The sequence below is a fragment of the Ursus maritimus genome, unplaced genomic scaffold (assembly GCF_017311325.1).
Source record: "Ursus maritimus isolate PB19 unplaced genomic scaffold, ASM1731132v1 scaffold_21, whole genome shotgun sequence".
NCBI classification, from domain to species: domain Eukaryota; kingdom Metazoa; phylum Chordata; class Mammalia; order Carnivora; family Ursidae; genus Ursus; species Ursus maritimus.
This window is the reverse complement of record NW_024424564.1, coordinates 954,164-1,097,706: the sequence shown is the minus strand read 5'-3', so window position 1 is coordinate 1,097,706 and position 143,543 is coordinate 954,164. Positions and strand designations below refer to the sequence as shown.

Sequence of the window (143,543 nt, the reverse complement as noted above, 5' to 3'; positions counted from 1 at the left end):
ACCAAAGGACCAGCTCCCTTTTGAAACGCAAAGCAGGAAAATATTAAGAGAACAGTGTGCGTCTGTCTAATAATCCCATCCTGTCCTCTCGAAGATAATGAGACAAGTCAGCATGAAGCTGGAAAGATGAAAGTATGAATCTCATAGTAGCTGGAGAAGATGTACAAGGATAGCACAAACGGGAAAGTTATGAGTTAAATCATATGTGTTTGCCATTTTAGTAAGTCAAAGACGGTGGCATACGGGCAATATATGATCCAAGCCAAGACACCTAGATTTCTTACTAGAAGTGAAGATGCTTCAGGTGGGGGGAGACTTCAGGGCTGTCTCTGTCCTGTTCCGCTCGGGGTCACTCGCACTAACCCAGCTCACCCTGGGGCCAGGCCGAGCGCCTCTGGGTCTCTGGACTCCCGAGCCCTTTTATATCCACCGTGTCCTTACACAGGCTGTTCCCTCTGCCCGGAACACCATGCCCCTCGTTCCCTGCCTTCTCAGGCTATGGCTCAGCTCCTGTGTGAAGCCTTCCCCGATGCCCCGTTCTAAAGCTAAACCAGCCACCTCCGCACGTATGCTTCCCTTGCACTTAGTAAATTTCCATGCATTCACTATACTTATTATACAGTTGGGGGCCAGGACTTTGCAAGGTTCTCAACAGTCCATGCCCACAGGGAGACACTAGAGTGGCGCGTACGGTGTTTTTGCTTTAATATAAATAGCTTCTGGTCTGCTATCCCTTCCTCAGGCTGGGACGTCAACATGCCCTCACCCCCACCCTCCCCAAAAGACATGCTGGCTTAGACTAAAGTTGCCTGGCAAAACCAGGGTTGGGAGTAACCACAACTGCACAACCAGGAAATCATTGTACAAGTCTGAAAAGAAGAAAGTTGTGGGGGTAATGTTTCTGAAGTTACGTGTTAATGTGCCTCAGGTCTTAACTTCTTCCTGCTCTCCCACCTGACAAATGATGGTGACAGACATTGCATATCCACGCGCGTCCTTTTGCTGCATTAGCTTTGACTCTGGTGACCCTATGATGTATCACTCAAACCATTCCCTGTGTCCAGCCTGGACCCATTACCTGCAGCTTCTCCCTGGGGGTTTCCATCCTCATCCTTCAGAGTACTGACCCAGGGTGCCAAGTGAAGAAAGAAAAAAAGGAAAGTTTCTCAGACTTACCCAGTGAGAGATTTTGTTTGCTGGAGTTAGAACCCCAGCTGTCGGGGGCCTGCATGTGTCATGTCTTCTGCCCCACCGAGTTATTCCGTAAAAAACGCCACTTTAGGGGCGCCTGGGTGGCTCAGTCGTTAAGCGTCTGCCTTCGGCTCAGGGCGTGATCCTGGTGTTCTGGGATCAAGCCCCACATCAGGCTCCTCCGCTGGGAGCCTGCTTCTTCCTCTCCCACTCCCCCTGGCTGTCTCTCTCTCTGTCAAATGAATAAATAAAATATATATATAAAAAAAAAACCAGAGAGAGAGAGAGATGCCAACACCAGGAAAAGGATTGACCAGGAAGCTCACCGAGGAGACTGAAGGGCTGGGCTCCACAGCCAGTGATGGGAGAAGAGGGATCTTGCGGTCCCTTCTGTGGAGAAGCCAATAATCATGAGGGGGGTGCTGACAAGTTGGTGGGGGCACAGCGAGGGAAACTGAGAGATCCAGATGGATGGACCTGATTTCTTAGTTAATTCGAAGACAAGGTCTTCTCTTGATAGAGAAAAAAAGGGGATGGTGGGGTTTGAAAAGAGGGGAGGAGAAAACATCTGAGCAGCTGTTGGGGAATATGGGAGGACGCTGATCTGAGATACGGAGTAGTACTGGACAGAGGTTGAGAACAGTGGGCTCGTGGTGGCAGCAATCCCCGCAGAAACTAATTTTACTCTAGCAGAACTCAGTAGTCGGTAGCAGAGGAGAGAAGGGCGCCAAATAGGTTGGCCCAGAAATGAGGTTTTGCTTAACAGGTGCACCAGGATGGGAGGGCACCGGCTGAAGGACTTTTCTGTGAGTGATCGCCTGTGAGTCTGGCCTTAGAACAGGGAGGCCTGGGTAACAGTGAAGGGCTGATATGGTTAATATCTTTAATCCAGGAAATATATAAAAAGCTCATACACTTGAATTAGAACACTATGAGTAAGCCTTTCCTTAAAACAATAGAGAAAAATCATGAATAGAAACTACAAATAACCTAACAAATACATGGAGAATGTCTGACTGCATCAGGGGTCAAAGAAATGAGAATTTAAATACTGAGGTATCATTTTTCATCTACTATGGTGCCAAAAAAAGCCCAATTTCGAAAAATAAAAATACTTCACGCTGATGGATGGAAGGAAAACTACAAGGCTGTAAATTAATATAAATCTTTAAGAAGATAATTTAACAATATCTAGAAGGCTTAAAACTTTAGAGGCCCCTGGGTGGCTCAGTCGGTTAAGCATCAGACTTGTGATTTCTGCTCAGGTCATGATCTCAGGGTCGTGAGATGGAGCCCTGTATCTGGCTCCTGGCTGAGCCCAGAGTCTGCTTGAGAGTCTCTCCCTCTGCCCCTTCCCCTACTCGTGCATGCACGTGCACACTCTCTCGCAATTAAATAAATCTTTTAAAAATATATAAAATTTTTACCCCTTGGGGTGCCTGGGTGGCTCAGTTGGTTAAGTACCTGACTCTTGATCTCAGGGTCATGGGATCGAGCCCAGCGTCAGGCTCAGTGCCAGGCATGCTCAGCATGGAGTTGGCTTGAGACTCCCTCCCCCTCCGCCCCTCCCCCGCCCATGCGTGTGCTCTCCTTCTCCAAAATAAATAAATAAAATCTTTAAAAAAAAATTTTTTTTTACCCTTTGAATTACTCATTTTACTCCTTGGAATTCATACTAAGAAAATAATACAAACGAAGAAGACTTTTACACAAACTATTTTTTATAAGTTCATCTGGAAGAATAAGTTTTGAAAAAGAGTAAGAAGAGGAACCTGATTTAATAAATATCAAACTATAAGCTAATGAAACTAAAACTGTATGATGTTGGGACAGAAATTTCCAGATGGCTCTAGAGAACAGAATTGGCCCAGAAGAGACCCAGATACATAGGGAATTGGCATATTATAAAGGTGGCATTTAAAATCCAGAAGGAAAATACTGGCTTTTTAATGAATGGTGCTGATCCCATTGACTACCCAGCTGGAAGCAAAACAAGTTAGACTCCTAGCTTCTGTCATAAACAAATATAATTTATTGATATATGATAATTACAATTGTTTTAAACTTATACCAGGATTAAAGAATATGTAAGAGAATATTTTTATTATCCTTAAAGTACAGAAAGCCTTTCCATGCATTACAGAAAATCTAAATGGGATAAAGGTAATGAACTATAAATTTGAATAAAAATTAAAACCTTTTTATTACGAAAAACACTTTTTAAAAAAGGATTTTATTTATTTATTGGACAGAGAGAAACAGCGAGAGAGAGAACACAAGCAGAGGGGAGCTGGAGAGGGAGAAGCAGGCTCTGCGCTGAGCAGGGAGCCCTACGGGGGGCTCGCTCCCAGGACCCCGGGATCATGACCCGAGCCGAAGGCAGTCGCTTCACCGACTGAGCCACCCAGGCGCCCCCGCACGTACTTCTCTCGCTCTTTGGGTGCTTGGGTGGAGTAATTACCAGCGCATCGGTCCCTTCTCCCATCACAGCTTCTACCAGGAGCAGCTTGCGGCAGAGACACGGATCGACGTCTTCGGACACTTACACGCAGGCTCCCCTAAGGGGCTGGCGGCGTGAGCGCGGGAGCCTCGGTGGCGTTCCCTGGCCGGTCCCGCCAGCGCGGCCGCACACCACCCCTCGCCCTCTGCCTTCAGAGAACAGGGCTCTCTTAGTGGGGAGCACCTTTGTGGGGCACCAGCCAGCCAAGGGCATGAGCTGTGGTAAATGTCACACACACACACACACACACACACACACACACACACACACACACACACGGTTGTACAGTTGAGGTAGTAAAGTCCCGTTATACAAGGAAGCGAATACCAGTACCGCGGAGTGGTCTCTGGCCTCCAGCCTCACGAAGCAGCCATGAAAATCCAGCCGCTTTGGGTGATGAGGCTGGGGGCCAGAGGACCAGGCATCGTGAGATGAGGAACGTATGTGGAAATTAAGACCCTTCCCTTGTTCATGTTTGTAAATGACACTGTTTTCCTGGAGACCTCTCCCTGAGTCACTGTCCAGGGACAGGACCCTGTCACCTGGGCCGGTTCACTCTGCACGTGGCCCCACAGCAGCAATCCTCAGTCCAGGGCTTGTGAAAGCAATCTGAGATGTGTCAAAAGTCATGGGGAGATGCAGCAATTTATTACTTAACAAATAGTATTTGAGTGGTAAAGGTCATCCAGGCTGTCCCTTCAAAACACATTGAACAAAAATACTGGGAAAGGAGTTGAGATTACCTTTGACCTCACTCTCATGGTCCTCACATCCCAATAGCTTGTTTTGTGGTCAGATTTATTTATTTATTTTAGATATAGATAGATATAGATATAGATATAGATAGATATAGATATAGATATACAGAGAGAGGGTGTGTGAATGGGCAGAGGGGCCGAGGGAGAGGAGAGAGAGAATTTCCAGCAGACTGAGCTCCCACGGGGCTCAATCCCACGACCCATGAGATCACGAGCTGAGCAGAAACCAGGACCTCGACACTTGACCGACTGAGCTGGGGCGCCAGGCGCCTCCGGTAGAGTTTGTAAGGAGGAGGAGGACAGTTTGAGTGGAAAGGAAAGGAAAGGAAAGGAAAGGAAAGGAAAGGAAAGGTTCCCACGCTGGTGCTATCACCTGCCCGGCCTGGGAGAGTGTGAAAGTAGCATCTGAGGCAGGAGGACATTTTCCGGACGTTCCCAAAGCTGAACGGTTTTCAAGATAACGCTTGTTCCTGCAGGTAACCGCGCCCTGCCTGGTTTTCACTGCAAAGTGGCACAACAGGGCTGGGCCCCATTGTTTCCCAGAAGCCTGGGGCATCTCAGGTGCATGCACTCCATCCTGCAACTGCCCCCTGCTCCTTCCAGCTCACTCCACCTCTCCCCCAGTCCCCAGTGCTCTTGAGCCCGCCAGGACTCCAGTACCACTGACCTAACAACCCCCTTTTCACTAACCCCCACCCCTTGCTATTCTCTCTTCCTTCGTTCCCCATCTACACTCCCTGATCTGTGACTATCCTCCCCTCACTGGCCATGCCTGAGACTCTCTCCCTTAGCGGTACTCGCTTGGCCAAGCCACAAGCCCGGGTCATACCACCTGTCACCGCCCCAGGCCTGCCCTTGTGGAGTTGAGCGTGGATGGAGAGAACGGAACTCATAGGCTGACTGGTCTCAGGAGAAATCCGTGACCACACATCTTCAGTGGGCCTTTATGCTCTTGGATATGGCCATTCTCCATTCATTCTCCCCATTTCCAGACCACCTTTCCAAAGCCCTCCTCTCTCTTCAGTCTTCCAACTTGCCCTCTCCTGTTCTTGCTCTGAGCTGATGACCAACTTGACTGAGAAACACTGAAGCAATTGGAGGAGAATTTCCCCACAGTCCTCCCACGCCCTCCCAGCCACCAGGGCCTGCAGCCGCCCAGGCTGCCTTCCCTGCCACCCCCCCCCGTCTGAGTCCTGTGTCCTGTCCCTGCACCTGTGCAGTAGAGCACAGCCCCTGGGGGCCCTTCAGCACGCCCTCCACCCTTCCCCTCCTCTCCTAAGTCACCACTCCCTCTCTCTCCACTACTTATGTCTCCCCTCCTGCTGTCCCTTCACCACCACCACCACCACCACCACATCTTTTTCTCGTGACCCTCAAATTCCTCTAGGGATCTGCCCATACTCACTGCCTCCAATCCCTCTTCCCATAATGGATGAAAGGATGTTGGTCACACACCCATCCCCGCCACTCTTCCCAAACTGCTTCCATGGAGGTGTCCGGTGACCTCCTCCTGGACCGCCAGGGTTCTCTTCCTGTCCTCACTCGACTCTCCACAGAAGCATGTGACCACTGTCTCTGTCTCCTTCTTGATACACTTTCTTCCCTTGGCTTCCAGGACACCACTGACTTGCAACTTAGTTCCTCTTGTCTCGATGCTTCCTCTCAGTTTCCTTTGCTGGTTCCTCCACTTTTCCCAGATCCTTCATGTGGGCCCTGGGGGCTCAGTCCCCAACCTCCCGTGTAACTATCCTTCCATGTCAGCCTGCCTGCTGAGCTCCAGACTCAGATTCCCAATGGCCTCCTCCACATTTCCCTTCGAATGCCTGCCAGGCATCTCAAATGTAACCTTAGTGAGGAGATCATTTTATTTCATGCTCTCCTGAAGGCGGATCATTGTGTAAATCATTTCCACTGAATCCAAGGTAATTCTTAAGAAGTTTTATTTTTCAAAAGTGTCTTTGGGGGCGCCTGGGTGGCACAGCGGTTAAGCATCTGCCTTCGGCTCAGGGCGTGATCCCGGCTTTCTGGGATCGAGCCCCACATCAGGCTCCTCCGCTGGGAGCCTGCTTCTTCCTCTCCCACTCCCCCTGCTTGTGTTCCCTCTCTTGCTGGCTGTCTCTATCTCTGTCGAATGAATAAATAAAATCTTTTTTTAAAAAAGTGTCTTTGGTGAAGTCTTAGTATCATGCATCAAGTCAGACCTATATTTTGATCACTAAGACATGTTTTGTGTTTTTCTGCATATTGAGTCCTACTAATGAGTTTTGAGGAGAATTTTTTTTAAGATTTTATTTATTTATTTGAGAGACAGAGCATGGAGGAGCAGAGGGAGAAGCAGGCTCCCCGTTGAGCAGACAGCCCAATGTGGGGCTCAATCCTGGGACCCCGGGATCATGACCTCAGCCGAAGGCAGACGCTTCACGGACTGAGCCGCCCAGGCACCCCGTGTGGAGAATTTTTGAGGCAGCCTAAGGAACTAGTAGACACCGTGTGAACCTAATCAAGGATCAACTTAGGAGAGAGACAGGTGTTACTGTTTTCTGGAAGAAATGCCAAAGCTGGTCATGTGATGCCCTCTGAGGGGAAGAGAGTCCACCCAGCAGGACCAGCTGCAGCCAAGAGCTCCACATGCAAATTTTACACATTCCCATGATTCTCTGATCCTTGCACCCACCTAGCACTGGCCCGAGAGCCCACTGGCATCCTGGACAAGTGGTCTGAGGGGAGAAGGATAGAACACCACGGAGAGAGTCTTGACGCTAAAAGGTGTCCTACGGTTGTCTGGCTGGCTCAGGGTGTAGAACGTGCGACTCTTGATCTCAGGATTGCAGTTTGCGCCCGACCTTGGGTATGGAGATTACTTAAAAATAAAATCTTATGAAAATAAAAAAAAACTAAAAGTGTAGCCTAGTCAACCTGAGGTCTGAACCAACTTGTAGTCGAACATAGTCAGGTCTTTTGACTTCTTGCCATGAAGGAGCCTGCATTCCAGAAGACCCATGGGTCATCCACCAAACAAAGGAAAAGAGTTAGTACGGGATTTAGGGGTGAAGCAATGTTTTGATAGGCTCCAAGCAAAGCAGGGCTGTGTGAAAAGGGGTGTACCTCAGGTCTGAAGTGCAAAGTGGACCCACGGTCTGTTACCTTAGAAAGTATATTTGGCTCTTGAACAACATCAGGGCTTGGGGCACTGACCCCCTGCATAGTCAAAAATTCACAGGTAAGTTTTTTTTTTTTTAAGACTCCATTTATTTATTTGACAGAGATAGAGACAGCCAGCGAGAGAGGGAACACAAGCAGGGGGAGTGGGAGAGGAAGAAGCAGGCTCCCAGCGGAGGAGCCCGATGCAGGGCTCGATCCCATAACGCCAGGATCACTCCCTGAGCCGAAGGCAGACGCCTAACGACTGAGCCACCCAGGTGCCCCCAGGTAAGTTTTGATACCCTAAAAACATAACTATAAATAGCCTACTATTGCCTGGAAGCATTACCGATAACGTAAGCAGTCGATTGACACATATTTTTATGTTATATGAATTATATACTGTATCCTTACAATAATGTAAGCTAGAGAAAAGAAAATATTAAGAAAATCATAAGGAAAGTGCAGGAAATGGCAGAAAGGAAGTCAGGGAGACTTCGATGGTGAAAGGTGCTGTTGATAGTTCTGAGACGTGAGCCATGTACAATTAGTTACTGGAGAGAGGCTTCCAGGACTTTCTCCAAAGCATAAGGACGTACACAGACAGGCTCTAGGAACAAAGACTGGTTCCTGAGTGAGAGCCAGCCAGAAACTGAAGATCTTAATCCTATAACCACAAGAAAGTGAATTTGGCCAACAGGATAAAAGGGCTTGGAAGCAAATTCATACCTAGAGCCTCCGGTGATCCTATGATGGGTTCATAAATATTCACAAATATAGTATCGTTATGTCATATCCTTATCCCGACTACCAGACATGATATATTTTTTAAAGTTTTTGAGTATAGTTGACACACAATGTTACAATAGTTTCAGGTGTACTATATAGTGATTTATCATCTCTATACTTGGCTATGGCTGTCCACAAATGGAGCTACTACCATCAGCTACCATCTGTCACCGTACAACACAACTACAATATCACTGACTATATGCCTTATGCCGTGTTTTTTATTCCCATGACTTGTTCACTCCATAACTGGACGCCTGTACCATATATAATATTGCATTAACTAAAGGGATCGCCCTCTTTTCTCTGAGGTTTGCAAAAATGCCTCTTCCCAGCTTGGGTGAAGAACCTTCTCCTACAAATGAGGAAATCATAATTTCAAACAGAATATTCAGTCCTGGGGCGCCTGGGTGACACAGCGGTTAAGCGTCTGCCTTCGGCTCAGGGCGTGATCCTGGCGTTATGGGATCGAGCCCCACATCAGGCTCCTCCGCTATGAGCCTGCTTCTTCCTCTCCCACTCCCCCTGCTTGTGTTCCCTCTCTCTCTCGCTGGCTGTCTCTATCTCTGTCAAATAAATAAATAAATCTTAAAAAAAAAAAAAAAAAGAATATTCAGTCCTAAGTACAGGGAGGTGCCTGCTATATCCACTCACAAGGCCATCTGGTACACCTAGTTCCAGCTGCCAAGCTGAAGGTCTGGCTTGAGTTCCACTGGAAAATAATCACATTACAGGTAGTGTCATGGAGCAAGCAGAACTTCCCACCTCCAGACATCTGGTCGGTTCATCAGGCATCCGTCTCAAATCCTAGGTTTTATTATGCAAATTCAAGGATCTGATTTCAAATGCCAATGTGTTTTCCAGATGTGCTCCCCCCTAATTTCAAGAATAGCAAATGTTCAAATAAATTTTATATATTGCAAAAAAAAAAAGAAAAGAAAATCATAAAATACCTTTAGAGTACTATATTGTATTTATCAAATTAAAAAAAAATCTGTATATAAGTCGACGGGGAAGTTCAAACCCATGTAACCCATGTTTTTCAAGGCCCAAGCGTACAGTTAAGATAGCTGCGGGATGTTGTGTCCAGCACCTGTTATCTGAAGCCCTGTATCTGAGTGTATATTGAAGCTGCTTCTGTGTCAGAGTGACTCTGAGGCAAGAAGGGCATATCCATTCTTTCTGATACAATTTTAAACAGCAAAGTTTTTGATAATTGATGCTTTTTCAGAGAACAAGGTTTTCTCAGCAAGTGAAAATGCAGTAGTCGCTCGAACAAAAGGGTTGTTAAAACACTTCACCGTTGCAACGTGTCCTTTGCAGAAACATTCGGCCAGAAATCTGGCAGAAATTTACTTTCTCAGCTCACGTTAATATTTACTTTCTCAAGAACCAGAGCAGGACCTGGGGGATGCAGGGAGCAGGTGGCAAGTGGCACAAGGCCTTGGTTAAACTGTTGCTTTCTCGGCGATTCACTCTGCAGCTCTCTTGCATTTTCCTCCTGTGCCTATCCCTCCCCCTTCCGATCCTGAAAAGAAAACGGGGTATTAATATTCTCTGCCTGACCCCACAATCCTTTCATCCCCAGTAGCCCCGGGCCCCTAGCCGGACGTAGGAAGTGAACATGTCAGCTTGGGGGCTGTAACTGTTTGAGGAAAATAAAAGATCTTCTTTTGAGACTTGGCAAGCAAAGTCTTTTCAAAGCTGTTGACAACCTGTCCTATAAAAGCCACCTTCTCCTCTGACACCTCTGGGATGGTTTGAGCCTATAACCCTGTTCAAGACCCTTTCATATTCACTGCCTAGCAATTAACATTTCATGTACTTGTTTAATATGCTTGTTATTTCAAGCAAGTTGTAATCTTTTTGAGAGAAGGAATGTTGCCATAAATACGTGTGTGCATTTAATATGTACAAACAATCTCGTGGTCCTTCTCAGGAGCCCTCGGTGGTGCTGGGCACAGAAGAATCAGCAAATGCCTCCTGCCCAGCCTGGTGCTGGCAGCGCCAAGACAAGCTCCCTTAGCGAGAGTGTAGAGCCGAAACTGTATATTGTGCCAGATGCTACCCTCTTGGCCTGTGAATTTTTAACTCTTAAAAAATGAAAATACGGGAGGGTAGTGAATTTTAAAAGCAAAGCAAGTCTGGGTAGTTAATTTTCAAATGAGCACAAGTGACCACCCTAGAGGGGTTCAGGATGAGACACCCCCAAAATGCCACTTTGGCATAAAGATTATTTCGAGTTAAAAGTAGTAAAAACCCAGCAGATGCAGGAAAGTCTCTCTGCCTCCCCCATAACTGCCCAAATTTACTTTGGAAGGGAGAGCCTGCATCGGGAAGAGACATATTAATAGAGACCCCCCTTTACCAAAGGAATTCCGTGGCTTTTGATAGAACAATCCTGTTTTTCCAAACATCTCCTTTCACCTTTCACCTTCTCGCTTTTCTCGCCTTTGTGTCCTCAGGCCCTTAGCTTTGTCCTGAGCTCACACGAGCTTCCTGGCGCCTCATTATTTTCAGAGCTTCATGTCTGTGTGGATTCCCCATACGTGCGCACCTTAAATTTCATTTTCTCCTACTAGGCTGTCTCATGTCCATTTGGTTCCAAGTCCAGCTGGAAAGACCAGAGGGCAGAGGAAGGGCTTCCTCCCTGACAATGCCCTACCTCGCCAGCCGTGAGGAGGTCAGACGCTGTGGGCGGGAGGATTAGGGTCCGACTGACCCCCTTTGTGTCCTTCGTTTCCTCTGCCTCCTTCTTTGCCTTCTCTTCCTCTTCTGCTTATTCCATTCTGCTTCATCTACTTCCTCTTCTTTTCTCTCTTCTATTTCTCTCCCACACCTTTGTGGAAATGGCACAGCGTCTCCCAGACTCACTGCCCAGCGGCGGTGTCCCTTCATAACACCCCCACCCTGTTTCCTGGGCCAGGCACGGGCGCCGTCTGCCCACGCGGGCGCGCTCGGACAGGGGCCTCTGAAAGCACAGCGTGCGCGGCACCCAGTCGCTGGAGTGTCGAGACATTGGTTAAAACAAAGCAGCCTTGGTACCACAGTTTACAAAGGGCTTCGTTCCAAAGCTACGGGAAGAGGCAGACTTATCTTACCAACAACATAAGCCTCATTTGCTTCTTATCCAGCTTGTTTGTTTGAGATTTAAAAAAATAGGAGAGGGGTACAGATTACGCAGCTAGGAAGTCCGTGGATATAGGTAACACACATGCCCATCACGTCTTAGAGAGGAAAGTGAAGAGCCCGGAGTCGGCTTGTGTTTCTCTCTCCCTCTTCCTTTGTCCCTCCCCGCAAATAAATAGGTAGGTAGGTAGGTAGGTAGGTAGGTAGATAAACAAACAAAATTTAAAAAAATAATTTTAAAATTTCTTTTTAATTTTTTAAAATTAAAATTTAAAATTATTTAAAATTCTTTTTTAAAAAAGAATAAAATACTAGGAACAAACTTAAGCAGAGAGACAAAACACCTAGAAATTACAAAATGGTACTGAAAGAAAATAAAGACAACATAAATAAAAGGAAAGACATCCAGTGTTCATGGATTGGAAGATGTTAATACTACCCGAAGAGATCTACAGTATCAGTGCAATCCCCATCAAAATCCCAGTGATGTTTTTTTACAGAAATTAAAAAAAAACCACCCCCGATTCTGTTGGAATCTCAAGGGGCCCTGAATAGCCAAAACGATCTGAACAAAGAACAAAGTTGGAGTTCTCACACTTCCTGATTTCAAAACTTGCTACAAAGCTAAGGTGGTATTGGCGAAAATAATGTGGTATTGGCGTAAAGATAGACATATAGACCAATGGAATGCAGTAGAAAGCCCAGAAATAAGACACTGCGTATACGGTCAAATGATTTTTTAAAGATTTTACTTACTTATTGAGAGAGAGAGAGTGAGAACTCGCATGCATGTGCACACAAGTGGGGGGAGGGGTAGAGGCAGAGGAAGAGAGAGAGGGAGAGAAGCAGACTCCCCACTGAGCATGGAGACTGATGCAGGGCTCTGTCCCACAACCCTCAGATCACGACCTGAGCTGAAATCAAGAGTGGTGCTTAACCCACTGAACCACCCAGGCGCCCCATGGTCGAATGATTTTTGATGAAGGTACTAAAACCATTCAAAGGAGAGAAGATGGTCTTTTCAACAAATGGTGCTTGGAAAACTACATAGCCACATGCGAAAGAAAGAAGGTAGACCTTTACCTTATGCCACACACAAAAATTAACTCAAAATGAATCAAACTCCTAGAAGAAAAGACAGGAGGAAAGCTTCCTGACATTAGATTTGGCCATGATTTCTTGGATATGACACCAAAAGCACAGGCAATAAAAGAAAAGAATAGATACATTGGGCTACATCAAAATTTAAAGCTTTTTTGCACTTCTAACTTTTTGATTATATATTTTGCTGTCAAAACAAAGGGTTTGAGGGCTGTTTGCTCTGATAGTGGGGTCTTGTGGGTAGCTTTTATGCCCATCGCAAACACATGCCTCCCTCTGCAGAAGAAGAGTAAATTGTACGACCAATTATACACAGATGGCATGATCTCCTTCTTCAACATTTCTCTCAGATTTTCAGGGAAGCTTTTAATTTTTTTACTTAATAATAAGCCAACCTTATGACTGGCACTATAATAAAAGGCAAATACCTCAAATCACTCCTGCAATGTGTCAGCCACATAGCATGTGACCAAAAACATAAATGGAAGTTGATGATCCAAGGCCTTCATGTGGGGAAATTATTTTTCCAGACATTATCCAATAGTCTAGACAAAATTTAATTTCCCTAAAAAGTAGTCAGCTTACAAGGTGTAGTTAAAATAGTGATGATTAATATTATTGTTTTTAATGGCCAAGTACATTTTTCCATGTTCCAAATACAGATCTCCATGTTCTCCTAGTTCATTCTTAACCTCCCAGCCTCCCCCATCTCACTTAAACAGAAGAACAAATAAAAAAGGTTATGATTTTGCTTTTATTATCTAGGTTAGGCAAATTGTTTCCCAATTTTCCGTTGTTAAAAAACAAAATTCAACCAAGTAAATTTGAAGATCTAATTGGTTTTATTAAAATGAGTCAAGAATCAGGCAGCATCCCATTTAGCAAATACAGGGGGGCGCCAAGGAACTGCACAAAATGGAAGGTTTTTAAAAGCAGAGAAGGATGTGAAAAAGGAATGTATTACCAAGGAAGCATTGCTTTAGGCATGTCACCCTCCTAAGGGGAAGCAGAGGGGTCAGCTAGGAAATTACATCCTAGTATGTACCAGAAAATTCCGTTTGGCTGGTTAAGGTTTACATTCAGGTAGGGCTGGGGGTGGTTAAACTGCAGTTAGATTGGGTATTAAGGCTGTTTTGTGACATGGGGCCTTAACATAAGTGACACCATTTGGGGACTGTGGTTTTCTTTTTAACACCATCCAGTTTTAATTCTATCAAAGAAACATAATCACAATCCCCTTAAAAGCCCATCCCAAGTAGTCATTTTTCTATCATGAACTTATCAATTACCCAGTCATCTCAAGGGTTAATCAGCACACACTTCTTTGACTCATTCTCATTTGCATTTAATGAAAAGTCATGCTATTCAGTTTCTGAACATTGATATGAGCTGGGACCAGGCTGCACTGACGTTCATGGATGGTGCAATTGGTTGGCCCTGAAAGACCTCTAAGCTCCAATGGGAAGGCAGATAAAAGCAGGTGATATGCTCCGACAGCCTGTACCTTGGAGCAGGTGAGTCAACGGACTGTATACATGGAAGGTTCTGTGTTAAAGTACAATCAGGTCCCCAGGGGAGATTTTCTTCCTCTGACACTTTCAGTTGCGGCCCTAATGCTTCAAACAGAATGTAAGATTTAACAGAACAAAATAGGCCAATCACCACCTGGGTTCAAAACCACATGGATTAAAGACAGAAAGGACTTGTACTTGAGAAACTCAGGGAGAAACCACTGAACATCCAAGATGAATCTAGCCTCACCAAGAGGGAAGAGGTAGAGAGAAAGAGCCCAGGCTGACATGAGGCCCCCGTAGACAGCTCCGCCTTGGCCAACGCAAGGTTAGAAAAATCAGCGGATAAATTTAATATACAACTGTGGTTATGTTATGCTTAATCAAATTTAAGCTTTGGAATATTTCTTTCTCAAATCCATTCTTTTTTTGTTTCTTACATACATTAATCTGACATTTTGTGAAAACATTAAATCTGAACATTAACCTGCCCACCCAAGATAAATATCTGATATTAAAGGAGTCTCTTTAATTCAAATGATGCCTTGTGATATCTCTGCCCCGAGCAGTGGGACCCCCATGACTAATGCCGTCAAAACCATCTATTTCAAAGCATTTGTCAACACATCGTGTTGGCAAAAGGTGTCCGTGTTATGTGTTATGTAAGTTGAGCTAGATGTTTTCTTGGCTGGGTTTACTGAGTTTTGTCAGATAGTTAACATTCCAGCCTAACCTCAAATTATTTTCTCTTTAAAGAAATAGAAGCAGGGGTGCCTGGGTGGCACAGTGGTTAAGCGTCTGCCTTCGGCTCAGGGCGTGATCCCGGCGTTGTGGGATCGAGCCCCACATCAGGCTCCTCTGCTGGGAGCCTGCTTCTTCCTCTCCCACTCCCCCTGCTTGTGTTCCCTCTCTTGCTGGCTGTCTCTTTCTCTGTCAAATAAATAAATAAAATCTTTTTTAAAAAATTTAAAAAATAAAGAAATAGAAGCAAAGAAATTGTTTTTCATGTATATACACTAAGCAAGTTACAAAAGTGCAAAATTCATATGTGTAAAACGAGAATCATGACATCGGTAAAAAAGAAACACCCTTTCATCCAAAAGCGTGTGGTAGGGGTCCCTGGGTGGCTCAGTCGGTTAAGCGGCCGACTCTTAATTTTGGCTCAGGTCATGATCTTGGGGTCGTGGGATGGATCCCCAGGTCAGGCTCCACGCTCGGCATGGAGTCTGCTAGTCCCTCTCCCTCTGCTCCTTCTCTCTCTCAAATAAACAAGTAATCTTTTTATTTTTATTTTTTTTAAAGATTTTATTTATTTATTTGACAGAGATAGAGACAGCCAGAGAGAGAGGGAACACAAGCAGGGGGAGTGGGAGAGGAAGAAGCAGGCTCATAGTGGAGGAGCCTGATGTGGGGCTCGATCCCGTAACGCCGGGATCACGCCCTGAGCCGAAGGCAGACGCTTAACCGCTGTGCCACCCAGGCGCCCCACAAGTAATCTTTTTAAAAAGTGTATGGTAAATACCTGATTGCTCAAGATAATTGCACTTGATCCATTTTAGATCACTGGAATCTGTCTTTACTACTTTTCATAACCAGTGACCAAGTCCCACTCATTCTTCCTTTGCAGTGCCTCTAGGATCCAGCCTTTCTCTCCATTTCAAAACAAGATAATCGATTTTTAAATCTTTTCTATACACTGGAAAATACTATACAAATACAAAATATTACTATTATTCCCACTATGGTCTCCTTACTTTGTCATCTCCCCTTTAGGTCCCTGTACCCTCTGATTCTCCTTTCTCCAGTCTTATCCCTTCTTATTCCCACTAATTTGACATTAAAGACCATAACTATCCTGGATCGCAATAATATCTCCTCCCTGGGACATAGGAGCTGTACCACATATGACAAGCAAATAGCTAACAGCTCTGTCACGTAAATGTCCACATAGGTTAGTAGACAAAAAACATCAAGACCCCATTAGATAAAAGAGCACAGAATTCTGTACTGTGGGACAGAGAAGAAATGGGTCTACAGAGACCTCAGGCACCTTTGCTGCAACTTAAAGTTCTTCTATCTTCAAACTGTCCGTTGTAGAACCATGAAAATATGCTCCCTGACCTCCTCCCCCACCCCAATAATACAAAACACAGATCTAAAGTCCCAGTGCAGCTTACGGCAGCAGCATTTACTAACACAGATTTTTTTTTAAAGATTTATTTTATTTGAGGGGCGCCTGGGTGGCACAGTCGTTGAGCGTCTGCCTTCAGCTCAGGGCGTGATCCCAGCGTTCATGGGATCGAGCCCCACATCAGGCTTCTCCACTGTGAGCCTGCTTCTTCCTCTCCCACTCCCCCTGCTGTGTTCCCTCTCTTGCTGGCTGTCTCTCTCTCTGTCAAATAAATAAATAAAATCTTTTAAAAATTTTATTTTATTTGAGAAAGAGAGAGAGAGCACGTGCATGCACAAGCTGGGGAAGGGGCAGAGGGAGAGAGAGAAAGAACCCTCAAGCAGACTCCCCCCCAACAGCTCTGCAGCCCCCCACCCCCGAGTGCAGAGCTCCAATGCAGGCCTTAATCTCAGGACCCTGAGATCATGACCTGAGATGAAATCAAGAGTCAGCTGCTTAACCGACTGAGCCACCCAGGCACCTCAAACACAAATATTTTTTTTTTAAACAGCCTAAATATCCAATTACTAGAAGTTACATGAATTATGAATTATAATACAAGTCATTAAAATGTATAAAGATTATGTAGAGAGACAGTATATTAACTGAAAGAAGGACATTGTTTTGACACTATAATTAAAATATTAGAAGTATGTCTGCATAGTGAAATGTAGAAAAAAATGTAACAGTTTAATTTGTTAGGGTGACTGAACTCTTATTAGTTGAATTATTATCTTTCTTTTATTTTCATTTGCACGAATGCTGTTGATGCAGTTTTTAAATTTTTTAAGAGAATTTAGATATTGATTATTTGAAAACAAAGTTGTTACAACTTGATCCTATTACCCCCTCTGTAACATAGGGATAATAATAATATGCCCTCAGGGGAAAGTTGAGACTTAAAATTAGACAATGTTTTTACCAACATTTCGGAAACTGCCCAATATTAGGCAAATGTAAAGTCACATAAAAAGCTAATGAGATAGGGTGCCTGGGTGACTCAGTCGGTTAAGCGTCTTGATCCCAGGGTCCTGGTATCAAGTCCCACATCCGGTTCCCTGCTCAGCGGGGAGTCTGCTTTTCCCTCTCCCTGTGCCCATCCCCCCCCATTCATGCTCTCTCTCCCTCTCTCTCTTTCTCTCTCTCAAATAAAAAAATAAAATCTTTAAAAGAAAAAGCTAGTGAGAGAGATTAAATCACACCTTAAATGTTATAATTTTATGTCAATTATAACACCATAAAGCTTTAAAAAAAAGCTAGTGGGATATAAATATGAGAGAATGAAACTAACATTCATTGACTACCCACCACATGGCACTGTACGAGGATCTCTCTACATTCACGCACACACACACACACACACACACACACAATCTCATTTAATCTTCAAGCAGTTCCTGCCCCCATACATCCCACCGTTTCCATCACCTGATCTCGCACTAGGGTTCCCCAGCATGAACGTTCTCTTTAAGGACAGTCTTGCCCACACGCACCCCTGCATGAGGCCGCTCATACACTTGGACTCACATTGTCCAGTTCGACAAGTACTTACTGAATAGCTACCAAGACAAATGCTACAAGCGCATAGAAGATTGAGTCCTTTATCTAAAGAGCTGCCCGTCTCTGGGTACCTGGCTGGCTAAGTTGGTAGAGCACACAACGCTGGATCTCAGGATCAGGAGTTCGAGCCCCATGTTGGGCAGTAGACCCTACTTAAAAAAATAAACTAAAACATTATCCATCTCATTGGAGAAAATAGGTAAGCTTTAAAGAACTAGCTTACTCAAGGGAGAAAAGTTATGTGCAACTTGGAACATATAATTTATTAGTCATTTTTGAGACTATGAAGAGAGGTATTAATAATTATGCTGAGGCTGTAGGAGTAAAAACTGGGCAAAACAGGACATATAGACCCCCAGAAGGAGATTAGATCTGGGTAACCCTTTGTTTGCTGAGCACCATGAGAGACATGGGTGCACACCTGGAATAGGAAATAGGACCAAGTTAAATCAATCCTCGTGGTGGAGAATTTGATGTTCCCAGGGGGAAATCCCCAGAGCAATGGGAAGAAGTCAGGAAGCTGGGGGCAGGTGGTAGAGCACCAGAGAGAGAAGACCCCGTAATAAAGGTGAAAAAGAAGACATTTGGCAGATCAAACCACTAATGGATTTTAAGGTGCTTTCTTTGAAGTCGGTGAACACCTTCTAGATTCTCTCTACAAAATCTTCAGTAAGACCTATGCTGCCCGTTACTATTCTTTGGTAAATGGATTCTCTAGGGGGAAGTTGGAGAGATTCTGAGTTCTGCTTTTGTGTTTATGTGGGGCAAAAACCGACCTGGCTACCTGAGCGAGAGCACGAGAGACCGCCATATCAGGGTTAATCAACAAAAACAACTCCTTGATGTAGCCTATATACTAAACGCTAGAGGCTTTATATGCATTGTCTTTTTTTTTTTTTAAGATTTTTAAATTTATTTGACAGAGAGAGAGAGAACACAAGGAAGGGGAACAGCAGAGCAAGACGGAGAAACGGGCTCCCTGCTGAGTAGGGAGCCCAATGCGGGACTTGATCCCAGGACCCTGAGATCATGACCTGAGCCAAAGGCAGGCACTTAACGGCTGAGCCACCCAGGCACCCCTGCATTTTCACTCATCTTTTAAACAAGCTTCAATCCTTGTGCAATGTGAAAGTGTGCGGTATACACTGAGTCTCCTTGCCTCCGTGACCTCACTGCCTGGCTCGAAGGACTTCATTTGTGTTACATGGATGCCAGTTTGAAAAATAAAAGCTAAAGGAATAAAAAAAAAAAAAGTTTAGGGGGCATCAAATTTCCTTGGGTCTAAACTAAAGAGACCTCAGCTCTGGGCAACTTTGTTACATAATCACATTAGAAGTTTTTTATGGCACTATTTTCTATTCATTTTGAGCTTCTGTGCCCTCGGTGTTCCACATAAAACCACTGTCTTCTTACCACTTCCACCCACACCAAAAACCTGCAGCATTGCTCAATGAACAACACTTCGTATCTGTAAAGCTCTGAAGTGTCTGTCTCTGCTGTCTCATGCCATGAATATTTATTAAGCAACGATTATGTTCAAGGCACAATGTCTTCTGACGTCCCCCGCAGCCCCCTTGAGACCCACTGCAAGAAATAAACAAGGGCGCAGTTACAAATGTACACCCAGACACTGAGTAATGACGGGCGACGGTGCACCCAGCTCTACTTCTGCAACTTCTGCTTCCAAAGGGATTACACCCTGAACTTCCTGCGTCCCGGCTGTCCCGGTGCCTTTTAAACTTTTATAACTTGGGCTGTCAGCATGATACAAGCCATCTAGAAACAGCATTTAAAAGTCAAGTTGTTAAAGTTTAGGAAAACTTTGTTGTTCTTGGTATGTTCTCATTTCAGCTTCTATGGCCAATGAGAAGTGACTACAATATGTGAGAAGTAAAATGTGTCCTTAGACCAGCAGACCTGAAGAGCTTGACCACTGTTACAAATTGCATGGCTCTTCCTCATAAAACTGAATTGCATAATAATAGAAGTTCAGTTTCCAACTCAATGAGGACGTTTATGGAGTTGGTTCAATGTAGAGAAGAGGGCTGGCGTGAGGGGGGGGGGCCTGGGGACACACAGAAGATGGAGGCCTCCTCAGAAGAGACTTAGGAAGGTGTGGTGTTAAGAAGTCTCAGGAACTGGTCAAGAGGCAAATACTATAGTGAGATCAGTCAATGTCGGAGCTAACCAGCATCCATTAACTTTTTTATCTGGAGGTTACAGGAGTTGGCAAAGAAAAAAGCTAGGTTGGGGGTGCCTGGGTGGCTCAGGTCATGATCCTGGAGTCCCAGGATCCAGTCTGGGATCGAGTCCCACATCAAGTCCTGCATCGAGTCCCATATGGAGTCCAGCGTGGGGCTCCCTGCTCAGCAGGGAGTCTGCTTCTCCCCCTGACCCTCCCCGCTCTTGTGCTCTCTCTCTCTCTCTCATTCTCTCTCTCTCAAATAAATAAATAAAATCTTTAAAAAAATAATAAAAGAGCTAGGTTGCACCAGATTGAGGAGGGCACAAGGGTAAAGAAGTGGAGAGTGGGGGTGCCTGGGTGGCTCACTTGGTTAAATGTCCGCCTTCGGCTCATGTCCGGATCCCAGGGTCCTGGGGTTGAGCCCTGAGTACAGCTCCCTGCTCAATGGGGAGCCTGCTTTTCCCTCTCTCCCACTCCCCACTGGTGCTCTTTCTTGCTCTCAAATAAATAAAAAATCTTTTTAAAAAAAGAATAAAATTAAGGAGGACACGTATTGCATGGTGCACCGGGTGTTATACGCAAGTAATGAATCATGGAACTTACATCGAAAACTAGGGATGTACTGTATGGTGACTAACATTATATAATAATAATAAATTTTTAAAAATAATAAAATGGGGTCATCAAAAATATTTATTAAAAAAAAGAAGTGGAGAGTGGAATATAAACTGCTCTTTTTGAAGAATTTGAATTCAAAGGGAAGAGCAAGACAGGGCAATATCTAGGAAGAGATGCTAGGGTGAGAGGAAGTCTTTTCAAGATGGCAGATGGAAGTGTTCTCTAGGCTTGAGGGAAGAGCCTATGGACAGAAGAGGTTGAGGACACAGGCTAGGGAAAGAGTAACTATGAGAGTAAGATGCCGGAAGGGATTGGATTCCGAACAGGGGAAGGAATTAGCCTTACAAGAGGAGGAACCCTTATTACATAAAACTCCAGGGAAGGAAATTATGTTGGTCTGTGGGAAACACAGGACATGGAGGGTTTCCTCATTTGGTATCTTCAATTTCTGGGATAACTGGTAGGTTGTGGGGTTGGAGCATTGAGAATAATGGTGACTGTGTAAATGAGTCCCTGGGGAAATGGGAGACAGCTGGTCAGGGATGCAGACGATGGTGCAGTAAGCTAGCTCAGCGTAAGACCGCAGTCTCAGTATTCCAGTAGCAGGGTGGACCATATGTCTGTCCTCTCCTGGGGAGAAGGTGAAGGCAGGAGCAGGTTGACAGATTAGAGGAAGTGAAGGAAAGGGTCAAGGGACCTGCAGAGTACAAGAGGCCAAAGAACAGGGATTTGGGAGGACAAAACTGAGAGACCTGGAAATATCATGTAAAAGAAAGAAACAAACAAAGGCTTCAGAGAAGGAATGCCTCTGAGTGTTCAAAGTCCAGACTGAGTTAATGACCTGTGGCTGCCTTTAGCAGAAATAGTCACTAAAGTTGGAGAGACCAAGAAAGTGAGGGGGCGCTTGGGTGGCTCCGTCAGTTAAGCAACTGACACTTGATTTTGGCTCAGGTCATGATCTCAGGGTTGTGAGATCGAGCCCCGTGTCAGCCTCTGCACTGAGCATGGAGTCTGCTTGGGATTCTCTCTCTCCCTCTGCTCCTCTCTCCCTTTCTCTCTCTCCCTTTCTCAAAAAAAAAGGGGGGGTGTGTGAAACTAGGTTATCATATCATCATCGTGGGCACTGAAGACACTTAGACTGATGGCAGAGCTGTGATGGAGAAGACCATAAGCCAGATGAAAAAACGTGATGGATATGGTGGGCATTTGGTCTTTGACTACCCAGCTTCTAATTCTTCCTCGTTAAATACAGCACCTTGAGGAGCACCTGGCTGGCCCAGTCAGTACAGCAGGCAACTCTTGATCTCGGGGTTGTGAGTCTGAGCCCCATGTTTGGTGTAGATTACTTAAAAAAATAAAATCTGTAAAAATAATAATAAATGAACAAATATCACATCTTGACTTCTCTTTGGGGAATCACCTCTCATGGTCTGAGGGCTAGATGGGTGTGTATATCCTAGCACCTTGCCCTCCTCTAGCCAAGGGATGGGCACAGTACCAGAGTTTAGACCAGTCAAAATCTCTGTCTCTGTCTCTCTCTCTCTCGACTTTGAGGAGTATAGGTCAGTACAAACACAAAGGATGATTAGGACACATTTACTTCAGAGTGGCGCCCTCACAAACCTGGCAAGGAGTTCTTGCTACTGAGACTCTCTGAGCCTAGCTCTCTAGCCTTGAGTTCTATACCGCACCCTGAAAAATTCTTCCCATAAACCGTCTTTTTGCTTGAGTTAACCAAAGGGAGTTTCTGTTGCTTACATCAAGAGAACCCTTCCTAGGACAATTGTAAGGTGAATATGCATCTCGGTTAGCCTGGGGTTGTCCTAGCTCATGCCTGTGGCCACAGTGTCACATCTGATTTAACATTTATCCTGGGTTTTTCCTTTTCTATTTATTATTATTATTATTGTTATTGTTATTGTTATTAAAATAAAGGCACATGGCTTTGGAAGAGTTCACTTTGTATTTATGCCTTCTGCCATGCTTGTCTAGTAGCACTGAAGAGAATTCTCACTTTACCAGAGAGTTAAATCTACCAAAAATCCAGAATTAAGGCATCTCTCTTTTCTCAAATCTTCTCAGGGTGGTTCAAAGATAAAACAACACGCAAAGTGTGCTTGGACACGAGCAGATGAGAACAGCCAACTCCTTCTGGTCTCAGATGGTAAGGGGAGAAGTATTCCAGACTGCTGCCCCTGTTGGTTTCTTGGCGAATAAACTAGCCAGTGGTGCCGTGGTCTGTGCTGAGGCCTGTGAGGTGCACAAAGCCCTGAGCTAAAAATCTTTGGGGTCAGTGAGAAATCATAGGTTACATGTGCATGAATTCTGCACAGGAACGAGACTGCGTGCTACTGCTGGAGTCTGGATGTTCTTAAAGATTTTTTTTTTTTTAATTTGACAGAGAGAGAGACAGCCAGTGAGAGAGGGAACACAAGCAGGGGGAGTGGGGGAGGAAGAAGCAGGCTCACAGCAGAGGAGCCTGATGTGGGACTCGATCCCACAATGCCGGGATCACGCCCTGAGCCGAAGGCAGACGCTTAAGCACTGTGCCACCCAGGCGCCCCATGGATGTTCTTGTTCACAGTGATTTTTGTATGGTACAAATCGACAACAATTTATTTATTTTATTGTTTGATCATGGTGTCCTATTTTGAATAGACCTTTGGCAGCAATGAGCCTAAAAGTGCATATTTAACTTGAAATTACGTAACAAATTTCCATTTCTTTAAAAAGTTAAGGTAACTGGCCACTATTTGTTGACACCCAGAGGCCTTACTAATACCACTGACCAACCCAGGAAGGTAAAGAAGCATCTGTATCTACTTCCAAAGTTAGCCATTACCGGGGCCCCAGCTGGCTCAGTAGCTAGAGCGTGCCACTCTTGATCTCAGGGTCGTGAGTTTGAGCCTCACATTGGGTGTAGAGATTACTTTAAAAAAATCTTTTTTTAAAAAAAAGTTAGCCATTATTTTATGAAGACTGTACCCAAAGACAAAGACTTAACACCTGCAACTGCAGATGACACATTTCCATATCACTCTGTGAAGAATCACTTTGCATTTTGAACAAATGACAGTTTTGATTCCCAGTTTTCTCGTCCACATGTGATAAATGAAGCCAAAGCTGTTGATGTGTCGACTCATTAGCAGAAGAATTTCACAAATGGCTAATAATGCCATTTTATGTCAGTATTATGTGATTCAAGTAGAAAATGAATTAATGAAATCATGCTTTGATTTTTTTATCCAATTATTAAAATGAAAATAAAGTTTTTGAAGTTAATTCTGTCAAAGATGAAAACATGCAACATTGCAAACGGAACTGTAAATTGAGCTTAAAAGTTCAACATTAAAGATAAAGTTATTCTTTTTGGCAGTAATAATTACAAGTACGAAAGTTGATAGAGTCCAGTGTCATAATGAGAACAATGTTTTCACTTAATTAAAAATCTGTGGAGGAGAAATGCCCTTGGCCTTGATTGTGGTGCACGTGTCAGTGATGGCTTCCCAACAAACTGTGATCTCCTACCAATCAAAGTAAAGATTGTATCGGTCAACTTTTACAAATATTTTAATTTACATACAGATAACTGAACTACACTGTTGAAATTTATTGTGACAAAACTGATGTTAAAAGTAAATACTTTGGGGGCGCCTGGGTGGCACAGTCATTAAGCGTCTGCCTTCGGCTCACGGCGTGATCCCAGCATTCTGGGATCGAGCCCCACATCGGGCTTCTCTGCTGGGAGCCTGCTTCTTCCTCTCCCACTCCCCCTGCTTGTGTTCCCTCTCTTGCTGGCTGTCTCTCTGTCACATAAATAAATAAAATCTTAAAAAAAAAAAAGTAAATACTTTGTTCTAGTAATTCAATTACAGAGTATTTTACCTGGATACAAAGGAGACAAAAACACTAATTCAAAAAGATATATTCACCCCTATGTTTATCGCAGCCTTATCTACAACAGCCAAATTATGGAAGCAGCCCAAATGTCCATCAGTAGATGAATGGATAAAGAAGATGTGGTATAATATACAATGGAATATTACTCAGCCATTAAAAACAACCATTGAAATCTTGCCATTTACAACAACATAGATGGGGCTAGAGAGTATAATGCTGAGTGACAGTCAGAGAGAGACAAATACCATATGATTGCACTCATATGTGGAATTTAAGAAATAAAACAAAGGGGGAAAAGGCAAACCAAAAAGCAAACTCTTAACTACAGAGAATAATGGTTCTCAGAGGGGAGGTGGGTGGGGGGATGGATGAAATAGGTGAAGGGGATTAAGAGCACACTTAGCACGATGAGTACTGAGTAAGCTATAGAATTGAATCACTATATTGTACACCTGAAACTAGTAGAACACTGTATGTTTACTATGCTGGAATTAAAAATTTTTTTTTTAATATTTTATTTATTTATTTGACAGAGAGAGACAGCCAGGGAGAGAGGGAACACAAGCAGGGGGAGTGAGAGAGGAAGAAGAAGGCTCTCAGCAGAGGAGCCTAACGTGGGGCTTGATCCCAGAGCTCTGGGATCACGCCCTGAGCCAAAGGCAGATGCCCAACGACTGCGCCACCCAGGTGCTCCTGGAATTAAAATTTTTAAAAATAAAATAATTTTAAAAAGAAGAAGAAGAAATGCATGCTTTGTGTAAAACTTCACCATACAGCAGGCCATGAAGCAAGTCTCAACAAATATCAAAGTCCTTTGCTGATAGTTCTCTCACCAAAAGATATTCTACAAACCAATAACCAAATGGTTGCTAGAAAATCCTCGTGAGTTTGAATACACGGTGATGAAAAGGAAGAAACCACTCCCATGTACAACACTACAGGCAAACTGTGTAAGCACACCCACCGCTCCGCACTTGTCCCTGCCCTTCCTTGACAAGAGTTGAAGACAGCTTCTCTTGAAAGTCAAAGACAGAGATTTAATATGCTTTGCCATGTTAAGATGTGTTCTTTTCAACTGATGTATTGGTGCCCGAAAATTGTTTACATTCACCCATTCCACAAATATTTACTGTGTTTGTATTTGGCTGAACCCAGGGCCAAGTACCCTGTGTGCCTGGTACCTGGTACCTCTCCGGAATGGTATGATCTACTGTGAGAGAGAAGTCTGTGGACAGAAAACAGCAAGCCGCTCGGGAAGAGCAACAGTGTTGACGACGTGCACAGGAATCCCTAGGAGGGAGAGGTCACCTGGGCAGGTCATTCCAGAGGGTCAGGGTAGCATGTACTAACACACAGGATTTGGAATATTATTTAAAACCATAATCCAACTCCAAACCCTTATTTAACTTAGATGCAAGGAGACAACTGAACCAGTGGTATTCTTCCATTTTTTATTCATTCCCTCAACAAACCTCTACGGGAACTCCAGGGGAAACTAAAGTCTTCAAAATTGTACAGGCTAGAGGAAGAGATGGCTACGTCCCTCTACACTCTCGTTACAGCGCGATAAATGCCGGGACGGCGGCACGTCTGACGTTCTGTGCTCCGACCGGAGGAAACGCCATGCCTCAGACGAAGGGGAAGAGAACAGAGTCAGGAAAGTGTTCTTAGACACGGTACCTAAACTGAGATTTTATTTTTTAGTGTGATAAAACATACATAATGTAAATTTGACCATTTTAATCATTTTAAAGTGTACAGTTAAGCGGCTTTAAGGACATCCACATTGTTGTGCAACCTGAACTGAGACTTTTAAAATGGTTCTTTTTTGCTTATTACAATGCTCACTGTAGAAAATTTAGGAAGTATAACATAAGGTATGAAACAAGGAAGGAAGCAAGGAATAACGAAAGGCAGACAGGCAAAAGATGGAGAAAGTGCTATCTATAATCCCACCAGAGACAGCCCTTGTTAACACTACAATGTGTATCCTTCTAGACTTTTCTTTATCTGTGTGAGTGTGCTGTGCCCTTGTGCAACCTTTTTATTTATTTCTTATTTTTAGAGAGAGAGTGATGGGAGACGGGCAGAGGGAGACAGAGAGAGAAAGAATCTCAAGCAGACTCCCTAATAAGCGTGGAGCCTTTTGCAGGGCTCAATCCTACGACCCTGAGATCATGATCTGAGCCGGAATCAAGAGTTGGACACTCAACCAGCTGAGCCACCCAGGTGCCCCACATGTATATTCTTTTTTAAAATAAAAAGTGGATCACAGTAATCAAACTGTTTTGTAGTCTTTTTTCACTTTTGAAGTATACTGTGAATATATTTATTTAATTATTATATTAAAGTAAATAAAAAGTGTGATCATTTCAATAATGTTAATATTATATTTACTTTATACTATATAAATATAAGTCAAATATCCTTAAATCTGTGACATATTTAATATTATTAGATATATTGTGAACATACATATTAAATATTCTTCTATGATATGACTGCTCTGTTTTTCTTATAGCTTTTCACCTATTTTTGGAAATTCAAATTATTTCTCACTTGCTCTTTATTATATTTTTAAAATGCAGCCATGCGCATTCCTTGTATGTAAATCTTCGCTTGGCCCATACTTTATATCCATAGACTAAAGTCTTAATTAAATTGCTGAATGTTAGAGTATTTAAAACATTACAAATTCTAATGATGTATAATCAAACTTGCCCCCAACAGGCTTGAAGCAATCTACATTCCCACGAGCAGTGGGTGAAAGTGCCCTAGGCCAGGACTTGAGGCTTCCTTAAGGACCCTCTGCCCTCGTTTGGAGAGTGGTAGTTAACTGCAGGCCGAGAGTTGAACAGTCCAGATCAAGAAAAATCCTGAAAACCATTCCAGGGCTTGTCTTCCTTTAACTAGAAGTGAAAGGATAAAAATGTCTAGAGCTGCCTACTTTGTCCTCTTGGAATAAGAAGCTATACAGGTGGTAAGAGCATCAACTTAGCCCTTAACTGATTATGGAAGCTTTGGGTAATGCTCTCCCCAACTCCCATCCTATCTTCTACCCCAGGTAGAAACAACCCCAGTGCATTCCCCTACTCTCTAAGAACAAGAACCTCACCATACTGATAAACAGAATGGTTTTCTGTCCTGCCAGAAATAGAAATATAAAATAGCCCCATCATAGGGGTGCCTGGGGGGCTCAGTCATTAAGCGTCTGCCTTCAGCTCAGGTCATGATCCCAGCGTTCTGGGATCGAGCCCCGCATCAGGCTCCTTGCTCAGTGGGAAACCTGCTTCTCCCTCTCCCACTCCCCCCGCTTGTGTTCCCTCTCTTGCTGCCTCTCTCTCTGTCAAATAAATAAATAAAAATCTTTAAAAAATAAAATAAAATAAAATATCCCCATCATAAACACAACATAAATTATAGAAAACTCAAATATTATAAAAGTGTACAATGCAGAAAGTGTAGGTCCAACCCCCATCCTGCCTCTGAGACAAACCAACAATTGGGATTATTCCTCTCTCTCTCTCTCTTTCTCTCTCACCCACACACACCACATGCTTGCATGTGTGTATATGTACATGTGTAAATTTATTTTTACAGAAGTTTCATAATATACATGCTACTCCATATTTTTTTCATTGATAATATATCTTAGACACAGCTTTCTATGTAGATAAAAAGTTGATGACTTAGGGGCGCCTGGGTGGCTCAGTCGTTAAGCGTCTGCCTTCGGCTCAGGGCGTGATCCTGGTGTTCTGAGATCGAGCCCCACATCAGGCTCCTCCACTGGGAGCCTGCTTGTTCCTCTCCCACTCCCCCTGCTTGTGTTCCTTCTCTCGCTGGCTGGCTGGCTGTCAAGTAAATAAAAAAAAAAAAATCTTAAAAAAAAAAAAAGTTGATGACTTAGAGGTTTTGCTTAAGCAGTTCGTTAACAGAAGGGTCAATGTTTTGCTTGTCCTCTCCAGCACATCTAAAGGAATGTTGAGAGGCTTCCAACAGTACAAAATAGTGTAGTCCATGCGAAAAACTCCTAAACGTGCAGAGAGAGCTCTCACTCTTTTGAGTTCCAATCTGCAATTTCAATTAATTTTTATTCCTATAATTGCTAACTTCTAAAGAAAAATTCCCCCTCAAAGCATCAGAAAAACAACCTTCACACTTCACATAATTTTGTATTTCCTATATTTGCTTTATTCAACAAATATTTATTTAATGACTATTAGATGCAAGATCCTAAAAATTAAAGTTTTTATTTATTGATTGATTGATTGATTGATTGATTTCCTCTGCAAGGACTAAACTATTTTGTAATTCTGGTGCCCTCTAAACATTCTACATTTTACTAAATCAACTGAGAGGATAAATAAATAGGAGTTTCTATTAATGATCTACTTAAACATATTTTTTAAAATGGTGTTTGGCCACAATAAAATTTACAACAATATCTACTAAAATGAGAACTAGAAAAGTAGATACAGCTTATTACTCCCTATTGAAAAAACGTGGTTTGTTTTCAACAAATGCTTTTTGACTGTTTACTATACAAGATTTTGGTTTTTGGTTTGTCTCTTTTTTTTCTCCTTTTTCCCCTGTCCATTTTTCTATCGTTGTTTCTTTTTCTTTTCTTTTTTTAAGGTAATCTCTACATCCAACGTGGGACTCAGACTCACAACCCTGAGATCAAGTTGCATGTTCCACCAACTGAACCAGCCGGATGCCCCTTCATTGTCTCTCTTGCTTATAAATTTCAAGTTCTTTCCATTTAACAATAAAACTCTGTGGTATATATGGAACCACAAAAGACCCCTTAATAGCCAAAGAAATCCCTAGAAAAACAAAGCAGGAGGCATCACACTTCCTGACTTTAAGCTACACTATAAAGATATAGTGATTAAAACAGTATGGTGCTGACATAAAAACAGTCAACTAGACCAATGGAAAAGAATCAAGAGACCAGAGATAAATCCAAACAAATACAATTGACTTATTGACAAGGGAGCCAAGAACACTTGATGGAGAAAAGACAGTCTCTTCAATAAATGGTGCTGTGAAAGCTGGACATTCACATGTAAAAGAATGAAAGTGCACCTTTACCTAACACCACCCACAAAAAATTAACTTGAAATGGATTAGACTTAAATGTAAGACCAAAACCATGAAACTCCTAGAAGAAAACAAAGGGGAAAAGCTTCTTGACGTGGGTCTTAGAAACAATTTTTTTGGAAGTCCTACCTAAAGCACAAGCAACAGAATAAAAAATAAATAAGTGGGACTACATCAAACAAAAAGGCATCTGCACAGGAAAAAAAATCAACGAAGTGAAAAGTCAATCTACTGAATGGGAAAAAAAAAAACATTTGCAAAACCATATATGTGATAAGGGGTTAATATGCAAAATATATAAAGAATTCATTCAACTCAATAGCCAAAAAAAAAAAAAAAACCAAAACAAAACCAAATAATCCGATTTTAAAGATGGGCAAAGGACAGAAGAGTCACTTTTTCCAATAAGATACATGAATGGCCAGAAGGCACATGAAAAGATGCTCAATATCACGAGTCACTAAGGAAACGCAAATTAAAACCACAATGAGACATCACTCACATCTATGAGAATGGCCATCAGCAAAAAGACAAGAGATATCAAATGCTAGCATGGATGGAAAAGGGAATCTTTGTGCCCTGTTGGTGAGAATGTAAGTTGATACAGTCACTATGAAAAACAGCATTAAAGTTCCACAAAAAATCAAAAATGAAACCACCATATGACCCAGCGATTCCACTTTTGGCAATATATCCAGAGGAAATAAAAACACTAACCCAAAAAGGTATCTGCACCCCCATGTTCATAGCAACATTATGATATTGGCCAAGACAGAGAAACAACCTGAGTGTCCATGGATGGATGAATGGATAAAGTTGTGGTGTATATATATAATGGAATATGAGCAATAAAAATGAGGAAATTCTACCATCTGTGACAACATGGACAGACATCGAAGGCATGTAAGTCAGAGAAAGACAAATACTGTATGATCTCACTTATACATGGAACCTAAAAAAAAAAACAAAAACCGCCCACCAAACTCAGAAAAGAGATCAGATTTGTGGTCATCACAGGCAGGGGTAGAGGGTGGAGGAATTGGAGGAAGGAATGTGTGTGTGTGTGTGTGTGTGTGTGTGTGTGTATACTTACGTATATATACGCCCACATACATACATATATATATACACACACACATGTGTATATATATATAATGGAATATTATTCAGCCATGAAAAAGAATGCATCTTTTTTATGCATCTTGCCATCTGCAACAACACGGATGGAACTAGAGAGTATAATGCTAAGTGAAATTAAGTCAGACTAAGATAATACATATGATTTCATTGATATGTAGAGTTTAAGAAACAAAACAAATGAGGGGGCACCTGGGTGGCTCAGTCAGTTAAGTGTCTGCCTTCGGCTCAGGTCACAATTCCAGGGTTCTGAGATCGAGCCCCCACATGGAGCTCTCTGCTCAACAGGGAGTCTGCTTCTCCCTCTTCCTCTGCCTGCCGCTCTCCCTGCTTGTGCTCTCTGTCAAATAAAAAAACAAAATCTTAAAAAAAAAAAAAAAGCAAATGAACAAAGGAAAAAAAGAGAGAGAGACAACCCAAAAAACAGACTCTTAACTATAGAGAACAAATGCTTACCACAGGGGAGGTGGGTGGGGAGACGGGTGAAATAACTGAAGGGGATTAAGAGTACATTTACCTTTTTTTAAAGATTTATTTATTTCATTCTCTATAGTTAAGAGTCTCTTATGGTTTGCCTCCCTCTCTCTTTTTTTCCCTTCCCCCATCTTCATCTGTTTTGTTTCTTAAATTCCACATATGAGTGAAATCATATAATTTTGTCTTTCTCTGACTGAGTTATTTCACTTAGCATAATACAGTCTGGCTCCATCCATGTCATTGCAAATGGCAAGATTTTGTTCTTTTTGATGGCTGAGTAGTATTCCATTATGTATGTCTACCACATCTTTACCCATTCGTCAGTTGATGGACGTTTGGGCTTTTTCCATAATTTGGCTATTGTTAATAATGCTGCTATAAACATTGGGGTGCATGTGCCCCTTCAAATTAGTATTTTTGTATCCTTTGGGTAAATATTTAGTAGTGCAATTGTGGGGTCACAGGGTAGTTCTATTTTTAACTTTTTGAGGAAACTCCATACTGTTTTGCAGAGTGGCTGCACCATTTTGCATTCCCACCAACAGTGTTGAGGTTTCCCCTTTCCCCACATACTCGCCAACATCTGTTGTTTTGTGTTGTTAATTTTAGCCATTCTAACCAAGGTGAGGTGGTATCTCATTGTGGTTTTGATTTGTATTTCCCTGATGATGAGTGATGTTGAGCACTTTTTATGTGTTTGTTAGCCATCTGTATGTCTTCTTTAGAAAAATGTCTGTTCGTGTCTTTGGCCCATTTCTTAACTGGATTATTTGTATTTTGGGTGTTGAGTTTGATAAGTTCTTTATACATTTTCAATACTTACCTATGAGATATGTCATTTGCAAATATCTTCTCCCTGTTGGTTGCCTTTTAGTTTTGTTGATTCTTTCCTTCACTGTGCAGAAGCTTTTTATCTTGATGAAGTCTCAGTAGTTCATTTTTAATTTTGTTTCCTTTGCCTCCAGAGTTGTGTCTACTAAGAAGTTGCTATGGCCAATGTCAAAGAGGTTGCTGCCTCTGTTCTCTAGGATTTTGGTGATTTCCTGTCTCACATTTAGGTCTTTCATCCATTTTGATTTATTTTTGTGTGTGGTATAAGAAAGTGGTCCAGTTTCATCATCCTGCATGTGGCTGTCCAGTTTTCCCAACACCATTTGTTGAAGAGACTGTCTTTTTTCCATTGGATATTCTTTCCTGCTTTGTCGAAGATTAGTTGACCATAGAATTGTGGGTCCATTTCTGGGTTTTCTATTCTGTTCTATTGTTCTAAATATCTGTTTTTGTGCCAGTACCATACTATCTTGATGACTACAGCTTTGTAATAGCTTGAAGTCCAGAATTGTGATGCCACCAGCTTTGATTTTCTTTTTCAGCATTCCTTTGGCTATTCGGGGTCTTTTCTGGTTCCATACAAATGTTAGGATTATTTGTTCCAGCTCTGTGAAAAATGTTGACGGTATTTGGATAGGGATTGCATGAATGTGTAGATTGCTCTGGGTAGCATAGACATTTTAACAATATTTGTTCTTCCAATCCATGAGCATGGAATGTTTTTCCATTTCTTTGTGTCATCTTCTATTTCCTCCATAAGTGTTCTGTAGTTTTCAGAGTGCAGATCTTTTTTTGTGTTTTATTTTCTTTATTTATCAGAGAGAGAGAGAGAGAGAGAGAGAGAAACCACAAGCCGGGAGAGCAGCAGGGAGAGGGAGAAGCAGGCTCTCCTTGCTCAGTGGAGTCCTACACCAGGACTCAATCCCAGGACCCTGGGATCATGACCTGAGCCGAAGGCAGACCCTTAACCAACTGAGCCACCCAGGCGTCCCTAGAGTGCAGATCTGTTACCTCTTTGGTAAGGTTTATTCCTAGGTATCTTATGGATTTGGGTGCAATTGTAGATGGGATCGATTCCTTGATTTCTCTTTCCGCTGCTTCATTATTGGCGTATAAAAATGCAACATATTTTGTATCCTGCAACTTTGCTGAATTCATGTATCAGCTCTAGCAATTTTTTGGTGGAGTCTTTTGGGTTTTCTATATAGAGTATCACGTCCTCTGTGAATAGTGAAGGTTTGACTTCTTCTTTGCCAATTTTGATATTTTTTTAAATGTTTTTTTATTATATTATGTTAGTCACCATACAGTACATCCCTGGTTTCTGATGTAAAGTTCGATGATTCATTAGTTGCGTGCCAATTTTGATATTCTTTACTTCTTTTTGTTGTCTGATTGTTAAGTCTTGGACTTTCAGTACTGTGTTAAATAACAACGTGTAAGAGTGGACATCCCTGTCTTGTTCCTTTTTTTTTTTTTTAAGATTTTATTTATTCATTCGACAGAGAGAGACAGCCAGCGAGAGAGGGAATACAAGCAAGGGTAGTAGGAGAGGAAGAAGCAGGCTCCCAGCGGAAGAGCCTGACGTGAGGCTCAACCCCACAACGCCGGGATTACGCCCTGAGCCAGAGGCAGATGCTTAACGACTGTGCCGCCCAGGCGCCCCCGGCTTTTCAATTTCTGTTTGAATTCTTTTTCTCCTTTACTTGTTTCCCCATTGAGGATGATATTAGCTGTGTCTTTCTTATATGGCCTTTATGATGTTGAGGTATGTTCTCTCTATTCCTGCTTTGTTTTTTATAAAAAATGGGTGCTGTACTTTGTCAAATGCTTTTTCTTTCTTTTTTTTTTTTTTTAAAGATTTATTTATTTATTAGAGAGAGGCAGCCAGCGAGAGAGGGAACACAAGCAGGGGGAGTGGGAGAGGAAGAAGCAGGCTCCCAGTGGAGGAGCCTGATGTGGGGCTCGATCCCGGAACGCCGGGATCATGCCCTGAGCCAAAGGCAGACGCTTAACGACTGCGCCACCCAGGCGCCCCTGTCAAATGCTTTTTCTGCATCTATTGAGAGGATCATATGGTTCTTATCCTTTCTTTTATTAATGTGGTGTATCACTTTGACTGATTCGCAAATATTGCACCACCCTTGCAGCCCAGTAATAAATCCCGCTTAATTGTAGTGAATGATTCTTTTAATATACTGTTGGATCCTATTGGCTAGTATCTTGTTGAGAATTTTTGCATCCATGGTCATCAGGGATATTGGCCTATAATTCTCCTTTTTAGTGGGGTCTTTGTCTGTTTTTGGAATCAAGATAATGGTGGCCTTGTAGAATGTGTTGGGAAGTTTCCCTTCCATTTCTGTTTTTTGGAATAGTTTGAAAGAATAGGTATTAACTCTTCTTTAAATGTTTGGTAGAATTCCCCTGGGAAACCATCTGGCCCTGGAATTTCGTTTGTTGGGAGATTTTTGATTACTGATTCAATTTTTTTCCTAGTTATAGGTCTGTTCAAATTTTCTATTTCTTCCTGTTTCGGTTTTGATAGTTTATATGTTTCTAGGAATTTATTCATTTCTTCCAGATTGCCCAATTTTGGGGCATATAATTTTTCATAATATTCTCTCATAATTGTTTGTATTTCTGTGGCGTTGGTTGTGATCTCTCCTCTTCCATTTGTGATTTTATTTGTTTGGGTCCTTTCTCTTTTCTTTTTGATAGTCTGGCTAGGGGTTTATCAACTTTATTAATTCTTTAAAAAGAAACCAGATCCTAGTCGTGTTGTAGGTTAGGGTTTTCTTTTCCCTTGCTACTTTCGGGGTTCTTTCCTTATCTCTGTATTTTGCAGATTTTACTACACTATGTCTTGGTATGGGCCTGCTTTTGTTGATTTTGATGGGAGTTCTCTGTGCCTCCTGGATTTGGATGTCTCTTTCCTTCCCCAGATTACAAAAGTTTTCAGCTATAATTTGCTCAAATAAACCTTCTGTCCCCTTTTCCTTCTCTTCCTCTTCTGAGACTCCTATGATTTGAATGTTGTTACACTTTACGAGTCGCTGAGTTCCCTAAGTCTACATTTGTGATCCAATATTTTTCTTTCCCTCTTCTTTTCAGCTTCATTATTTCCCATAATTTCATCTTCTACATCACTTATTTGTTTCTCTGCTTCTTCCATCCTTATGGCCATTACATCCAGTTGGTTTCACATCTTGGTTATAGCATTTTTCATTTTGGCCTGACTAGTTTTTAGATCTTTTAACCCTGTGCTAAGGGACTCCCTGGTGTCTTCTATGCTTTTCTTGAGCCCAGCTAGTATCCTTAGGATTGTTGTTTTAAATTCTGGTTCAGGCATATTACTTTTATCATTTTGATTAGCTCCCTGGCTGTGACCTCTTTTTGTTCTTTCTTTCGGGATGAATTCCTCTGTCTTGGCCTTTCGTCTAGGTCCCTGTCTTCTGTGTATTATGAAAGCCTGTTATGTTTCCTGCTCCTGAGAGTAATGGCTATATTAAGAAGAGGTCCTGCACTGTCCAGGGCCTGGCACTCCAGGAAGTGTTTCTGGTGTACACTGTGTGTTCTCTGCTGTTGTGTTTTGGCTGCTCTTTCCCTCAGGTCAGTCCTCTGCAGAGCTTCTCCTTGCCTGCAGTGGGGAGTGTTTGGACCTTGCCCAGTGTGTGGCACGTTCTAACTAGGTGTGCTTTGGTCTGCTTGTTAAGAGGTTAGATCCTATTTCCCCTAGAGCTGAAGCTTTGCAGCACTCTATGGTCAGTAGACTTGGTGGGTGTGGGGAGTTTGTGCTGGTCTTCTGGGGGAGGGCCCACTGCTACTCTGACTCTCAGGCACACTTGCCCTAGTTCAGGGGGATGGGGCTTGGTATAATTGGCTCAAGGCTCCACTGTGGCACTGTGATAATGGGGGGTGGGGAGTGGAGTACACACCACAGCTGTTCAGGAAACCTTCACAGAAGAGTGAACAATCTCCCCTCATGTGTCCCAGGCACCCCTTAGATCCCTGCCTTCACCCGGTCTGTGTTAGAGCCATCTGCCCCTCCCCCCCAACAGGGCAGTGCTCCTGTGTTTTATCTCAGGTCCATTGGCTGGGTTTCAAAATTCCAAATTTTAGGAAGCCAGCAAGGCACAGACCAACGCTGATCCTCTGGGGGAGAGTCTTGCTGCACTGTGGCTGGTGCCAATTTGTTCTAAAAGGGCAGTAGCAAGAATGCACAGGGGCTTGGGGTTCATGGTAAAGCATGGCCAAAAGTGGTCAGTTAAGCATCTGACTCTTGATTGCAGCTCAGGTGGTGATCTCAGGCTTGTGAGATTGAGCCCCACATCAGCTCCATGCTCAGCAGGGAGTCTGCTTGAGATTCTCTCTCCCTCTCCAACTGTGCCCCCCAACACACACTCTCTCTCTCAAATAAATAATCTTTAAAAAAAAAGTTGTATGGGTAGAAGAATTCTAAAAATATGAAACACATGACAGAAATGCCTTATAACTAATTAAATAAGAATCCATGAGTCCATTCTTTTTAAGATTTTATTAGTTTATTTGAGAGAGAGAGAGCACAAGCTGGGGGAGAGGCAGAGGGAGAAGCAGACTTCCCACTGAGCAGGGAGCCCGATGTGGGGCTCAATCCCAGGACTCTAGGATCATGACCTGAGCTGAAGGTAGAGGCTCAACTGACTGAGCCACCCAGGTGCCCCCCATGAGTCGATTCTTATAACAAATAAAAAAATAAAGGAGATGGAAATTTCAACTTGTAAATGTAGATGGAATGAGGGAGTTAAAAATCACCATTTATAATCATCATAGTAATAACTGATTTAAAAAAGAATCAATAATTCTAAAATTAGTAAAGTTTGATGAGGAACAGGACATTTATATAATCTCAAAATATCCTCACAAATTATTTATTAGTTACAAAAGAAAAATATCAACTTTACAGTGGAGAAATTTGGCAGACTTTATTTTTATTTTTGAAGAATTTATTTATTTATTAAGAGAGAGAGAGTCAGCAAGAGAGAGAGAGCACAAGCAGGGGGAGAGGGAGAAGCAGACTCCCTGCTGAGCAGAGAGCCTGATGCAGGGCTCGATCGCAGGATGCTGGGATCATAACTTGAGCCCAAGGCAGACACTAAATCAACTGAGCCATGCAGGTGCCCCTTGGCAGACTCTATTTTAACCAAGGGTTCAAACTTAACAACATCACCGATAATGAGATAAACTGACATCTATGCCCACTGATACGATGCACTGAGAGGGACATAATATTACTCTGTGGCATTTCTCCCAAAATGCATAACCTGGATCTGATCATGATGACAGACTATACAAATGGGAGGATGCTTTATAAAATAACCAGTACTCTTCAAAAATGTCAGTATCATAAAAGATTATTTTTTGAAGTTAAGAAACTATTATAGGTTAAATGAGCGTACGGGGACATACCAACTAAATCAAAGTGTGATCCTGTAGATCAGTTGAAATGGAATGGATCATTTGTTTAACTCTCGAAAAATACTACTGACAGGGACATCGGGGGGGCTCAGGCAGTTAAGCATCTGCCTTCGGTTCAGGTCATGATCCCAGGGTCCTGGGATCGAGTCCCACATTGGGCTCTTTGCTCAACGGGGAGCCTGCTTCTCCCTCTGCCTGCCATTTCCCCTGCTTATGCGTGCTCTCTGTCTCTCTCTCTCTGACAAATAAATAAATGAAATCTTTTATAAATAAATAAATATAAAAATACTACAGATAGGGTTTTGACATCTGAGAGAACCAAAAAAATTAAAGTAAATTAAAAACAGTGCAAGTAAAAAAGCAAGGCAATAATTAACTCTAAGAAAAACAACAAAAAAATGGTACTGTAAAGGAAAAATACTTGCCTGAACAGTAAGCAAATTTACATACTGAACAATCCAAACACTATTAATTACTGAAAATAAGAAAATTTTATTAAAAATATGGGGAACAGGGGGCGCCTGGGTGGCATAGCGGTTGGGCGCCTGCCTTCGGCTCAGGGCGTGATCCCGGCGTTCTGGGATCGAGCCCCACATCAGGCTCCTCTGCTATGAGCCTGCTTCTTCCTCTCCCACTTCCCCTGCTTGTGTTCCTTCTCTCGCTGGCTGTCTCTATCTCTGTTGAATAAATAAATAAAATCTTAAAAAAAAAAAAATATGGGGAACAGGAAATGGTCAGGAAAGTGGTATAAATAAACTAATAGGAAAATCAACAGGATTTTTCTTAATGGGAAATCAATTGAGAATGTCTAAACTTAATAAATCAAGAAATAAAAGTATATTATTTAGAAATACAAAAGTTAATACCAGAAGAAACAGCTAAAAGTTGAAAGCATTTACCTCTGAGGAGCAGAAATGAAGGGTGGGGGAACTGCTGTTTTTTATTTTTAAGCTTTTGAGTATTAACTTAACATCTGACTATGTGTGTGTATATTATCTTAATTTACAAAATTAAAAATCATTTATTTTTAAACAAGGTAGAAACATCATCAAAAATAGCTGGCAAACAGACAGAAGAAAGCAAAATGAAATATTTATTAGAAGTACCGTAGTACAAATAAGGATAAATTTCTCAATATATTTCTCAGTAATCCTCAAGCAATAGTGTATCATAGCACAGAATTATTCATTTATATAAAGAAATAATATCAAAACAAGTTGAATTGTTTTCAGTCTACTCTGTTTAATAGGCAAAGAAGAATGATATATTTTGGAAATATTCTCATCAAAAAATGCTTAAAATAGTAAAAACTCATCACCTCAAGGAATAAGCTTTGGATATCTGGAATATAAACATGTTAGTTCCCAATAAGGATTACTGAGACACTAATTATCAATTTCAGACTTTTGTCTTCTTCATTTCGAGAGCCATCAAACCAGTTTTCTTTAGACTGCCTAGGCTGGTTTGGGCCAAGATCTCGTCAATATGTAGTCTGACAGTGATGTAGGTAAATAGGATAGAGGAATGAAGAAAAACTGAGAATCCCAGCCGGCTGAATATCGAGTGCGGGGATGCACAGAGGTCAAAGCGTGTTCCATGCAGTCCGTGACCAGGTTCAGGTTTGTGCTACATGACAGCAGCCCTTGTTTGACGCCATTGTAATCTGTATACGAAAAGAGAAATGGCAGTCAGCAATCTTATTCCTTGTATTTTTTTAAAAGATTTTATTTATTTATTTGAGAGAGAGAGAGAGCATGAGCGGTAGGGAGAGGCAGAGGGAGAGAGAGAAGTGGGCTCAGAGAGGAAGAAGCAGACTCCCTGCTGAGCACGGAATCTGACCCGGGGCTTGATCCTAGGACCCCTCAGAGTCATGACCTGAGCCAAACGCAGACACTTAACCAACTGAGCCACCCAGGTACCCCAATCTTATTCCTTGTATTTTAATGTTAAGATCCTGGTACACACAGTCACGGAAGTCTAACTACATTTAATTTCTACAAGGATTAGGGTGATCAGACCTATGCTTCCCGGTGACAGCCACTAGCCAAATGCAGCTACTGAACACTTAAAATATAGCTAGTATGACTAAACACTGAATTTTTAAATTTTAACTAATTTTAATTTTAAAACTCAAATCCATTACTGGAAAACGTTTTAGTATTTTTGGAGTTATCCATGAATCAGAATTTTTACAGCACTATCCAATTTTACAGAATTACTACAGCGCTATCCAATAGACATATAATGAGAGCCATATATGTAATCCTAAATTTTCTAGTTGCCACTTTTAAAAAAGGAAACAGGTGAAATTAATTCATCTTAATAATACAGTTATTTAATCCTACATATCCACAATACTATCATTTCAGTATTTGTTATCAATATAAAGATGTTAATAAGGTATTTTTTATCCTTATGAATAATGCTGCTGGCAACTCTAAATTTTCTTAATCTACAGATGAAGTATTTCCTAGGAAAATTTAACATCCAAGTTGAGATATGCTGTAAGTGCAAAATACACACCAATCTTCAAAGACGGATAAGAAAAAGAATAAAAAATACCTTATTAACAACTTTATATTGATAATAATTCTATGAACAATTTCAATTTCTTTTATTATTTTTTTAAGATTTTATGTATTTGTCAGAGAGAGAAAGAGCGATAGAGTGTGAGCACAAGCAGGGGGAGCGGCAGGCTGAGCGAGAAGCAGGCTCCCTGCTGAGCAAGGAGCCTGAGGCAGGGCTCGACCCCAGGACCCTGGGCTCATGACCTAAGCCAAAGGCAGACGCTTAACCGATGAGCCACCCAGGCGACCCTCAACTCCTTTTAAATCACGAAATATATATATCCTCTTATATCCATATATATTTTTATGTATAGTCACTACAATAAATTCTATTTTCCTCTTAATTTCTATTGTCAAACTATATGTATCCAGAAGGGGGACAAATTCCCTAACACAGTTTAAAACCCTAGATAGGGAAGAGTTTACAACTATGGCTGGCCCTCTGGCATGTTGGGAACCTAGCTTGCTCTGAGTTCTGAGAGCTCAGGCACTGTTTTGGGCCAGCTTTTCCTTGATCCAATTTTTCACCCCTCTGCTAATGGTGACCCTCTTAGGCCTGATGCACCCAGAAGACCGTGCTGTAGGTCGGGAGTCTTCTGTCTGCCTTCTTTTCTCTGGACTACAGTATCACTCAAAGCCAGTGACAGGGCTGCTGCTACCCACCCATCACAGGGTCCCTTTGTGAAAGGGGAGCTGCTCCCTTCGGCCTTGGCAAGCTGCTGACTTCTTTGTGTGAAGAAAAAGCATCGCTTCCCCCAGGAAGATGGAACCCCACACCAATGTGCATGACTTACTGCTATGAAGAAGACGGCTCTGCCTCCACCCCCAAACTGCCTCCTCTTCCAGGTCAGAAGAGTGCCATTCTTACAAGAAACTGAACCATCTCACTCCCATGACGCTCCTGAGGGCTGCACATGAGGTCCAGTCTGTGGGCACAGCCAATAAAGCCCCGCAAAGCTGGGCCTCACGCGCTGCCCTCTGCCCACACACACCCTCCCTCCTCCTACAGTAAGACGTGGACTTTGCGCCTGGGCCCTTTGTTACCAAAAGGGTAGACAATACTGAAAGCTGTACTTCAGTTGTGCAGGCCTCCCACACCAGCCCCGCGAAACGACAGAGAGGCACACCCCTCTTGGGACCCAGAGGTTCCAGGCCTCTAACCATGTAATACCTCCCTAGTGTGGGTGGCCAGGCCCGTAGGTGACAAGGCAGCACCAGCCCTGGCCCTAGGCTGTCCATATAACCTCTTCCTCAGCCCCGAAAGCCATCACCAAGCCAACCATGAGGGCACTGGGACCTTCCCAAACCCCTCCTGTCCTGGGAAGGCTTTGTTTAAGGAGCTTTGTTCTCAGAGGACCTGCCAATCATTCTTCACAAACCCTCTTTTCTCTTCTCATGTAAGGGGAGCCATTAGCCTGTCCAAAGAAAAGCTCACGGGCTTCAAAAAACTTCTGTCCATAGGCTTCTTTAATATGCGCAGGGACTTCTTCCCAGGCTTGCTTTAGTTTCTCTAAGCACTCCGGCACCTCTGTCATTCTGGTTCTGAAGTAGCCAGGTTCAACTATGCTGATTTTCACCCCAAAATGTCGAAGCTCACGCCTGAAAATAAAAACCCTTGAGTTAATTCTTTTGATTGAAAGACACAATTTCCATGCTCTCAGAGAGAAAAACAAAACAAGTTTATAAAAACATCTCTACTGAATACTTTAACGGATAAAGAAATGGAGAGGAAAAGAACATTTTTTTTAATATCCCTAAGTCCAACAATCAGAACATGATTATACAAACGACCATAACCGTTCAATTCTACACCCACTCTTTTCACAGTTATTAAGTCCCTACCATGTGTGAGACAGGAAAGCCATGCAGAATATAAGGAATAATGAAGAAAGTTCGCTTTTTTATGGCAGCTCCTGTGCTAAGCGTTTTACGTGCACAATCTCAGAAAATTAAGACTCAGTTGCTTGCCTCAAAAAGCTCACAGTGAGTCAGACAAGTAAGCAAATAACTGTAACATAACTCAAAAGAATTACAAAGGAGAGGTATTCAAGGGGCGACATAAGTAGAGAGGAGGAGGCAGACAGATCTTCTGAGGGAGTCAGGGAAGGCTTCACTGAGGAGAGAAGGTTTCGGTGAGGCCTTGAAGGATAAAGAGGAAATTTCTGAGTGAAGAGAGGAGAAGAGCAGAAAACCAGGTAGTGGGAACGGGACCGGCAAAAGCATGGGCCTCTGAAGAATTACCATGTATTCCAAGACTACAGGAGACCATTAATTGAATATGAGGTGGGTATGAAAATTGCAAGTCATTGGTCATTCTAGAATATTCAGGTTAATTCAACAAACAGTTCCAAAATCCTGGCTATGTACCAGGCACTGTGCTAAGTGCTGCCTTCACCAAGTGAAATAAGATGGTGGTGTGTACCACAGGAGAGTATACTCCAGATGTTTAGGGGACAGTGATGAGGGCTGCTCCCTAATCTAGAGGTTGAAGTTGCCTCACTGGAGAAGGTGGAGCCCAAGCTGATGTCAAGGAGAGACGTTTGAAATAATGGTCCATAAGAAGGTAAAACAGAGCATCGTGACCCTCTAAAGCAGTGAGTGGTTCTCAAAGTGTGGCCCCCAGATAAATGGCAACATCAACATCCGGGAGCCTGTGAGAAATACAAATTACTAGGCTCCAGCCCAGACTTACTAAATCAGAAACGCTGGGGGTGAGACCCGACAATCTGTTTGAATAAGCCATCTAGGTGGCTCTGAGGCATCCTAGAGGTTAAAAATTACTATTCTAAAGGAAAATCCTCCCTTATCAACGCAAAAATCTAAAACCTTCTACGGTACAGCCTCAGAGAAAGACTCTCCAGGTGCCTGTGTGTGCTGGAGAAGAGAGGGCTGTGCAAGCCAGGGGCGCCTCTGCCCTAAAATTTCACTTCCCCTTGCAGCTTCCTCACCGTGGTTCATCTGCATTCCCTTTAAAACTCCAACTCATATGTGGGACAGAACTTCCTTTTCCTGTTCAGACTTAGCACAATTAAAGCACACTGGAATTTTCTAAAGGAATTCGTGATTTGACAATTGGAAGGACATCCTTCACTCTTGGCCCGAGAATGAGTCAAGGGGTCTGAGACACCAGTCGTGAGTGGTGGTAAATCAGCAGGCAGCAGCCCCGTGGAGGCAGACAGAAGGTCAGTTGGGCTGGAAGCCAAGCAAGGTGCCTGCCACATGGTGACAATTCATATGACTTCCTCAATTATTTCCCTATTCCCTTCCCAGGCCGATAATACAATATGCATATTATAAGCAATATCCACCAGTCATGGCACGTGGGAGGCTAAATAATGGCCCCCAAAGATACCAGGTCCTAATCCCTGGAAACTCTAAATGTCACCTTTTGTGGCACTTTGTAGTTGTGATTAAATTAAGGATCTTGAGACAGAGAGATTATGCTAGATAATTAGGGTGTGCAATCACAACTACCTTTTAAGATTTTATTTATTTATTTGAGAGAGAGAGAGACAGAGAGCATGAGCTAGGAGGAGACGGAGAAGCAGACTCCCTGCCAAGCAGAGAGCCCTACATGGGGCTCGATCCCAGGAATCCAGGATCACGACCTGAGCCAAAGGCAGGCGCTTAACTGACTGGGCCACCCAGGCGCCCGCCATCACAACTATCTTTATAAGAGAGGCAGAGGCAGATCTGAAGGCCCACAGAAGAAGAGAAGGCAATGTGACCTCGGAGGCAGAGACTGGAGTGATGAAGCAACAAGCCAAGGAACGCTGACAGCCCCCCCAAAGCTGGAGGAGGCACAGCTAACAGAATGAAAAGGTAAAGGGAAATAGAAAAAGGAAGCAGCTGATAGAGCGACACAAGGCTGGAACAGGCGTGAAAAGAAGCCAGGAGGTAGAGGCGGGACCATTACAGGCCACGGTGAACTGAAGTTCTAAGAAAAGAAGTTCTCACCTAAAGAAAAGATATACAGAGTAAAGCTGATGAGTGCCCAGAGAGAAAGAGAGTCACCAGGGAGAGACAAGGACGGACTCACCGTAAGGAGGAAAGAAGACAGTCACCTTCTCTTCAGAAATGAAATTTTATCAAGGAGAAATCTTGAGAATTAAAGTGTGATGTGGTGGCAGGAGACAAAGACATGGGGTCAAAACACAGTTCTGCCAAATCCGGGTCGTGGCAGGTGAACTTGGGGAAAGAAACTTAAATCTGCCCCAGTTTCCTACATAAAACAGACTAGTAACAATATCTACAAATCAAGATTTTTGGAGTAATGAAATTAGATAATGAGGCAAAAGCAATGAGCACAGTGCCTCCGGCATACTGAAGTGCTCAACAGTTGCTTTTGTTTTAACTTAAGAGCATTACCTCAGAGTATCTGAAAAGGCTTCTACTCCATACTTGGAGCTACAGTAGACTCCTCCAAAGAAAGCAATTCTTCCCAGAATGCTGGAGACATTAACAATCCTCCCCCGTGCTCTCCTCACCAAGGGAAGCATGCTCAAGGTCAACTCAATCAAACCAGTGAGGTTCACTTTGAAGACATCCATATAGGCCTCCATTTTCAGCCACTCACTGTAGCAATGTGGGTGAAAAATGCCTGCGTTGTTGACCAGGCCCCAGAGTCCTAAAAAAGCAGAAGTTCGGGTTCAGACAAAACTGACAAACTATTTACCTTCATCCATCTTCCTGCTGNCTAACAACAACTAAAAATGTTAGACAAAATATATTTTTTTAATGTTCTTAAAAACATCAGTTAACAAAAAAGTATAGAAAGGTCAGGGCAAAAACTAAGAAAAGGCAGGGACCAGAAACAGTAAAGAGAACACTGATGCTGGCTTTTGATTTGAGGGAATTTGCCAACCAGTGTGGACCTGAATTTCAGTATTTATAGCCTCAAAAAAATCCACAATAAGAGATGAAGTCCAGCACCCACCTACGGTAGGGATTCTAATAGAAAACACGTCCTTCATTACACTGGGGTCTTTAATGGCTATGCGATCAGTACAAGGGTGAGACAGGAAGTCCTTCCAAAGGCCTGAGAGTTAAACTGTCCACCTTGAACTTCGGTGTTGTGGGGAGGGAGCAAGAATCAACCCTATCAATCCTGAGGAATCATAACTACAAGCCATCCCTCATGAGAGTTTGCAGCCAAATCTCCACAATCCGGATGGCCCAAAAATCTCAAGCCAAGAATTAAGTTCAAGGTGGTCACGGCTTCTGAGCACCCCTGGCACCTGACAGAAGCAAACATGGATCTTCTCTAGAAGAATCTTTATGTTAGCCCCAGGGAATCACCAGAGTCACTAAGAAAAATTGCAGTTCACTGTCATAAATCAAAATAAAGAAGGAAAGAAAACACCAAATGCAAAAACCAGCAGAATCAATAGACGGCAGAAAAAGACTCACAAAGACATTAGATACCAGAATTATAAGACATATCATATAAAATATGTATGCTAAATACAACTTTTTTTTTTTAAGATTTCATTTATTTATTTGTCAGAGAGAGAAAGAGCACAAGCAGGGGGAGTGGCAGGCAGAGGGAGAAGCAGGCTCCCCACCGAGCAGGAAGCCAGATGTGGGGCTCGATCCCAGGACCCTGGGATCATGACCTGAGCCGAAGGCAGACGCTTAACGACTGAGCCACCCAAGTGCCCAGGAATGACTATATATTAAATGGTAGCCAAAGGGAAAAGAATCCGTTTCTTAAGAATATCTTGTAAATTCTTTAAACATAAAGAACTATGGTAATAAATACTCCAGTGGGCAAGGTGAGATAATAGCTTCAACTCTATTTGGCTCAGTTTCCAAGGTAAACATTGTGAAGGAAATGAAACACCACCAAAGAGCACGACTAACCTTCACATGAAAAAGACAGCCTCTTAGGCCCTGCTTTTGAGATTTTATCTATAGGGAGAAAAACATTAACAACTTCATGTCCAAGTAAATGAAAGGAAAAAATACTCCTTCTCCATACCTCTGTCCTCCACACGCTCCTTCACCCACTGGGTGGCCGCAGAGATGCTCTCTGTCTTGGTGATGTCCAGGATCACCGTCTCCAGCCTGTCTGACGTCTGGGCTCTCAGCTGCTGGGCCCCCTTCTCCGTCAGACACGCAGCCAGCACCCTCAAGCCTCGCAGGTCCAGCTGCCTGGCCAGCAGGTGCCCGAAGCCCGAGTCACAGCCCGTGATGAAGACGTACTTGTCCCGGAGGTGGCTCACCACCTGCTTCTCCCGGTACCAGCGCAGAAGGTAGCAGAGGCCCACGAGGACGGCTACGTACAGCCACATGGTGAGGGGACCTCCTTCCCTTTCAAAAGAAAGAGAACAGCTTTCATGGCCTTCTGTGCTTTTCTCTTTAACCGGTCATCTACTAAGTATATCCTATGTGCCAGGCCTTGCCCCCGGTGCTGGGGACTCCATAGTCACCAATACTCAAGGAGCCACACTCCAGAGAGGGAATCAGAAGTAACAAGATGGGTGCCACGCAGTGTGGCAGGTGCCATAACAGCATACACACAGTCTTACGAGACTGCAAAGGAGGAGGCCCCACTGCCTAGAAAGTTAGAAATGGCTTCACAGAGGCGGTGATTCTGGAACTCCTTCCTGTAAGGTAGCTAAGAGTTCAAAAAGTAGACCCGGATGAAGGACACTGCAGGCAGCAACAGTGTGTATGTGAATGGAGCAGCCTAACTTCCTGATGCCTATAATCAGTCCAGCCTGGAGAGGGACAGAGAGGAGACAGCGACAGCTCCGACCAGGACATTCCTTGTGGGCCGCACTAAGGAATCTGGACATTACCTTGCAGGCAACCAGAGTGTGCCATCACTGGGTGGTGTTAAACTGAGGAGTAAGAGGAGCAGATTGAGCTTTAGAGAGATCTGTCTCACGTGGGAGTGGAAGGTACGTTAACAGGGCTGCGAGGAAGGCAAAGAGATCGGTTAAGAGACCCAAGTGTTTGGGTGAGATATTGCAGCCAAAGCAGTTTGTAAATAAAGACCAATCAGATGTGTTGTTGAAATGAGGGTTCAGAGATGCCTACATTTCTTCATGTGGTTTCAGAGAAACAGTCACCATTTGGGGGCAACCTATAGTATTGGGTGAAGTAACAGGATTCGTAAGGACATAAAACCCCATCGAAGATGGGTGTGAGCCCACTAGGACGTCGTAAGGCCCGCACCACGACAGCTCCATGAGGTGAATCTATGCCAAACTCCCCGGCTTGGCATTCAGGCCATCCCAGTGCTCTGGCCCCGGACTTACTCCTTTGGCTTCTTTTCTGCCACATCTCTCTTGCACTCCACGCTTCAGTCGTAACTAGCAGCTTTCAGTACCCCACACAGTACAGGGTTTTCACGCCCCAGTACACAGTTCTCTCAACAATTCCTTCTTTCCCAGACCTCACCTATTTGGCAAATAAGGCTCATCTGATAATACTCAGATGAATCGTCATTTTCATTCAACAAACATCAATTCAATACCTACTAGAGTCAGACACAATGTTAGGCACAGATAAACAACAGTAAACCCAACAAGGTTCCATAATTCACTGAATTCGCCATCTCAGTGTGAAGGCCAACAAGAAAACAAAGCAATGGGATAGAATTAAAGGACAAGATGTGGTTGGAGCACTCTAGGGAGATTGGAGGTTTCCAGAGAGGGTAAAATAGAAGTTGAGATCTAAAGGAAAATAAAATAATAATAATAATAACAATAGCTAGCAACAACAATAGCATAACACTTGCTGTGTACCAGGCCCTTTTCTAAGCATTTCACATATATTAACTCACTGAATTCTCACAACAGCACTCTAAGGCAGGTCCTGTCATATCCCTGTGTTAGGTTCAAATGCCAACATATTTAGGCATGCAAGTGATTCGGTGGGGAAAATACCATGAGAGGATAAAGGGGACAGCAGGAGTGGGTGGTGATGGGGGTCTGCCGCCTCTGAAAGGAGAAAGAGGAGGGAGGATTTGAGAGGAAACTCCTTAAAGGGCAGGACCCTGAGAAAGTCTCAGCCAGGCCAATGGGGGGGCCCTTGAGCAGACTGCCCAGTAGAAACCCACGCTGGGCAGAACTGGCGGAGGTCCACTCCCGCGGCCACGCTCAGTCCCTGGCCGGGGGTGCCCAGGAGAGACGTGCCTCAGTATCCAGGCCATACAGACCCAAAGGCAACAACAGCTGGAGGCTGTGAGTCAACCGCACTCCTCAAAGCAGATTCTCTTGAAAAGACATCAGAGCAACACGCCTCGACGACTGCCACGTTTCTTTACAGATGAGCACTGAGAGATGAAGTACGGCCCAGGGCAAGGCGGGGGAAGAGTGGTCCAGGCAGAAGACTTACTTTCCTGACCCCTCTTACCCCGACCCCCTGGTCTAACAAAACGGACCACTCCCTCCCCGGCATCCCCACTGCAAGCCTGCGCGTGAGCGTATCGTGAGGCCCACTAACTTGTCTGCACTGCTTCCTCCCACTTTTAGACTAGAAAGCCCTTGAGAGCCCAGGCTACGTGCTCCTCTACACCTGGCGCTCTGAATGGCACACAGCCGGTGCTGTGTGGTTAGATATACGCTGTTAGATAGATAAATTAATTAAAAGAAAATATCCTGGGGTGGGGGGGCGAAAAACAAAGGGAGAAAAGAATAACAGAAAGAATGAGCCAGAGGAAGTGGGAGAAAGAAAGGCAAAGGAAGCCAAGGGAAGAGGGGCTTAAAGAGGATCAACTCTGCAACACGCAGGTCCACTGAGTACCAGCAGGTTACTGGTGATCTAAACTGGTCCACTGAGTACCAGCAGGTTACTGGTGATCTAAACTGGTCCACTGAGTACCAGCAGGTTACTGGTGATCTAAACTGGTCCACTGAGTACCAGCAGGTTACTGGTGATCTAAACTGGTCCACTGAGTACCAGCAGGTTACTGGTGATCTAAACTGGTCCACTGAATACCAGCAGGTTACTGGTGATCTAAACAAGACTCTCAGGGAGTTAAGAGTAAAGAAGCCAGCCTGGGGTGGGCTGATGGATGGACTGGAGGGCGGGGAAGTAGAGCCAAGTAGAGACTCCTTTCAAGAGAGTCCGGGAAGGAGAGGAAAGAAGGCAGTAGCCAAAGGGAAATGAAGGGTTGTGATGCTGTGATTTATAATAAAAAATATATGCGTGGTCTCTATCCATTTCTGGTACAATGCTCCTAAAATACTTGGAATTTCCTAAGTGAGGAGAACAACAAAGCTGTCTTATTATGTTGATGAGGTTACCTTGGGGCGATACCTAAGGATGAGGGAACCAACAATGTGATTGGAGGGTTGGAATGAGTTCCACCCACCCCTCTACCTCTGGGAAGCGGAGGAGGGCTGGAGATTGAGTGGCCGGTGATTTAAATCAATCATGCCTATGTAATGAAGTTTCCACAAAAAACACAAAAGAATAGGGTTCAGAGAGCTTCCAGGTTGGTGAACACATGGAGATTTGGGGAGATCCACATGCCTGGAGGGGGCATGTAAGCTCCACATCCCTTCCCCACACCTTGCCCTGCGCTCTCTTCCATCTGGCTGTTCCTAAATTACATCCCTTTAAAATAAACCAGTAATCTAGCACATAAAACATTTCTGTGAGGTTTTTTTTTTTAATTCCAGTAGAGTTAACATATAGTGTTACATTAGTTTCAGGTGTACAATATAGTGATTCGACAATTCTATACAGTACTCAGTGTTCTTCATGATAAATGTGCTCTTAATCCCCTTCACCTATTTCACCCACCCCTCCCCCACCTCCCCTCTGGTGACCTTCAGTTTGTTCTCTATAGTTAAGCATTTCTGTGAGTTCTGTGAGTGTTTCTAGCAAATTAATACAACACAAAAAGGGATCATTGGAACTTCCAATGTGTAGCCAGTCAGTCAGAAGTACAGGTGATAGGGGCGCCTGGGTGGCTCAGTCGTTAAGCGTCTGCCTTCGGTTCAGGGCGTGATCCCAGCGTTCTGGGATCAAGCCCCACATCAGGCTCCTCTGCTGGGAGCCTGCTTCTTCCTCTCCCACTCCCCCTGCTTGTGTTCCCTCTCTCACTGGCTGTCTCTTTCTGTCAAATAAATAAATAAAACCTTTAAAAAAATAACTTATAAAAAAGAATTTACTGTTTTATTCCAATTGTCTCCATCATCAGTGCCCCCCATATCTCCTGAGTGACTTTAACAGTCTTTACTGAACCTCTAACCTGTGGGATCAGGTGGTATCTCCTGGTAGATAGTGCTGATGAGGGGAAACAAAGGCAGAAGAAAAAGTATTAAATTTCCCTACTACTTACAGCCCATTGACAAGTCCTTGAAACAGGCAGGGTGACATTCCTCTAGGGACTCAGGTGCCTTAATCTTGACACTTTGCTAAGGGCAAAAGGCAATCTTAATCTTAGCCCGACTCCCAGGACCCTGTAAGTCTACTTTACCATACACGAATTCCTTTGGAAACTTCCTTTATCTCTACTCCCCAAGATACATGTTGGCAATCATCCCCCAAGCCTATGACCCACTGATAAACACTGGAAGGGTCTCATGACTAAAGTTTTACTGGACAGTAATAAATGATCTTTTCCCAACAATAGCTAGCCCCCTCAAGGTCCTGGAAAGCTTGCTTCCAAAATTCCTTAGAGACAGACACTATCCCTAACCCCCTCCCAACTTGAAAGTATATAAACTGTCACCCCTCACCACCCCAATGCAGCTCTTTCTGCCCACGGGTCCCATCCCGTGCTTTAATAAAACCACCTTTTTGCACCAAAGACGGCTCAAGAATTCTTTCTTGGCCGTTGGCTCAGTGTCAGAACGGACTGGAATCGGAGGACACCCAGCTGGAGTCCCAGAGAATTGCTTGTTGGTGGGGAGAACCCCCACCCCCGCCAACACATTATAACTGGGTGCAGAACCGCTAAGGGTAGAGGGGAGTAAAACTGAGGGAGCCAGTGAGGGAGAGAAAATAGTTGACAGAGACATTTAATGCTCCATCCCTCTCCTTTTCCCCCTCTCCCTCCACCACCCCATTTTCTCTCTCCTGCCCCCATGCTTCTGTCTTTCTCCAATCTGAGAGCTTGCGTTCTCTAGCCAGCTCCTCTGTTCTGCCTGCCTGGGATTCTCTGGTGCACTGTAGTAACAGGGCTTCCTCCTGCCTATCGACTAAGAGAGTAATTTCCTGACGCTAATCAAAGATGAAAATCCATTGCCCCCATGAGAGAGCAGCTCAGGCCGCACAGCCTCCCTGGGTCTTCCTCTCCAACCGCACAGCCAGCAGCAAGAAGACCGCACTCGCAGAAGAGAGACGCCAAGCCAGACAGAATCTGCAAACCCGGGCCAGTCCTGAACACGAATCAAATTCCCTGAAGATGCCTTGACTACTTCAAATACCAGACCCCAAGTGGCCCGCTTGTTTTTACAGCCATTCATCCGCAAAAGCCATGCAATCACTTCTATTTCTGCCTTTGACTCAGGAGATTTATATATCTATACTACTATTTCTTGATATATTGATTCTAGGCATTTTCCGCTGACTTCCGGTCATGGTAATGAGAACTGAGCTCTCTCACGATATACTGTCAATCTCTTTTCTTCTCACCCACAGGATGCTGCCTGGTTAATTTTCTTCAAGGAGTTCTGAAGTTGAATTCAGAACACGCCTTCATGACTGCAATCGTACATCAAGATCTCCTGTTTCCTCCAGGCCCGACCCTCGCCACCCTCGGTTCGTCATCGTCTAAACCTGCTCTCCCACCAAGATCTCAAAAGCTGACTACAGCCCTTCGTCTCTTTAGGGCTCTTTCCCCTCGTTCCCTCCCCTCTCCCTGTCTCTTTCCTCCCACGGGGCCCTCCCTTTCCTCAGTCTATTATTACAGTCCTCTTAAGGCTTCCTTTACGTCCTTACTCAGAGTAGGTCCCGGGGCCAGCCCCTTGAGGGGTGTTTCACGGGCGTCCCATCGACGTTCCCTCGTTGCCAGCTGCCAAGTAGCACCAGAGAGAGGCCCAAACGCGAACAAGCGATTTCCACAACGAATCAATGATACCCCGTCTCGGCTAGACTTCACCGACACAGGCAGACCTTCTGCATGCCCCCATCTGACCCCTCCCTCGTGTGTTCCCAATAACACCGGTTCCAAATCTTCTCCAACCTTCTCAGTCTCCCAGCCTCATGTTCATCGGGCTCTCCTTCCATGGATGAACTCACCACTCGCCTCCCTGCCAAAATCCAGACCAGCTCAAGCGCATCCTTCTCACGTCCAAACCAATGACCTGCACGGTCTAATTCATACCCACATCTTGCCTCTCATTTCGGGGGCTGCCACATCTGCTGAGGACATCCCTGCTCTAAATGTCTCTATATTGTCTGTCCTCTGGGCTGCCTCTTTTGTCTTTCCTCCTCCCTGAGACCATGCTACCCTGCCATCCTCGAAATGACCATCCTCTCTTACCCCACATGGTCAAAATATTCAGAGAGCATATACACAGGTCCTCTATTGTCTCCCTGCCCGTGCGTTCCCCAACCCCTTGTACTCCACCTCCCATTCCCATCCCCCTCTGGAAACTCAGAGCTCACCAAGGACCAGCAGACAATCCCCAAGGCCTTTTATCTCGCCTCCTTCTCAGATATCACTGCAATAGTTAGCACTTTCTTTTTTCTAGTAATTTTATCTGGTTCTCAAGTTCCAACTGGGTCTTGGGTGAAGGAGGAGATTGTTTTCAGACCATGTCATGCCCTTGTCGGAGCCTGTCCATGGCTTCCTGTCACCCACAGATAAGGTCAAAACTCCTCAGCTTGGCACATAATTATAATAGTGAACAGTAATTTAGAACTTACCTTGTGCCAGGCACTGCTCAAAACACACACACACAAACTCATGAAGTATGTGCAATCATTATGCCTACTTTTCAGATAAGGACATTGAGGCACAAATTAAGGCAAAAACGAAGTGAATTGTCCAAAGTCAAACAGATAGTGAGTAGTAGAAACAGGATCAAGTCACCATGCCATACTATCTCTCCCCTAGAAGACTTCCCATGGTCTGGCCCTGGCCTACCTTTCCCACCTAAGTTCCCTGCTCTCACAGTCAGAAGCCATCACCTGCTCCACCTTGACCACCCAATTCCCAGAATACATTCCTCCCTTGACTTCCGAGATACTTCCCTCTCCTGGTTCTCCTGCTTCCATTACAGCGCCCCTTCCCTTCCTCCTCGTCTTCTCCCCCTCTCCTTCCTACACCCTCAATGCAAAGATTCCCCAATGTTCTGTCCCAGAATCCTTTCTGCCTGTTCATCACTCTCTCCTTGGCAATTTCATCCCCTCTTAAGGCCCAGATCTATATCCCCAACCTGACCATTTTCTGAGGCTCTGTCCCGTACTTCTAATTCCCTGAGGTACTCTCCAGCCAGATGCTTAGCCAGATACTCAATATACCCAACACAGAACCCATCATCTTCTCTCCTAAAAGTGCTTCTCCTCTAGCATTCCCAATTTCTATTTGTATTACATTTTAGTCTTAATGCTCTGACACTTCCTCCTCCTTGCCACATGCATTCTTTGAGAAGACGAGGCTATAGAGTCAGGCTCTGTTGTGTCTGGAGCGCCTGTCCCCTCCTCTTCATTCCCATGGCCACATCCGTTGTTCAAGGCTTCAACACTCAGCGCCTCTTGCTTGGCCTATCACAGAAGCCGCCTCACTATCCCCACAGTGTCAGTTCCTTCCTTCCCCTCTCATCCACATGGTGCTGTCTGCTTAATTTTCCCAAAGCACAGCTCTGCTGATGCTACTACCTGAAAAGCATTGAACCTACTAAAAATAATCTAAATCCAAAACTTTAGTTGGGTGTACAAGGCCCTCCATGATTAGGCCTCAAACTTACCTCCCCTTCCTCCCACTCATACAACCTATGTTCCAACCAAACCAAAGAGCTTGCTGCTCTCCCTTTAGTTGTGCTCTGCTCTTTCCATGCTCCAGGTCTATGCTCTTACCATTCCCTTTGCCCTAAATGCCCTTGATGCTCATCTCTGCGTGTGAAATACTCCCTTGTCCTGCAAGGCTCAGCAACTCACACCTCCTCCATCATAAAGCTTTCTCTGAGTCATCAATAGATCTGCTCTCCCATAACATCTATTCATACCTCTCCCATGTAACGCATCTCTCCAACTGGACTGATACCCCTGGCACAGTTCTGTGAGCGATTCATCTTTATAAGTGACACAGCACCTACTTCAGGGCTTTGGGCCAGTATGAATAAACAATTACCACTTCTGGAAGAGCCTGTCTGTTTTTAGCACAATCGAAAAACAATGCCACTGCACCCAACTGATTGACTACAATTATATGTCACAGCTGTATTCCCTGCATTATTTTTGTTTTTCTTGAAGGTTGTAATTATAATACATAGCAAGTGTTTCTACAGGCTTTTTCCTTCTCTGTAGATAGTTAGAAAGTATCTTCGTCCACTTAGAAGCAAGTATAATAAGCCAAGACTCCACGACTGAACCTGACCACTCTGCCAGGCATGGGGCTGCAAATCTCCCCAGTCTTTGGCTCTTCCATCTTCCTCACTCTTCACTCATACTCAGTCACTCTCCAAACCATACAGATTCGTGTGTGTGTGTGTGTGTGTGTGTGTGTGTGGCAGTTTTATACCTTTATTTGATGATTAGTGGTTGGTTAGTTCCCATCCACATTAACTGTCTGTACATTTTTTAAAGTGGTGACAGGTACATAGGCAACCAACATAGAGAGCTTGTTTGGTGAATCTTCATCCTTGTTACGTTTTCTGGACAACTGCACATGGATACGGTATGGAACATTCCTCCTTATTCCTTTGGCCCAGACAGCTTTGTTGAGTCTGGTGTCCACACATTGGGAGTTCCCATTGCCTTCATGGCAAATTTCAGGATCTCTTTGAGAGCCCAAGGGACATGCTTCTTGAAACCCACTCCATGGGCGTGCTAGTGAAGGTCACTGGTGTGTTCTCCGGTTACTACTGCGTTGATGGCACAACAGCCCTTCTTTGTGGAAGCCATTCGGCCAGGCCCTGGTTGGAAAGGAAACCAAATCCTACACATTCTTTAGTACTATTTCTCACTCCTCTGCCCTTCCTGACACTCTACCTTGGATTTTACCTTCACTCTTTTCACCTGGCCTAAAGCCTCCTAATCTGTCTCCCACCTTCCAGTTCATTCTACACACCACTGCTGGGTTAATTTTTCTCAGGCCCAGCCTCAGTCATCTTATTCCCCTTCAGCAGTCCCCAGTGGCCCACCAGACAAATTATACACCCCTCACCAGATGATTTTAGGCCCTGTACCTAGAGTCCAACTCACTGTTAAAAAGAAAACTACACGCCCAAAATGGAGTCACTTACATTAAAGCTCCATATCAGTAAACCAAAACCCTACCTGACCTGCAGTTTCAACCCTCCACCCCCAGGAATGTAATCTTTAACCAGCCAAACTGGATTTCCTGGAAGTAATCCCCTGACAGATGCATTCTTCCTTAGAAAGGCAATGTTACCTAAGTAATACATTCCTTTTGATAACAAATTTCTCTTTATGGAATGCCCTCTCTGCCTTTTAAAACCTTTCCTTTAGTGAAGCTCAGCGGAGCTCCCTCACTATCTGCTAGATGGGATGCTGGTTATTTAAGGAGGGAAAACTTAGGACAATATCTAAATGAAAAAACAAAGTTGTAAAACTTTTTATTTATTTATTTTTACTTTGTAAAAAAGAAAGTTGTAAAAGTTTTGTGGAAAAGGAATCTTTGAAAATGAATTTTAATGTGTGGTCACGCTGGCTAATATTAAAATGAATTTATTTAAGACTGAGTTTTAATATCAAGAGCACACTGGTACGAAGCTAGGATTTGGTTATAGCAGCAATGTCCACAATAGCCCAAATACGGAAAGAGTCCAGATGTCCATCAACAGAGGAATGGATAAAGAAGATGTGGCGCGCGCGCACACACACACACACACACATATATATACACAATAGAATATTACTCAGCCATCAAAAAGAATGAAATCTTGTCATTTACAATGATGTAGATAGAACTAGAGGGTATTATGCTAAGGGAAATAAGTCAGCTGAAATCAAGAGTTGGATGCTTAACTAATTGAGCCACCCAGGTGCCCCAAGACCAGACAGTTTTAAGCAATGGAGGCTGACTTTACAAAGTCAATAAAGCCCCTTGCACAAAAATCAACCTGGTACCTTGTTTACAAGGTTCCAGCAAAGCAGTTTTACAAAGAGCTTATGTGGTCGATCACTATTCATTCTTACTGCACTTATATAAAGAATCAGGTAAAGTTTTATGCAAACAAGTTAGTTTTACTCTAAAAAATGAAGGCAGTTTTGGAGAGAGGAAACTATATTTACATCTTTGTCTATATTAGATTCTAACCTGGTTAATTGTCTTTGAGGTTCTGTTAAATACCTGCAAATTGGACTGGATCCTCAACTCTTCTAGTCTCCTTAGAAATCTGGCTATAACTCTCCAAACTAATGCTTCCAATTTTCTCCCATCCTTCTGATTTGGAACAGATAAGAGCAAAGACTGCCTTTGAATCTCCTTGGAAGGGACTTCACCAGGTCTTCTTCACTACCTAAAGGGCAGCCGGACTTCAGGAACTTAAACCTTGGATATGCATCTCACAGCTGAAGAAGGCCCCACCTGACATCTGGTCCTACACAAGCACTGGAGACTTCCAAACCAAAGTGACTAGGAAGAGAAGAAGTTGACATCAAGGTAGCCTGCTTCCTTCCAAGATGCCAGATCAAGACTTCATACTTCAATTAAATATGAAACCGTTTCTTCTTCCCTTTCTTTCCCTTACTCTGGTGCTGGCCTGGAAAGGTAACACCATCATCCACATCTCCTGGGCCATGGCTAGGAGTGGAAACCTTCACCTTTCAGACTACTGGATTTGTCATCAAAATCTCCTATCTGTCCATCAACAGTGCTACCTTACTGGAATTGGTTTGTGCCTTGTCAGGGTTTGCCTTTGTCTGTGGTCATTGCCATTCTCCTTGGGTCTACAAATAGCTAGACAGCTGGCACACCGCTGGGCAATGCCTCTTAGGGTATCTAACTGTGTCCCTGATTTTTCACAAGTGAAAGAAGACATCTCACTGGTTGGTTTCCCTGGATTGACATTGTCAGATGAGAAAAAACCTACCAGGGGGCATTCACGACTCAGGATTTACTTCCTTTGGCAGAGTCAGATTTCCCTGGTTAGGAGTAAAAGTAAATGAGAATATGATCAGAAACCTCTCCTTAACTCTTGAAAATATTCCAGAATTTTGCTAAAATAATAGCTGCCCAACAAGAATCCCTAGACTGTCTGGTCAAAGTTGTTCTTCATAATAGAATAGCCCTTGATGTTAGCTGAACAAGGTGTCTCTGCTGTGGCCAACCCACGTGCTATACCTAGATTAACACCTCGGGGAAGTTAAAACTCAATTACATAAAATCACTGAATAGGCCACTTGGCTTTAAAAAGTGACTCCTTCCATAAGGTCTTTGTTTGACTTATTTGATTTTGATTGGTTTGGGTCTTGAGGACCATGGCTTTGAAGTGCACTTCAAACACTGGGAATTATCTTCCTTATAATCATCATAATAATTTCCCTGGTGTGTTGTATCCTCTCAAAAGTTTTACATGCATGTTCGTATCCACTAACCAACAAGCAAATGATCTCCCTGAGACTGGAACATCAGAAAAAGAACAAAGAGGATGACCAACTCAAAAACTGTGAACATGGGGCGCCTGGGTGGCACAGTGGTTAAGCGTCTGCCTTCAGCTCAGGGAGTGATCCCGGCGTTCTGGGATCGAGCCCCACATCAGGCTCCTCTGCTGTGAGCCTGCTTCTTCCTCTCCCACTCCCCCTGCTTGTGTTCCCTCTCTCGCTGGCTGTCTCTGTCTCTGTCAAATAAATAAATAAATTCTTTAAAAAAAAAAAACTGTGAACATGAAGTTGTAACCTGCGGCTATCTCAGAGATAAGCAAAAAAAAAGTCATGACCTGTGAATACCAAACAAAGGATCAACAAAAGCTGTGTTAAAAAGAAAACCACAGACCCAAAATGGTGTCATTTAGGTCAAGGCCCCATACTGGGGCTTAATACCTAATTTAACTGCAGTTTCAACCTCCTCCAGAAAAACAGTCTTAATCAGGAATTTTCTGATCAGCACCTAGGAGTCTGCCACAAGCGCCCTCTCCACCCTCCAAAGGAAGATGGGATGACCTTCCTGGTAAGACCCCCTACTCTTCCCCCTAAGGGAAAGCAATCTTGCCTAGAATAATTCTTTTCTTTTGCTAATAACTTTCTTGCCCCACCCTCCTTCCCATAAAAACCTTCCATTTTGTACAGCTCCTCTGAGCTCCCCCCTACTTGCTAGATGGGATGATGCCTGATTCATGAATCACTTAATAAAGCCGATTAGATCTTCAAATTTACTCGTTGAATGTTGTTTAACAGCTGCAAAAACTACAGAATAGGAGCTGGGAGTGACGCTGACGCCTTAAGTTTTTATGACATCTCAAAAAAAAATTTTTTTTATCACATCTCTCACTTAAACTGAGGGTCTGATCAGAAGGGGGGGAATGTTAAAAAGAAAACCACAGGCCCCAAATGGAGTCACTTATGTTAAGGCCCTGTGTCAGTGAACCATGATTTAATACCTAAGCTAACTACAGTTTCAACCTCCCCAGGAATGTAACCTTTAACCAGCCAAAATGGAATTTCCTGGTCAACACTAGGAGATAATCCCCCATAGATCCTTTCTCCCTTAGGAGTGCAACCTTGCCTAAAGAATGCATTCCTTGCTAACAAATTCCTTTTTTTTAAAATGCCCTCTCTGTGCCTTCAAAAACCTTTCTTTTTCCAAGCTCCCCTCTCCTTGCTAGATAGGATACTCCCCATTCATGAATCATTTAACAGAGTCAATTAGATCCTCAAATTTACTCAGTTGGGTTTTGTTTTTTAACACAAATTGGAAAACGCAGTTTCTCAAACCTGCCAGTGTATTTCTCCCTCTGGGGTTTTGCTCTTGCTATTTTCTCTACTTGTTCACTGAAATAGACATTTATTAAATAGCAACTCTGTGCCAAGCCCTGGGTAAGTGCGGAGGACACGAAGATGAGTAGAACAGTGCCAATCCTTAAGAAGCTCACAGAACTAGTAGGGGAAATAGAAATAGAAATAAATTATTAACAAAATGTGGAGAGGACAGCAAGAGAAAGCACCTATTACGCCAAAGGTGTAAGGGCACAGTAGTGTCAGAGGTGAACAGAACTCAGCACTAAGCAGAAGGACGAGAAGTATACCTCAGGCAGCAGGGACAGGATGTGAGAAGGCAGAGAGGTCTGTAAGGCTAGAGGCCATGGAGTAGCAAGAGATGATGCTGGAAAAATGGATAGGGACCTGATCAGGAAACCCGTTGGATGGCATGCTAAGCAATGTAGATTGTGTCCTACATTTTTTCATCCATACATTTAATAAACATTTATTGACCACCCACTGTGTGCCAGACACTGCATTAGGTGCTCACCCCTCATTCAGTGCTGGTGAAAATGCAAAATGGTGCATTGCTTTGGCACCTTGAAAACATTATGCTCAGTGAAAGAAGTCAGTTGCAAAAGACCACGTATCGTATGATTCAATTTATAAGAAATTTCCAGAATAGGCAAATCTACAGAGACAAAGAGTAGGTGCGTAGTTGCCTAGGATTGGGTTGAAGGAGTTGGGCGAAAATGGGAGGTGACTGCTAAAGAGTAAGGGGATTTTAGGGTAATAAGAATATTCTAAAATTGATTTTGGTGATGATCACAACTCTGTGAATATATTAAGAGTGACTAAATTGTAAGCTTTAAATGTGTGAATTGTATATGTGAATTATATCTTAATACAACTTTTTAAAAAGTAAAATAAATAGATGAAATAAATATGTCAGAAGAGGATATGCACTTTGCAAAACAGAAAAAGACCAGAAAAGGGGGGATCAAGAGGGCTAGAGGGAGGATAGTTTACAGCATTAAATATAGTTGTCGGAGTAGGCCTCACTGAGAAAGCAACACCTGAACAAAGACGTGCAGGAGGTGAAAGAGTTGACCGTGCAGTGGGTATGAGGAGGCGAGGAAGAAGGGAGCAATTAGAAATATACAAGAGGCAGATGCCCTAGGACCTAGTGATTGGATGGGGGAGCCCTAGGATGATTTCCAGTTTCCAATCTCTGAGACGCAAGGATGGTTCAACATACACAGAAAATCCTAGGGGTGCGTTCAAGGCTAAGGGGGAAAAAAAGAAAGAGAGAAAATCCTAGAGTGCAAGAAACCACTGGAACTAATAAACAAATTCAGTAAAACCGCAGCATAAAAAAATCAACCTACAAAAATCAGTTGCATTTCAATACACTAAAAACGAGCTACCTAAAAAAGAAATAAAGAAAGCAAACCCATTTACAATAGCATCAAAAACAACAAAATACTTAGGAATACATTTAACCAAAGAGGTGAAAGATCTGTACAATGTAAGACTTTGATGAAAGAAATAGTACAATACACAAATAAATGGAAAGATATCCCACATTCATGGATCAGAAGAATTAATTTTGTTGGGGCTCAGTTTGAAGAGCATGCAACTCTTGGTTTCTGGGTCAGGAGTTCAAGCCCCACATTGGGTGTAGAGATTACTTAAATCAATAAATGTTTTTAAAAAAGAATTCATATTGTTGAAATGCCCATACTACCCAAAGCTATCTTAGATCAAATGCAATCCCTATAAAAATTCCAATGGCGTTTTTCACAGAAGTAGAAAAAACAATCCTAACATTCTTAAGGAAGCACAAGAGACCCTAAATAGCCAATTTAATACTGAGAAAGAACAAAGCAGGAGGCATCACACTTCCTGATTTCAAACTCTACTACAAAGCTATAGTAATCAAAGAGGTATGTTACTAGCATAAACACACACACATAGACCAAGGGAACAGAATCAAGAGCCCAGAAACAAACCTACATACACAGTCAACATATATACAGAGCCAAAAAAGACAGGAAATAGTAAGTGCTGGCAAGGATGGGGAACAACCTGAAGGAGACTGGAAGGAGAAAAGGGAAAGCCTGGGAGAAGTCTCAGGGAGATGAGCAACACTGAGGGCTGGGTTCTGCTTAGTAAGTGGTCACTGATCTACCTCCCTGGGCTGGAGATGCTTGAGTCCAAACATGACTCTGTAGGAAACACCTACAGAGCCTTTTCTTTACCAACAGTGCAGTCATTGGCCTGTTCTGTCTTGGAGACTTGGCCCTGAGACTACCTACACTTTATCTACCATTTCCCAGCCTGAGATTTCCTTTATCCTCTCTCCATTTAGAGTGAGCTCTTCTCCCAGGGAATATTATTTATATTTGTGGATGAGGCATTGTAAGTACAAGGAAAAAAGGGAGAAGCTAGGGGAAGAGGAAACAAAGGTATAAAAGGGTATAGGGAAGTGGGACATGTCCAGGGGCTCCAAGACGAAGTAAAGATGGTTTAATCTCCACCTAAGAACCCACGAGGGTATCCCTGCTTTGTTCCTCCCTCCCCATTATCAGTATCCAGATCCCACCCTCCAGCCCAGGTCTCAGTGACAGGGCCCCTTTGGAGCCCCATGAATTGACCTCTCTGGTTGTCTTGGAATCTGGGGCAAATACAGGGTCCCTAGCCACTGCCTTGGGTATGAGAGATATAAATCATATATAATATGATTTAAAATAATCATTCATATATATATATATATATATATAATGGTGTATCATAATATATCAACTGCTGCCCCTGATTGGTTTCTCTACAACCAGGAAACCCAAAGGAAATTAGCCGTGATACTCATCATCTATCCCTCAGTAGAGCAATCATAAAACCTCACACAGGTATGAGGAGGGAAGACTGGCGATCCTCAATGTCAGGCTCCCTGCTAAACTGGGCTTCCCTACCCAGCATCGTGCTTGCTGTGTGCCAAACACTCTCACATCCAAACCTGGAGATGTTCCAGGCTTCCACGATTTTCCCCTTCAGCAACAGTGCAGAATATATTCCATCTGCCAGAACACTTTTTTGGGAGCCTGTTAGTTGGTAACAGTGAGACGAACTGGCTAATTCCTCCCTACTTTTCCTTTTCTTCCTTTCCAAGAATCTCTCTGATGAGTTTCCCTGCCCCCAACCCTAATTTTGTGGATAGCAAAGTCCTGAGCCTGGATTCTGAGGCCAGATTACCTGGGTTCAAATTCAGGCTTTATTTATCATTTACTTGTTGTGTGGCCTTGGGTAAGTGAATTAACCTCTCTGTACCTGGGTGCTCATCTTCAAAATGGGAAAAGGACATCTCTGTGATTTGTTGAGAAAGTTAAAGGAGTTAACACACATAAAACACTACAAAATTATAAGATATTATTAGCATTATTTTGGTTGTTGTTGTTTTATCAGTGCCATTCTAGGCCTTTCTCTATGAGCCCTACCACTTCCTCCAGGCTTTAACAGAAGGAAATTTCACCATGAGAACTCAAACTGTCTGGTGCATTCAGATGTCAAACTCCATGTGTTGCAACATCCTTCATCATTTCTACCAGCTCTTTATCACCATGCTGGACAATGCTAATTCATCCTGACTTTCTTCAGTCTCAAGCAAAGGACCCACCTCCCTGCAATATAGTGCATGGCAAAATAAGGAGTAGCCTGTATTCCCTCCTTTCAAATCTTCAGACCTGGTTTGTCTATTGACTCCTATCAGTCTAGTCACTGATCCTAAGAGCAAGTCTATAATCAGTACATGGGGGTGGGGGGGTCTGGGTGGCTCAGTTGGTTAAGCATCTGCCTTTTGCTTGGGTCATGATCCCATGGCCCTGGCCCAGCATCAGGCTCCTTGCTCAATGGGAGCCTGCTTCTCCCTCTCCCTCTGCCCCTCTCCCTTCTTGTCCTCTTTCTCTATCTCTCAAATAAATAAATAAATAAATAAGAAAGAAAGAAAGAAAAGAAAGAAAGAAAGAAAAGAAAGAAAAAAAGAAGGAAAAAGAAAGAAGAAAGAAAAAATTTCTTTCACCACTCCCACTGCAAAGTGCTTGCTGGCCATGGGAGAGGGGGTGGCCTTGGCGGGGTCGGGTTAGGGCAGAACCCAAACTAGACTACCAAGCTTCAGCAACACAATTCTCATGACTTAATTAGAGAAGGCTCCTTTTGCTTACCCACAGTTTCACGAACTATGAGAGATGATTTTCCCCGTTGTCAAGAATCTCAATTTATAGGGCATACTCACGGGATCTTATTTGGAAGGATAAAATCACCCCCAACTTTTAAAAAAATATTTTATTTATTTATTTGTCAGAGAGAGAGAGCACAAGCAGGGGGAGCGGCAGGCAGAGGGAGAAGCGGGTTCCCCGCTGAGCACGGAGCCTGATGCAGAACTCGATCCCAGGACCGTGGGACCATGACCCGAGCCAAAGGCTCAACTGACCGAGCCACCCAGGTGTCCCTCACCCCCAACTTTTAAACAATATTTTCCCAAAATCGAAAGGAGTGAAGATGTAAAAAGCAGAAAAAAACAATGGTGATGAAATTTCTTTCAGGAATCACAATTGCAAGATCTTTTGAGAAACTAAAAAATCATTATCAAGAACTCTCTCTACACAGACCTTATCTCCTCCCCGTCCCCAACCACACACACACACACACACACACCACCTTCTGCACTGCTTGCACAACATCTCCCTCTTGTGGTGAGAGCCGGGGCCACTCCACACCTCGGGCCAAGCTCGCAATTCTCACCAGTATCCTCCTCGCTCAGGGAGAGAACCAGATCTGTTATAACCGAAATGAACAGCAGAAAGAAAAGAGGGGCCCTGGCCAACCAGAGCATTTCCCATGCCCTTCGGCCCCCACCCTCTGATTTAAGTTGGAATGGTAAAATATAAAACCCCTGCTGGAGTGAGTAAGGAGGAAGGAGGCCAGCTAATTTTAGTTGAGTCCCAGATCCGGCTCCTTGCTCAGCGGGGAGCCTGCTTCTCCCTCTGCCTGCTGCTCCCCCTGCTTGTGAGCTCTCTCTGACAAATAAATAAATAAAATCTTAAAAAAAAAAAAAAAAGAGCTATGGGAGCATCTTTCCTTATAATGTCTGGCCTTTTGTCCTCGCTTCAGAGCCATGAAGGTAAAATGAGGTATTGTTATTCCTAACGAGCCCCTTTCTACCACTACCGGGCTTATGCTAATGAGGTGACTTTTAGAAAGCACTTCATTGGCTGCCAGGGGAACCAACCAGGAACAGAAGTTAGAATTTTCAGTCCCACCACCAGACCTCAGGGGGAGAGAGGGGCTAGAGACAGTTAAATCACCAATGGCCAACGATTTAATCTGTTGTGCCTATGTAATAAAGCCGCCATAAAACCCAAAAGGGCAAGGTTCAGAGAGCTTCCAGGTTGGTGAACACTTGTAGATTAGATTCAGGAAGGATCCGGAGAGGGCATGGTAGCTCCAAGCCCCTTCCCACATACCTTGCCTTATGTATCTCTTCATCTGGCTGTTGACTCATATCCTTTGTAATAAATTGGTAATCTCCTGAGGTCTGTGAGCAGCTCTAGAAAATTAATGAAACCCAAGGAGCGATTTGTGGGATCCTGTGATTTGTAGCCAGTTGGTCAGAGCACAGGTGACAAGCTGGACTTACGCTCAGCATCTCAAGTGGGGCAGTCTTGTGTGACTGAACCCTTACCCTACGGAATCTGATGCTACCTCCAGGTAGTTAGTGTCAGAATTGAGCTGAATTGTAGGACACCCAGCTAGTGTCTGAAGAATTGGTTTGGATATGTGGGAAACGCCCTCCACCCACACTGGAACTGGTATCAGCACCCTTTTACAACTCTCCCCCCTTGGCTCTTATGAAATCACCCTTCCCAGCTCTTTTTCTGCTTCTATTCCTATTCATTCACTTTGTCTTTTGCTGGCTCCCCTTTCTCTACCAAGTTTTTAAAGTCAGTATCTTGGGGCGCCTGGGTGGTGCAGTCATTAAGTGTCTGCCTTTGGCTCAGGCGTGATCCCAGCGTTCTGGGATCGAGCCCCACATCAGACTTCTCCACTAGGAGCCTGCTTCTTCCTCTCCCACTCCCCCTGCTTGTGTTCCCTCTCTTGCTGGCTGTCTCTCTCTGTCAAATAAATAAATAAATCCTTTAAAATAAATAAATAAATAAAGTCAGTATCTTTAAGAGTTCTATCCTGGCCTTTCTTCTCTCCTCACTGTACCCATCCTCAGTCATTACTGGCTTCAACCCTTATCTGAGTGCTAATGACTTACAAATCTCTGTCTTCAGTCCAGATCACTCCTGAGATCTAGCTCCTCAGATCCAAGTACCTGCTGGACATCTTCCACCTGGCTTCACCCATACATTCCAAAAACAGAGTCCCGACTATGTGCTAGGTCCTATCAAGTTATTGGAGACAGTAGAGGTGAGAAAAGTAGACATGATATTTGTAATCTTAGAACTTATAGTCTTAGCAGGAAAAATAGACATTAAATATATATTCCCACAAATAAATATATCATTACATACCGATGGGGACTGTGAAAGAAAAGCATAGGGTGCTTAGGGGGTATCACAGCAGTAACTCAAATTAAACTTCCCAAAACGGTATGACACTTCATTACAATCTGATCCTCCTCATTTTCATGTTATTTCCTATCCCTAAATCTATTCAACATTCAACAAATGTAATGAGTGCCCGCTAGGTGCCAGACAACCCCCTTCTCTCCAGTTGCCCAAGCCTAAAACCTGAGAAATCATGCTAGACCACTTCCTCATTCCCCACATCCAATCAATATTAACTCAACCTCCTTAAGTCAGTTATGTTCACCCAATTCCCTCCATCTCCACTTTACTGCCTTAGTTCAGGCCACAAGTATTTGTCACCTGGATTCCAGCAACAGTTTCTGGGGATCGCTCTGCCTCTGGTTGCCCTCTCCTGTCCTATCTGCCCTCCTCAGGGCTCCAGAATATATTTCTAAAACACAACTTTGGGGCACCTGGATGGTTCAGTTGGTTAAGCGTCTGTCTTTGGCTCGGGTCATGGTCCTGGGGTCCTGGAATCGGGCCCTGCATCTGGCTCTGCATCGGGCTCCCTGCTCAGTAGGGAACCTGTTTCTCCCTCTCCCTCTGCCCCTCCCTCCCCACTCATGCTCTCTCTCACACTCTTTCTCTCTCTCAAATAAATACATGAAATCTTTAAAAAAAATAAAATAAAAAATAAAACACAACTCGGATTATGCCTCTCCCCTGCTTAAAAGCCTTCCAAAGCTCCCCACTGTCTGCCAACCAATCCAAATTCCTTTGGAAGAACAAGGTTTGAGGTGTTCCCATTCGAATCTGCCATCCTTTATTTTATACAGTCTGCAAAGAGAAAGCTAGACCCAAAGAGTATGCAGCTTCATGACTAACATGAAAACTTATACGATACGTATACTGGTGGGTAACTTACCAAAAAAACTGATGGGTTAACTTATAGTTGAGGTGGAAAAATTCAATTTTGTATCTGAAATCCAGCGTAGAGAGTAAAGAACTGCAACATCCAATGTTATTGGCTGTGTGGCCGTCATTTGCTTTGTAGTTAGAAGAAGCATCCCTGTGAGATTAGACTAAAACTTTGCCCTTGAACAATTATGAAGGCGCTCTTTATTGCTTTTCAGTAGTTCACTATAACAAGAGACAGAACCTGTCATAATTAAACTGAAATCTGACCTTGGCCCCACCTGCATAGTCTCTATGATGCTCTTGATTTATCAGAACACATTCTCTAATCTTCTCTTTTTTTTTTTTTAAGATTTATTTATTTATTTATTGGACAGAGAGAGACAGCCAGCAAGAGAGGGAACACAAGCAGGGGGAGTGGGAGAGGAAGAAGCAGGCTCAGAGCAGAGGAGCCTGACGTGGGGCTTGATCCCGGAACGCCGGGATCACGCCCTGAGCCGAAGGCAGACGCCCAACGGCTGCGCCACCCAGGCGCCCCTAATCTTCTCTTTCTTACCTTATTAAAGAGGAAAACAACTAGCACAGAAGTATTTCAAATTTTCAAATTACTTGTTTCAACAAGATTATTTACTCCCAAGATGTCTCATCAAATAATGATATGATCAATATTTTATCTTAATGTTAATCAAAGCGAGTAAAAATGGAAGATAAGTAATTTTTGTTTCCACACTCCTTATCTTGGCATGCAATGCTCTGGACACGCTTGCTTCTTAGCCCCATCTCTCACCAGGCCTTCCCTTCAAGTCTGAGCTCTGTCCGTATGGGACTACTGGCAATTTCCAGACAGTGCCATGCCATTTGCAATTTTGTGCCTGTGCTCCCTGTACCAGTCTCACCCAAGTCTTAAGGAAAATGCTGATGCCAATAGACAGCTGGGTTATAAATGCATCTATAACACTTCCTTTCACTTCTTGATTTGTGTCTATTGCCCCTAGAGGTCATAATTTTCTCGGAAACAGAAACCACGTCATTACTTTTGTCCTCCCCAGAGCCTAGCTAAGTGCCCAACACAAATGTTCATCAACTATCTGTGGATCTATCCACCATGTAGATCATCTTTTACATGCTAAAAACCTCCAGAATGACAGCAGGAGTTGAACTGGGAGGGATGTCCATGAGGTAAGTGTCCAAGCCTGCAAATAACCTGGGGAGACCTAGGACTGATGGATTACCCAAAGAGCATGACAGTAGATGTATATAGTAAATGTAAAGAGGTCGGCAGATAGTGTGAGGCTTGAAGGACAAAGGGGTTTCGCACCCACGCGGATGAAAGCGCAAGGGGAAACCAACTGAATGGCAATACTGCCTCCCCGTGGCACCTAGGATAACAGCCTCTATACCAGAGCATTTGTACAGAATCACACAGCTTTCTCACACCGTGTGGTTGTGCCCTATGAACTATGCTAGGGACCCCTTACTTTATTTCATTTAATTCTCATGACAACCCCTTGTAGAGACACAGCATGTAGCTTACAGGTTAAATGCAGAGAGCTATCTGGCTCTCTCACTTAGGAGCTGCTGTGACCTTGGACAGAATATTTAAACTCTCTGCGTATTTCCCCATCTATAAAATAGGATAATATTAGTATCTACCATATAGGGTTCTTATGAGGGATAATTTTTTTTTAAGTAGGCTCCATGCACAACATGGAGCCCAACATGGGGCCTGAATTCATGACCCTGAGATCAAGACCCGAGCTGAGATCGAGTCAGACGCTCAAAGGACTGAGCCACCCAGGTGTTCCAATAAATTCTTTTTCTTTTAACTTTAACAATTCTATACATTACTCAATGCTTACCACGGTAAATGCAGTCACCATCTGTCACCAAACAGTGTTATTACAATTTTATTGACTATATTCCCTATGCTGTACTTTTCATCTCCATGACTTATTTATTTTATAACTAGAAGTTAATACTTCTTAATCCTCTTTATCTATTTCACCCATACCCCCACCCATCTCACCTCCAGCAACCAGCATTTTGTTCTCTGTATTTAAGAGTTTGGGTTTTTGTTTGTCTCTTTGTTTCTTAGACTCCACATATGAGTGAAATCGTAAGGTATCTGTCTTTCTCTGTCTCACTTATTTCACTTAGCATAATACTCTCTAGGTCCATTCATGTTGTTGCAAATGGCAAGATTTCATTCTCTTTTATGGCTGAGTAATATTCCATTGTGTGTGCATGTGTGTATGTGTGTATTATATATATAATATATATATAAATATCACATCTTTGCCCATTCATCTATTGGTGGATACTTGGGTTGCCTACATATCTTTGCTACTGTAAATAATGCTACAATAAACATAGGAGTGCCCATATCTTTTCTAATTAGTACTTTTTTCTTTTTTTTTTAATTTTTAAAAAGATTTTATATATTTATTTGAGAGAGAGAGAGAGAAAACATAGAGGGAGAAGCAGACTCCCCACTGAGTAGGGAGCCCGATGTGGGGCTCGATCCCAGGACCCCGAGATCATAACCCAAGCCAAAGGCAGATACCTAACCAACTGAATCACCCAGGCGCTCCAGTGCTTTCATTTTCTTTGGGTAAATACCCAGTAGTGCAATTACTGAATCACGTGGTAGTTCTATTTTTAATTTTTTGAGGAAACTCCATATTGTTTTCCACAGTGGCTGCACCAATTTGCATTTCCACCAACAGTCCACAAGTTTCTTTTTTCTCTACAACCTCGCCAACACTTGTTATTTCTTGTCTTTTTTATTACAGCCATTCTGACAAGTGGATGGTGGCAGAATAAATTCTCAAAAGGGTACCTGACAGCATAGCAAATGCTATATAAATATTAGCTATTATTATTCCCTTTTTCCTGATGAGAAAACTAATGTTAAATAAATCGAGCATACAGTAGGAACTCAAAAAATATAACTTCCTTTGCTGTCTCCCCTTACATCTTAGCTCCTTCAGGTATTGCCCTCCTTAGTGGTCCTGAAATTCAAATAGGGGACTCCCAAATACCCCAAAGAAGTCAGATCCTAAAGGCAGCAAGGAGAAAACTGAGAAACCTCCATTAAACAGTCCAGAGGGATATGGTTCTGGAAAAGAGCACTTCCCAGGGCATTCTTGTCATTATTATTAGAGTGAAAACCTTCCCAGTAACGAAATTCACCCTACCCAAAACAAGATGCATACGGACTGTGAAAATCAACTAAGATCTGTGCAGGAAACCAGATTTCAAGGAATATTCAAAATAGTATGATCTGCCCAGAGCCCACTTTTGACCACTTTGTCCACAGGAGCTGAGACACCGCGATCATTTTCAAGATTAGGTTAATAACAACTTACTAGAGACTGTATTCTTTCTCTCCCTGCTCTCCTACTGTTACTGCAAACATAAAATTCATGAAAATGATAATTTTCAAGTGACATGATATCTTTGTGATTATAGACTGCCCACCCCAGTCCACATTTGCAATGAGGTATATCTTCATCAGGAAAGACCGATTGGCACATCTGCACATTAGTAGCAAACAGGCTCCTTTCATACTCGTAAAGCTCTCCATGATTCTGCAAGATTCCTCTAATTCAGATTTTAGCATTCCCAGGTATTCTATTTGAGAGACTGAATATACAAACAGTAGCCGGACCATATATAAAAACAGAACTCTGAAGGCTGCTGGCTGGGTCAGCTGATAGAGCATGCAACTCAGGGTTGTGAGTTCAAGCCCTATGTTGGGCGTAGAGTTTACTTAAAAACAGAAACAAAAACAAAATAGAATTCTGACCTACAACCTGAAGAAGTCAACCCAGGAAACCAATCTCCTTACCTATAATAAACAGCTCAGGAAGCCAGCCTGCTATAAGGTAGACTTGCAGAAGTTAGACTGTTGTCTCTAGTGATAGTTCAGGAAGCCAAACAATAACCCCTATAACCATTGGCCCCAAATGGCCCCAAATGGCCAGGACTTGATTAATAATTATCAGCTTCCCCAGATTTTGTGGCCACTTCCAATTTAGGACCAACCAGAGAAAGCCAAATATGCGCCCCTAACCAATCACACAGAATGCCCCTCCTCCTAGTTAGCCCAACTACAGAGCTCCCATTGCCAAGAGCCTGGAATCAAGGTGTATCTGAAACCTCCCCTCCCCCCACTCTAAAGCTTCCCCGCTCCTCTGCCGCCTTTGAGTCTCTGCCAAAACTCAAGGGTCTGCAGCTGACCCCCTTGCTATATAGCAAGTTCTGAATAAAAAGCCTTTGGTTTCTTATTTGTTGGTCTTATTGGTTGGTCTTCGTTTATTTACACATATTGGACCTAATTCTATGAAGAATTAATTCCCAAACCCTCTTAAGACATTGGCTTAGAGGCAGGGGGTGGGGTGGGAGGCTCAGTGGATTAAGTGTCTGCCTTGGGCTTGGGTCATGATCCCAAGATCCTAGGATCGAGCCCTGCATTGGGCTCCTTGCTCAGAGCGGGGCCTGCTCCCTTTGCCTGCCTCACTGCCTGCTTGTGATCGCGCTCTCTCACTCTCTCTCTGACAAATAAATAAAATCTAAAAAAATTTAAAAAAATTTTTTTAAATTGGTTTACATTGTTTAAATGCGTTACTTCTAAAACATTCATAAAGTTAGTGGGGAACATCATTTTTTATTTCATCTTAATAACCTAAGTCAACATGCTCAAGGGCTCACCTTTCTGCAGATCTTCCTTGCTGAAACCGGAACGGGTTTCTTCTACCCACCAGAGCAGAGGACCTAGGGAGGACGCTGATAGGCCGAGACCACGCCGCGCCCAGGCCCACCTCCAAGTGGAAACTACAATTCCCAGAGGCCCGTGCAGAGGCCGGGACGCGGGCAAAGCGCGCCTGCGCAGTGTCAGAGGCTCCGGTTGTGTGGTTCCCGCCAATTCTTGCGGTAGCACTGCAGACGTTGAGTCCTGCGTTCCATGGAGACGTTTGACCCAGCCGAGCTGCCCGAGCTGCTTAAGCTTTATTACCGGAGGCTTTTCCCCTACGCCCAGTACTATCGTTGGCTCAACTATGGCGGAGGTGATGGAAGCCGGGAGCGGAGTGGGTAGTGGTTCGGCGGGGAGGGTGAGGAGGTTCTGGGAGGGTACCTTGGAATGACAATATGAAGCGCCTCCTCTGCGTTAGGCATTGTGCCGGAGCTTTCTTGCATTATCTGGAGCCCCCCCCCCCCGCCATCACCACCACCACGTCAGAGGTATAAAGGGTCGAGAGCCTTTATAAAGGGTAACCAGCCTCCGGCCACAGAGTGAAAGAAAGAGCCGCTGCTCCTACCGCTACGTGGTGGGACTCCTGTTCAGTTCCCCGTTTACCTGCCGCGGTGCCTGAGCCGAGGAGATTACTGGGTCGTAGCTTGAAGCGGCAGAGGCGTGTTCTGTCCCGGAAGACGAGAGGCACTGAACTCTTCGCCGCTGAACTTACTAGTGCCCACCGATGAGGGACTGGTGACATTACATCTTTAAAATAGTTCTGCATCCTTTACCTCATTTTTACTTCTATCTATCAGATGCAGGATAGTAAGCCCCTTCAAATTAGGGACTGACTAGGTCTTTTTATTTTTTGTTAACATGTAGCACAGTGTTGGGCACGGAGGGCTCATTAAAAATATCTTATCATTGGTTAATGTTTTAATGCCCGGGGCCGAATAAAGTACCAAATTAACTTTAAAATTGTATATTTATTTTGCAGTAATAAAGAATTACTTTCAACACCGTGAATTTTCATTCACATTGAAAGATGATATTTACATTCGCTACCAATCCTTCAACAACCAGAGTGATCTGGAAAAGGAGATGCAGAAAATGAATCCATACAAGATTGATATAGGCGCGGTATATTCCCACAGAGTAAGAAATCGGTTTTTTATGTATTGTGTAGTTTTGTTTTTTAAACCAAGAATGGATTGGTGCTCCCATTGTTTTGAGGTTAAATTTTTAGAGTTTATTCTAGTTGAGTCCCACTTGAACTTTTTGCAAGTGGATTGTAATATTTGTTGTTCTTTGATACTCTACATCACTGACTGGAAATCCTTTGGAAGTGAGTTGGTTGTATTCTCACTAGGACAAAAAAATTGATTATTAAAAAAATTGATACATTATAAATGAGGAAGTAAGCATGGTTTAAAGGAGGGAATTTTAAAAGAATTACATTGTCTTCCAGCATTAGAGGTGTTGTTGTTGTTTTTTAAGTAATCTCTATATCCAATGTGACCCCGAGATCTAGAGGCACATGCTCTACTGGCTGAGCCAGGCCAGCACCCCGTGGAGTTATTCTTGATTCTTCTATTTCTCTCACACTCCTCTGTCTGTTCCATTAGGAAATCTCTTTAGCTCTACCAAAATAGTATGTGAAATCCAACCACTGGTACCGGTGCTACTACCATCCTCATCATCTTTCATCTGAATTACTGTAAAAACTTCCGAACAATTTGCTCCTATAAATTCTAGAGTCTATTCTCAACACAGTAGCCAGAGCAATCCTTTTAAAACAAGTTAGAGTCTGTGATTCCTCTGTTCAAAAACCATTCTCTAGTGGTTCTCCACTTCACTCAGTAAAAGCCCCACTCTCCCCCTCACTCACTCCATTCCTGCCACACGGACCATTGCTCAAGCAGTTTCCACTGCCCAGAGCCCATTTCCCAAGGTATCTCCTTGGTTCCTTCCCTCACCTCCTCAAGTCTTCACTCAGCGAGGCCTACTGCAACCTGCCACTCCTCCTACCCATTGCCACTGATACAGTCTAAATGCCTAGAATAGTGCCTGGCAGAGAGTACACCATAGCTATTTGTTGAATGAATGAACATACCAAAATTGCCCTTCTTTCTCTCCTTAAAAATACACACGTGGGGTGGGGGAGGGGCGCCTCCGTGGCTTAGTCGGTTAGGCGGCTGCCTTTTGCCTTCGGCTCTGGTCATGGTCTCAGGGTAATTGGATCAGGCCCATGTGTCAGGCTCCCTGCTTGGGGAGTCTGCTTCTCTCTCCCCCTCTGCCCCTCTCCCCTACTCGTGCTAAGTAAATTTAATTAAAAAAAAAATAGGGGCGCCTGGGTGGCGCAGTTGTTAAGCGTCTGCCTTCTGCTCAGGGTGTGACCCCAGCGTTTTGGGATCGAGCCCCACATCAGGCTCCTCTGCTGGAAGCCTGCTTCTTCCTCTCCCACTCCCCCTGCTTGTGCTCCCTCTCTCCCTGGCTGTCTCTCTCTCTGTCAAATAAATAAAATCTTTAAAAAAAAAAAAACTATCCCATTAAAAAAAAAAAATACACACATGGGGGGAGAAACACACTCATGGGATAATAGCTTTTGTATGGAGGTTTTACTTTTTTTTCCCCCCAAGATTTATTTATTTATTTGAGAGAGAGAGAGAGAGAGCGCAAGCTTGTGCCCAGCAGGGAGAAGGCAGAGGCAAAGAATCTTAGGCAGTCTCTGCAGAGCGTGGAGCCCAACGCCAGGCTCCATCCAGTGACCCTGAGATCATGACCTGAGCCAAAATCAAAAGTCAGACACTTAACTGACTGACCCACCCACATACCCCAGACTTTTTTTTAAGGGTCTCCTACTCCCATATTTTCTGCTCCCTAGAGGCAACCAGTTCTTTTTAGCTAATTCTTAAGGTATTTGCCCCTTGTATGTAAATAACATTTTTATATTTCTTCCATTTTCCATTTTAAGCATTATCTACTGACCTTCTACTCTGGCAGACTAGGATTTAGCTTTTTTTTTCTTTTTATTTCTTCTTCTTCTTTTTTTTTTACCTTACTGCTTACCCTCATCTTGCCTTCCCATTTCCACATGTCCTAATGTGTTAGATTAAAAATCAGGGTTAGGGGCGCCTGGGTAGCGCAGTCGTTAAGCGTCTGCCTTTGGCTCAGGGCATGATCCCGGCGTTCTAGCATCGAGTCCCACATCGGGCTACTCCACTGGGAGCCTGCTTCTTCCTCTCCCACTCCCCTGCTGTGTTCCCTCTCTCACTGGCTGTCTCTCTGTCACATAAATATCTTTAAAAATAAATAAATAAATAAATAAATAAATAAATAAATAAATAAAAATCAGGGTTAGATCACTAAATCAACCCCAGACTCCTTGCCAATTGTCTGAATCTCCCGATATATTCAGACCCACCAGTTTCATCCCAAAGAAATTTCATGGGCAGTTCTGACCTCCAAGCTGGACTGATTGCTCTCTCTAAGCCTCATGGATAAATATGGTCTTGTAATCACCCCAGTTTCCTTTCACCTCTCTCCCATTTTGGATCGTGTTGCCCAAATCCTTTGTTCTCTTTTTGGTTTACTTCCTCTTTATGGTAGAGCACATCCTCCAGGAGCTTCCAGAGAAAAGGTGCATGGAAAAGAAAATATTGGACCCTTTCTGTATCTGGAAAATGACTTCATTCTACCTTTATGCTTAACTAATGGTTGAGTTTGTAAATCAGTTTCCCGTAGAATTTTGCATTATCTGCTAGTTTCCAGTGTTGCTGTTAAGAAGACAATGCCATTCTGATTCTTGTTCCACTGTGTTGGACCTGAAAGCTCTTAGGATTTTCTCCCTATCCCCTCTGTCCCTAATGTACTAAAATTTCACAGTGATGTGCCTTGGCGTGCATCTTTTTGCACCTGTTGTGCTAGATACTTGATGGGCTGTTATGATCATGAACTCATGTCCTTCAATTCTGGGAAATTTTCCTTTTTCTTTTTTAAGATTTTATTTTTAAGTAATCTCTATACCCAACATGGGGCTCGAACTTACAACCCAGAGATCTAGAGTCTCATGCTCTACTGACTGAGCCAGCCAGGCACCCCTATCTTTTTTTTTCTTATATACAGTTTTTTCTATCCATAATTTATCTTTGGTCTCTCTAGAAATCCTAAAGTTAGATGTTATGTGTCTTGGACTGGTCCACTAATTCTTTTTTTTTTTTTTCCTCCTGTTTTCTGTTTTTTTGTCCTTTTGCTCTACTTTCTGGGGAATTTCCTCAGAGGTTTTCATTTCTGCTATTATATTTTAATTTCCAAGAACTTTTTTTTAGAGCATTCTGTACTTTTTTATTGATATTCTCATCTTTTGAGGATATCAATGATAGTTAAGTTTTCTGTTGTAGAGTCTGTTTTCTCAAAGTTGCTTTTTTTTCCTGTTTTTTTCTCCTCTTTCATATTAGAGGCTTTCCTCGTAAGTCTGTTAATTTTGTACATGTTATATTTAAAAATAGAGTACTAAAAAAGCTGATTGGAAGTTGTGTATACATGGCTGAGATTTTTTTATTACAGGGTGATCTGGCTGGGCCATTTTGGGAGGAGAAGCTCTGATGTCAGTCTCTCTAGATCTTTGTTTGAATGGAAACTGCACTAGCACAGAGGTCTTTGTTTTGATCACTGATCTTCTATTCCTAGAGCCTATAATAGTGCCTGACATTCCTGATCAGATTCTTCAGAGAGGAATCTTCTGGTCTCCCGCCTGGGATGGCAGTGATAGGTATAGAAGTGGGGGAGAGGGCTGGGTCTCAACTTTCCGCACGTAAATGTCCACTTAGTCTTCTGTATATCAGTACAATAATACACTTTCTTCAAATGCACCTTTTGTTCCTGCCCCCATCCCGGTCCAGAGAGACCCACTGTTTGAGGTTCTCCAGATAATAATTCAGGTGTCTTTGCCAGGGAGATGAAAGCACAGTCATCTAGCTCTGCAGAGTAAATGGAGGAATCTAGGGAACTAACTGCTTCATAAATAGATTTTTAACTGATACTCCTATTTTTAATCTTAGCTTCACCTCTCTCTCTCTCTCTCTCTCTCTCTTTCTTTCCAGGGATACCCATTGTCACCTGAGTTTTGGGGGGATGCTGAGGTGTAAATTGGATTCCTTCTTATCTTTCCTTACTGAGAGCTTAAGATTCAGCTCTTATGGGTATCCTTATAAAAATTGTGGTGGTATTTTCTGCTCGCTGGTACTTTTTAATTTTTTTTTTTAATTTTTAAAAATTTTTTTCCCCTATGGTCCTTTTCTAAAAGACTTATGCCTTTCTTAAGAAAGCCTTTACTATCATTTTTGTGCAGGTCTGAAAAGAACAAGATAACTATCTCTATTCAGTCTCCTTTCTATACCTGGTGGTCCACGGCCTCAAAGGAGGCTACTTACAGCTTGAGCCAAAAGCTCAGTTCAAACTAATTGAGATCTTTTGAATTACTGAAAATTTTTATTTACTTTTTTTTTTTTAAGATTTTATTTATTTATTTGACAGAGATAGAGACAGCCAGCGAGAGAGGGAACACAAGCAGGGGGAATGGGAGAGGAAGAAGCAGGCTCATAGCGGAAGAGCCTGATGTGGGGCTCGATCCCGGAACGCCAGGATCACGCCCTGAGCTGAAGGCAGACGCTTAACCGCTGTGCCACCCAGGCACCCCGAATTACTGAAAATTTTTAAATACATTATTGTTACTTATATGTCCGGTAGTAATTAAAGGTCTTTAAAACAACAAGGCATTAATTATTTGTATGTACTTTTCCTTATCAGAAACCTTAAAAAACTTTATTATGATTTCTATTGATTAACAAATATTAATTATTCAATGCTACATATCAATTATATCTCAGTAGAACTGGTAAAACAAATATCTATGGTAATACATATTTATCAAAACCTGTTTTAGGTAGATGAAATTTACATTGTCATCGAGTCTGGGTGTGTAGAATCCAAATTAATGAACTTTAACTGAGTAGAGTTGGCATTATATTATGGTTTTTTTCAATTCTCTTTGGCCACTTCCTTTGTGTGGATAGAAAATAGCATAATTGGCAGCATGACAGCTCTCATACAAACTTGATTGATATTTTCTCCTTATAGCCCAATCAACACAATACAGTGAAACTGGGAGCTTTCCAGGCTCAGGAAAAAGAACTGGTATTTGACATTGACATGACAGACTATGATGATGTGAGGAGATGTTGTAGGTAAGCACTGCTTGCCTTGCTGGTAGGGTGGGTGATATCACTGACAGTGAGTAATGATGCTTCTGCTCCAGTTCTGCAGACATATGTTCTAAGTGCTGGACCCTCATGACGATGGCCATACGCATAATCGACCGAGCATTGAAAGGCAAGTATTGGCAGTGTCTGAACGGGGTCAAATGCAAGAATCTGTTTCCTCTGAATATTTGTCTGTCTATACCATTTTATAATCAAATCTCATAGATTTCTAACATGTTTCCTTCAAACATATGGCTGGAAAAGAAAAGATGATTAGAATAAAGTTGTACGTGAAACTCTAATAAAGCTGTTGATCAAACCAGTGAGTTTTTTCTCAAATCAGTCATCTGTCGAGCAGCTCTGTGTGCTACAAACTGTTCTAGATGAGGGAAATATAAAAGATAATGATCGCCTCAAGTAGGTTATACAGTCTAAGAAGGAGACAAATAAAATTGAAGATTACATTTACATTAAGTAATGTGCACAGGGTGCCATGGGGATATAGAACAGCAGGAGTGCATACAGGAATGGAAAGAGATTAGATCAGAAAAGGTGATGATAAGAATGATAATGATATTAAAAATAGCTAACTCTCAGTGTACATGGGTAGCTCAGTTAAGCCTCTAACTCTTGATTTCGGCTCAGGTCGTGATCTCAGGGTCCTGGGATATAGCCCCGTGTTGGGCTCCACGTTGGGCATGGAGCCTGCTTGGGATTGTCTCTCTCCCTCTGCCCTTCGCCACCCCTGCACACCCATGCTTGCTCTCTCTCTCTCTCTCAAAAAAAAAAAAAAAAAAAAAAAAAAAAAAGCTAACTCTTGTCCTCGCTTCAGCAGCACATACACTGAAAAGAGCTAACTTTTTTTTTTTTTAAGATTTTATTTATTTGACAGAGAGAGAGAGAGCACAGGCAGGGGGAATGGCAGGCAGAGGGAAAAGGAGAAGCAGGCTCCCCACTGAGCAGGGAGCCTGACATGGGCCTCCATCCCAGGACCCTGGAATCATGACCAGAGCCCAAGACAGACACTTAACTGACTAAGCCACCCTGGTGCCCTGAGAGCTAACTCTTAAGAAGCAAAAAAAAAAAAAAAATGCTAACTCTTAGATAAGATGCTTATTATGTACCAGGCACTGTTCTAAACACTTTAAATTTATTAACTTTTTAAATATCCCTAGATAGGGTCTTAAATGATAAATGGCAATTGGTCAGGGAGAGAAATGGAAATGCTGGGGTGTGAAGAAATCCTTGGCACAGAGAACAGGATAGGTATAAACATGAAGGCAAGACCATGGGAGACACAGAATTTAATTAATAGTTAATTTAATTAATAGTTAAGGTGAGTACATGTGAATAAGGGGTAAAAATGAAGCCAAGGACATAAGCAAGAACCAGGAGTTTATAAATTTATTTACAGATTTTAAAACCTATTATTTCTCCCCTCCTCAGAGGACTTTGGATTTAAGCATCGTCTCTGGGTATATTCTGGAAGGAGAGGTGTTCATTGTTGGGTCTGTGATGAATCTGTTAGAAAACTGTCCTCTGCAGTACGTTCTGGGATAGTTGAGTATTTGAGTCTTGTAAAGGTAAGATCTCAATGATACTCTACATTTCTTTATTGCTAGATGTTACCAAGCCTGAAATGTTTAGTGAAAAAAATGAAACTGTCTTTTATAGCATCCACATTCCAGAGCAGATGATCTTAGCAGCAGATCAAATAACCATAGTAGCTACATTTTTTAAGATCTTTTATATTTTGCTGTAAGTATGCTCCTTTGTAGCAAAAGGAAAATTACTTTTCTGGTTCAATTATGTCAAGCAAAGTTAACCCAGAAAGTTACAGGTATTGAGACTATATAAAATAGCATCTAAACTCCTATATTTTGACAGAATTTAATTAATATCTTTAGAGCACATTAAAAAATTTTTAATTATTTCATTTGTGTCATATACATGAAGTTCTTTTTTGATGGTTTATTTTTCAGGGTGGTCAAGACGTTAAAAAGAAAGTCCACTTAAGTGAAAAAATTCACCCTTTTGTCAGGTCTGTTGGAAAAGACTCCATGCAGTTTAAGTTGTGTCTAATTTACCTACACATGCTTTTAGAATTACGTTGTTACCAATTTTCTCTATGGGGGTAGCATATTACAGGTAATAATAGCTAGACTTAATTGAATGACTATTTTATGCTGCAGTATTCATGATAGGTGCTTTACAAATATTATCATTGGTCTTAACAACAACTTCATAAGGGACATGATGGTATCTCCATTTGTAGTTGAAGTAGGATTTAGAAAGACTGTATAATTTCTTTGGTACCACACAAGTAATTGTTAAATTTAGGATTCATGTCTTCCTAGTCTGCTTAATTTCAAAACGCATACGCTTTCTACCAAATTCACTACTTCTCTAGGTGAAAAGAGCATTGCATTAAGAGTAGGAATCTCTGTTCTGTGGCTTTCTAATACCCTGATAAAATATTAGAGCCTCTATTTCCTTAAAGTATGATGGGGAAAACAACATCTGCTCCATCCATCTCAGAGTTGTGGCAAAGATTAAATGAAACAATAGATGGTGAAGTCTGTTTGCAAATTGCTAAGCACTACATAATTGTTGAGATGTTTAAGCAAGTAATTCAGGGTAGAAACTGTAAACTCTATCCCACCCCACTACTAATGTATTGTTATGTTGTCCTGGCTTGGTTGCTTTCTACCCTTGTTACATATTTATGATGCTATTAATCTGCTAAATTGTGGAGTTTAAGAAGTAAACGTTTCTTGAATTCGAAGCCAGGTGCTGTACTAGGTTCTTCCCCCTTAGAATGTCTTAGTTAACGCTCATAACCCTGTGAAGGTGTATTATTCCCATTTTATGTAGCTAATTTCTGTTGGTTAGCTAATTCTGTCTTCTTATTAGACTAATATATGCTCATTAAAAAAAAATTCAATAGAAGCAAGCACTAGCCTCCCAAATGGCAAAAAAAACTATGCAGTGTATGTGTTGCTAATAGTATTAGGACTATGCTATTGTTATTCCTACAGCAAGTCTATAAACATAATAAAAAAATACTTTGAAGAATATGCCTTAGTTGATCAAGATATTCTTGAAAATAAAGAAAGCTGGGATAAGATTTTAGCCCTTGTTCCTGAAAATATCCTTTCCCAAGGCCATTTCTTTTTTCTTTTTTCTTTTTTTTTAAGATTTTATTTATTTATTTGACAGCCAGCGAGAGAGGGAACACAAGCAGGGGGAGTGGGAGAGGAAGAAGCAGGCTCCCAGCAGAGGAGCCTGATGTGGGGCTCGATCCCAGATCGCTGGGATCACGCCCTGAGCCAAAGGCAGACGCTTAACGACTGCGGCCCCCAGGCGCCCCCTCAAGGCCATTTCTATGTGAGCTACAGGTACTGATCTAGATTATAAATGTGTTCTACCTACATATTGTCATATACTTACTCTTGTAAGTTTAATCTTTTTACACAAAACAACTCCTGTTTTTCTGCATTTTAGTATTTCTAGTCTGGAATACAATAAGAAATGAGACCATTTTGGAAATAAATTTCCTCATTTTGGAAGTCGATCCTCGTAGAATTAATAGGTACTTAAAGGAATGCTGAATCATTTTGTCAAAATATGTACAGACCAGGGAAAGGTTTTACATTAAACCATATAGTTATTTTGGCATTCTTTCTGTCATATCAGTATATATTTTTACAGGGGAATTTTTTAAGGATGTGTGTTTAATTAATATTTGCATTTTAGAAAACAATAATTACTTTCCAGTAAACTTTTGATAGCCTTGTGGTAATACATACTGAAAATAAGTTGTTCATCAATGTGCTGTAAAAGAGTGTGTTCCTTAATGACTCATCACCAATTCATGAGAAACTTCAGCAAAACTTCCAGAAGTGTCACAATTCACTTCAGCGTTGGGAATATTTGAAGCAAGGCATCAACTGTCAGGTATACTCCATTGAAATCTCTATTATAAATATAATAATTCTTAGTTAAATTGTAATTGTTTTGCTTAGTAAGTTAAAGATCATTGAAAGCCATTTTTTAACCTCTTAAAGAAATCCGCAAAAGTTCCTACTGATCCCCATGCTAGAATTGCATCTGCTTTTAGGATAATACCAAAAATGACAAATGTGGACCCTGGCTTGAATGGGAGATCATGCTCCAGTACTGTTTTCCACGGCTGGATATCAATGTTAGCAAAGGAATCAATCATTTACTGAAGAGCCCTTTTAGTGTTCATCCTAAAACAGGTACAATGTAAAGAAGGTAAAGAAAACTAGAAGAAAAATGAGTTTATTTTTTGTTTTAGTAAGCGTGTCACTGGGTGTGAATATGTATGATGCCTGAGATATTAAAGGCTGAAAGACTGTCAGCTAATACCTAAATTATTTTTTAATTGTCGATTGGTAGCTACCAGATGAGTTTCCACTACATAAATAATTTTCCTCTGGGTTTCTGAGGTTTAGTGTTGGAACTATAGAGGAACTTAGAAATCACAGGACAACAGCTCTCATTGTATAGATGAGGAAACAGTGGTCCAAGAGGTTAACGTGACTTGTTCACAGCCTTAAAACAAATCGTGTCAGAGCTAGGAACAGAAGTCAGTTCTTAAAACTTAAAGTTCCGTGCTTTTCACATTGTGCCTCCTCCCCCAGTTCTTTTTCCATAGTTTTAGCTTTCCTACTTCACATTTCTCTTAGATACGTTTTGATGGACTAAAACTGACTTTAAAATAAATATAACAGTTGCTGTATTGACTATATTGACGTAAACTTTGCTTCATCCAACCAGGAAACATATACATTGTATATAGTTGTCCTTTTTAGCCTCAGTAATCCTACTCTACCACTTGCTGTGGGATGTTAGGCTAATTACTCTCTGTGTCTTGGTTTCCTCATCTGTAAATGGAGATAATATAGTACCTACCTCAGCGGGTTATTGTGAAGATCTAAAATGTAAAGTGCTGGGGCGCCTGGGTGGCTCAGGTGGTTGGGTGTCTGCCTTCAGCTCAGGTCGTGGTTTCCAGATCCTGGGCTCGAGCCCCATGTTGTCCTCCCTGCTCAGCAGGGAGTCTGCTTCTCCCTCTCCCTCTGCCTCTCCTCCTGCTTGTGCCCTCTCTGTCTTTGCCTCTCTCTCTAAATCTTTTAAATTAAATAAATAATAAAATGTAAAGTGCTTAGAAAAGCATCTGTCACACATTCAATTCTCCCAAGTTGCCTAGTTTCCTTTAATAATTTGTAATGATTCTCTAGTCCATATATTTGAATAGCCCCTTTCCAAACCTATCAACTATGTGTTTTCAGCTTCTTTTGGTAATAAGCTTAATATTTCTTTTTTTATTTTATTTAAATTCAATTAATTAACATATAGTGTATTATTAGTTTCAGAGGTAGAGCTCAGCCACTCAGCACTTCTATATAACACCCAGTGCTCATTACGTATTTCTTAATTTTTTTTAGACCTAACTCTAGGGGTGCCTGGGTGGCTCAGTTGTTAAGCATCTGCCTTCAGCTTAAGTCCTGATCCCAGGATTCTGGATGGAGCCCTACTTCTGGCTCCCTGCTCAGCGGGGAGCCCGCTTCTCCCTCTCCCACTCCCCCTGCTTGTGTTCCCTCTCTTGCTATCTCTCTCTCTGTCAAATAAATAAAATCTTAAAAAAAAAAATAAACAAACAAACCTAACTCTAAAGCTATAGTGGGTATCCCCTTGTTCTAATATTCATGGTTTGGGTAAATAATTATGTTCATAAGTATATATATTTTGATTATATACTTTTCCCATTACGTAGCTGCAGTCTTTTTACTCTGTCTTCAAATAGCAACTCCCAATTCTCTTAATTATTTTACTTGTTATTTACCTGGTATTCTTTAGATTCATTATCTCATTTCTGAGATGTAATGAATTTTATGAGTTATCTCAGATGTGGATATTGTGAAAGGGTAGTAGAATGCTGTCTATTTTATTTCCAAAATGCTTTCTAAAGATGCCCAACATAGAGGTGTCTGTTCTGATCTCAGCAAATAAACCAAGTTAATGAAATGAACTATATCTGTGTTATTTCATTTTCAGGACTCACTAAATTTGATATCATTCTGTACTTAAATATAAAAGGATATTAGGAAGAAGGAGATAGAAATAAAAGTAGAGATAAGAGCACTAGATAATAGCCCAACTGTCTTTCATACCTTTTTTTTTTTTTTTTTTTTTTTGGTTTTTTAAGAGAAAGTAAAAGCACAGCTAATGTGGAAGTAATTTCTAGCTATTGTTTTTAACAGATAAATCTAACCCTTTTTCTAAGCCTTAGATTAAGATTTAGCCCAAATAACATATAGGATTGTATTTTACAATCATCAGTTTATAACTTTTGGTTCTTACAGGTCGTATTTCTGTGCCTATTGATTTACAGAAAGTGGACCAGTTTGATCCATTTACTGTTCCAACCATAAGGTATGTTCCAGTTCATTGACAGTCCTTTTTTGTTTGTGGCTGTTACTCTGAATTTGAAGTAGATGCATTAGATCCCTTTGCTCTGAGGCTGTATGATGATGCCTTAGTACAGCAACATTTCCTAGTGAGCTCCAGAGACCGCAAGCTGCTGCTCTCTAATAAAAAGATCGTAAGTTCAAGTAAGTTTGGGAAATAATGACTTACACAGATAAAATGTTCTTTACTGCAAGATTTCCCAGTTTTTATTATGCATGGAAAACTCCAAGAAGAGATTGTGATTTTTAGAATATCCCAAATTTAGTTGGTCACACAGTTTTTTCACAGAAAATTTTGTGGGATTCTTGTGCTATCATACACTGGGTAATGTTGACCGAGAACCAACTTTAAAATTCCTATTCTGGGGTCCCTGGGTGGCTCAGTTGGTGAAGGGTCCAAATCTTGATCTCATCTCAGGTCTTGATCTCTGGGTCATGAGTTTAGGCCCCGAGTTGGGCTCCACACTGGGCATGGAGCCTACTTTAAAAAAAAAAATTAAAATTCTCTTTTTCTGAGGCTTATTTGGTAGGGCATGTGACTCTTGATATTGGGGTCATGAGTTCGAGCCCCACATCGAGTATAGAGTTAAAAAGTAAAAAAAAAACCAAACTCTTATTCTATTATTTGTAGCTCCATCTGCCGTGAATTGGATGCCATTTCCATTAATGATGAGGGAAGGGAGGGAAACGAAGCCGAATCTGATATCAAACATAGAACCAGAGGTATGTTAATATACTGAAGTCTCACTTTAACATAAGTTTCTTATGTAGACGTCCTTCTGTCAGTCCAGTAATTAATTCTGCTTGGATCCAGCCCAGAATGGATCAATGTTTATCCTGAAACCAGCTCAGTAACAAATAATACCACAGCAATGTTTCTGTCCTTTCATCAATTGCCCAAGTGGTGCTGTTGAATCTAATTTAAGTCAGCACATATTTACTGAGCAACATCTAAATGCCAGGATCTATAAGATTAAATTATCAATTTGTGTTGATAGTTGTTTGACTCTCACAATCTTAGGTTCAACAGCTACTTATTTAACAACTACTATGTATGCAGTACTTTTGTTCTTTGTTCCTGATGTATCCGGAGAGTATTATGGTAAATATATATCTAAACTGTGGTTGAATTGTATATTCAAGAATTTGAAGGAGCTGGGGAATTTATAAATCTTCCTACTAATAGAAGCCAAATCTTCACATACCAACACCCAAGAGACACTCTATAGCTACAGAGCCAGTAGAACTTCCTGTGATGATAGAAATGTAATGCACTGCCCAGTGTGGTACTCACTAGCCACGTGTGGCACACTCCCCTTGAACTGGGAGAAATCGGATTTTCAATTTCATTTAATTTTAAATAGCCCCATGTGGCTAGTGACTATTGTAACACAGTGCAGATCTGTGATCTCTGATTGACCTTTCTTGGTCAAATGTTGCTACCTTCTTTCAAAACCCAAGCTCGAACATCACTCCACTAAAACAAAAACAAAACAAACAAACAAAAAAACCTCACTTCATCTCTTCCAGTTCTAACATAATACCTAAACATAGTACATTCCACTATTATTGTTTGAAGAATGATTACAAGCATTCTGTCTAAAGAATTTGAGGGGCGCCTGGGTCACTCAGTCATTTGGGCCTCTGATTCTTGGTTTTTGGCTTAGGTCATGTTCTCAGGGTCATGGGATGGAGCCCCACATCTGGCTCTGTGCTCAGCATGGAGTCCGCTTGTCCCTCTCCCTCTGCCCCTCCCCTCCTCAGATAAATAAATAAATAAAATCTTTTTAAAAAATGAAGTATTTGAAAAACATCTCCAACATGAAATCAGAAAAAAACTGGAAAAAGGAACTCAGAGAAAACAGATAATGCAAGGAACAAAGAAACCCCCCCCCTTTTTTTATAATCTCTGTGCCAACATGGGGCTCAAACTCACAACCCAGAGGTCAAGAGGCACGTATTCTATTAACTGAGCCAGCCAAGCACCCTGAAAATCTTTTTTTTTTTAATTAATATCCTCAGAATAAGAGAAGATAGTATATCCATGAAGCAAGATCAGAATGCTATGAAAAGAAACATTCAGAGAACAAGAAAGAGCTCTTAGAAATCAAAAACATAATCATTAGAATACAAAATTCAGTGGAAGGGCTATAAAAGAAAAGTTACGATTTTCCAGAAAGTACTACAAAAAAAGATAAATTTGTTGTTATTTTAAGGAGGTAAAAGATAAAATTAGAAGAACGGTTCAGGGGTCACCTGGGTGGCTCAGTCAGTGAAGTGTCTGCCTTCAGCTCAGGTCATGATCCCAGGGTGCTGGGATCGAGTCCCACATTGGCTCCTTGCTCAGCAGGGAGCCTGCTTCTCCCTCTGCCTGCCTCCCCCTGCTTGTGCTCGCTCTCTCTGTCTCTGACAGATAAATAAAATCTTTAAAAAAAGAAGAAGAAGAATGGTTCAGAAGGTCTAATACCTGACTATGGGAGTTTCAGAAAAACAACAAACAGGGAGGGGAAAAACATATCAAAATTATATAGGAAACCATCACAGAAATGAGCCCTTTATTGCAAAGGCTCAGCATAATAAGAAATCAGACCCGCACCAAGGCACATCATTTTGAAGTTTCAGAACACTGAGAATTAACAAAAGATCTTAGCTTTCTGACTCCTTACTACTTCCCCTCCCCCCAAAAAAGCCACAGACCTAGGAAGAATGGCCTTGGATTTCTGAACATTGGAAATGTTCAGCTGTTAGAAGTAGGTGCTAGGGAAAAAAAGTGGTTGCCATTCAAGAGGATGGAGAGGTCAGGGGCGCCTGGGTGGCTCAGTCATTAAGCGTCTGCCTTCGGCCCAGGGCGTGATCCCAGGGTCCTGGGATTGAGCCTCGCATCGGGCTCCCTGCTCTGCTGGGAGCCTGCTTCTTCCTCTCCCACTCCTCCTGCTTGTGTTCCCTCTCTTGCTGGCTGTGTCTCTCTCTCTGTCAAATAAATAAATAAAATCTTTAAAAAAAAAAAAAAAAGAGGATGGAGAGGTCAGAATTCGTGCAGGAAGCTGCTATTCTTTCCAACCTGTTAGTACTATTTTATTCTTTTTAACAACATGCATACATTACTTCAACACAATTTTTTTAACAATATTGTCTCTTGATGGATATCTTTTTCTTTTGTCCAGAGATTTTGTTTTATTTTATTTTATTTTTTAAAGATTTCATTTATTTATTTGACAGAAAGAGCACAAGCAGGGGGAGCGGGAGAGGTAGAAGCAGACTCCCCGCTGAGCAGGGAGCTGACACAGGGCCCAAACCCAGGACCCTGGGAACATGACCTGAGCTGAAGGTAGTCACTTAACCAACTGAGCCATCCAGCCACCCCTGTTCGAAGATTTTAAAGAGAAATTTTCTAATATAACTATTCAAAAATAAACTAAAGTGCCTGTCATTTCAAGTATTCATAAATAGCCTAATAGCCATCAGTCAGGGGTGCTTAAGAGATTGTGGGGGTTGGAATAAGTGATATTTAACTTCCTTACTATCGCTTTAGTTTCTGTGATTTTAAGCCTTTGTCCTTTTTCACACTAGTACCATTTGTTCCTGCCCTTCTTCACAAGTCCTGGAATGTTCTCTTCTCTTGTAATTACATCTTTTTTCTTTTTCTTTTTTAAAGATTTTATGTATTTACTTATTTGAGAGAGAGATCGCGAGCATGAGTGGAGGGATGGGCAGAGAGAGAGGCAGAGAATCTCAAGCAGACTCCGCACAGAGCGTGGAGCCTGATGCAGGCCTCAATCTCATGACCTGAGTGGAAACCAAGAGTCGGATGCTTAGGGGTGCCTGGGTGGCTCACTCGTTAAGCGTCTGCCTTCGGCTTAGGGCGTGATCCTGGCGTTACGGGATCGAGCCCCATATCAGGCTCCTCTGCTGGGAGCCTGCTTCTTCCTCTCCCACTCCCCCTGCTTGTGTTCCCTCTCCCGCTGGCTGTCTCTTGCTCTGTCAAATAAATAAATAAAATCTTAAAAAAAAAACAAAAAAGTCGGATGCTTGACCAGCTGAGCCACCCAGGTGCCCCTAATTATATCTTTTTTCTAAGACCTACTTCACAGCCACTTCGGTCCACACTGACTGGTAGATTCTTTGGTCTTATAATTATCCATATGCCTCTTTGGTCTTTTAATTATATATTGTTTTCTATTACTACATACAGGACTTGTTTTTCCAGTTCATTTAAAAACTACTTAAAACCAAAGAGTTTGGCTTATGCTTTTTTTAGAATTTAGCAGAGTACTTAATATAGATAGTTAGTAAATATTTAAGTAATTATTGAATGCCTATTACATATTCCACAGTGGTGAAGTAAACACATAGACCTATATGCAAGGAGCTTAGAATCTTCAATTAAAGGTTCAAAGTACTATGTGGTTAATCCCAAACTAAACTGTTTCCTTGGTATACATTTTACATTATTATAAGAAAAGTCATATGTAAAAGTTGAGGACAAAATATAATGTACTTTCATAATTGCCACAGTTCAGATATTCATCCTTAATATTCTCATCAAGATTCCTTTTCTAGGGGTACCTGGGTGGCTTAGTCAGTTGAGCGTCTGCATTCGGCTCAGGTCACGATCCCAAGGTCCTGGGATGGAGCTCCGCACCAGAGAGCATAAGCAGGAGGAGTGGCAGAGGGAGAGGGAGAAGCAGGCTCCCTGCTGAGCAGGGCTCCATCCCAGGACCTCGGGATCATGACCTGAGCCGAAGACAGACACTCAACCAACTAAGCCAAGCAGGCACCCCTTAAAATTTCTTTTAAGTATAGTTTCTTTTTTTACTCTTTGAATGAACTATTACAAGGACTCTTCCATGCACACATAGCACACTACCAAAATCCAAATCTCATCTTGTTCTCAGATTTTTCTCCCCTATTGGGTATTATAGATTGTGTAATTAAATAGATGATTACGGTTCTGTATTCAAAATTTTGTTGTGTACATTTTTAAAATTTTATATAAATCAAAAAAATACCTATAGTTAAGGCACTACGACTATAAACTTCTGTTTGTCTCCAGGTAGAATGGCCCTGACTTCACATTTTTAATGTTTGCTCTGTTGTTAAAACTATTTATTACTGAAGCCACAATTTCTAAAGAAAGGAATATTGTATGGGACTTAACACAGAACAATAGATTATGTTGGTCTAATACTAGAAAGCCTGACTACTAAGAAGTAGATATGTACATGCGGTTTGGATATTTTCAAGCAGCACTGTTGTAATACAGTAGCCACATATGGCTATTAAGCACTTGAAATGTGGCTAGTATAAACAAGAAACTGATTTTTTAAATGTAATTTTAATTAATTTAAATTTTAAAACTGATAGGGGCACCTGGCTGGCACAGTCAGTGGAACATGCAACTCTTGACCTCAGGGTTGTGAGTTCAAGTCCCACGTTGGGTATAGAGATTACTTAAAAATAAAATCTTAAGGGGTGTCTCTCTAAAATAAATAAATATTTTTTAAAATCTTTTTAAAAAATTTTAATAAATTTTAAAACTGATATTTGATTCAATTATTGGAAAACTTTATAAGTATGTTTGGGAAATTTGGGTATATGAGCCTACTTTTACACTATTTTATAATTCAAATCTATAGATCAAGTATTTCTCATGATAATGTATCATCTAAATTGAGATGTATTTTAAGTACAAAATGCTAGATTTCAAAGACTTAGTATGAAAGAGAATGTAAAATATCTCCATTTTTATTATATGTTAATGATAATATTTTAGATACACTGGATTAAATAAAATATTAAATTAATTTTACCTTTTTAAAGTGGCTACTGGAGTATTTGTTATTTATTTACTTATTTATTTATTTTAAGATTTTTATTTATTCGACAGAGAGAGAGAAAAAGAGCACACAAGCAAGGGGAGCGGCAAGGAGAGGGAGTAGCAGGCTTTCCGCTGAGCAGGGAGCCCAATGCGGGGTTCTATCCCAGGACGCTGGGATCATGACCTGAGTGGAAGGCAGATGCTTAACCGACTGAGCCACCCAGGTGCCCTGCTACTAGAGTATTTAAACTACACATTTGGGGCGCCTGGGTGGCTCAGTCGTTAAGCGTCTGCCTTTGGCTCAGGGCGTGATCCCAGCATTCTGGGATCGAGCCCTGCATCAGGCTCCTCCGCTGGGAGCCTGCTTCTTCCTCTCCCACTCCCCCCTGCTTGTGTTTGCTCCCTCACTGGCTGTTTCTCTGTCTGTCAAATAAATAAATAAAATCTTTAAAAATAAATAAATAAATAAATAAAAATAAACTACACATTTTTCATTATATTGGACAGCACTGTTCTAGAGAATTCTTCTTGTTCTAGAGAATTCTTTAAAGAAACTTAAAATTATACTGTCATGTTATTCTTGCTTCCAAAATGCTAATTATAATGCGTGGCCTTCATAATTTAGATTATAAGAAGACCAGTCTAGCTCCTTATATAAAAGTTTTTGAACAGTTTCTTGAAAACCTGGATAAATCCCGAAAAGGAGAGCTTCTCAAGAAGAGTGGTAAGACTCTATACCTTTCCCTTTTAGCTATTTATATCCTAAGTGTGGGAACTTTAAAGCATCTAGCAAGTGAGTAATTGTAGAGCTTTAGCCTTTGCCCTCCTAAAACAAGTTATTGGTTTAGCTTACTATCCTTAGTGTTTTAAAAATTGAGCTCCCTTAATTCAATTTAACAGATATACATTAAACACCTTCTGTGTATCAGGTACTATGAGGGAAACAAAGAGTAATTATCCAAAGATGAATTCCACACCATGCCTCCCTGCCCTTAGGAAGTACTAACTGATACAAAACAAAGAAGTATAAAATGCTAAGAAAAAGATCTCATCTCACTGAGAGAACCTGAGAAGATTTCATATGAGAAGAGTGGTATTTGAACTCTTGACAGTGAGATGCTATATAGATTCTAATTCCCAATGCCAATATACCATGCCTTGAGGTATGCATAGGATTTCCACAAGCAGAGATTTGATAAGGGTACAGGAATAGGAAAAGGAGACAGATTGTTCATTCTTGAAGGAACAGCAAAGGAAAGGCATTAGGCAGGAAAGCATCAGGTCACTCTGGAGGCCATCAATAGTACAGCTAATCTGGAAAAAGATGTGTCAGGAAGCGATGGGCTAGAAATCTGAAGAAGCAGACTGAAGCCAGAGTTATAGATGGCCTTGAATTCCAGTCTTGAGAGTTTGGGCTTAATTCAATAGGGACAGGGAATCTATTAAAGGTTTTTGAAGAAGGGAGTACATGATTTATAGTTTTATCTAGTAAAATAAAACTAGCAACAATGTATCTGGGGAGAGGTAGGGGATAAAATGGAGCCCAAGAGGCCAGTTGGGCTACTACCATTAGGACACTAGTACTGGATATCTCCAAAAAGTGCAAATACTAGAGCCATCCTTGAGAGTTGGTAATGATTTGGAAGTGGAGAGATGAAAGAGGAAAATTAAAAGTGTCACAGAAGCCAGGGGAAAGGAAACTTTCAAGGAGATTATCAAGTGTCAATGCAGTAGAGAACTGATAAAATCCTGTTGGATATTGGAAGTAAAAGGAGATACTAAGAGGACAGCAATGTCAAAGAAAAAGTTCTTTGACTTGGAGAGACCTGAACATATGTGTAAGTCAAAATGAAAGAAATGAGCAATTATTCAGGAGATTGATCAGTACCATAGAAAACTGTAGTAGTGTTATAGAAATACAAACTCCCTTTCCACTTCATTTTTTAATAATATGCATGATGGTTAAAGAGTAGTGCCTAAGATAATGCTGAACTCATAGTAGACACTCAAATATGTGCTTATTGAATGAGCAATGATGACTCTGAACTTGGAAAGCCTCAATGAACCTGCCATTCCAACTGGCTATATTAAGTCCTTTGTTTTCTTGTTCTATACTAGCTCAGCCTATAATGTGGGCTTCAGCAAACGTGAAAGCAAATCTTTATGCATGATGTGAATTTAATAGAAGCATTAAGCAAATCAGAATGTGAAAATAAATGGGATTTGTCTTGTTTTCCTTTACTATTCCTTTAATGAGAATCTATTCTATTCCAGATTTACAGAAAGATTTCTGAAGATAACAACTCTCCTCAAACCAATGTAGATATATCTTCTAGCTTCAAGAATCAAATACTTCAGGCGCCTGGGTGGCTCAGTAGGTTGGGTGTCTGCCTTCAGCTCGGGTCATGATCCCAGGGTCATGACTCTGAGATCAGAGTCCCATTTCGGGCTCCCTGCTCAGTGGGGAGTCTTCTTCTCCCTCTGCCCTTACCCCTGCTCGTGCTCTCTCTCTCTCTTTCAAATAAATAAATAAATAAAATTAAAATCTTTAATAAATACTGTAGAACCATAATGTGTCTTAATGCTCAAAGCAAAATTTCATTTTTTTGAAAAATTATGTTGAAAAGATTCTTGAGGCCACCAAAGGAGAGTGTCCAGGTTTCTGGAAGGAGCAATAATGGGAGGAATAAGTGGATTGCAGATACATTTTGTAAAAGTTAGTATTATACAAAGATAATTCTAAGATTTTTGATATACCTTTTACCAGTTACCATATGTATTTTGATATATTTCTACCAGTTGCCATATGTAGAGGCAAGTGAGCAGTAATATGCTCAAGACTTTAATCTCAGCTCACTGGATATAGCCTACTTATTTCTGGACTGAATATTGTAGGTGCGTGAGAGCTTTGTCCTTAAGTCTTAGACACTTACCATTATACCTGGAGAGTGTATTCTGTCACTTCTAATTTTGCTTACTGATATTTATATTGGTCAGGCCACACTCCACTGCCTATCTTTTAAAAATCATTTTAAACTGGGCATCCAAACATAGCAAAACTTCAATTCAAAAGAGATGAGTTACTAGATTACAATAGGGGATAGTAGAGTGTTTTTTACAACTGTTGCATTTGTAGCTCCTGACTTCTTTCCCCAGAAAACAACTGGATTAGTCTGTACCATAAAGAAGTAGTTTAGAATAACCAATTTCACCAACATAAAACCTGTTTTACTTGTCAAAACATTTCCCTTTCTACATATCCAGATACTTAATTTTAAAGGTTTTTTTTTCTTCCATAGTTGATTTTTTTTTCTGAAGTATCAGATTTCTTTTGCCTAGTTTTGACAACAAAACAGTCATTCTGGTTTACAGTCCATCTTCTTGAGAAGTCAAGCTATCAGGCTGGTACTTTCTCTGATTTATGAAAATTGTCCTTCCTTTGCATTTCCTTTAACATTGTTTTCTCTATAGCCACACAGTCTTTTTTTTTTAATCTTTTGGTTTATATATACAAAAAACACTTAACAACACAGTCAACACACGGCAATGGCTTGCATTTCCTTCTCCTAATTTTTTAAGAAAAAACATTAAAGACCATTGTGCAAAATTCCTCATTTGAGCCTCTATTTACTATGTATTGTTCAGTTCTTAGGTTTGGAAAACAGTGGGTCGGTTAAAATTCCCGAATACAAAATTATTCTAAAGACTCAGTCCATCTTAAGAACTCAGAATGAGAGTATAAAGACTGGTATGCTTTCAACAAGAGATGTTTCAAGCTTCCAATATGTCTACCATTAAAGCATTTTAATGCTTTAATATTAAAGCTCTTGGATAAAGCTGAACATACTGTACTCATGTAAAAGAATAAATGTTTTTACCTGTATGCTAACTGGGATTTTTTTTTTTTAATTATGTCCTTTTTTTTTTTTTTCAAAATAAATATTTGGTTCTTGAAGATAGCAGAAATATGCCCAAAGACTATTGACTTCCCTATTCTCTGATTTTACCAACTCATCCATATATGAAAATTGTAGAAACAGAGGGCACAGAACTGACTTCCATCTCCAGACTTGCCCAATTTATAAAGAAATCCAAAGACCGAAAATACATCCTTCCTTAGTCATTAACAGAGAGAAGAGTCAGTGGGCTTAATGGAAAAGAAAGCGAAATGGTCAAAATAGTTTTACTTACCTAAGAAGATAATTGGCTGGCCCTTTCTTCTGAAGGTGAATGGACTGTGCTGACAAATCTTCCGGACCACATATTTACTTAGAAAAAAATAATAGTAACCACTTTTTAAGTAATGTACATATATTACCTAATCTTCCTAACAATCCTATGAAGTAGCTACTATATCCCCATTTTATAGATGAGGAAACAGGCGCAAACAGGTTAAATTGTCCAGGGTCGATATGACGTGACTAAACTGTGATTCAGAGTACAGCTACAGAGTCCATGTTATTTATATATATATATATTTTTTTTTTTTTTAAGTTTATTTAAGTAATCTCTACACCCAGCATGGGGCTTGAACTCATGAACCTGAGATCAAGAGTTGCATGCTCTTCCAACTGAGCCCGCCAGGCGCCCCTACACAGTTCTTGGGCTTAATCACTCCAGAATATTGCCTCCCCTACCTGAAAAAAAATTCAGAATTTCTCATTCCTGGTAAACTCCACTATTTCATTTACTCCTAATTTATTAATCCTCACTTTACAAGTAGTTTTCAAAGCATAACGTCACTGCTTCCCTCAAAAGGCAGCCACAATTGTCGTAAACCCTTTAGCTCAAATAGTGCTGGCTGGTTTAGGTAATGTATTTGCTGAGTCCTTTGTAGGGCTGAGGGAGGCCATGGGGATCAGGACCCATGGCCTTTTCATTAACAAAACACTGAATTTACATTCTACTCTCAGGAATCTTAAGTATAAAGCATGAGCTCTTAACGTGGGGCCTGGGACTATTAGAATGGATTCGTTTTAGGATATCTATTTGCCCAAAACAGCAGGCAAAAAGAACTGTATATGTGCCTATGTTCTTTTTTCTGAGGAGTGTAATCGAATAGTTTCAACATCGGTCTAAATTGTGTATTCCAAAAATAAAATAATTAAGGGTTAACCTAAGGCACTGCTAGCTTACACTGATGTGACTACAATCTGTGGCGTTCGATATTATTTGGTATCTCCTATTTCCCTGCATTAGTTGAAAAAGGGAAATCAAAAAGTCACTAAAATACCGCTGTGGCTACTTTACTGACCAGAGGCCAGAGGTTGCTTCTCTCAGAACAATTTTCCTTTGGGTATCAAAAATGCCTCGACTTGGGGCACCGGAAAGGGTCGGCTATCTACGGAGTGCACGGCTCGGCGCTGAGGTTCCTGCCAGGCCAGCGCGTCCCGTACTGAATTCTTACCCTTATTTAGACCTCGGCACCACCCCCGTCTGGGAACGGTAGGACGGGTCACTCGTTAAAGGAAGTGACTGCCGGCAGCTCCTGACCCGGAATCGGATCCTGGTCCCGCCCCCTCCGCCAGGCTTCCTTCTGCAACAGGCGTGGGTCACGCTCTCGCTCGCTCTCTTTCTGCCGCCATCTTGGTTCCGCGTTCCCCGCACAGTAAGTCCTGTCTTCGCCGCTACTGTATCCGCAGCCATCCGCCTTTCTTGCGGACTGAGCCGCCCCAGAGACTGAGAGCTAAGGGGAGTTGGAGGTTTTATGGGGCTGCTGGGTTCCTACTCGGCCCTGGGAAGTGTGGCCTTGGGGCCTCCGGACAAAATGGGGTCTGCGGTTGATATCCTGGCAAAAGCAGGGCAGAGAGGCCGCGTGCCTGGCCTGGAGGCCAGGGCTGGGGAGATAGAGCCGTTGCGGTGTTGGGGGCGAAAGCGGAATGCGTCTGCTGTTGGGAACAGCTTCACGAGAACCCAAAGGAGGTTAAGGGGGTCACAGCCTTGGAACACCCCCACCACCACCACACACACACACGCCGTTCTTAATTGTGACAAGCGAGTGTTGGGACTTAGGCACCCCCCTTCCCCTCCTGGTTCCCGAAAGTCGGCAAACGGGAGACCTGGTGGTCCCAGCCCAGGCGGCGTGAGTGTAGGAGGGGAGGTGGTGCAAGGTGGCGTCTGAAGTCTCCCGAGGTCGGGAGCCAGGCTGGCGTCCTCTCCTCGGGTTGAGAACGCAGTGGTGACTGTTGCCTTCGTGGGATTTGGAGTGTAGAGTGAAAGGAACCCCTGGGCACTGGAAGTCCGTTCTCTGCGGAGTAAAGAGAGGTAGAAGGTGATTCGCTTGATCCGAGATCGGAGGGTCACGTCTTATTTCTTACCTATTCCCAGCTGCTTTGGGGAGGATTGTCCCGACACACCCTCGTGATTTTTTTTTCTTAACAGCCCTTCGCAGAGTTTTTAAGGATATTTGACTCTGGGCTGGGCAGCAGAACGGATCCCAGTCAATTCAGGCCTCCTTTTTATTCTCTTCAGAAATGCCTGGTGAAGCCACAGAAACCGTCCCTGCTACAGAGCAGGAGTTGCCACAGCCCCAGGCTGAGACAGGTAGGTTCCCCTGGTCCCCTTACTGTTCGTTAAAATTGTAAGACCTAAAACCATTTGGTGGGTAAAATGGCAAAGGGCATACCCTCCGGTTTTTCAGAGTTAACTCATTAAAGATGGCTGTAGCTTTCCCAGGGAGGAGAGAATCCATGCTATTAACTGCTGCCCTGGAGGGACTTCATTAGGGATTGGAACATAAACAGTATATTTAAGATCCAGGAGCGTAAAAAGCTCCCAGGCCTCCTTCGTAGGTTATGGCAGCTGCCTCACAGGATGTTCTGTGGAGCCCTCACCTTGCACAGGAAAACTGAGCAGGGACGGGGCTCGGTGATTCTTACCTATTGGAACTGGATGACACACTTGCAGGCCAAGGAGACCTGAGCTTTTGTGAAGTTCCAGCCAGCAAGTTGCATCAAGGTTTTAGATGGCAGAGCTTGGCATTGTGCCCTCATCACATGTCTGGATGAGATGTGTGCTGGTGGTAAATGTGTCCTACTGGGCCCCACGGCCCTCCTAGGTTGGTTAACTTACTTTATGGGTTGGTGCTAAGATGTTTCTAGTGTGCTAGAATAAGTGCCTGCATCGACAGCTTGCCTGGAACCCAAGATTGAAATAAAGCTTTCCTTTGACTGCTCTTCAGCTTTGAAACTGATGGATATAAACAGTGTAAAGGCAAGTTTTGAATCATGGTGAAAATACTTCTCTAGAAAACTTGAGAGGGGGTAGTGAAAAAATATTCAGTGATATTCTTGCTGCATCAGTTGTGCTGAAATAAATGAAGGGACTCTTCAGGCTATAACTTCCATCTTCACTTTTTCTTACTGTAAATTTTTTTAACTCCACCTGTCACTTAAGGGTAATTCCGTTCTCTTTCTGGAATTAAAATAGAGTTGTTTATAGTTGAAAGCATTGAGGTTCTCTTTCCCCACCTGTCTGATTTTAGCAGCTGAAGGGATTAATACTGCTGCTAGAAAAGAAAAAGGAGGGGGCCTCTAAGCTAGTGAACAAGCTATATGAAATCCTTGAAGTACAAGGGACTTAATGGAAGGAGAAAATAAAGGACTGGTCTCGAAAGATCCTGTAATTTGGTGCTAACCAAAACCTTATTGAACAACTTGATTTTACAAATGTGGAGACTGAAATTCAGATGAATTTAGAATAATCTGGTTTCAAGTTCATGCCATTTGCTTCTGAAGTCATCTTTAGTGCTGCTAAGCTTATTTCTGAATAGTTTGAGCTTGACAGTAGGTTTAGTAATATTAAGGGAGTGCCAGTAGTAAAACACTGAATTTTTTCTGTAACTACAATTAAGTAATTATTACAACAAATGCGAAAACTAGCCCAAGGAATTGGTTGTGGTGTCTGAAGCAAGTAGATTGGGCCTTATCCCATCTTGAAGTCCAGTCAGAGGAAAACATTCTAAGTTTCAAATTCTCATTCATATGTTTGGAGACATTTACACTATAATTGTAAGACTTTGACCTACCAACTCTCCAGGAAAAACTGGTTGAGCCACCTGTCTTTTCTGTAGTAGGATACTCTAACAATTTTAGAATTACTGGTTGAATAAATTGTGAATTTTTATCATTCAGAAAATCTTTTACTGAGCTTTACTGTAGTGCTGAACATTGGTCTATTTTGGCAGAATGACATACTTATCCAGTAAGGGGTGGAGAGCCAATGTATTCTCCACTCCAATTCCCTACTTCCAAAATAGAACCACAGTCTGGTTTAACAAGTTGGGCTACAGTTTCATAATACAGTCCCTACCCTTGTGACTAAGCTCTCTCCCTGGCAGTCTAATTCATCTTAAATTGATGTCTGAAGAGCTAACAATACCTAGGAAGGTGTGTAGACATTATAAAGTGCAACCCATTTGTGGTTGGTTTTTTGCTTGTTTTGGGTGAGTGGGTAAACTGAGGCATAGGGAGGCAAAGTGACTTAGTATTTAATACTTCACATAGAATTGTGTATTGACGCCACCTTCCTAAAACTTTATTCTAAGAGATTTTTCTTGACCCGGTGAAAGCCTGAGCATATAAAGACTTGGTTTAGTTTGGGGGAGGGGGGTTGTTTTTGTTTTTGTTTTTCGTTCAGTTCCGCCTGCCCATCGTTATCACCACTCACTGCCTGCCTTGTTCCAATTTTCAGTGTCTGTTTCAGTTAGTTCGTGATCCTTGACAGTAGAACAGCTATTCTACTGGTATTCTGTGGCCTGTAAGAAAGACTTTGGATTCATTCAAGGAGGGAAGGGAGGCACATCTGGGAAAGGGTAGAAAGCATGCTGTTCCCAACCCACTCCTAGGCCTGTGCTCCCCATTTAGAGACTAATAGGCTGCTTAGACTGTTATCTCCACCTTAAAATAGTTTGCTTTTTTTTTTTCTTTTTCTTTTTTTGGTAGAACTTGGGAAATGTGGGAGATGGGGAAAGGGTTGTATTCTTACTCGACCACTGAAGTATGTTTGGGGAAGGTTGCTGTTGCCTGTCACCTTCGTCTAATCCTGTGTGGTGACTTTCAGTCTCAGATTAAAAATTCCGTGTTTCCTGTGAGGCATGTTATACCAAGTTGGGCTGCATAACTCACCTTTGTTTTTTTCCTTCCCTTTCCTTCTTTATCCCCTTTTTTGCTTTTCTCCTCCAGCTGTGCTTCCTGTGTCTTCAGCCTTGAGTGTCACTGCTGCCCTAGGGCAGCCTGAATCTGCCCTTCCCCCTCCTTGCTCCCTGGCCCCCCAACAATGCCCTCTGGCAACCCCTAACCAGCCTTCCCCATTCCTTTCTCCCTCTAGTATTGTCTCAACCCCTTTTGAAGCTCCCTTCTCCCAGTCATCCTCTGGAACAGCCCTGCCTTTGGGAGTTGGTCCTTCCCCCACTGACACCCCAACTTTCCTACCAAACCTAATAGGGCCTCCCATCTCCCCAGCTGCCTTAGCTCTGGCCTCTCCCATGATAACTCCAACTGTGAAAGGTGCCCGTTCCTCTTCAGCTCCCTTGGCTCTGGTGGCCTTGGCTCCCCACTCAGTTCAGAAGAGCTCTGCTTATCCTCTTAACCCTCTTAGTTCACCTCCTTTGATTGCTATGGCTGAGTCCGGGTCAGTGACGTCTCTGTCAACTCCCATTGCTTCCTTGGAACCAAAGACCTCTCCTGTTCAAGCCCCCCTGCGAGTAAGCCCTAATCCAAAAGGCACCCCCATCCCTCCAGGTATAGTCAGTGCTGTTCCTTCCCAGTTTGGAACTCCCTTGGCCTCTGTTCAGTCTGGAGTAGCCTCGTGTCCTCAAATGCCATCCGCCACTCCCCCAGCCATCACTCCCCCTCAGTTCAAAGACATGCCTATTTCCTCAGCTCTGACTTCTACGAAAAACCCTGAAAGCCTCAGCCTAGAGGGACCCCTTAGTTCACCGGCTGCATTATCGCTTTCAACCCAGTCTGTAACTGTGGCTCCCAGCGTCCCTCCAGTTTCCCTCACTTCTCTAGGATCTCATCTTGCACCTTTACATCAGAGTTCTCTTGGTTCTCCTATTCGGCCCTTAGGTCAAACAGGCCCTAATGTTCTGTCAAATCCTCAGGTGGATACCATTTCTGCAGATCATTCTCCTGTAGGGGCCTCTAACCCTTCTCAGAGATCTGTAATTCCTCCACTTCCTTCCAGAAATGAGGGGGTTCCAGCTTCCCCTCTGGCTCTTTCTGTTGAGAAAGACCTCTCTGCCGTCACTGACATAGCCTCCTTCAGCCCTTCTGGCTCATCAAATGTAGCTGCCTCTTCTCCATTGTCTCCTACAGCCTCTCTCATTCTCAAAGGCTCTCCTAATGCCACTCATCATCAGCCTTTGGTGGCCCAAATTCCTCCTCCTCCAGGGAGTCCAAGCTTGAAAGAAGCTCCTGTTTGTGCTGTTGGAGCCATCCCATTTGTTATGACTAACCCCTCTACAATTTCTGCAGCACCTACTACCTTTGAGGTAGCTTCTTGTATGTCTCCTCCAATTTCATCAGGTCCCATAAGTAGTAAGGACTCAGCTTCCTCAATTATGGCTCCTGTGGCTCCCAAAGAGTTTTCTACTCCTCAAGTAACCCCTCTGGGAATACCAGTCCTCCCTCCTGTGTCATCCTCTGAGAACCCCAAAAGTCTCCCTGCATCAGCATTGGTAAAGTTACCAACCCAAAAAGATACCCAAACTGAACCTCCGTCTCCTGTTAAAGGAGCTCCTTTTACACCAGCACAGGCAGGACTCACTACCAAGAAAGACTCTACTCTAATACCATTGGCCCTGGCAGCCCCTAAGAATCCCCCCTCTCCCCAAAGTACATCATCATCTCTGGAGATAGCTCGTTCTCCTGAAGGCACCTTAGCAAAGAAAAGCCTTGTAGAGCCTCTCCCTGTAGTTACGCCAGCCGGTACTGTTCCCTCTCCTCTGGGCGTTAACTCCCCAACCTCTGTAATCAAGACAGATCCTTGTGCAAGCCCAGACCCCACTAGTCTGTTTCTCAAAAGTTCTCTCACTACCCCAAACATAGCTACATTTGCTTTGGAACGTGCTGCTGCTGCTGGGGTGGCTCCTGCGATTACCAAAGCTACCTCCACTCCTGCTACTACGGCCAGCCCTTTTCTAGGAGATGTCTCTTCAGCTCATAAAAACCACCCAGATAAGAAGGGTAGTTCCACTCTTACTGTTTTACCTTTGGTTCCTCCAGCCTCTGAAAGTTGCCCTGTGGCTCCAACTGTGACTTTATCCCCCCAGAATGTTTCTGCTTTTCCAGCTGCCATGGCGCTAGCCCCTGAAATTTCCAAGTCCGAACCCTTTCCCTCTGTTCCTCCTCAAGGTGCAAAGAAAGTTCACAGTATTTCTCATACCTCGGCATTGGCGCCTGTGGCTTCCTCTCCTGAAGGGCACCCGGCCAAGGACTCTGGTGCTTCTGTTAATGCATCTTCTGAAGGAACTTCCTCAGCTGACTCTCCATCTCCTTTAGGGACTAGTGTGTCTCCTCAAACTAAAAGACATCCAACCAAGAATGGTTCAGCTCCTTCTACTACCTTAACTCTTTCTCCTCTTTCAAAAACTGTTCCTGCTATCCCTGATACTCCTGCTGCAAATCACTCATCCCCTGTTTCTCCAGTTGAAGCTTCCTTTCTTCCAGAGACCAGTCTTTCTTTTCAAGTCCCTAAAGGGTCACTGGCCGAGAAGCATTCCCCCACTCCCTCCCCTAAAGAGACTCCAGTTACCCCATCTCCCAAAGAGGCCTTCACTACCCCAGCTGTGGTTCCTTCCTCCCCCAAAAGAACCCCAGCTACTCCATCTCCCAAAGGGACCCCCACTGCCTCAGCTGTGGCTCCTTCCTCCCCCAAAGGGGATCCAGTGACTCCTTCCTCTCCCAAAGAGTCCCAAGCGGCTCCAGCCACCAAAAGAGCCCCAGCTACTCCATCTCCCAAAGGGACCCCCACTGCCCCACCTGTGGCTCCTCCCTCCCCCAAAGGGGGCCCAGGAACCCCATCCCCTGAAGAGACCTCCACTCCCCCAGCTAGGACTCCTTCCTCCCCCAAAGAGTCCCCCGCTACCCAGTCTTCCAGAGGGGCCTCCACTGCCCCAGCTGTGGCTCCTCCCTCTCCCAAAGAGGGCCAAGCAACGCCATCTCCCAAAGAGACCTCCACTCCCCCAGTTATGACTCCTTCCTCCCCCAAAAAGTCCCCAGCTATCCAGTCTCCCAGAGGGAACCCCATTGCAGCTCCTCCCTCCCCCAATGACTCTCAAGCAACTCCAGCACCCAAAAGAACCCCAGCTATTCCATCTCCCAAAGGGGCCCCCACTGCCCCACCGGGGGCTCCTCCCTCCCCTAAAGGGGGCCAAGCAACCCCATCCCCTGAAGAGACCTCCACTCCCCCAGCTATGACTCCTTCCTCCCCCAAAAAGTCCCCAGCTGCCCAACCTCACAGTGGGGGCTCCACCTCCCAAGCTGTGCCCCCTCCCTCTCCCAAAGAGTCCCAAGCAACTCCAGCCCTCAAAAGAGCCCCAGCTACTCCATCTCCCAGAGGGGCCCCCACTGCCCCAGCTGTGGCCCCTCCCTCCCCCAAAGAGTCCCCAGCTACCCAATCTCCCAAAAGAGCCCCAGCTGTAGCTTCTCCCTCCCCCAAAGGGGGCCAAGCAACCCCATCCCCTAAAGAGACCTCCACTCCCCCAGCTATGGCTTCTTCCTCCCCCAAAAAGTCCCCAGCTGCCCAACCTCCCAGTGGGGCCCCCACCTCCCAAGCTGTGCCTCCTCCCTCTCCCAAAGAGTCCCAAGCAACTCTGGCCCCCAAAAGAGCCCCAGTAACTCCATCTCCCAAAGGGGCCCCCACTGCCCCATCTGTGGCTCCTCCCTCCTCCAAAGGGGGCCCAGGTACCCCATCCTCTAAAGAGACCTCCACTCCCCCAGCTATGACTCCTTCCTCCCCCAAAGAGTCCCCAGCTACTCAACCTCCCAGAGGGGCCTCCACCCCCCAAGCTATGGCTCCTTCCTCTCCCAAAGAGTCCCAAGCAACTCCACTCCCCAAAAGATCCCCAGCTACCCCACCTCCCAAAGGGGCCTCCACTGCTCCAGCTGTGGCTCCTCCCTCCCCCAAAAAGTCCCAAGCAACTCCAACCCCCAAAAGAGCTCCAGCAACTCCATCTCCCAAAGGGGGCCAAGCAACCCCATCCCCTAAAGAGACCTCCACTGCCCCAGCTGTGGCTCCTTCCTCCCCAAGAGAGTCCCCAACTACCCAGTCTCCCAGAGGGAACCCCATTGCAGCTCCTCCCTCCCCTAAAGAGTCTCAAGCAACTCCAGCCCCCAAAAGAACTCCAGCTACTCCATCTCCCAAAGGGGCCTCCACTGCCCCAGCTGTGGCTCCTCCCTCCCCCAAAGGGGGCCCAGCAACCCCATCCCCTAAAGAGACTTCCACTCCCCCAGCAATGACTCTTTCCTCAAAGAAAGCCCCAGCTGCCCCATCTCTCAAAGGGTCCCTTACTCCCTCAGCTGTGACTCCTTCCTCCCACAAAGAGTCTCCGGCAACTCCAGCCCCCAAAGGGGCTTCCACTCCCCCAGCTGTGACTCTTTCCTCCCCCAAAGAGTCTCCGGCATCCCCAGCCCCCAAAGGGACCTCAGCAACTCCATCCTCCAAAAGAACCCCAGGAGGAACCCCATCCTCCAAAGGAGCCTCGGCAACTCCGTCCCCCAAGAGAACCCCAGCTACCCCATCCAAAGGTGCCCCCACTCCCTCATCTGAGATTTCTCCCTCACCCAAAGAGGCCCCTACTTCTCCAGGTTCAGTCACATGTCCCTTGGGGTCCATTGCCCCTCAGGCTTCTAAAGGCCTACCAGCAAAGAAAGGCTCCACAGCTCTCAAAGCAGGACTCGTTGCCCCAGCTCCAGAAAGTGCACCGGTTATCACACCTCCCTCTGAGAAAGGTCCACTGGCCAAGAAGAATTCTGCTTCTTCACCTCCTGTGTGCCCAGACCCTTCAGCTAAGAATGGTACTAAAGGACCCCTTTCTACAATGGCTCCAGGACCGCTGACGGTCTCTGCTCAGAAAGGCTCTTCAAAGACTCCCAAAACCCTCCCTGTTTCTCCATTAAAAAGCAAAGAGTCTTTTCATTCCCCAAAGAGCCCTTTGACTCTTCCTCTTGAGTCTGTGACATCTACTCCTCTAGCAACAGCTTCCTCTGAGAAGGTCCTTCCTAAAGCTGGATCAGCGTCTGTCCCTCCAGCACCCACCCCGTCAGTCTCTCTGCCTCTCGCTCCCTCCCCAGTTGCCCCTGTGCTTCCTAAACAGCAGTTTCTGCCGTCCTCACCTGGGCTGGTGCTGGAATCCCCCTGTAAGCCCTCAGCCCCTGCTGATGAGGATGAGCTGCCGCCTCTGATTCCCCCGGAACCAATCTCGGGGGGAGTGCCTTTCCAGTCGGTCCTCGTCAACATGCCCACCCCCAAACCTGCTGGGATCCCTGCCCCAACCCCCTCTGCCAAGCAGCCTGTTCTGAAGAACAACAAGGGTATTTGCCTTGGTTTGCTGTGTGCATGGTGTGTCGCCCACACCCCTCCTGGGGCTACCCACCAATACTAACCCTAGGATGCGCCGCTTTCTCCAGTCTATCTGCTTGTGTTTGGACATAGAACATAGAGTGATAATTTTAAATGCAAAAGCTCTCGGAATGTGAAACAATCTTGGTTTTCATCACCTCAGTCTGTTTCATATCATCTTGTTATAATATGGTCCAAGCTAACCCTGGATCTGCCATCTTTACCTGGATGATCTGACATTGAAAACCAAGACCTCTTAGACCTTTTAATTTGCTCTAATCTCTACCACATAACTAACCTTGTCCCTGGGCCTGGGATTTGCTAAAATGTTGGGAAATCTGGAACTATTCGAATTTCCTTTCACATCTTAGATTTAATAATGACCAGTGCCCAAGGGACTCCCTTTTCAAGACTTCTTTTCCTAGCCTGAGAATGGTGCAGGTGTATGCTTTTTTCTCTCAGTAGTCTTTATTGATGCTTGGCCTTTTGATTGAGGTAAACTTAAAATACGTGAGTTATATTTGGAAGAAATGGGAGAGGTCACAGGACAGTCTCTAACAGAGGTGACTGTTAGAACTGCAGGTTGGCAGTCATTGAGACTCTTCAAGCTATGTTGATGAAACCAGACTGCTAGGGTAAGTGGTTTGAAAATAAGGCTATACGTGTGTACACAACTGCTTCTGGCCTTCCCCTAGTCAGTATAAAGAATGAGGGGAAAGTGTCCTCCCTGGGCTGCCTCCACAATGTGATCTTAACTGTTTTTTCACTTAAATGTATCTGGAGATACCTTGTCTGCCAAAACCTTTTGGGGATGGTTGGGCTGTTGGATAGAATTTGGAGTTATGGAGGTCATTGATGTTGGCCTGTGCCAAGTGAAGACCTTGAGAGAAAGGAAGAAGTTATTGTTAATAAACTTGCTTGGCTGTAATTAGTAATTACCTCTTATTTCTGGGGCTGGGTCTTTAATAGATGTGTACACACTAGTTTATGGCTACATTGGAGGCTGTCAAGCTGGCTTCATACAACTCAGTTGGTTTACATTTAACTTTGTGAGGTCTAGCATAAGCCAGTGACCTTTAGTCCAGGCAGGCTATGGTGAGGTGCCTCCTCCTTATAATGTACTGTAAAATAGTAAAAGTTATTTGTCGTCTCAGGGTCTGGAACAGAATCTGACAGTGATGAATCAGTGCCAGAGCTTGAGGAACAGGATTCAACACAGGCAACCACACAACAAGCCCAGGTGGGTGTTCTCTTACTTGCTGGTCAAAGTACTTGAGTCAAGAAAGCATTGAAGAACAAGGGTTGATAGAGAAGTTGACTTAAGTATTTGGAAATGTGAACCTTTTCATAAAGGAAAACTTCATGGGGATTGTGACCTCTGGGCCTTACATTCCGTTTATTCATAGCTGTGTTATCTCCTTAGCTGGCAGCAGCGGCTGAAATCGATGAAGAACCAGTCAGTAAAGCAAAACAGAGCCGGAGTGAAAAGAAGGCACGGAAGGTAAGATTTTAAGTTATAAACAAGGATTAAAGGTTCTGATGAAGCAGCTTTAGATAGGGGGAACTGTGGTGGTAGAATCATATTTATTTAAAGTGTTAGAAATTACTATGGCAAAAAAAACAAAAGTTAGCCTGGGAAGAGGCTTTGCTTTGTTTTTGTTTGTGTTGTTACTTTTTTGTTTAAATTCAATTAATTAACATATAATGTATTCTTGGTTTCAGAGGTAGAGGTCAGTGATTCATCAGTCTTTTCTCTTTATTTCCCCCTTAAGATTTTATTTTATCTTTTTGAGACAGAGAGAGCGCAAGCTGGAAGGAGGGTCAGAGGGAGAGGGAGAAGCAGACTCCCCACTGAGCAGGGAGCCCAATGCCGGGGCTTGATTCCGTCCTGGGATCACGACCTGAGCCAAAGGCAGATGCCCAACCTACTAAGCCACCCAGGCGCCCCAGTTCATCAGTCTTATATACTACCCAGTGCTCATTACATCACATGCCCTCCTTAACGTCCCATCACCCAGTTACCCCATCCCTCCACCACCACCCCCTCCAGCAACCCTCAGTTAAGGCTTTGCTTTGGATATAGTTATTACTATGTTCTTTATTTCCTAAAGCTACTTCTTTTTTAAAAATCTTATTTATTTGAGTGAGAGAGAGAACGTATGCAGGGGGAGGGGTTGAGGGAGGGCTCCATCTCACAACCCTGAGATACGACCTGAGCCAAAATCAAGAGTTGGACATTCAACTAACTGAGCCATCCAGGTTCCCCTCCAAAGCTACTTCTAGAGAAGTTGAAAACCTGATGTTCTTTTCTATTCCTTAGGCTATGTCCAAACTGGGTCTTCGACAGGTTACAGGGGTTACAAGAGTCACTATCCGGAAATCTAAGAATATCCTCTTTGTCATCACAAAACCAGATGTCTACAAGAGCCCAGCTTCAGATACCTACATAGTTTTTGGGGAAGCCAAGGTAAAAGAAAGTTTTCTTGGATGTGCTCTAAACCGGGGTTTCTCAACCTCACCACTATCGATAGTCAGAATTGGATAATTCTTTAGTGTGGAATTTGGGGTCAGATGATTCCTTGTTGTGAAGGGGTTTTCCTGAGTGTTACAGTTGTTTTTTTTTTTAAGATTTTATTTATTTATTTATTTGATAGAGAGACACCCAGCGAGAGAGGGAACACAAGCAGGGGGAGTGGGAGAGGAAGAAGCAGACTCATAGCGGAGAAGCCCGATGTGGGACTCGATCCCAGAACGCCGGGATCACGCCCTGAGCCGAAGGCAGACGCTTAACGACTGAGCCACCCAGGCGCCCCTGGGTGTTACAGATATTTAGCAGCATCCTACCCAGTTGTGATAACCAAAAAAATCTCCAGGCATTTGATAGATGTCCCTGGATGACAAAATCACCTCCCAGTTGAGAACCACTGCTTTAGACATAAACTAGTTCTCTTTGTACAGTGATATGTAATCTTAGTGAGGGCACAATTTAAAGCTATGTAGTAAGTTAACCTGAAGTGGTTTTAGAGTGAGAGTTTGGAAAAAATATAAACGATTTATTTCATTTACTGCAGACTAATCTATTCACTTAAATCTGTATTTTCTACCCTATAGATCGAAGATTTATCTCAGCAAGCACAACTAGCAGCTGCTGAGAAATTCAAAGTTCAAGGTGAAGCTGTCTCAAACATTCAAGAAAACACACAGACTCCAACTGTACAAGAGGAGAGTGAAGAGGAAGAGGTATATAGGGAAATCTTTTATACTTTTAATCCTCTCCAGATAGTATTATTTTGTGTGGGGTTTATTTTAGGATTTTTTTAATATTATATATATAATTATTTATAATATAAATTTATTATTTATCCATGAGAGAGAGAGAGGCAGAGGGAGCCCGATTCGGGGCTTGATTCCAGGACCCCGGGATCGTGACCTGAGCTGAAGGCAGACGCTTAACCAACTGAGCTACCTAGGCACCCAGTATTGTTTTTGTATTGACGGGTGCATTCTATATTGCTTTCGGGTCTCAAACTCAATTTACTTAATGAGTTTCTGAGTTATATTAAGAACTAGATTCAAGAGACTCCTGACTCAGAGAACTGCTGGAGTTGTTCTTGGCCTTTAGGTTATTGTGCTTTTTTTCCTTCTCTTAGGTTGATGAAACCGGTGTAGAGGTTAAGGACATAGAATTGGTCATGTCACAAGCAAACGTGTCAAGAGCAAAGGCAGTCCGAGCCCTGAAGAACAACAGTAATGATATTGTAAATGCTATTATGGTAAGTGTCCAAGCCTTTATTCCTTGACTTCTTCTGCCCTGACCAGTTATGGGTGACTTTATTTTCTGAACTTAATATCAGCCAGTTAGAAAGTTTCATTCCAAAGCCTATACTGAGTTACTCGTATTTTAGTGGCCTGAATTCTCAATTTGCCTATGACTGCTTCTAATGATCTCTTTTCTTACAGGAATTAACAATGTAACCATCTGAAAACGAGGACTTTTTTTTGGTGTTTCAAAAGAATAACTGCAGCTTGGTTTGAAATTTGTACTGTTTCTATCATTAATAAAGTTATGGCTTCTTGTTGGATGAACTCGGTGCTTGGTCTCTCCCCCCCCCAAAAAAAAAAACCACATGAAGGCTCTAGAAATGAAAACACATAATTTACTCTTAAGGCCTCAGTTTCCGTTGAAAAGGTTTAGTGCCACAGATTCCTCACTTAAAATCTGTCTTTTCGTCTCTTAAAAGATACTATATTAGGCTATCTGTTAGGACTTTCTTGTCTTCAGAGAATACAATTTACAGGTAAAGTTTCTCCTTTCCATTTTCTTTCCCAGATGTTAGCCGTTAGCAAATCGTGTCTTCTGCCTACATTTAGTAATCACCAGCCTCTTTTCTGGCCCTACAGTCTTTTTGAATATATACATGTTGGACTTCATCTGGCCTCTGAGAAGCAGTTCACGTTGGTTGCGTCTTGATCTGTAGGAGCTTGGCACGGGGTTGGAGAGGGTGCGTAATGGATGTGGATGCAAAGACTGCACTTTGTACAAAATGTAAAGGTACCCATGAAGGGAGTGTTTGGCTGTTGTATCAGACATGCACTGTACAGACATTTTAATGTGCGAAATAAATTATGATTAGGGTAGCCATCATTATGTGAAGACAGTGAAAACTAGGCAAACTGATCAATAGCGACTAGCCAGTGTATGAAAAATATACGTAACTCCATAGAAGTCCTAGGAGAAGGGTAAAGCTTCTGAGTTTGGGTTGTTAGAAAATGGTTTGGGCGAAAAGCAGAGGACTAAAATTTGGAAATGGGAAGGCTAAAAGTAAATGTAGAGGCAAGAATCCTAAAACAAGTGATAATACACCTAGAAGGAATGTTAAGATGGGAATAAATCAGATTAACATGGTAGAAGGCTTCGTGGGCTAAAGAGGTTTAGACATTTCTATTCCTAAATTCAATTTTTTTTTTTTTTTTTTTAGTTTAATCTCTTTACCCAACATGGGGCTCAAACTCCACCCCAGGGTCAAGAGTCGTATGCTCCTCTGACTGAGCCAGCACTTGAATTCAGTCTTCTTGATCCCTATGAGAGTAGGTATTATTTTAACAGATGTGAGTGAAAGTTGGGGACCAAAGAGGTCAAGTGACTTCCCCCCAAAACAGCCACACTGAGTAGGGTCTTTTCATTGCGGTAGGCTGTATTGGTGGGTGGTAGTCTACCACTATCCTGGAGAACCACAAATTGGCTGAGAATGATGACCTGCTTCCATTTTACTGGGGTAGAACAGTTCATTTGCTGAACAAAAGTCTCCAGGCTGGGAAGCCTGCGTGGCTCAGTTGGTTAAGCATCTGCCTTCAGCTCAGGTCATGATCCTGGGGTCCTGAGATCAAGTCCCACGTTGGGCTCCTTGCTCAGGAGGAAACCTGCTACTCTGCCTGTTGCTCCCCCTGCTTGTGCGTGCTCTCTCACGCTCTCACTCTCTGACAAAATTAAAAGAAATGTATGACTAACTTTGTCACAGAATAATCAAATTTTTGGTTCTTAGGGAATGCATAGTTTGAGCAAATATTTTGAAGAATTACCTTCCTGGTTCTTAAAATGATTAAGTCTCTATCCAAATACTCAGTAGGCCTTTTTTTTTGTTTTAAGATTTTATTTATTTGAGAGCAGAGCCAGAGAGAGCACGAGTGGGAGGGAGGGGCAGGGGGACAGAGAGAAGCAGACTCCCCGCTGAGCAGGGAACCCTGAGCTGAGGGAGGCAGGGCTCCATCCCAGGAGCCTGGGATCATGACCTGAGCTGAAGGCAGACACTTAACCAACTAAGCCACCCAGGTGCCCCTGAATATACTATTTAACAATGATATTTTAAGTAACCTGTGACCTCATCCATTAAAAAAAAAAATTGATACTCCCAAACCATGTACAGGATTGTTAGAAGCATTTTGCTAAGAATCTGTGAAACTGGCACCGGTTATTTATTGAATGACCATTTTGATTTCTAAAGGGAAAAAAAAAAAACAGGCCAATTTAGTTAGCTATACTCTCTCACCATGCTTCTCCATTAGCAGATTTTACTTGGGAAATACTTCAGAAGTGGCAGTTAAAGGACTGGGTATCCTTGTCATCTCGCTGTTGTTATTTTAGAAATTAATCCTTACAGATAGGTATGGAGACCCCTGTATATCCTTCCTCAGACCTGTTTCCCTCCCTCAGAGATACCGCTATCATGGACTAGTGTTTTATAATTTCTGTATGTAAGTTGTATTCTCTCAATACATATATATGTACCCAAAGAAGTTAGTGATCTCTAAAACTTTAAACAAAATTGTACATATCATCCTACAAATTTCTTTTCAACTTTGTTTCCATGATTTATTTATGATGATAGATGTAGCTCTATTCACTCCCTTTCCAGTCCACGGTAGTGTGGCTTTTATCTGTACCTTTCCACCAAATGGCTCTCAAGTTCACCTAGTTGGTAATTCCAATCATCATTCTTCATGCATGGCTACATTTGTCATTTCTTCAAATTAGTCTCCTTAACATCCCCTTCATTTCTCTTTATTTGTTTCATCTTCAGTTTCAAGATCCCCAAAATTACTTTCATTATCTGTCTACTCTGTCAAAGTTTTCCTGTATGTTTTCCCTGTTAACACAGCTGTCCATTTGGTTGTATAAAAAGGAAACCTGGTCTTTGTAACAAATGGTGCTGGGAAAACTGGATATCCACATGGAAAAGAATGGAGTTGGACTCTTATACCATATACAGAAATTAACTACAAGTGGATCAAAGACCTAAATATAAGACCTAAAACCATAAAACTCTAAGAGGAAAACAGGAGGAAAGCGTCATGCCTTTGATTTGGCAATGATTTATGTGACCCCAGAAGCTTAGGCAACAACGTAGGTAGGAGCGCCTGGCTGGCTCAGTCAGTAGAGCATGTGACTCTTGATCTCAGGGTGGTAAGGTCAAGCTGCATGTTGGGTGTAGAGATTCCTTTAATTAATTAATTAATTAATTAATTAATTTGGATTTCCCCAAAATTTAAAATTTCTCTGCAACAAAGGACATAAATCAATAAAAAGGCAACCTACAGGGGCACCTGCGTGGCTCAGTCAATTAAGTGTCTGCCTTCAGCTCAGGTCGTGATCCTGGAGTCCTGGGATCAAGCCCCACGTCGGGCTCCCTGCTCAGCAAATGCCCTCTCCCTTTCTCTCTTTCTCTCTCACAAATAAATAAAATCTTAAAAAAAAAAAAAAAAAAAGAAAACGTCGTGATCCTGGAGTCCTGGGATCAAGCCCCACGTCGGGCTCCCTGCTCAGCAAATGCCCTCTCCCTTTCTCTCTTTCTCTCTCACAAATAAATAAAATCTTAAAAAAAAAAAAAAAAGACAACCTACAGACTGTGAGAAAATATAAATGACCTGTCTGATGAGGGGATGGCATCCAGAATACATAAATACAGATCAACAACAGCAAAAATTTTAAAAATGGGCAAAAGACTTGAACCGGTATTTCCCCATAGAAGTTCTACACATGGGCAAAAAGCACATGAAAAGATGCTCATCATTAATCCTTAGGGAAATGCAAATCAAAACTACAGTGGGATAGCACCTCACACGCATTAGAATAGCTACTATCAAAGGAAAGTGTGGGGGACCCCCGGGTGGCTCGGTTGGTTGAGTGTCAGGTTGAGTGCCTTCAGCTCAGGTCATGATCCCGGGGTCCTGGGATCGAGTCCCGCATCAGGCTCCCTGCTCAGCGGGAAGCCTGTTTCTCCCTCTACCTCTGCCTACCACTCCCCCTGCCTCCCACTCTCCCTCTCCCTTACAAATGAAAAAATAAAATCTTAAAAAAAAAAAAGTATTAGCAAGAATGAAAAAAATGGGAACCCCTGTGCACTGTTAATGGAAAGTAAAATGGTAGTTCTCAAAAAATTAAAAATAGAATTACCATGTGATCTAGTAATTCCACTTTTGGGTATAGACTCCAGTCGAATCAGGGCCTCAGAGTCATCTGTATATCCAATAGCTAAAAGGTAGAAGCAACCTAAGTGACCCTCACAGCTAAATGAATAAATGCAGTATATCCATACGATGGAATAGTATTCAGCCTCCAATGGAAGGAAATTCTGGCACATGCTACAGCATGGATGAACCTTAAGGCCATTAAGCTATATAAAGTAAGCCAGTCACAAAAAGACAAATACCGTATGATTCCACTTATATAAGGGTACCTAGATTAGGCAAATTCATAGAGACGGAAAATAGAATGAATGGGGGCGCCTGGGTGGCACAGCGGTTAAGCGTCTGCCTTCGGCTCAGGGCGTGATCCCGGCGTTACGGGATCGAGCCCCACATCAGGCTCCTCCGCTGTGAGCCTGCTTCTTCCTCTCCCACTCCCCCTGCCTGTGTTCCCTCTCTCGCTGGCTGTCTCTATCTCTGTCGAATAAATAAATCTTAAAAAAAAGAAAGAAGAAAGAAAAAGAAAATAGAATGAATGGTGTTTGCAAGGGGTTGGAGGAGGGAGGGGAAGAATTACTCTTTAATGGGTACAGAATTTCAGTTGGAGATGAAAAAGTTCTGAAGATAGATGGTGAGGGTTGCACAACAATGTGAATATACTTTTTTTTAATAAAGATTTTATTTATGTGACAGAGAGACAGCCAGCAAGAGAGGGAACATAGCAGGGGAGTGGGAGAGGAAGAAGCCGGCTCCCAGCGGAAGAGCCTGATGTGGGACTCGATCCCAGAATGCTCGGGATCACGCCCTGAGCCGAAGGCAGACGCTTAACCGCTGTGCCACCCAGGCACCCCAACAACGTGAATATACTTAATCTCGCTGAACTATACACTTAAATGGTTAGGATGGAAACCATTTATGTTAAATGCTTTGTTGGTTTGGGTTTTTTTAGATTTTTTTATTTTTGAGTAATCTGTACACACAAGGAGCTTGAACTCACAACGCTAAGATCAAGAATCACATACTCCACTGACTGAGCCAGCCAGGCGCCCCTATGTTAAGCATATTTTAAAAAATTATTTTAAGAAAAGAAAAGAAACCTCAGTGTCAACCTAATGCTGTCACAGGCTCCCTTCTTCATAGCCATTCCCTACAATTTTTACTTTCTAAATGTTCTCTATCACCCCTCTTCATTCCTAATGCAATTACCTTAATTGGAAACCACCTGAGGAGCACCTGGATGGCTCAGTCAGTTACGTGACTGACGCTTGATGTCGGCTCAAGTCATGATCTCTGGGTCATGTGATCCAGCCCTGCATTGGCTCCCTGCTCGGCAGGGAGTCTGCCTGAGATTCTCTCCCTCTGCCCCTCCCCCTACTCGTGCTCTCTCTCTTTCTCTCAAATAAATAAATAAATATTAAGAAAGGGAGGGAGAGGAGAGAAGGAAAGAAAGGAGGGAGGAAGGGGGGAAAAGGAAGAAAAGAAGGGAAGGAGGGAGGGAGGGAGGAAGGAAGGAAGGAAGAAAGGAAGGAAGGAAAGAAAAAACAAAGCACCTGAGCAGGCGGTTGGCACCGTTTCCTAACTGCTCTTCTACCTCCGCTGAGAATCCCCCTACGCTTGCTGCTTGCCTCTTGCCTCCATAAAGTGGGTTCTCCCAGGGTGCCTGTGGCTCAGTCAGTTAAGCTCCGAACTCTTTCGGCTAGGGTCATGATCTCAGCGTCCTGGGATCGAGTCCACCCAGCATGGAGTCTGCTTGGGATTCGCTCTCTCCTCTCCCTCTGCCCCTCCCTGCTCACATTCTCTCTCAATCTCTAAATAAATAAAAATAAATAAATAAAATCTTACAAAGTAAAATCCTCTCCCACTTAAAGCTCTGTTGAATAAGGCAGCAACTTTAAAACTTTAGTCATGAAATCCTTTGTTCAATATAAGTCTTAATTAAAATTCTAACAAACTGATTGAAGAAACTAGGTCTGGAGCCTTGCCTGCTCAGCCTTACATACCCCTTTCACTGGAACAGAGTTTGAAGACAAATGGGAATCAGTATTCGTTCATTCAATAAATTCCTCAATTCCTACCATTAGCTAAGCAGTAAGAATCCAACAGAGAATAAGACATGGATCTGTGCTTCTTCCTCTCCCACCCCCCCCCTGCCTGTGTTCCCTCTCTCACTGGCTGTCTCTCTCTCTCTCTGTCAAATAAATAAATAAATCTTAAAAAAAAAAAAAAAAAAAAGACACGGATCTGCCCTCCCAGAAACTAGTCTAATGGGAAAGGCAAATAATGACATTCTAAATTCCTTAGCTTGGTCTCCATATACTTCTCTACACATCTCTAACCTATTCATTTAAGGAGTATTTATTCAGCATTGGAAGAGCCTCCAATTATTGTTTTATTACTGTTGGGGTAGTGAAAGAGGTGAATAGATTTTCATTCATTTTTTTCTCTCAAGGGGTAAGGTATTTCAGCGTTTTTGTTGATTTCGTTTATTTTGTTGATTTTATTTTAGGGTTTCATGGATAAGTGTGGTTTGAGAACTTTAGTTGAAATATAATGAATAATACTATAATTATTGATATGGTAATAAATCAAGTTGATATATCTGGTTATAGAATAACAGTAAGTAAGGATTTTAGATCCATCTTTAACTTGAAGGTTAATGCTTTTGGGAATTCACCCTGGTGCAGCCACTCTGGAGAACAGTATGGAGTCTCCTCAGAATGTTAAAAATAGAACTACCCTACCATCCATCAATTGCATACAAGGTATTTATCGAAAGGATACAAAAATACAGATTCAAAGGGATACATGCACCCAATATTTATAGCAACATTATCAACAATAGCCATACCATGGAGAGAGCCCAAATGTCCATCAAATGATGAATGGATAAAGATGTGGTACACACACACACACACACACACACACACACACACACTATAACGGATGGATAGATAGATGATAGATAGATAGACACACACAATATATAATGGACTATTACTCAGCCATGAAAAAGAATGAAATCTTGTCATTTGCAATGACAGGGATGGAGCTAGAGTGTATTATGCTAAGTGAAATAAGTCAGAGAAAGACAAATACTGTATGATCTCACTTATATGTGGAATTTAAGAAAGAAAACAGATCAACATTTGGGAAAGGGGAAAAGAAAAAAAGGAGAGAGGGAAACAAGCCATAAGAGGCTCTTAACAATGGAGAACACACTGAGGGTTGATGGAGGGAGGTGGGTGCGGGATGGGCTTTATGGGTGATGAGTAGTAAGGAGGGCACTTGTGATGAGCACTGGGTGTTATACGTAAGTAATGAATCACTGAATTCTACCCCAGAAACCAGTATTGCACTGTATGTTAACTACCTAGAAGTAAAAAAAAAAAAAAAAGTTAATGCTTTATAGCTTCTTGGTGATACTACATGTAGGTGCAGACCATTTTTTTAAATTATTTTAGTGAAATGAATTCAAGAACAATGGAGAACAATCATGATATGACACACAATTTCGGAGCATTGTCCATAGTATAGTCCTGTTCGTGTAGATATCACGGTTGTCTGACTTAATCATCCAAGAATGGCGTCTGTTTTCACGTCTAGGGAAGGAATGGCTCATGAGTGTAAGACATCTTCTGATGAAATTAGTATTCAGAATGCTATTTCTATAGGTAAAACAACTCAGTTGTGAATTTATAAGACCCCTCCTCCATTGCTATCATCCAGTCTAGTGACAGACTAAGCAAATACTGGGGCACCTGGGTGGCTCAGTTGTCAAGCGTCTGCCTTCAGCTTGAGTCATGATCCCAGGGTCCTGGGATTGAGCCCCGCATCGGGCTCCTTGCTCAGCGGGGAGCCTGCTTCTCCCGCTCCTACTCGCTCTGCTTGTGTTCCCTCTCTCGCTGTGTCTCTGTCAAATAAATAAAATCTTTTTAAAAAACCAACAAAAAAACAAAAACAAAAAACCCTAAGCAAATACTTAAACAAATTGTTGAAAATTTTTAATATATATTATAAAGGAATAAATACTGGCCTCTCACTTATACTTTATGTTCCGGTCTTCCCAAATACATAAAACTATGTAATTAAAACAAGGGGTTTTATTCTGCAGTCCTTCACCTATGTTCTTTCCTAATATATTCTCATACCTTGTCCCTACCATACTTTCTGCCCTCGCCCATCTGTACTAGGGATGATAAAATGGTCAGCCCACAGAAATCTTTACTTCACACGGCGATGGTTAACCATAGTATTTGGATTTTACTGCTTTTACATTTGGCCTTTCCAGAGTGCTTTAGTCTTTATATTTTCTTGCCTGGTAGCTATACACACATATATACATGCCTGGCTCCTGAAGATTGGAGTCCATACTCTGATGAGAACTCCTTGTGGAAACGGAGTTCTTTGGTTTTTGCATTCCCAATACATGTCCCATAACAGGGCTCCAATATTTTAAAGAGAGGATAAAATCTTGGCATCACATCAACACTGGAGGCTTAGTATGCAATGTCAGGCAAGTTTTACAGAAAACTAAAACTAAGTAGAAACTTAGCCTCACATGTACAGCTTAGAATTCAATCAAAGATCCAAGATCGCTATACAGATTTCTGGGCTCTTTTTCAATTTAATTTTTTTTTAAGGTTTTATTTATTTACTTGACAGAGAGAGAGACAGCCAGCGAGAGAGGGAACACAAGCAGGGGGAGTGGGAGAGGAAGAAGCAGGCTCTCAGCGGAGGAGCCTGATGTGGGCCTCGATCCCAGAACGCTGGGATCACGCCCTGAGCCGAAGGCAGACGCTCAATGACTGAGCCACCCAGGCGCCCCCTCTTTTTCAATTTAATTTTTAAATAATTTTTGAGGTATAATTGATATACAATAAAAGGCCCATATTTAAAGTGTACAATTTGATAAGTTTTGACATATTTATACACTCATACACCATCACCAAAATAAAAATAAACCTATCAATCACTCCAAAAAGCTTCCTTAATGCACCTTTGTAATCCCTCCTCTTTCCCCACCCCAAACTTTGGCACCAGGTAACCACTGATCTATTTTGTCCCTAAAGATGTTTGCATTTTGCAGAATTTTTAAAAATTGGAACTGTAATTATGCAACATATACTTTTTTAACTGGCTCCTTTCGCTGTTAGTAATTGTGATTTATTCATGTTGTTGTATACATCAATAGACTTGTTTCTTTTAAATGCTGAGTAGTTAGTAGATTTAGAACAAATTTCCCCAAAATACTGCCTTACTGAATTCCACAAATTTGGATATTTTCATTTAGTTCGAATATTTTTAAATTTCCCTTCAATTCCTTCTTTGACTTGTGGGTTATTTAGAATTGTTTTATTTAGTTTTAAATACTGGGGTATTTTCTAGATATCTTTAGGCTATTGGTTTCTAATTTAATTCCATTGTAGCCCTAGAACATAGCTTGTGTGACTGGAATCTTTATAAATTTATTGAGACTTGTATTATGGCTCAGAATATGGTCTATCTTGGTAAAAGTTCTGTGTGTATCCGAAAAGAGTGTGTGTTCTGGTGTGGTTAGGTGGAGTGTTCTAGAAATGTGAATTAGGTTAAGTTGACTAATAATGTTGTTCAAGTCTTTTGTATCTGTACTAATTTTTAGTCCCCTTATCTTATCAATTATTGAAAGAGGGATGTTAAAATCTATTTTTTAAAGATTTTATTTGCCAGAGAGAGAGACAGTTCAAGCAGGGGGAGCAGCAGGCAGAGGGAGAGGGAGAAGCAGGCTCCCCACCAAGCAGGGAGCCTGGTTTGGGGCTTGATCCCAGGACCCTGGGATCATAACCTGAGCAGAAGGCAGACACTTAACCGACTGAGCCACTCAGGCAAGGCCAAAAAAAAATTTTTTTTTAAATTAAAATTGTTTCAACAATAAAATTTAAGCATTGAGTACACTGTGCCAACTTTACCAGTTATCTCATGATTTAGAATGTGACAAAATCAAGGTACAAAATTCCTCTCTTCCTCCTCTCCCCACTCACAACTACTACAGGGAGAAGGAATGTACAAAATTGAGATTTGTTTCTCATGAAGTAGAGGAAAGGAGGCTGAAGGAAAGAAAATCCTAAAGGTGATCTTTAAATACAAAGGAGAGGCATTGACTTTGTTTCCAAAGACAGAATGTGAAGGGGAGAAATGGTGACTGAAGTAGGTAGATTCAAATGGTTCTTTTTAACAAATGATTCTCACTTCTGTGAGGGAGTTAAAATAGGCATAGGAAAATGTGTGAGATTACTTACTTGATTTCTTCATGTGTAAGAATTGTTTTGTATACATATACATTCTTTATTTTTTAAAAGATTTTTATTTATTTATTTGTTTGTTTGTTTGTTTGACAGAGTGATAGAGAGAGCCAGAGAGCACGAGGAGGGGAATGCCAGAGGGAGAGGGAGAAGCAGGCTTCCTGCCGAGCCAGGAGCTCAATGTGGGACTTGATCCCAGGACCCTGGGATCATGACCGGAGCCGAAGGCAGATGCTTAACCAACTGAGCCACCCAGGCGCCCCCATATACATTCTTAATATGAAAATGTTCACACATAAAGAAAAGTAGAAAGATTAGTACAATGAATAGCTATATTCCTTTCCAGAATCAACAATTAATATATTGCCATATTAGTTTACTTGCTGAGCAACTTTAAAGAAAATCACAGATGTCAAGATGCCACACACTTCATTAGCACGCATCAAATATTTATTTATTTGAGAGAGTGCACACGGGCAAGCATGTAAGGGGCGGGGGAGGAGCAGAGGGAGAGAATCTCAAGCGGACTCCCAGCTGATTACAAAGCCCAAGGTGGGGCTCGATCCCATGACTGAGATCAGGACCTGAGCTGAAATAAAGAGTTGGACATTCAACCAACTGAGCCACCAAGGCGCACCCCCCCAAAAAGTTTTCTTTTACAAAACTATAATACCACTATTGCACCTAACAAAATTAATAATTCACTAATCATTGAATACAAAATCTATGTTCAGAATTCCCCAAAGTCATTTTTTTAAGTTTATTTTTAAGCTCTCTCTACACCAAAGTGGGGCTCAAACCCACAACCCCAAGATGAAGAGTTGCGTGCTCCTCCGACTGAGCCAGCGAGGCGCCCCTCCCCAATGCCATTTATAGCTGATTTTATTTTTCAAACTAGTGTCCTATCAAGCATGAACATTTTGATCCACAGGTTTTTGATTTCTGAATCAAGCACAAAGATTCCTGACCTCTGACCCAAGAGGTGCCTGTGTAGTCCCACTGATTAATCGATCCAGTTCTTAGAAATCATCAAGTCAGATCTACTCTGCCTTTCCATTTTGATAAAATTTTGGGCTAAAGAGGCAGCCACTGCTTAGATCCAGTTGGCGACCCTGACTGGGAATGTGGCAACTCCTAGACGATACAAATTAAGGATGAAAGTTGCTAACTCCTCTTGACCAAGTGGATGTTGGAGAGCTGAGTCAGGGAGCAAATAAATTTCATTTTTTGTTATTTAAAATAAAGACAAGGATGGCGGCGAGCAATTCACAATAGCTTGTGTCTCCAGCAATAAGAGTCCCTTGGGACCTACTAATAAAACCTCTTGACTTCCCCACTGAGCATTTCTGGCTGGTTTTATATTGCTCGAATAGCTCAGGAAAGCCTCCACAAAAATTGCAGGGAGAAACCACAGTGCTGGGAAATGAAGAGTTCCATTAGCACAAGGATTACTTTAATTGGGTACAACTCCTGCTTCTCTGCCCAGGAGATACCCTAGCTAGATGCTAAGACTGGGCAATCATTTTTACCCTTTCTAGCTTACTAAAAAAAAAAAAAAAAAAAAAGTCTTTCTTGGCTCCCACTCTTGTCCCAGGAAGTGTGAAGAACATCAAATGCTGAACACCTAGGCACACACATGATAACTTCTTGCTGTCACAGGCATTTGCAGGATAGGGGACCTTAAGAAAGCCATAAAAAGAGGACTTAGAAATGAAAGCGCTGGGATTCACACAAGCCTCTGCCCCTAATTACCCCAAAGCTCCTCCTTCCGTTATGCCTTCTCGCCCCCCTTGAAAATGAAAAATATAATCAAATTTTGAAGTTGTAAAGTAGTTCTCCCAACTTCCATCTCAGACAGGGGCCATGGTAACCACCCAGGAATTACAATATAGTCGGTATTAAAGCTACCAAAGAAATGCAGAAAACTATTGATAGGATGTAATTTACAATGGGAAGTAAAACAGTACTTCCCTCCTCTAACCCTCCCATACACAGCCATATTCTCCTGCCTACGCACACAGAGAATAACTTTACCTTCAAGAAACTATGAGGAGGGGCACCGAGGTGGCTCAGATGGTTAAAAGCGTCTGCCTTCTGCTCAGGTCATGATCCCAGGATCGAGCCAAGTCAGGCTCCCCACTCAGTGAGGAGTCTGTTTCTCTCTCTGCCTCTCCCCCTGCTTGTGCTCTGTCTCTGTCACTCAAATGAATAAATAAAATCTTTTAAAAAGAAAAGAAAAACAAACTATGAGGAGGGGCGCCTGGGTGGCTAGCCCAGCTTTTGATTTGGGCTCAGGTCATGATCTCAGGGTCGTGAAGTCAGCAGGCAATGGGTGTGGATCCTGCTTAAGATTCTCTCTCTCCCTCTACCCTCCCCCGCCCCCCGCCCACCCTGCACCTCGCATGTCTTATGCTCTCTTAAAAAAAACCAAAAAAGCAAAAAACTATGAGGAGATAAGGCTGTTAGAGTAGGGAGAACACTGGAGTTTGGATTTGCAAGTTTCTTGGAGGCTTTTGGGCTACTATGGAGAACTCCGGGTACGGCCCAGAGAAGAGGGAATAGAGACCTGACTCCTTAGGACTTTCTCTAGGACGTAAGCAATGAGGTAAAGATAGTTGAAGTTTTCTGTATAGTCAACCCAGCTCACTGGGGTAGGAAAGGAAATCAAGATTTACTCTTTCAAAAATATTGTGCGTTTGACTGGTAGGTCCCTGCTGTTACATCTTCTCAGGAACCTTTGGATCATATACAACAGGAAGGGATGAGAGCACCCTCAAACCTCAATAGTGAGCTTCTGGGATGGAGATATAAGGTTTGTGTCCCTGTCTCAAGGGATTCAAGGGGTTTTGTTTTGTTTTGTTTTGTTTTGTTTTGTTTTGTTTTGTTTTGTTTTGTTTGGAGGCAGGTACAAAAGACAAGTACATTGGGGCGCCTGGGTGGCTCAGTCGTTAAGCATCTGCCTTCGGCTCAGGGCGTGATCCCAGCATTCTGGGATCGAGCCCCACATCAGGCTCCTCCGCTAGGAGCCTGCTTCTTCCTTTCCCACTCCCCTGCTTGTGTTCTCTCTCTTGCTGGCTGTCTCTCTCTGTCAAATAAATAAATAAAAACTTAAAAAAAAAAGACAAGTACATTAATAACATTAATAACTGGAAGTACAAGTTTTTTATTTGTAAATGCACATATACATATATGCTCAATCCTTATTATTCACGGATTCCACATCTGTGAATTCATGATCATGCGCAGATATGCAGAGAGCAGTGAAAAACCTGAGGTGCCTGACGTGCACAACCCCAGCTGCAGTACAACCGTCTTGCTTCAGCTCTCAACCTGTAAACGTGTCTGTGTGGTAGAGTGACACATTTTTTGCATTTTTAAAATTTCACTGTTTAAAGTAGCCCTCGTATGTATTGAGGTGCTGTGTTTTCCTAGGTGCAAGAAGGCTGTGACATGCCTCGTGGAGAAAATACATGTGTTAGATAAGCTGTGTTCAGGCATGAGTTTTAGAGCTGTTAGCTGTGAATTCAATGTTAATGTATCAACAACATATATTAAATAAGGTGTCTTTAAACAGAAACACATACAAAACAAGGTTATGTATGAATCAATGACAAAAATGTGACTAGAAGCTTTTAGAAACCTACCCTGTTTTTCTCCTATGAGCAATGGTTCAGTTTTCACTAAATCAGTGTTCATGGTGACTTTACAGAACATTCCTATAATCCAGTGTGCGTGTGTGTTTGTGTGTGTATTATATCTATATATAGATACAGATATTAACCAATAAGGTATTGTGATTAAGAAAGTTAGGCAACCACTAGTGATGGAGAGGAGCTCCAAAAATAGAACGTGGGAAATCACCTATAATTAGAGGACAGCAGAGAAAGGCCAGTCAGTCATAGAGATTGATAAGAACTAGAAGAGAGCCATTTCAAGAAAAAGGAATGGTGGGGAGACTATATCAAATGCTTCGAAAGGTCCAGAGTGGGGACTTATAAAAAGTCTTTGAATATGGCAATTAACTGACTTTCTTACTTTTTAATAAAAGCCCTGAGCCAAATGTGGGGCTGGAACTCAACCCCCCAAGATCAAGAGTCTCAAGCCCTACCGACTTGAGCCATTCAGGGAGAGGAAGAGGGAGAGGAAGAGGCAATCTCAACAGACTCTGCACTGAGGGCAGAGCCTGAGGGGGGCTTGATCTCATGACCCTGAGACCATGACCTGAGCTGAAACCGAGTCTGACACTTAACCAACTGAACCACCCAGGCGACCGCCCCCATCTTTTTAAAAATGGTAAAATATGTAAATACGTCTGAGGTACAGACTGTTAGCCACCTATCTCCACATCCCTTCATCTTCCTAAGTCACACCGTCTCTGATCTTAGCTTGGCACATGATCACGTGGATCAAACACCCCCATTCTCCCAGTCTCGTCCTTGCAGATGGCTGCAGCCGCATGAGTTGTCAATGAGGTGCAAGTAGAAAGGTTGTAATACAGCTTTTGGCAGCCTGGCTTACGAGTGCTGGCAAAACAAAGCAAACAACAACAGAGTGCTGGCATGTCTTCTTTTACTCTTTTCCTTCAATCCTCCATCCTGCGGACTGAGACATGAATGTGATGACTGCAATTCCAACAGCTATCTTAGCGCATAAAGACAAGAAGGGTCCTAGGGATAGAGGAGTGGAAAACTTTAAAGAGCCTGAATTCCTGGGGCGCCTGGGTGGCACAGTCGTTAAGCGTCGGCCTTCGGCTCAGGGCGTGATCCCAGAGTCCTGGGATCAAGCCCCGCATCGGGCTCCCTGCCCCGCTGGGAGCCTGCTTCTTCCTCTCCCACTCCCCATTTGTGTTCCCTCTCCCACTGGCTCTCTCTCTCTCTGTTAAATAAAATCTTTTTAAAAAATAAAGAGCCTGAATTCCTCATATCTTAGATTCTATATACCATTTCCAGACTGTGTGTGTGTACTTAATTTTTTATTTTTCATAATTTTTAAGTGGCACTTAGGGATGTCTTCAATTTCAGTGAAGACAAAGGTAGCCCAGCGCTATTCCTGCATTCAAAACTTTCTTTCTGCAGCCTCCCATTTTGTAAACTTTGGGTTGCCCTAGAAAGCTAAAGCTCAGTGTGGTATTAGTATGCTCATCTTAAGATACTGTGCTTAACAACAAAAATAAATGGGAGCTAAATATTATTTCAGGATCATTTCTCTAATGTGTGGAATCAAACAGATGAAGCTTGGATGGGAATATAGCTAGTATGAAGTTACGACAGACAATAAACCTGGATACAGAAATAATTTACCAATTGTCACATTTATCCCTGCCCTTTCCTCATATTGATGAAAGTTAATAAACATCTGTCTCTGTTAGTACTTAATCAATTTTCTATTCATGAACATCAGGCAATAAGCCATACATGCTAAACAGAGGATCTAAAAACTTGTTTGGACTTCTTTGGGATTTTCCTGAGGATTTAAAAGGCCTTAAAGTCACCTACGTAAAAATATATGTTGGATATCATGTGGGAGTTAGATACTAGTTTTATTTCCATGTCGCAGTACTTAACCTGGACACACTCAACTGATCTGAGGTCCTTTGAGGTAAAAAAAATTATTTCCCTCATGGATCGGACACCTGATGCATTCATTCAACAAGTTATTTACTGAACAAGAATTAAGATAAAAAGCCACTAGGAATAAAACGAGTTTTCTGAAGACCACTGTTGGCATCTGCAAGGGGTCATTCCCATGGGCTAGGAATTAAGAATTCCCTTCTATAAGCCTAAGTGTTCCTGGGAAGTCAAGAAGGACTCAGATTTCTGTTTTTTTTTTTCTTTCTGATTTTTGTACTTTAATACAAATTCTTATTTTAAAAAAAGAGGAAGTCAGTATCCTCAGGGTAAGAACAGACCCTCTTTAAGACTCCCTACTGACCTCTATCAGCAGAGGTCAAGTGGGAACCCCAGAACTCTGCATGTCCTGGTAAGATTCCCACTCTTCTCAAGATTTACAGCCCTTCTACTACCATCGCCTTTGAGATCATCATGACCTTTATCCCTGCTCATGTCAGTTATCACTAGAATCCAGGATCCCTGGCCATGTCTTTTATCCTGGACTTTAATACTCCTACAATCTTTTTTTTTTTTTTTTAATTTTAAGTAGGCTCCATGCTCAATCTGAGGCTTGAACTCATGACCCTGAGATCAAGAGTCACATGCCCTACCGGCTGAGCCAGCCAGGTGCCCCTAATTTTCTTACCATCTGTACATCACTGCTTCTAACTCCATTTTACATCCCTTCCCATCTCTTGAAATCCTTTCATATTTAAGATCAAATATCAACAAAACCCCTTACATCCTCAATCTTTTCTCTGAACATTCCCTTCATCTTCTTGCTCTAACTGCAACCTGACTCTCCTTTTATGGCAATGTTTCTCCTGCAGCCCTCTTGAACGTAATTATTTCTCCTATGCCCTTTGTTACCACTGGGCCTAGATGTCAGCTAAGTATCCTCTTCAATGTTATCAGGAGCGCCGGGGTGGTGCAGTCGTTAAGCCTCTGACTTCAGCTCAGGGTGTGATCCCAGTGTTCTGGGTTCAAGCCCCACATCAGGCTCCTCTGCTAGGTGCCTGCTTCTTCCTCTCCCACTCCCCCTGCTTGTGTTCCCTCTCTTGCTGTCTCTCTCTGTCAAATGAATAAAAATCTTAAAAAAAAAAATAACATGTTATCAGATTATACCACACACTAGCCCTTTTTCCAATTTATTCCTCTTCCCCTAGGTTACTTCTACTTATTCCTTTAGGATTTTTGGTCCTGACTATCACTCTCTCCAGGGACAATTATCAGAATTCTTGGTGATTTCAATATTCCTTCAATACCTTGGCATCTTAAGTTCCTTGACCTCTTCTCCTCCAATGATATTGTCTTTCATCATACCTGAGTCACTCAAGATTTCAGTGGCCATGCCTTTGACCTTTCATCACCAACAACTGCAACTTAATCCATAACTTCATTTTCTTGCAAACTTTTTTGGCCACATACTTGAAGGTGTGTAATTTTAATATGTATTAAATAATTTGGAGGCAATTCTAACTTCCTAAATCTTTTTTAAGATTTTATTTTTAAGTAATTTCTACACTCAACATGGGGCTCGAACTTACAACCCCAAGATCAAGTCTTATGCTCTACCGACTAAGCCAGACAGGTGCCCCATTTCTTATATTTTTGTAAAATACATTGAATAATGCATCTCAGCATATTTTTTATTCACTTCTGTATCCTTCATCAAAATATAACCTCTATGAGGGCAAGGATTTTTGTTTTGTTCACATAGTAGGTGATCCATAAATATCTGTTGAATAAATGAATGAAAGAAATGACTGTAGAGATACAACAAAATCTCTGACTTCATGGAAACTATAATTCTATAGTGAAAATTAAAATATTTAAATACCAAAACTTTACTATTTAGATTACAAAGTATTTTTTAACTATTTTTAAAATTGAGATATAATTGACAGAACATTATATAGTTTTTGTAATGAGTATTCTTTTTTTTTAAAGATTTTATTTATTTTCAGAGAGGGAAAGAATAAGCACAAGCAGGGGGAGAAGCAGGTTCCCTGCTAAGCAAGGTGCCCGATGTGGGACTCAATCCAAGGACCTTGGGATCACAACCTGAGCTGAAGGCAGATACTTAACCAGCTGAGCCACCCAGGTGTCCCTGCAGTAAGTACTCTTGAGTCCGTGTCAGGACTCTTACCAGGAATACACTGTTATCACTAAAATTTTACAAAGGTGATTGGATCTCTGTAATCACTTTAACATAGGCTGGATCATTTTTGGCAAATTGTCTCAGCTCGGGCCGCTATAACAAAGTTCCATAAACTAGGTGGCTTATAAACAGACATTTCTCACAGTTGCGGAGGTTGGAAGTCTGAGACCAGGATACCAGCATGATTAGGTTCTGGTGAGGACCCTCTTCCAGGCTGCAGACTGCCAACTTTTTGTTGTATCCTTGCATGGTAGAAAGAGGGAAAGAGAGAACTCTCTGGGGTCTCTTCTCTAAGGGTACTCATACCATTCATGAGGGGCTCCACCCTCATGACCAGTTTACCTCCCAGAGTCCCCCACCTCCTAATTCCATGACATTGGGGTTAGGATTTCAATATATGAATTTTGGCAGTACATAAACATTCACTTCATTGCACAAATCCAAAACTGTAAGATTCCAGGATTAGAATACCAAAAATAATTCTAGCTATATCTACTACACAAGAAATCCATCCTCCTTACAAGCTAAGCCATGAGTTTTTCTATGTGCGAAGGAGTTTAGAATGTGTCCCTTAGGCTTACTTTCATCTCCTTCCCTCTTCCTAATCCATCTCTCTCTTCTCTGGGTTTTACTCTCTTCTGCCTCAGGCCAGACTTTGTTCTCTCAGTTGTCCTGTCTTCCCTAATCCCTCTGCTTCCATTGGCTTCTCTCACCCTTCAAACATGATTGAAAACCAAAACCAAAAACAGATCTCCTCCTAATTCCTAAACAAGCCACAAAAATAAAAACCTTTCCCTTGACTACTAAATATATCCACTATAATAAATTATCTCTTTTTACTTCTATATCTGTCCCTTTCAGTCTCAGCTAATGGTGTCGCATTTTACCCAATCTCCCCAACTAGAAACCTCCTCATCTATTCCCCTCCCTTTTTTTAAGATCTTATTTATTTGTCAGAGAGAGAGCATGTGCAAGCAGGGGAAGTGGCAGGCAGAGGGAGAAGCAGGCTCCCTGCTGAGCAAGGAACCCGATGCAAGACACGATCCCAGGACCCTGGGATCACCACCTGAGCTGAAGGCAGATGCTTATCAGACTAAGTCACACAGGTGTCCCTCTCTTCCCCTTTCCTCTTTCTTTTTCTTTTTTCTCTTCCCCTTTTCTAAATGGTCTTCTTCAAGGTCAGAAATTTATCAAAATTCTGGGTGAGCTTTTTTTTCTTCACTCATGTCGTACAGCTACTGCTTTAGTTCTGGGCCCGCTCTCTTGCCTAAACTATCTTAACTGGTCTGTCTGTAGTCTTTCTCCACTCTAAATGTTAAATTATATTCCACAAACGTTTGTTGCCAGACACATATGGCATTAGAAACACAAAAGACAAATATGACACTCAAGAAACTCATGCACCCACACTATAGCATCAGTACTATTAAAAATTTCTTTGTTGCCAACAGAATCAAGTTCAAACTCCTTAAGCAGCCATATTGGGCCCTTCGCCATTTGGCCTGAATCCACCTCTCCAGCCTTAACTCTCACCATTCTACTTTGCCTACAGTCTCTCCTAAGCTCCAGCCACAATAAACTGCACAGATCTCTCAAAATTCCATTGCCCCTGCTTTACATATACTATATTTTTGGTGGCGAATATGCTCTTTTTTCTTAAGATTCTACTTTATTTTTTTTTAAATATTTTCTTTTGAGAGAGAGAGTACATGTGCATGTGCAACCAGGGGCAGGGCAGAAGGAGAGGGAGAGAACCTCAAGCAGACTCCATGCTGAGTGTGGAGACCAATGAGGGGCTTGATCCTGAGATCATGAAGCCAGATGCTTAACCAACTGAGCTACCCAAGTGCCCCAAATGGTATTTTTTTTTTTTTAAGATTTTATGTGAGTGAGAGAGAGAGGGAGAGCATGAGCAGGGAGGAGGGTCAGAGGAAGAGGAACAAGCAGGCTCCTCACCGAGCAGGGAGCCGGACAAGGGACTCAATCCCAGGACCTGGAGATCATGACCTGAGCCAAAGGCAGAGGCTTAACCGACTGAGCCACCCAGGTGACCCAAAATGGTATTTTTTTTTTTAAAGATTTTATTTATTTGACAGAGACAGCCAGCAAGAGAGGGAACACAAGCAGGGGGAGTAAGAGAGGAAGAAGCAGGCTCCTAGTGGAGGGAGGAGCCTGATGTGGGGCTCGATCCCAGAATGGTGGGATCACGCCCTGAGCCAAAGGCAGACGCTTAACGACTGCGCCACTCAGGCGCCCCGAAATGGTATTTTTTTTTTAAAGATTTTTATTTGTTTTAGAGAGACAGTGCGTGGGGGAGGGGGTAGAGGAAGAGAGAGTCTTAAGCAGATGCCACGCTAAGCGTGGAGACTGATGTGGGGCTCAATCTCTTGACTCTGAGAGCGTGACTGGACCTGAAACCAAGTCAGATGCTTAACCAACTGCGCCACCTAAGTGCCCCCAAATGGTATTTTATAGCCCTTATTTCCTAGAAAAGAGAGCATTAAAAGAATGTCAGGTGAACAACTAAAAAAAAACCAGAAAAAAAGGAGGTCCCCTTAACTTTGAAACTAATCCTATTTCTCCATTATCCCATATTGCTGCAAGATGCTGAACAAAATGGTATTACTATTCCTCCAAAATCTAATGTCTAATGTATATGTATATGTAACTTTCTTCTGGTCACTTCCTATCATACACAATGGAAAGAGCACAATGAAGTGTTATGGCAAAAGGAGTTACCCAAGAACTATATTCTACCTTCCCTTTCCTGAAGACCATGAAAAAAAAAAAACCACCTTTATTACCTGATTTCTTCTGATTCCAGGAAATATTGCTAATTTACATAGAAATAAGCATATATTACTTGTATTACTTGTTTTATAGTCTCATTTTCTATACTATGAACTCTAGGTATGTATATACTATAAGGTGATATTTGGGATAGAATATCATTTTTAGAGAACTTAATATATATTTCATTTCATTTCATTTTTTATTTATTTTTAATTAAGTAGGCTCCATGTCCAGTGTGGGGCTTGAACTCATGACCCTGAGATCAAGAGTCGCATGCCTCACCGACTGAGCCAGCCAGGCACCCCCAAATATATTTCATTTAAAAATGTCGATTAGCTTTTTAAAGCCTCTTCCTTCTCCCAGAGCTATTCATGCTTTTGTCAGACCACAGACTGGTAGAAAAACTCAGAATTGGAAAAAGCTCAACATGAGACACAGTTGTTTTTAACCTTTCCCATTACTGCCAAACCAGACTGATAGGGTATGATTCCAAACTGTGGGAAGATGATGGCGTCAGAGAACATAAAGTAAGTTGTCATATGTGATATTTAGCTAGGTGGTGATGTTTCCCTTAAACTTGATGACCCAATTTCTTATTCGCTATACCTACAACAGAGTACTACTTTGCCTCCTTTCCTTTATTTGCCTTATAAATACAAAATTAATCACCTAAGTTCTTATTACAAAATCCCTGGGGTGACTGGGTGCCTCAGTCGGTTAAGCATCTACCTTCGGTTCAGGTCATGATCTCAGGGTCCTCGGACTGAGTACCACATCGGGCTCTTTGCTCAGCAGGGAGTCTGCTTCTCCGTCTCCTGCTCCTCCTGCTTGTGCTGTCAAATAAATAACTACAATCTTTAAAAAAAAGTCCCCTCAAACAACTGACTCTTCTCACCCGTTATAATTTTTTTAAGTGCTCATGTCAATCTATAAAGTTCTCTGTTGCTATTAGCGTCTGTGGACCTACATTTAAACTCAGTCCTCAGAAAAATATCAGAGAGGGGTGCCTCATGGTCTCAGTTGGTAGAGAACCTGACTCTGTCTCAGGGTTGTGAGCTCAAGGCCCACAATGGGTGTGCAGAGAACTTGAAAATAAAATCTTTAAAAAAAAATACCAGGGAAAAGATCTATGCTACAATTATAATTGACAAATTGTTTCCGTGTTGCTTTTACTAATTTTTTTAAATTGGCCTGGGGTTTTCTCTTCTCTTAGAGGATTGTTAGGATTAAACCTGTGAACTGGGATCTAATACTTGCCAAGTATTTTCTAGTTTCTGTCATTTCGAGTTGCAGATTTCTCTCCCAAAAGCCCTGACACTATAATTATACACATTTGAATCTAGATTTTGCCCCCTACTAGAAACAGAACTTGTTAGGGAGTTTGAAAAAGAAACCTGGTACAACTTGGGTCACTACCAGCTAATAGTTCATATAAAAGCATGTATGTAAAAGCATGTATAAACCTTATTACAAAGGGTGAGGAAGCCATTTCCAGACCTACACTAACATGAAATCCCTTGAAATATATCCAATGAGGATAGTAAAAAAAAACTATGAATTAGGTACGATACAGTAGGCCTTAATTTTCAAAAATTTTTTGTGTGAAAGGCAGTTTTTCCCATAGCACTTCTTTTGATAAGGGAAATTGTCAGTTATTTGAGGTTGCAGTGTTCTAAATGCTATCAATTCAGTTCTTCTATTTTCTGTTCATCTTATATACTACCAAATTAATCTATCTAGAACACAAGAGTGTTACTCTCCTCCAAAAAGACTTCAACACCTTTCCATTGTCAGAGAAATAAATTGAAAACAATTAACCTATATATACAGTACCACCATTTTTTGGTTGTGACCTACCTTCTAAACCTTATCTTGAATTATTTTCCTATACTCTGAGCTAACCCAGGCCAGGGTTGGCAAACTATAGCCTGCAGACTAAATCCAGCAGACTACCAATTTTTGGATGGCCTTCAAGGTAAAAATGATTTTTACATTTTCTTTCTTTCTTTCTTTTTCTTTTTTAAAGATTTTATTTATTTGAGAGAGAGAGAGAGCATGAGCAGGGAGGAGAGGGAGAAGGAGGCTCCCTTCTGAACAGGGAGCCCCGATGTAGGGCTTGATCCCAGGATCCTGGGATCATGACCTGAGCCAAAGGCAGACACTTAACCAACTGAGCCACCCAGGTGCCCCTAATTTTTTTTTTTAAAGATTATTTAATTTCTTTTTTAGAGGGGGCGGGGAGCATGCCGGAGCCAGGGGAGGGACAGAAGAAGAGGCAGAGAGAATCTCAAGCAGACTCCCTGCTGAGCGTGGAGCTAAAACAGGGGTAGATCCCAGGACCCTGAGATCACGACCTGAGCCAAAATCAAGAATCAGACACTTAACCTACTGAGCCACCCAGGTGCCCTGATTTTCACATTTTCAAAAGGTTGGTAAAGAGTATCTTGTGCCATGTGAATTTAAGAAATTTCAATTTCAGCATTCTTAGTTTTTTTTAACACAGCCACTCATGTGTTTACATATTTTCTATGGTTGATTTCATGCTACAATAGCAGTTCAGAAAGTGCAACAGAGACCTTGTAACTTATCTGACTGTTTACAGAAAGTCGGCCAACCCCTGACCTAGATATTCTTCTCTATCTCTTCACCTATCAAGATTCCTGCTTGAAATGTACTGCTCCCACTCATTCCTGCTGTCACCTTTAGGAGGCTGTCAAAGAGGAGTTTTCAAAAAAATTAAAAACATAATTCTCCTACAAATATAAAATTAACATGAGCCAAACATTTATTTAACTCAATGATGGAACTAGTAAGATGGTAAAGCTGGCTTCAGGAGCATTTAAAGAACTAGGTATTTATAGGCATGAAAATAGAATAAGGTTGCAGGTTAAACAAAACTGGTTAGTGTTCTACAGAGCAATAAAACCGTAACTTCGGGGTTAGCTTTTTAATCACTCAGAAATTTTGAGCTCTAATCATATTATAAATAGCAAAGTCAAACATAGGTACCTTCTCCTAGAGAACAATCCTTGGGGAGGCAGGTTAAACTATGTCCCAGTATGAACTGAAAGGTCATCCCTCTACTCCTTGCTTTATTTCCATGTTTGGGATTAATTTTTCTTAACAAGGTCTGTCCTAATCCTTCCAGTCAATATCGACCTCTCCTTTTATGCTCCCATTACTTTTTGTACTTCCACTCTAGCACTCTATCTTGGCTTGCGTATTTTCTTTTCCCCAACAGGCAGAAGGCTCCTTAAAATCATAGTATTTGAAAGCTGGGATTTAACACCCCTTTCAAACGAAGATTTGAGCATAGTGAGCAATGTCCGTAGCTCCCAAAACCTGCCTTGCTCAGCATAGACCACTAGGTCCTTAATGTTAACACTTAGCCAATACTTTGCAACATGTCTGAGAACACCTCAACTTTGTGTTCCAACTAGCTGTGCACTGCTGTCTTTGTCCCTTACTCTGCTGTTAAGTGGCCTTCTAGAGTAGGCAGTACTGTTTTCATTCTCTTATTACTATCCCTCATTAGAGCCCAACCAAGTCCAAGGGACAAAGCGGCAGTTCCAGAGATAATGGTTGAAAAGATGGGGAACTTCTTCCCCCAATAGATGCGTCTGGAGACACCGAGTGTCCTGGTGTCTCCATTCTCACAAACCTGGACTCTCCACTTGAGTAACCTCCCTGTCTCACCTACGGCAGTAATTATCTCGAAGCAGGGCCAAATGCCCGCTCCAAATGGCAAACGTGCCTCTTCAACCAAAGACCTCAAATTTTCTTTGCCTCTGGAGAGGGTCTCCAACCTTCAGAAAAATGGCTAGGTGCACCCAGGCCCTCGATTCTGAAGTTAGCCTTTTCCCGCAAATATCACCAGCACAGGCTTTTCACATCTTTTTGCGGGAGAATGTTTCCTTAGTGGACTGGTTTACTCCCTCAAGAGCAACCAAGCCGTTTCACTTTTCAAGCCTCCCGACTCTGCATCCCTCCGCCTCAGCCTTCCTCCTGCGGTCAACACAGCCGTTTCTCCGGGAGATCGCCCGACGCGCGTGGCCGGGCGGTTACGGGGCCAACGGTTTTCTAACGCGAGGGGGGAGCGCGGGAGGAGACGCGGGAACGAGTCAGACCGGAGGGAGCCGACGCAGGGCGGGGCCAGCGCCGGGAAGGATCGCGAAGGAGCTGGGAGGCTCCGCCCTTTCCGTAGATATCTCTAGAAAACCGCGCAGGAGCCCGAAAACAAAGAGTGCGCACGCGCGGCGGCAGGGCCCGGGCATTTTGCTGCGTCACCAGCCGCCGCCCGGCCTCACCACCCCTCGCTCGCACGCACGCACGTTCATTCTCCGTCCTCGCGCCCCTTTTCCTACACTTTCCTCTTCTCCCTGACCGGAGGAGCCGCTCTCTCCGCGCAGTGCATTCTGGGGACCCAGGTCGAGCCCGCCGTCGCCTGAGAGAAGCGAGAAGAGGCCGCGACCGGGAAGAAAACGCCGAGTCGCCACCGGAGAAGAGTCGATTGCCCAGCAGCTGCCACCGGAGAGGCCCGCCCACCCGTGCGCCCGTCCCCCTGCCCCGTTCACGATGTGAGTGCGACACCCGGCCGAGGGAAGGTCGTCCCGGAGGGAGGCCGAGGCCGCGCAGGGGGCTGCCGGGAAGCTGCCACCACCCCTCCCCCGCTTTCGGCCCCTTCGTCTTTCTCTCCTTGGTGGCGGCGGTCGTTCTTTCTTGTGGGAGGTCCAGTATCCTTGTTCCGGTTACCGTTGGCGGGTGGAGGACATTTTTCCTCCAGATGTCCTCTTTCCCCACCTCTGAACCGTCCCTCGGCTTCCCCGCGCCGGAAATCCCACTTTCCCTCCTTCTCCAGTCCGGGTCACTCTAACTCCGTAACTTAGCCTTGGGCCTTCCTTTCCTGTGAGGTTTTGGGGTTTTTTTGTTTTTTGTTTTTGTTTGTTTGTTTGTTTTTTGCCATGCGGGCGCCCCGGAGGCGCGGACCCTCTTGGATAGCCACTTGGCTTTTTGGGTGGTCTGATTCTGTCGCTCCGTGATGTGGGGGCCAGGCGCTGGGCCAAGTGCACCTGTGGTGGGTGCTCCCAGAAGGCTGGCGGGGCTCCTCGTAGAGCAGCACGCGGCCTTCCGCCCTGAGCGACAGGTACTGCTAGGCAACTGCAGGGAGGTCATACCGTCACCACAACTTCTCTCTCCGGGGTCGTGATTTCTTGGGTATGGATCTTCCCAGGCCTCCTCCTAACTCCAGTCTTTTGATGGGAGCGAAGGTTGCTGAAACTCAACCTGGTCCCTGGCCGCGAGGAGTTAGTATTGAGCAGGTAGTTCGCACGTGTCGAGTCGAAAGATACTTGGGGACGTTTTCTGTGTTCTGCATTAAACTTGAGGTGAGGTTTCATTATCTTTTTTTAATTAAGGGTAAAATAGGTTGCCTTCTTGTTGTCTTTGAGAGCTTAAATTTGTTTTCGTTGCGATGACAGTTTTTTTTTTTTTTTAACAATTTTAGTTGATTATGGTAAAGAAAAAAAACTGATTTTTTTAAACGAATAGAAATCTTTGGCAGTCCCACTTCGAGGCCTTACATTCTTCTCAGGAAAAGTTCTATCCTTCTAGATGTGAGAACTGCCGGTTTTACAGGTTTTTTGGTACTAGCTACTCTCCAGAAGTTACCTAGTGAGAGTAATTGAAGGGTAACAATTTTAGTTCCTGTGAAAAGTAACACTCTTTCAAAGGTTTACTTAATAAAATAATGATACTGTTGGTGAGTATATTGGGCTAGACATCTAAATGGATAAGTAATGGATACACTCCAGCTGGTTGATGATGGAGAGCAAGCCTCAAGAACGCAGTTTTGTATAAAAGGGATGTATTAGAATTTTGGAAGGATCCTCCACCCCCACCGCCGTGGTATCTAGCAAAATATTTTAATCTATGTAAAGTAGATTTCGCTTTTCCTTTGAAATCTGTTCCAAATAATGTAGCAGGATTGTCAGTCTTAAAATGCCTTTTAATACTTTGAAACTCCATGAGGAGAAAATAAATTCTCTAAGAAGCTACCAACTGTTAATAGACAAATGTAGCCAAACAAAATATCTTTTCACTGAGATATACCAAGCATGGAATGACTTGAAATATACTTTTGGGAGGTCACATGAAATAGTTAAAAAGATAAGAGACATTCGGTAAATAGGTTAAAAACTCAGATGAAAAGCGTAATGATCAATATTCCAAAAAGCAGTCCTAAGTTACAAGAACGCTACTTTCAAAGTGTGTGTTTTGAAGAGACCAGATAAATCTCTTTAAAATAAATGTCATCTTGCAAATTATTTAGGGGATCTTCTTGAACTAATGACTTGAATAAGTTTACAAGATGAGTATTATGAATCAGTTATTGGAGTTGGAAAAAACCTTTAGTGGGTCATCCAGTCCCCGGAAGAATCTGGCAGATAAGGGTTAATTTTGTGGATGTTTGCTATTAACATTTTTTTAATTCTATTTTTTCAAATCTGTGTGTTTAATCTCTCCAGTAATTTCCCCAGTATGGGGCTCGGACTCTTAAGCCCGAGATCAAGAGTTGCATGCTCTTCCGACTGAGCCTGCAATAAAACTTATTTTAAGGTGGAGAGAGACGTTCACGTTTGGATATTTTCAGGGTTTTACAGTCTTTTTTCTCATTTGAATATTCTTTAGTAGTGGTTTTCTAGATACATTTCTTTGAACCAGGTTTTTAAAGTTTTGTCCAATAATTTACATAAAAACTCAGTCTCTCATCCCGTTTGGAGAAGGCTGGGATTTTAGGACCTCTCTTCAAATGCGGGGTGGGGGTGGGGTGCTAGTTTGTTGTTTTTGTTTTGTTTTGTTTTACTTAGCTATTGTAGTTGGTTCTGATTCTAATTTAGACTCATTGACAATAGATACAAAGTAAAAAGTTTTGATTTTTGAAGGAAAAGTTTTCCTTTTTGTTTGTACTTTTGTTTTTACGTTTTTGTTGGGTTTTTGTTTTTTGTCATCTCTATACCCAGTGTGGGGCTTGAACTCATGATGTGGAGATCAAGGGTCCCATGCTCTTCTGACTGAGCCAGGCAGGAGCCCCTATTTTATTTAGTTTTGAGCTATTTGAAGTCATTCTTTGGGTTGTCTTGTACTTGAGTTACTAAATTCTCCAGAAATTTACTTTCTCTCTAGCATTGGTTAAAACCTTTTTTATTTTTAAGACTTTATTTATTTGACAGAGAGACAGCCAGTGAGAGAGGGAACACAAGCAGGGGGAGTGGGAGAGGAAGAAGAAGCAGGCTCCCAGCGGAGGAGCCTGATGTGGGGCTCGATCCCAGAACGCCAGGATCACTCCCTGAGCCGAAGGCAGACGCTTAACGACTGAGCCACCCAGGCACCCCAAGCATTGGTTAAAATCTTGAATACTTTGCCATCACTCAGTTTTGTAGAATTGAGTCCCCAAAATAAAATCATTGGTCTTTAGCCTCCAAAACAAATTGTAATAGTGAGCATATGGTATATGGTTAATTTCTGTAAGTTAAGGAAGAGTAACTGATGGTGGCTTTTGTTCAGTGTTGATTTCCTAACCACTGTAACCTGGCAACTGGATTTTTTTATTTTTCTCTGTGCTTAGTTAGACTTTAACTAGATAGCAGTTGAAACTGGAAGTGACAAAATCTGTTCAGTGCAGGCAGGTATATACTGTTAACTAAGATACCCATGTTTAATTGTATTTTCTGTTCCAAATTTTCTCAGAGCTGTATCATTTTGGGGTCTTGGGTGTAGTGATTGTCACTTTTCAGGAAAAATAGCCTTGTAATATGGACTGTTTAGAATCAGTCTAGCTCTTAAATTCTTAAGATACTGGAGTTCCTAAATTGGAAATTATTGAACCTCGTCTAGTGTATTTTGCTACAAAAATACAATGTGTATTGTAGTAAACTTTTTTTATTATCTACTGTGTAGATTGGCAGTGATAGATTTTAAATTGAGGCTGACTTCTCTGCTTCCCTAGGTCACCTTTGAACTTTTGGTTTTTCAGGAAGATGCCAATTACTTTAAACATTACCTTGAGCAGTAGTATGCCTTTCCCCATATTGTATTCCAAAGCCATAATGTGCTGTTGTGCATTTTCTGCACAGTAGTTGATCTTCACAGGTTGTCATACTGTATTTCTAAAAAGTGTTTGTCAGGGCCCTTTCCAACTCAGCATTTTAATTATCTTTGTGTACTGGAAGGATCTAAGTCACAGAGAGTTGTTCTGAAAATTTTTTGTATGTATTTAAGTTCCAGGATCTAGTTCTTCAAATACTAATTCACACAGTGCTAATTAGTATAAGAAACTGTCCTAGATAGGATTAGAACTCAGGATTTCTGACAGGTGGCTTATTTTTTCCACTTTACAAAAAGGGAGGATAGTTTTCCAGGTGATCCTTTTATTTCCAGAGAAATAATTATGTCTCTGTAGTTCTGTTTTATTATCTAATCTAAACTGTTTCTGTTAAAACCTGTGCCACTTCTTGACAATATGGTAATGGAGCCTAGAGGCTCTGAAATTTGTTGGTAATGGAGGCAGTGAGACATTGACCTTGTTTGAGTCTTTCTCGTATGAAGAAAGATTACTGTATCTACTTTGGAGATGTTTTAGGATGTGTGCCAAAGGTGGCAAGTAGGAAGTTTGGAGTTGCTTGGAAGAAAGACACTAAGTTTTGGAAGAAATACTATATTTATTTATTTTTTAAAGATTTTATTTATTTATTTGACAGAGAGAGACAGCCAGCGAGAGAGGGAACACAAGTAGGGGGAGTGGGAGAGGACGAAGCAGGCTCCCAGCAGAGGAGCTTGACATGGGGCTCGATCCCAGGACTCTGGGATCACGCCCTGAGCCGAAGGCAGACGCTTAACGACTGCGCCCCCAGGCGCCCCAGAAATACTGTCTTTAAGAATAGCTTTCACTTTTATGTTTTAGAGTAGGAATTACCAAATAAAGGAACTAACACAGAGGTTCACAAACATTGGTTTGCCCCTTTTTGTCTTAGTAGGTTTTTGTTTGTTTGTTTGTTTGTTTGTTTGTTTGTTTTTGGTGGTGGTGGTGCCCAAAAGGAGTAACATAGCAGTTCTGTTTATTATGTAGTTGGGTCCAAAAACGTAATTCGTCCAAACAGCCTTGTAGTCTTTGAAAAGTTAATACACAAAAGTTGAAAGAAAAATGTCATTTGTTTTATAACCACAGTTACTAATGGAATATGTATGCCCTTTGGGGACTGTAACTTCTTATACCTTAAATTCAGATTGGATACTTCTCTCTCAGTTTCTGTTCCCTGCTGATTTTTTTATGCCCCTCCCCCCTTTTTTAAATCATAGCAACCACCAAAAATCTATCTTTGCAAAAATGAAGGTTAGTGGAGAGGGATGTAGTACAGTATACTTTGAAATTGAACCACCTGCTGTCTTTTTTGTTTTTTTGTTTTTTGGTTAAGATTTTATTTGAGAGAGAGCATGAGAGAGCACAGGCAGGAGGGAGGAGGAGAGGGAGAAGCCAACTCCCTGCAAACTCCCTGCTCAGGGAGGACTCAATCCCGGGACCCTGGGATCATGATCTGAGCCAAAGGCAGATGCTTAACCAGCTGAGCTACCCAGGCACCCACCACCTGGTGTCTTGACTGAGGTTGAGTATCACTAAATTTTTCTCAAATTTAAAATACTTTAGAGTAACCCTGTAAGTTTCTAATGGTGCCCTGATGCACCTTGGCACATAATTTGGAAGCCACTGGACTGGCATGTGTATTCCGATCACCTTTCCAGAAGTACAACTGACCTACAGATGATCTGAAAGTATGGGAAGCATATCTTGGGATTTGTTTGAGGAAAGAATATATGTATAAGAGAGTGGTTTTCAGGGGCGCCTGGGTGGCACAGCGGTTAAGTGTCTGCCTTCGGCTCAGGGCGTGATCCCGGCGTTGTGGGATCGAGCCCCACATCGGGCTCCTCCACTATGAGACTGCTTCTTCCTCTCCCACTCCCCCTGCTTGTGTTCCCTCTCTCACTGGCTGTCTCTGTCTCTGTCGAATAAATAAATAAAATCTTTAAAAAAAAAGAGAGAGTGGTTTTCGACGTTTGTAGACAGAGCTTTTGATGAAGGAAAAACTGCTTAGTCTATGAACCTAGAACTACTTTTTCCCTTTTTATATCAGAATTTCATGTTTCTGTATCATTCCTCACTTAGCGCAAACTAAAAAGGATTTACCTGTGTCTTGATTCCCTTTTGCAAATGATAGACTATTTGACAAACTTAATTTTAAGAAATCAGTAATTCTGAATTTTAAAATCTCTTACTGCTGACTTTTTCTTGGTTTTAATGAGTTTTCTTCTATAATCCTTCTTCATGTGTAAAGATACTCTGAGATATATAAAAGATTAGTGAATCTGGTCTTTAAGAACCTTCCTACTAAATAGAAATAGGTTTATTTCTGAATGTAGAAGATATTTACTTCATTATTAAGCTTTAGTAAAAAGCTAGTCTCCTGATTTCTATTGTTTTATCTTAGAATTCAAAGTGATCCTTTAATTTAGACAAATAATCATACTCTATTAAGAATAAACTTACAAGGAAACTGTCATTAATTAAGTACAGTTGACCCTTGAATAACACTGATTTGAACTGCGTAGGTCCATTTAGGTAGATTTTATCCAATAAATACAGTACTGTAAATGTATTTTTTCTTTTTTTTAAAGATTTTATTTATTTGAGAGAGAGCTAACGAGCACAAGCAGGTGGGAGGGGAAGGGCAGAGGGAGTGCAATAAGCAGACTCCCCACTGAGCAGGGAGCCCAATGCCGGGCGATCCCAGGACCCTGGGATCATGACCTGAGCTGAAGGTGGACAACCGAGCCACCCAGGCGCCCCTTCTTTTTGTTGTTGTTGTTGGGGGGGGGGGGGTTGGGTTTTTTTTTGTTTATTTGTTTGAAGTAGGCTTCATATCCAGCGTGGATCCCAAAGTGGGGCTTGAACTCAGAATCCTGAGATCAAGACCTGAGCTAAAATCAAGAGTCTGATGTTTAGGGGCGCCTGGGTGGCTCAGTCAGTTAAATGTCTGCTTTCTGCTCAGGTCATGATCCCAGGGTCCTGGGATCAAGCCCCACATCAGGCTCCCTGCTCCGCGGGGAGTCTGCTTCTCCCTATTCCTCTGCTCCTGCTCTCTCTCTCTCAAATAAATACATAAAATTTTTTAAATTTTATTTATTTGTTTGACAGAGAGACACAGCCAGCCAACGAGAGCGGGAACACAAGCAGGGGGCGGGCGGAGGAAGAAGCAGGCTCCCAGGGGAGCAGGAGCTCGATGTGGGGCTTGATCCCAGGACTCTGGGACCACGCCCTGAGCCGAAGGCAGACGCTTAATGACTGAGCTACCCAGACACCCTGTTCTTAGGACTTTATTAACGTTGTCTTTTCTTTAGTTTTATTGTAAGAATACAATGTATGACATATTTAATATACAAAGTATGTGTTAGTCTACTGTTTACATTGTCAGTGAGGCTCTGGTCGACAGTAGGCTGTTAAACAGTAGGCTGTTAAACAGGTTTTAGGGGAGTCATGTTATGCTTGGATTTTCAACTTTGTAGGGGGTTGGCCCCCACAACTCACATGTTCAAAGCTCAGCTGTACTGATAAGCAGAGAATGTTATCTTTTTTCTTTTTTGAGAATGTTATCTTATGATGTATTATCTATTTACACATTAAGAAAGATAAACTGTAGTTAGTAATGGACCTGATCCCTTTACCCCCATATTTCTTAGAAGATTTTTGGACTAGGGGCGCCTGGGTGGCACAGCGGTTAAGCATCTGCCTTCGGCTCAGGGCGTGATCCCGGCGTTGTGGGATCGAGCCCCACATCAGGCTCCTCCGCTATGAGCCTGCTTCTTCCTCTCCCACTCCCCCTGCTTGTGTTCCCTCTCTCCCTGGCTGTCTCTATCTCTGTCAAATAAATAAATAAAATCTTTAAAAAAAAAAAAAAGATTTTTGGACTAAATCTCATCTAACTTGAATGTAAGTTTTGTTTGTTTCGTTGACTGCTCTATCCCCAGAACAAAAAACAAGCCCCGTGTTTAATAAATATTTGTTTATTGAGTAACATTTAAACTCTCAGTGTTGTATTTTAGCTGCTAGGCTTGACTCTGCGAGGTGCTTGATAGTAAGGGTTGGTCCTAAGAGGGGTTTTTTACTATTAGTCCTGTATTCTGCCGTATCACATTTCAGCCAAATACGACTATGTCTCCTGTAGGAAGTAGATCAGTGGTCAGTAGTTGAAAGATAAAGTTGATGAAAGCCATCTATAAATTAAGTATCTGATATTATATTTCGTTAATTGAGGTTTTGCTGTATTTTGGGAAATCTGGAAAAGAAATACTGCCAAATCCATATATACCCTCAAAGTACATTTGACTTGTTTGTGAGTCCTTTATTTTCGGAATAGTTTGTTGGTTACGTTTTGGATAGAGTAACTGATTCTCGGTCCCGGGATCCTGGGGTCATGACCTGAGCTGAAGGCAGATGCTTAACTGACTGAGTCATCCAGGTGCCCTGATAGAAACTTTTTAATAAGGAAATCAGTCTCGTTGGACCACAAATGTGACAGCAAGATACTAAAGATTTCTTAGGGAAATACAGCAAAATGATGTGGAATTTTATGTAATTCTGTAGGATTAGCACGTGTGTGTGTTTGTGTGTGTGTGTGTGTGTGTGTGTGTGTGTGTGTGTGTGTATCTCCCATGAGATTGCTCTAAATCATCTATTTCAGGGAGCCGAATTTGAATTATTGTGGTATTAACTATGTAGGCCTCTCACTTCAGTAGTAAGTTTTTTGTTTCACTAAGTTCTGATGTATGTTTCATATTTGCTATGTGTGATAGTCTGGAGCACCTGCTCATAAAAATTCCTGGACATTGGAAATTCTGAGAGAAAAAGAAAATAAAGAAGTTGGAGTGTTGACCATAGTGTTGGTTGTAGAGACAAGTCATATGATGTGGAATTCTATGTGGAACATTTTCCACCCCTGAAGACTTCCAAAGCTCTAAAGGAATGATAGCTGCCATTAATGTGCGTGCATGTGTGTGTGTGTGTGTGTGTTTACCCAGTTACAGAATAAACCAAATTCTTTTCCATTGTCTCCAGGGATCTCTGTGACCTACCTCTAACATGGTTTTCAACTTTCAGCTTTATGAACTTACCCCAAGTTATGTATGTCTGTTCTTCCAGTTCACAAAGGCTTGAGGTGTTTTCATTGTCATATAACTCAGTATGCCTTGCACATAGTAAACTATAAAAAGAATTGCAGTATTTGAGAATTTTCCTTAGCAAATTTTTTTCCATTTAGCTTTGCTGGTGGTCTAGACTGTTTGAACTGCTCTAACAAAATATCACAGACTGGGTAGTTTATAAACAGCGGAAATTTATTGCTTTACCATTCTGGAGGCTGGAAGTCCCAAGATCAAGGCACCAGCAGGGTCATCTTCTGGTGCTGGAACCCACTTCCTGGCTCATAGCTACTTGCTGTGCCCTCACAGCAGGGAAAAGGAGGTGGGGATCTAAATGGGGCCTCTTTTGTAAGGCACTAATCTCATTCATGAGGGCTCTACCCTTGTGACCTAAGCATCTCCCAAATGTCTTACCTTCTATTATTATCAAACTGGGCATTAGGATTTCAACATACACATTTTAGGAGGATGCATTCAGACCATTGCACCGGTGCATCTCCTCCCCCTTCCCCTCCCTCTCCTCCCCTCTCTTTTTTTTCTTTTCTTTTCTTTTTTTTTAAGATTTTTATTTATTCGACAGAGCACAAGCAGGGGGAGCGGCAGGGAGAGGGAGAAGCAGGGAGCCCAATGCAGGGCTTGATCTCAGGACCCTGGGATCGTGACCTGAGCCAGAGGCAGACGCTTAAGCAGCTGAGCCGCATACATCCATTTTTTGAAGTGAAGAGTGTTTGTCATTTTCTACAAATTTGAATTAAAACTCACCAGATTCTAGCATATTAAAAATGGTATTTGGAAGCAAATAATGGTTCCCACTCTGTCTTTTTAAGACAAACTAAGAAGTTTTAGTCAGAACCATAGAGAATTTTAGGATCTGCAAAATTTAGTTGCTCGAACTGACCTGGCCCTAATGTTGAGCTTGTAAGCTCTTGTCAGAAGAGCACGGAATGTCCCACTGGGGGGGGGGGGGGTTCAGTTTTGTTTTGTTTTGTTTTAAATAATGGAT

General features: G+C 42.6%; 5 protein-coding genes and 1 pseudogene across 8 annotated transcripts in view; 4 read left to right on the top strand and 2 right to left on the bottom strand.

The window, feature by feature from the left end:
• Nucleotides 1–38,631: 38,631 nt before the first annotated feature.
• HSD17B6 (hydroxysteroid 17-beta dehydrogenase 6) lies at nt 38,632–95,445 on the bottom strand. Of its 2 annotated transcripts, none has more exons than XM_008683695.2 (6): nt 95,335–95,445; nt 94,119–94,195; nt 46,103–46,434; nt 44,491–44,749; nt 41,558–41,721; nt 38,632–39,218 (listed from the first exon to the last, which is right to left on the bottom strand). In XM_008683695.2, the coding sequence occupies exons 3-6, from the start codon at nt 46,413–46,415 to the stop codon at nt 39,010–39,012; spliced, it is 945 nt and encodes a 314-aa protein (XP_008681917.1). In that variant the 5' UTR covers nt 46,416–46,434; nt 94,119–94,195; nt 95,335–95,445; the 3' UTR covers nt 38,632–39,009. The 2 variants fall into 2 exon arrangements, with proteins under 2 accessions (XP_008681917.1, XP_008681947.1); XM_008683725.2 differs by having other exon boundaries at nt 39,028–39,218; nt 41,502–41,721.
• On the bottom strand, nt 54,083–55,604 carry LOC121104383 (annotated as a pseudogene).
• On the top strand, nt 67,627–92,394 carry PRIM1 (DNA primase subunit 1). Its single transcript, XM_008683737.2, has 14 exons — nt 67,627–67,796; nt 71,341–71,686; nt 72,353–72,510; nt 77,494–77,600; nt 77,672–77,745; nt 79,062–79,198; nt 79,598–79,656; nt 80,654–80,763; nt 81,484–81,572; nt 81,736–81,877; nt 84,005–84,074; nt 84,741–84,832; nt 90,553–90,651; nt 92,202–92,394. The coding sequence occupies exons 2-14, from the start codon at nt 71,584–71,586 to the stop codon at nt 92,219–92,221; spliced, it is 1,260 nt and encodes a 419-aa protein (XP_008681959.1). The 5' UTR covers nt 67,627–67,796; nt 71,341–71,583; the 3' UTR covers nt 92,222–92,394.
• Nucleotides 95,424–108,578, top strand: LOC103656377 (nascent polypeptide associated complex subunit alpha). Of its 3 annotated transcripts, XM_008683755.2 has the most exons (8): nt 95,424–95,535; nt 96,399–96,470; nt 105,647–105,732; nt 105,916–105,993; nt 106,813–106,959; nt 107,604–107,732; nt 108,143–108,265; nt 108,453–108,578. In XM_008683755.2, exons 2-8 carry the CDS (start codon nt 96,401–96,403, stop codon nt 108,465–108,467), a joined length of 648 nt encoding a protein of 215 aa, XP_008681977.1. In that variant the 5' UTR covers nt 95,424–95,535; nt 96,399–96,400; the 3' UTR covers nt 108,468–108,578. The 3 variants fall into 3 exon arrangements, with proteins under 3 accessions (XP_008681977.1, XP_040493081.1, XP_040493082.1); XM_040637147.1 differs by having other exon boundaries at nt 108,143–108,500; XM_040637148.1 differs by having other exon boundaries at nt 95,434–95,535; nt 96,309–96,470; nt 108,143–108,500.
• Nucleotides 96,481–105,708, top strand: LOC103656366 (nascent polypeptide-associated complex subunit alpha, muscle-specific form-like). The gene has a single exon (XM_040637146.1). The coding sequence runs from the start codon at nt 99,022–99,024 to the stop codon at nt 104,533–104,535; it is 5,514 nt and encodes a 1,837-aa protein (XP_040493080.1). The 5' UTR covers nt 96,481–99,021; the 3' UTR covers nt 104,536–105,708.
• Nucleotides 108,579–133,556: 24,978 nt separating the features above from the next.
• The window catches only part of PTGES3 (prostaglandin E synthase 3), a 22,382-nt gene continuing 12,395 nt past the window's right edge, over nt 133,557–143,543 (top strand). Inside the window, exon 1 of the mRNA XM_008683683.2 lies at nt 133,557–133,872. Within this exon, the coding sequence (XP_008681905.1) occupies nt 133,871–133,872 (2 nt within the window). The 5' untranslated portion in view covers nt 133,557–133,870. The remainder of the gene's footprint in view (nt 133,873–143,543) is intronic.

Coding starts and splice junctions, on each gene's coding strand:
- HSD17B6 (XM_008683695.2), bottom strand. CDS start 46,415: ATGTGGCTGTACGTAGCCGTCCTCGTGGGCCTCTGCTACCTTCTGCGC. Junction 44,750..46,102: donor GGAGCGTGTGGAGGACAGAG/GTATGGAGAAGG, acceptor CTGCTTTTTTAG/GACTCTGGGGCCTGGTCAAC. Junction 41,722..44,490: donor GCCTTTTCAGATACTCTGAG/GTAATGCTCTTA, acceptor TTTTATTTTCAG/GCGTGAGCTTCGACATTTTG.
- PRIM1 (XM_008683737.2), top strand. CDS start 71,584: ATGGAGACGTTTGACCCAGCCGAGCTGCCCGAGCTGCTTAAGCTTTAT. Junction 71,687..72,352: donor TTGGCTCAACTATGGCGGAG/GTGATGGAAGCC, acceptor TTTATTTTGCAG/TAATAAAGAATTACTTTCAA. Junction 77,601..77,671: donor GATGTGAGGAGATGTTGTAG/GTAAGCACTGCT, acceptor CTTCTGCTCCAG/TTCTGCAGACATATGTTCTA.
- LOC103656377 (XM_040637147.1), top strand. CDS start 96,401: ATGCCTGGTGAAGCCACAGAAACCGTCCCTGCTACAGAGCAGGAGTTG. Junction 105,733..105,915: donor CAACCACACAACAAGCCCAG/GTGGGTGTTCTC, acceptor TTATCTCCTTAG/CTGGCAGCAGCGGCTGAAAT. Junction 105,994..106,812: donor GTGAAAAGAAGGCACGGAAG/GTAAGATTTTAA, acceptor TCTATTCCTTAG/GCTATGTCCAAACTGGGTCT.
- LOC103656366 (XM_040637146.1), top strand. CDS start 99,022: ATGTTATACCAAGTTGGGCTGCATAACTCACCTTTGTTTTTTTCCTTC.